We start from the raw sequence: 124274 nt of genomic DNA on the forward strand, positions 1-124274 counted from the left end.
TAGGAGAGGACAGACACATAACCCATTGTAGCAGTCAGTCTTACCACTATAATATTGAGCTTGCGGTCTTACACTGAGCTAGCTTACTGCAGCATCGCCTATATCCCTAACCAGCTGTCTCCCATTTCCCCAGGGATTCATTTAAACATTCACCATTATTCTCAATGCTCCAACCCCACAATCTACTAATTATCTTGAAAATTGAAAGCACCAAATGAGGAAACCCTCCATTCCCTGTGTTTCCCACTGACCAACATAATGTCCTTCCCTGTAGTTTTATGGAATAGTCCCTCCTCTTGTAAGGCTAATTCTTTCCCCTGTTCTGAATCCAATCACTTCCTGTATCTTACCCTCACAGTTACGCCTTCCCTAGCCTGTGTCCTCAACCTCTTCTGTCCATAGGCTCTTTCCTCAAACCTAGAGACATCTGCTACCTTTTTTTTTTTTAAAGATTTTATTTATTTATTTGACAGAGAGAAAGAGAGAGATCACAAGTAGGCAGAGAGGCAGGCAGAGAGAGAGGGGGAAGCAGGCTGAACAGAGAGCCCGATGTGGGGCTCGATCCCAGGACCCTGAGATCATGACCTGAGCTGAAAGCAGAGGCTCAACCCACAGAGCCACCCAGGCGCCATGACATCTGCCATCTTGAAAAGACTTCCTCTCATCCTAGCATCTCTTTCTAGGTATTGTCCTGTCTTGGTCTTCCCTTATAGTTCAAATTCTTCAAAAAGAGTAGTTTATATTCCACTCTCCACTTTTTTTTAATAAATATTTTTGATGATTCCATTTTATTCTTTTTTAAAAAAGATTATTTATTTGAGAGGACGAGAGAGAGCGCAGCAGCAGGGAATGGGGGAGAGGGAGAAGCAAGCTCCCCACTGAGCAGGGAGCCCAAAGCAGGGCTTGATCCCAGGATCCTGCCTAAGGATCATGACCTAAGCGGAAGGCAGAGACTGAAACCCACTGAGCTGCCCAGGTGCCCCCATTCTCCACTTCTTTACCTTCCTGCCCTGTTCAATCTAGTGCAACCTAGCTCTTTTCTTTGCCGGCTCCTGTTATCCTCCATATAAAAAACTTAATGGATGCTAGTCAGCTCTGACATAGACTGACCTCACTGTAGTATTTGCCTTTTGACCAATCCCTCTTTCTTGAGACTTCTCCTTAACACCACACCTTCCTACGTCTCCTCGGAGGAGGGCTCCAACCCTGTGTGTCCCCAGGCTCCCCCACCTCACACCAGCCTTCTTCTCTACACTGAACCAACTCTGTAAACTTCCTCATTGAGTTGGAAACTGAACTTCTATTTCTAATGCAACTTGTCATAGCGGTCAAGTTCCTCGGTTCTGCTGGTCCGAGGACACATTTTACTTCTCACGTACTGTAGTCACTTCTCACTAGCCAAAGAACCTGGAATGAGGACATATCAAGAATAACAAAGTTTTCCTAAACTTTAATAACCTGACTTTTAAATGCTGTTTCTAGCTGCCTTGATCATGCTGAAAGCCTAAGTTATAAGAGTTTAAAAGGCACAGGGAAAGTTGGGATGCGGGAAGTACAGGCTGTAATCATTTTGAAAGCAGAAGTTGCAGAAGCAGAGCTGGAAGCACCTTCACCCATCATTATGCAGAGTCTGGGTGTGCATTTGTAATAGCGCCTTGTTTATTTCTTGCGTTGGGTCTCAAGGGGGCTGCGGGGGACGTCAGAAGACATTGTTCCTTGAACACAATAGTCACTTAATAAATATTCATTGAATGAGAAAGCAGAGACAGACACTTCAGAACTTTACAGATACGAAGAGTTGTTCATGGAGCTATGCTGCAGGGTTTTGGTGTGGGTGGAAGTGGTAAGAAGATGGTGGTTTTATATGGAACATCTAGGGCATAGAGGCAAATGAATAGAAAATAGTGCCATGAAAAACTTCTAATGTGATTATGTTAAAAAGTTGCCCAGAGCTGAGGTCTCTTTAGTTGAGACCCAAGGAAATCTGATGTCCCCTAAACTTTCTTTTTTTTTTTAATATTCTTTTTGCTTTTATTTATTTATTTAAAATTTTATTTATTTATTTGACAGACAGAGATCACAAGTAGGCAGAGAGGCAAGCAGAGAGAGAGGAAGAGAAGCAGGCCTCCTGCTGAGCAAAGAGCCTGATGCGGGGCTCGATCCCAGGACCCTGGGATCATGACCTGAGCCAAAAGCAGAGGCTTTAACCCACTGAACCACCCAGGTGCCCCTTCTTTTATTTTTCAAACTGGCATCCATGTAATACACATGTACTTCTTTGAACCAGGCAGTGAGGTCACAAAGGCAAGGAGAATCAGTCTTTACCACACACTTTCACATCGCACAGGATTGAAGCTTGTTAAAGATGAATGAAAATGCAGGGCGCCTGGGAGGCTCAGTCAGTTAAATGTCTGTCCGTGACCCCGGGATGCTGGGATGGAGCTCTGTGTCTGGCTCCCTGCTTAGTGGGGAGCCTGCATTTCCTTTTCCTTTTGCCACTCTTCCTGCTTGTGCCTTCTCTCTCTCTCTCTGTCAAGTAAATAAGTAAAATCTTAAAAAAAAAAAAAAAGAAAAAGTATATAAAGCCTCTAGTGTTTAACATATAGGATACACTCAAGGAGTTGTTTTGGTTGATGAACCCTGGTGCGGTGGTCTCTTGTGCTCTAGCTCAGGTAGCCATGTCTGTTTTTGCTCCCATATCAACCCAAAAGCAGAACTCAATCTCTCCAATTTCCCCCAAAATATCCATTTACAAAAGAGTAGTGATGGGCAGCCTAGGTTTTATTGAAGATTTTGTGGAGAGAAACTAGAAGGTATTCATATGCCTCAAAGAAAGCACCTTAACATCCATAAGGATGTCAAATTGGACAACGTGAGTCAAAGTGTACCAGCAGTCTTAGGCAGGGGTGTGTGTGGGCAGGACTATCCTTAAAGAGAGTATTTGTGCTGGGGAACCCTGGTGGGAGTTCAGGTTGATGGAAAAGTTGGGACGTATCAGCAGCAGGAACTGCTTGAAGATTACATGAGATTGTGTGTGTGTGTGTGTGTGTGTGTGTGTGCATGAATGTAGAGAGATCCAAGTACATTGGCAAGTAGTAGGTAGTCAGTGAATGTTAGTTTCACTCTCTCATATTTATATTCTACTAGCTTTTTTAAAAGATTCATTGAGTTATAATTGACATAAAATTATAAGATATTTAAAGTGTATGTCCTGGCGATTTGATCTATCTCTCTAGCTTTTTATTTTTATTTTTTTAAAGATTTTATTTGTGTAGTTGGCCACTTAACTGACTGAGCCACCCAGGCATCCCTACCATATACTGTGGTTTTTTTTTTTTTTGAAAGATTTTATTTATTTTTTTGACAGAAAGAGATCACAAGTGGAGGGTGTGGGGAACAGGCTGTCTACTGAGCAGACAGCCTGATGTGGGACTCAATCCCAGGACCCTGAGATCATGACTTGAGCCAAAGGCAGAGTCTTAACCCACTGAGCTACCCAGAAACCCCTACCATAACTTTTTGATGAAAGGGTGTTTCTTTTTACCAATGTCATGATTCTCATTTTACACATATGAATTCTGGACTTTTGTAAATTATTTAATATATATATATATGAGAACCAATTTCTTTGCTTCTATTTCTTTAAAGAGAAAATAATTTGAGGTTAGTCTGAAATGTTAACTATCTGACGAAACTCAGTAAATCCTGCCAGGAAACTATCTAGCTCAACTTATGTAACACAGAACACTGACACATTTTTGCAAACATGACGTATTGACAGATGTATTGAAGTAGATGATTTTGGCGCCATTAGTCATGGGAGTCACATTGCTCTGGGCAGAGATATCACAAGGCATCATTTGAATTAAAGAGATTCCTTTAATGTCAGATATTTTTCTTGGGTGGATGGGTTAATGTTCAGAATTAATGTTTTCACAAAATGTTAGATTAACGTATTTAAGAAACAAAGAAGGAATGGATTTGAGAAAGAAATATTCCAAAGTTTCAATATGATTAAGCATAGGGTAACCACAGGTTATATATTAAATTTATTCACTAATTTTTCCAATTTGTCTCAGGATGAAGAGTTCGAGCTTGGGCTCTTTCTCTCTACCTCTCCCTTCTTGGTGATGCCAAACTCATCTTGGATGTTCAGTTGTTTCTGCCTGGGTTTCTCAAGTGCAAGTCCTTTCTATCTTTGATCCGTGTGGTTTTGAATTCAAGTGGTAATTGACTTATATTGTCCTGTTAAATCTTACATTCTGTTTGAAGCACTGGGGCCTAAACTAAAATGGTCAGAGGGAAGCAAATCTCCCTTGGGGAAGTGACTGTTTAGCCCAGAACCACCTATGCATACAATCTATTGACTCATCTGCTCCAAGGTACAGGCTGTTCAGGGATCGCCTTGGGCCTGCTTTTATCTGCCTTCCCATTGGAGCTTACATGTCTTTCAGGGCCAACCAGTTCTACCATCCATGACCTTCAAAGGAGCCTGGTCCCAGCTCCTATCAATATTCAGAAACAGAATAACATGACTTTTCATTAAATACAAATAAGAATGAGTCAAAGATGTTTGTGCTGATTAACCCTTGAGATGATTGGGTAATTGAGAAGTTCATGATAGAAAAATGACTACTTGGGATGGGCTTTTAAGAGGATTGTGATTATGATTCTTTGATAGAATTAAAACTTGATGGTGTTAAAAAGAAAACCATAGTCCCCAAATGGTGTCACGTTAAGGCCCCATGTCACAAAATGAAGACTTAATCCCAAATCTAACTGAAGTTTCAACCACCCCCACCCCCACCTGAATGTAACCTTTTAGCAGCCAAACTGAATTTTCCAGTAGATACTAGGAGGTAATTTCCTAGCCCACCCCTTTGATTTCCCTTAGGAGGATGACATGCCTAGAGCAGTGCTTCCTTGGTAATATATTCCTTTTTTACATCTCTTCTCTGCTTTTAAAAATCCTCCATTTGGTACAGTTCCATGGAGCTCCCCTGTATTTGCTAGATGAGATGCTGTCTGATTCATGACACATTTAGTAAAACCAATTAGATCTTCAAATTTACTCAGATGAATTTTGTTTTTTAACAATAGAAGATCGGAAAACAATTTGCCTCACCTGGATAATCATAGAGAAAGTCATAACCTTTTTTTATCTGGTTGTTTAAATGAGATGGGGGAGGCTAGGAGGATAAGCATGAACTGGGAGAATATGGAGATCTGTATTTGGAACATGGGAAAATGTACTCGGACATTAAAAGCAATAATATTAATCATCACTATTTTAACTACATCTAAGTAGTTAAGTACTTAACTTAGTAGTTAACTACATCTAAGTAAGTTGACCACTTTGTAGGGAAATTGAATTTTGTCTAGACTATTGGATAATGTCTGGAAAAATAATTTCTCCACATGAAGACCTTGGATCATCAACTTCCATTTTGCTTTGATCAAATGCTATTTGGCTAATACATTGCAGGAGTACTTTAAGATATTTGCCTTTAATTATACTATTAGTCATAAAGTTGGTTTATTATTAAGTAAACAAATAAAGAAGCTTTCCTGAAAATCTGAGAGAAATTTTGAGGAAGGAGTTCATGCCATCTGTAGATAACTGGTTGTACAATTTCATCTTTTTAAAAAGATTTTATTTATTTATTTGACAGACAGAGATCACAAGTAGGCAGAGAGGCAGGCAGAGAGAGAGGAGGAAGCAGGCTCCCTGCTGAGCAGAGAGCCTGATGCAGGGTTCGTTCCCTGACCCTGGGATCATGACCTGAGCTGAAGGCAGAGGCTTAACCCACTGAGCCACCCAGGCGCCCCTACAATTTCATCTTCTTATGCAGAGGGAAGCATGTGTTTGTGATGGACATAAGCAGCTACCAACATGACCCCACTATCAGTGACTAAGCCCTCAAACCCATTATTTCCATAGCAAAATGTATTATCAAAGAGTTAGGAGTGCAAAAAAGTTTTTAATTATGATATATCTGTTCTTTTCTTTTGTTGTCTGTGCTTTTGGTGTCATATCCAAGAAATCATTGCCAAATCCAATGTCAGGAAGCTTTCCCCCTGTCTTTTCTTCTAAGAGTTTTATGATTATGTCTCTAAGCCTTTGATTCATTTTGAGTTAACTTTTGTGTATGGTATAAGGTAAAGGTCGACCTTCATTCTTTTGCATGTGGATATTCAGTTTTCTAAGCCCCATTTGTTGAAAAGATTGTCCTTTCTCCTTTGAATGGTTTTGGTAACCTTCATCAGAAATCACTTTACCATGGGATGCCAGGATGGCTCATTCAGTTCAGCATTAACTCTTGATTTCAGCTTAGGTTATCATCTCAGGGTTGTGGGACAGAGCCCTACATTAGTCTCTATGCTCACTGGGGAGTCTGCTCCTCTCCCTCTCTCTCTTCCTCTGCCTCTATCCTTCCCCCAGCTTATGTGCACATGCACACACACACTCTCTCTCTCAATAAATAAATAAAATGTTTTAAAAAAATCATTTGACCATATATGCAGAGTTTTACTTCTGGACCTTCTATTCCATTCCATTGGTCTATATGTCTATCTATATGCCGATACCACACTATTTTAACTACCTTAGCTTTGTAACAAGGTTTGAAATCAGGAAGTGTGAGAACTCCAATTTGTTCTTTGTTAAGATCGTTTTGGCTATTCAGGGTCCATTGAAATTCCAACTGAATTTGGGATAGATTTTTTAAAAAATTTCTGTGAAAAAACATCACTGGGATTTTAATAGGGATTGCATTGATACTGTAGATCTCTTTGGGTAGAATTAACACCTTCTAATCCATGAACACTGGATATCCTTCCTTTTATTTATGTTGCCATTAGTTTCTTTCAGTACCATTTTGTAGTTTCTAGTGTACAAGTGTTTTGCTTCTCTGCTTAAGTTTGTTTCTAAGTATTTTAGTCTTTTTTATTAAAAAATGTTTTATTTATTTATTTAAAAATTTATTATCTATTTATTTGGGTGGGGGGAGAGGGACAAAGGAAGAGGGAGAGAGAAACCCAACCAGACTCTGTGCTCCTTGTGGAACTTGATGCCAGGCTCCATCTCCCGACCCTGAGATCATGACTTGAACTAGAACCAAGAGTCGGATGAGTAACCAACGGCACCACCCAGGTTTATTTATTTATCTAATAAATTAAAACCTGTTTATTTATTAGAGAGAGAGAGAGCACAAGAAGGGGGAAGGACAGGTAGAGAGACAAGCAGACCCCCAGCTGAGTGTGGCGCTAGATGCAGGGCTCAATCCCAGCACCCTGAGAACATGACCTGAGCCAAAATCAAGAGTCAGCCACTTAACTGACTAAACCATCCAGGTACCTTAATAAAGTATCTTTTCTCTTCTTTCTTTCTCTTCCTTCCTTTTGTTCTTTCTTTCTCTCTCTTTCTTTCTGACAGAGAGAGAGGGAACACAAGCAGGGGGAGTGGGAGGGGGAGAAGCAGGCTTCCAGCTGAGCAGGGAGCCGGATGTGGGGCTCCATCCCTGGACTCTGGGATCATGACCTGAGCTGAAGGCAGACGCTTAATCACTGAGCCACCCAGGCACCCTTATTTTATTCTTTCTGATACTATTGTAAATGGAACTGCTACCTTAATTTCCTTCTTGGGTTGTTTATTGTTAGTGTATAGAAGCACAACACTTCGGTGTTGGGCTTGTATACTGAAACTTTTCTGAATTTGTTCATTAGTGCTAATGGTGTGTGTGTGTGTGTGTGTATAGTCTTTAGGATTTTCTCCATATAAAATCATGTCATCTGTGAACAGAGATAATCTTACTTCTTCTTTTCTAATTTGGATGCCTTTTATTTCTTTTTGACTGATTGCTCTGGCTAGAGCTTCCAACACCATGTTGAATAGAAATGGTGAGAGTGCACATCCTTGTCTTGTTCCTGATCTTAGCGGAAAAGCTTCCAGCATTTCACCGTCAAGTATGACGTTTGCTGTGGGCTTGTCACATATGATCTCTATCACGTGGAAGTGATTTCCTTCTGTTCCTAGTTTGTCGAGTGGAGAATAGTTTTTTTAAAGAACTAACTTTTTTTTGAGTACTTATTGTGTCAGGCATTATACGAAGCTCTTCACATGGATCGGTTAGATTGATGCTTCCAAGAGTCTTTGGGGTAAGAGTATTATTGTCTCTCTTTCAGCAATAAAGAGACTAAAGCTTAGAGTTTGTCCAATGTCATGGAGTTGCTGAGAGATGAAGTTGGCTGGAGTTTGAATCTGGAGTTTGTGTTCCTGACTGCTCTGTTTATGCTACTACTTCAAGTTTCACTCTTCTACCTGTTTCAAATACAAGTCCAGGGGCTTGTGACTTCTGAGGTGTGAGCTTGCAGGCGGGGTCGTGCTCTGAGGAGGAAGACGAACGTCCTGCACGGTTACCCCAGGGAGAAGTTACACATCAGTTGGTTCGAACCAACTCTTTCCAGCTCAGCTCTGAGGAATAAATCTTCCACAGAGATTAGATTTTAGAAATGAACTTGCTCACACTGTGTAAGCTGTTATATAAAGAAAGTGTTAGAAGAGATGTGTTAACACGTGCATATGAAAGCACATACGAAAAAATGCTAAGAAACAAAACAAAAATGTATTCCCTGTAGTAGAGAGAATGGAAATTTATCTCTGTTGCAGGTGTGATGGCTGCATGGTGGCTGCCCAGAAGGGGTGTGAGGAGAGGCAGCAGTGTGGAGCGTTATAAGCACAGGTTCTACATGGATTGTTTGGATCCTATTCCTGACTCCGCAACTGACTTGCTAGGTGATCTTGACATTTCTTACCTCAGTTTTCTCATCTACAAAAGGGGAATAATTACACCGCCTACCTTAGTGGGTTGTTGTGAAAATGTACTGAGTGATTCTTATAAAGTGGTTAGAATGGGCCTGACACATAGCCCAAGTGCATTGGGTGTTGAGATACAGGGAAAAGAGATCCATCAAAGCATGAAGGAGAGGCAGCAAGTGAGCCTGGAAATAATACTCAATAAATATTGTCTGAACAAACACGTTTGCCACCCCATCTTGGGGAATTGAGGAGGGAATCCATAGTCTTCGGAGAATTTTTCTCTGAGCTTTCCTTTGCCTCTGGAGACGACTGGATCCAGCAGCCCTAGAATATCCTATAGATAGTCCGGGTTTGAGAGACCTGATCTGGAGTTGTCTAGTTCTAGGATAGCTGCACGAATCTGAAAAGGACTGCCCTCTCTTCTAAATTTGTGAGGTAAGAGAGTGTGAACCAAGGGAAACCTAGGAATATCCATGAAAAATGCTGCCTTGTCCTCCCACAGATGCTCAAGGCAAAGTGCTTTGGGAAGAATAGGAAAAGAGAAACCCCAGGCAGCTGGGGAAGAAGTCAACTCGAAGGCCTGAGGTGGAAATGAGTTTCCTTGTCAGATCTGAAGGTACTTGAGGCAGAGAGAGGATTAGTGCTGCCTCTTACTAGCCCAGTCTCACACCTCTCTCATGGACCACCCCCCCCAGACAGCCAAGATGAACACCACATGGTTTCCTAGATTCATGAGCTCGCTCCTTCTTTCCTTCCTTCCTTCCTTCCTTTTTTATTAAAGATTTTATTTATTTGTTTGCCAGAGAGAGAAAGAGAGAGGGAGAGAACCTAAGCAGAGCAGCAGGCAGGGCAGGCAGAGAGAGAAACAGGCTTCCTTCCCACTGAGCAAGGAGCCCGATGTGGGACTCAATCCCATGCCCAGAGCGGAAGGCAGACGCTTAAACAACAGCCACGCAGGCATCGCGAGCTCTCTCTTTTCTTTTCTTTTTAAAAAGATTTTATTTATTTATTTGAGAAAGGGCAAGAGAATGTAAAAGTGGGGGGGCTTGGTGAGGAGGGGAATGAGCAGAGGGAGGACAGACAGACTCCAGGCTGAGTGTGGAGCCCAATGCAGGGCTCGATCTTATGACCAGAGATCACAACCTGAGCTAAAATCAAGAGTCGGACTGAGCCACCAGGCACCCTGTCATGAGCTCTTTTAAATCTTCTTTCTATGTCTTTGCACAAGCAGTTCCCTCTGCCCAGAATACCTTTCACCCCCTTGCCTGCTTCTCAGTTTAGAGCTCAACTTCCCTGTGAGTCCTTTGCCCTATTGCCCCAAGGGATATTAAGTGTCTTTCTCATTGTTTCTCCAAGGAGCTGATATGTGTACGTATGTTTCTTCAACAAATAATTGTACACCTCTATTCTGGGCCTTGGGCCAGTGTCTAGAAAATTTATGAACACACTCTTGAGATGATTTCATGACTCATAAGCCAGAGGTCACATGGTTTGTTTACTTTCTGAGCCGCTGATTCTCTGAGCTCAGGGCCCAGTTGGATTCAGAGAGCGTGGGCTTGTTGCACAATTATTAATCATTGACCTGCTTGTCTCTTAACTTGAACTCCTCAAGTGCATAGGACTCACTCTCCAAATGACCCTGGAATACCTGGTGTATGGACCAGCATGGAGCCCAGTGCAACAACAGTGGAAAGGTGTCTGATGTCTGAACTTAGAAACTTTCTTCTAAGATGGTCATGAGATGTGTGTGTATGTTAGAAACTAAGGTTCAGACTGATGGGGGAATGACAGAGCCCAAGTCACTGCACAGTGTGGAAGGGAGTGTGAAGAGTGAGTGTGTAAACAACGCGTGTGGAAATACTGTCCCCACCTCCATTGTAGTGATATCCACATAACATGGGTATTCGAGAATTTTGGCAGGAGACTTTTGCCTCGGTAATTATGCTTCTAGAAAATCCTGACTGACAGAACTTCAGACTGGACAGTTTCTTTTATAGGAAAAAACACGAACCCTTTTTATAGGCAGAACTTAAGGTGAGAGAAACAACTGTGTTTGTGTGCTGACTTGGCTGGCATGGGTTGGAGAGGATGAAGTGGGTGTCATGGCAAGAGGACCTGGAAAGGACTGGCTGACAGGCACATGGAGAGATGGTCTCTGGTGATGGGTGAGACTGCATATATGCTGGAAGACACTGAGAGTCTGAGGTCCTGGGAGTGCTGGAAGTTCTCTTAAAGTGCTTCAACTCACTCAGTAAAGTAGGAAGCAAGATCACTTCCTCAAAACAAGCTGAGGAAGACATGGAGTTTGAAGAGGACAAGGTGTGAAGTACTTGCCTAGGAGTATGGGAGAGAGTGGGCTATGGAAGGATAATATGCTAGTGGGGCAGCGGTCAGGGCCCAGTGGAAGTTTGTCAGCTTAAATATGCATCAGCTTAACTGTTCCTCAGCCATGTTCAGTGTGTGGAGCAGGTAGAGTTGGATTCAACCAGAGCTGTGGTTTGGCTGAGTGAAGACACTTTTCCTGAAGATAGGCAGTGAGTTGAGGATAAACAAAGGAGTCATTAAAATGATTTTCCAAGGGGAGGTGCCATTATTTCCTTTCTGCTGTAAGCTCACGCGGCTTGTGTTGAGATGGGCAAGTTCATGACAGCTGGGAAGGTGGTGCTGGTCCTGGCCGGATGCCACTCCTGGTACAAACTGGTCACTGTGAAGATCACTGACCATGGCACCTCAGACCGTCCCTACAGCCATGCTCTGGTGGCTGGGATTGACTGCTCCCCCCACCACCATACAAAGTGACAGCGGCCATGGGCAAGAAGAAAATCACCAAGAAGTCAAAGATCAAGTCTTTCATGAAAGTTTACAACTACAGTCATCTCATGCCCACAAGGTATTCTGTGGATATCCTCTTGGACAAAACTGTCCTCAAAAACGATGTCTTCAGAGATTCTGCTCTTAAACACAAGGCTTGAAGAGAGGCGGAGGTCAAGTTCAAGGAGAGGTACAGGACCGGCAAGAACAAATGGTTCTTCCCAAAGCTGCGGTTTTAGATTTGTTTTGTTTCAGTCATTAAATTAAAAAAAAAAAAAAAAGATCGTCCATGGAACTTAAGCTGGATGAAGATCAAAGTGAATACATTGTGGTACGGAGCCAGTGAGGAGGTGGTAGACCCAATCTGAGTGTTATTCTGGTGGGATCTAAGGATATTTACTTACTGGATGGAGTGAGCTGGAAAGATAGGAGTAGGATTCATGGACGGGAGATTGCAGGGACTTCTCTAGGCCAGGAAGAAATGGTTCCACGGCACCTGTGTTCACTGCCTAGCATGTGGCAGATCCTGTGGGAATCTTGCTGAGCTCAGTAAATTGTGGGCCATCACCCCTATCAGAGGCACACGGCTGGCGTGCCCCAGCCCTCATCCTCCCCAAAGCCATCCCAATTCCGAGTATATTGGTTCTGAACCCAGACAGAGAAAAACCATGAGTTGAAACTTTAATTAATGCTGGTAGATGATTTGCTTTTAAAGTCATGTTGGGGGCAACATTCCTGGGGCAGTATGCGCCTTGGATCTTCACTTCTCTCTCTAAGAGGTGACGGTCATGTGTGTTACCTATATTCATGGACTTCCTAGCTGTGTAATCTGTACCCCTCTCCTATTTTTTAAATCCCAAACAAACAAGCTGGATTATAAGCAAATGAGGGTTATGTTGTTGGTGAGATAAGTCAGCCTCTTCCTGTAGCTTTGTAATTAAACCTTTTGTAAATTGTGATACCACAACTGCTTTTTATTAACCAATGTCTTGAGAATCCAGCTATGAGGTGCGGCACAGGTCAAGATTTGAGAAGTGCCTCTTGGAGCGTATCTGCATGGACAGATGTCACTGGTTCCTGGTCCCCACCCTGACACCCGGACACAGGGTGGGGGTGGTATGAGGTGACACTGCAGCTGGGCAGTGGGTCTGGGAAACGCTTTGCCATTTCCACAAAGATGCAAGAGAAAAATAGAAGAGAGAGAAAGAAGAGGAAGGAGTGGATGAAGCAGAAAGGAACAAGCAGAAGAGGGGGAAGAGAAGGCAAAGAAGGAGGAAGAGGAAATGAAGAAGGACACAAAAGGGGATCCATCAGATCCTAGTCCTCCCATCCATGCCACCAGCCAACGGTATCTGATCTCCTCAGGACCAACAAGTAGGGGATGTTCCGGGAGGAAGAACTTCCTCTGCCCCATGGTCTTTCCAGCTGGACTTGGGACCAGATTGACATGAGACAGATTAACAGGAGCAAATCAAATTTAAGGTGCGGACCTATGGGGAATCCACACAGACATGACACTCTGAAGGCAGTGGGGCAACAGGAAGCTCGTGTGAGCTCAGGACAAAGCTGAGGACCTGAGGACTCAAAGACGAGAAAAGTCCTTAGCGAGAAGGTAGAAGGAGATGTTTGGAAAAAACGAGATTGTTCTCTCATGCTGCTGAGTTCCTTTGGTAAACGGGGGTTTCTGTTAGTACTTCCTTTCCTGATGCAGACTCTCCTTTCCACTTTCCTGCCTCTGCTGGGTTTTTGTTACTTTTAACTTGAAATAATCTTTATGCCAGAGTGACCTCCCTGGGGTGTCTCGCCTTGTACCCCTCTATGGTCATCTGGTCACTCGTGCTCAGGCTGAGGAGGTTCTCAGCCTGCTTTGATTTTAAAATTAACTACCATACTTGCTTTGCTTTTAAAATTCATGACCCTTCCCTATTTTCATTTTTTTTAATTTTTAAATTTTTTTCCTATTTTCATTTTTTTTTAAAGATTTTATTTATTTATTTGACAGAGAGAGAGAGAGATCACAAGTAGGCAGAGAGGCAGGCAGAGAGGAAGGGAAGCAGGCTCCCTGCTGAGCAGAGAGCACCATGTGGGGCTCGATCCCAGGACCCTGAGATCATGACCTGAGCCGAAGGCAGAGGCTTGAACCCACTGAGCCACCCAGGCGCCCCTCCTATTTTCATTTTTTAAGAGTTAAAAATTCATAGGGCAAGAGGATAACCTCTTGGGTCTACACTCTCCCTATCCTCCTACCTGTTCCTGAATTTTCTTTCCAAATGGGAAAGGACAAGGGGTCTTGTCTTGGTGCCAGCACCAAGCTGGATAGGAGGGTATTTGATGATTCTTCTGTGCCCAGCACTGCCAAGGGCTCCTGAGAAAGACCAAAAGATTGCTTATGTGTATTAAGTGCACACACATATTTATGGCAACATTCCTTCTCTCACTTGCTCGAAATAACAGGCATATTAAACAAGTACAAACATGTTAATTGCTAGACAGTGACTATGAAAGGGTCTTGAACAGGGTTGTAGGCTCAAGCCACCCGAGAGGCAGCAGAGGAGAAGGCGGCGTTTATAGGACAGGCTGTCAACAGCTTTGAAAAGACTTTGCTGCCAAGTTTCAAAGGAAGATCTTTTACTTGCCTCAAACAGATACAACCCCCAAGTTGACATGTTCACTTCCTCCGTCAGGCTTGGGGTACGGGGCTTCTGGGCATGAAAGGATTGTAGGGTCAGGCAGAGAATATTAATACCCTGTTTTCTTTTCAAGATCCGGAGTGGAAGGGATATGCATGGAAGGAAAATGCAAGACAGCTACAGAGTGAATTGCAAAGAAGGCAAAAGTTTAACCAAGTCCTTGTGTCACATATCACCTGCTTGCCCACATCTGCCATGTCCTGTTCTGGTCCTTGAGAAAGCAAACACTAACTTGAGCTGAGAAAGTAAATTTTTGCCAAAATTCTGGCCCACTCTTCCTCGGATCTGCTACAACCGTGAAGTGTTTTAACAACCCCTTTGTTTGCGTGACTATTGTGTTTTCACTTACTGAGAAATCTCGTTCTCAGAAAGTATCACTCATCCAAAACTGTGCTGTTTAAAATTGTGTCAGTAAGAATGGATATCCCATTCTTGCCTCTGAGTCACTCTGACACAGAAGCAGATTCAATACACAACTCAGATACAGAGCTTTAGATAACGGGTGCTAGACACAACATTTCACAGCTGTCTTAACTGTATGCTTGACCCTTGAAATACATGGGTTTGAACTTCATGGTCTATTTACATACAGATTTTTTTTTAATTTGATAAATATAATATGGTACTGTAAATGTATTTTCTCTTATGATTTTCTTTTCTTTTTTTTTTTTTGCAATATATAGAATCTATTCAAATATGCGCTATTCTTGGAAATTAGGGCAGAGCACATCTGGAAAACATACCTGCCATTGAAATCAGATCCTTGAATTTGCATAACAGAACCCAGGATTTGAGGTGGATGCCTGATTTGAACTGACCAGATGTCTGGAGGTGGGAAGTTCTGCTTGTTCCACGACGCTACCTGTAATGTGATTATTTTCCAGGGGAACTCAAACCAGACCTTCAGCTTGGCTGCTGGAACTTGGTGTACCAAATGGCCTTGTGAGTGGATGTAGCAGGGACCTTTCTGTACCTAAGGCTAAATATTCTGTTTGAAATTATAATATCTTCATTTATAGGAGAAGGTTCTTCCCTAAAGCTGGGATGAGGCATTATTGTGAACCTCAGAGAAAAGAAGGTGGTCCCCTTAGCTAATGCAATATTATGTATGGTCCAGGTGTCCAGTTATGGAGTGAATAAGTCATGGGAATAAAAAACAGAGCAGAGGGAATATAGTCAATGATATTGTACTTGGGTTGAGTAGTGACAGATGGTAGCTGATGGTGGCTATATTTGTGGTGCACATAACAAAGTAGGGAGGTGATAAATCACTGTATTGTACACCTGAAACTAATATAACATTGTGTGTCAACTATACCCCCAAAATTTAAAAAATATATATTATGTCTGCCGGTCAGGATAAGGATATGACATAAGGATATTACATTTATAAATATTTATGAACCCATCGTAGGATCACTGCAGCCTCTAGGTATGAATCTGTTTCCAAGCCTTTTTACTCTGTTGGCCGAATTCACTTTCTTGTGGTTATAGGATTAAGATCTTCAGTTTCTGGCTGGCTATCTTTCAGGAACCAGTCTTTGCTCCTAGAGCCTGTCTGTGTGCATCCTTATGATTTGGAGAAAGTTCTGGAAGCCTTTCCAGTAATTAATGGTACGTGCCTCATGTCTCAGAACCATCGACAGCACTTCAAATGTCTTCACGATGGAAGTCTCCCTGACTTCTCTTCTACCATTTCCTGCACTTTCCTTATGATTTTCTTTTCTTTCTTTCTTTTTAAAAATGATTTAATTTATTTATTTGATACAAAGAGACAACAAGAGAGGGAACACCAGCAGAGGGGAGCGGAGATCATGAACTGAGCTGAAGGCAGATGCCTGATGACTGAGTCACCCAGGCGGCCCTCCTTATGATTCTTTCTTTCTTTCTTTCTTTCTTTTTAAAGATTTTATTTATTTATCTGTCAGAGACAGAGGGAGAGAGAGCGAGTGAGCACAGGCAGACAGAGAGGCAGGCAGAGGCAGAGGGAGAAGCAGGCTCCCTGCCGAGCAAGGAGCCTGATGCGGGACTCGATCCCAGAACCCTGGGATCATGACCTGAGCCGAAGGCAGCTGCTTAACCAACTGAGCCACCCAGGTGTCCCTCTTTCTTTCTTTCTTTTTAAAAAAGATTTTATTTATTTATTTGACAGAGAGATCATGAGTAGGCAGAGAGGCAGGCAGAGAGGGGGACGCAGGCTCCCTGCTGAGCAGAGAGCCCAACGGAGGGCTCAATCCCAGGACCCTGAGATCATGACCTGAGTCGAAGGCAGAGGCTTACCCACTGAGCCACTCGGGTGCCCCTTCTTATGATTTTCTTAATAACATTTTCTTTTCTCTAGCTTATTTTATTGTAAGAATACAGCATATAATACATATAACATACAAAATATGTGTCAATCAACTGCTTATGTTATCAGTAATGTATCTAGGTGACAGTAGACTATTTATAGTTATGTTTTTAGGGTATCAAAACTTACATGCAAATTTTTGACTATGCAGGGGGTCAGCACCCCTAAGCCCTTATGTTGTTCAAAGGTCAACTATGCTTTCTTTCTTTTTTTTTTTTTAAAGATTTTATTTACTTACTTGATAGAGAGAGAGACAGTGAGAGAAGGAACACAAGGAGTGGGAGAGGGAGAAGCAGGCTTTCCGTGGAACAGGGAGCTTAATGCAGAGCTCGATCCCAGGACCCTGGGAGTATGACCTGAGCCGAAGGCAGACGCTCAGCAACTGAGCCACCCAGGTGCCCCTCAACTATACTTTCTGAAGTAAGAGACCCTGGGTCCACTTTGCGGTTCAGGCCTGAGGTAGACCACTTTTCACATAGCCCTGCTTTGCTTGGAGCCTATCAACACATTGCTTCACTCCTAAATCCTGTACGAACTCTTCCTTTGTTTGGTGAAATGACCCATGGGTCTTCTGGTATGCAGTCTCCTTTGTGGCATTAGGTCAAAAGACCTGACTGTGTTGGACTACAAGTTGGTTTGGATCTCAGGCTGCTTGCACTAGGACACATTTTAATTAAAAAAATTTTTTTAAAGAGTTTATTTTTAAGTAATCTCTACACCCAAGGCTGGGCTCTAAGTCACCACCTTAAGATCAAGAGCCACACGCTCTACCCTGTGAGCCAGCCAGACACCCCTAGGACATCTTTTAGCTTCAAGGCTCTCTCCGTGGTTTTCTATCCTTCTCACCTCAGAGCATTTGTCTAAGGTGCCAGCAGGTTCTCAGGTCTATGCTAGGTTGGTGCAAGGAGGAAGGAGTCATGGGAATGTGTAAAATTGCATGTAGAGCTCCTGACTGCAACTGGTCCTGCTGGTGTATTCTCTTCCCCTCAGAGGGCATCACATGATCAGCCTTGGCATTTCTTCCAGGAAACAGCAACACCTGTCTCTCTCCTAAGCTGATCCTTGATTAGGTTCACAAGGCATCTACTAGTTCTGTAGGCTGCCTCAAAAATTCTCCTCATAACTCATGAGTAGGACACAATAGGCAGAAAACACGAAACATGCCTTCATGATCAAAATATAGGTGTGACTTGATGCACTAAGACTTCTCTAAAGATACTGTTTGAAAATTAAACTTCTTAAGAATTACCTTGGACTCTCAGGGTACCTGGGTGCTCAGTAGGTTGGGTTAAGTGTCTGTGTTCGGCTCAGGTCATAATCCCAGGGTTCTGGGGTCCAGCCCCACATCAGGCTCCCTGCTCAGTGGAGAGCCTGCTTTTACCTCTCCTACTACCCCTGCTTGTGTTCTCTCCCTCCCTCCCTCCCTCCCTCCCTCCCTCTCTCTCTCTGTCTGTCAAATAAATAAATAAAATATTTTAAAAATTTACCTTGGATTCAGTGGGAACGAGTTACACAAGATCAGCCTTCGGGAGAACATGAAATAAAACAATTTGCTGACCTAGCTTAAATTTGAGATGTCTCCCCGACATTCCACCTAGTGAAACGTGGAGGAGGCCATTGGAAAATCGAGTCTGGGCCAAGCAGACAGGTACGGGCTGACATAGAAGGACAGCTACACAGGAGCTGGAGAACTGAGCCTCTAGGATACCTGGCATCAAGGATCTGGGACAAGTGCTGGAAACTAGCAAAGAAACTGAGAGGAAGCATTGAGACAAGAGGAATGAAGTTGCAAGAGAGTGGTGGTGTCCAGGAAGCCAGGGGAAGGTGTATCCAGAAGGAGACAGAGATAGCACTCAAATGCTTCTGTGTAAAGTCACATGAGGATAGGAAGTGAACCCTAGCCAGGAGGTCACTGGACATGTCCATGGAAGCAGTTTGGGAAGAGTGGTGGGTGCGGGTGCCTGGTGGACATTCTCTCATCCAACATGGGAAGAGGGACTGGAGACAGTGAGTACGGACAGATCCCTAGAGGAATTTGGGGGCCACTAGAAAAAGATGTGGTGGTGGTGGTGAAGGGACAGCAGGAGGGGGAAATAAGTGGCGGACAGTGAGAGAGCCGTGGCTTAGGAGGGGAGGAGGAGGGGGAGTTGCTGGAGGGTGTGCTGAGAGGGCTCGAGGGGCTGTGGTCTATTGCAGGCTGCAGGGTTAGGTCTCAGGGGGAGGAGGGCAGGCTTGGCGGCTGCAGGCCCTGTTGGCTGTGAGGGTGTGGGAGGACTCTGTGGAAATGCTTCTCCAGTGCTTCAGTGTTTCTCAGTCAATTTGCTCATCAGCTCAGAGCCAGGACAGGAGAGGACAAGTTGGAGGATGGAGGAGAGAGGAGGGGTTTGGAAAGGTTGTCTGGGAATGGGGAGAATGAATGGAGAATGGCCATGGCCAAGAGCATGAAGCCCACTGGAGATCCATGGTCATGGATTTCTCCTGATACCAGTCAGCCTCTGAGCTCCATTCTCTCCATCCACCCTCAAGGGCAGGCCCGGGGCGGAGAGAGTGGCTATGACCCTGGCTTGTGGTTTGCCCAATTGAGTACCACTAAGGGAGAGATGGGGGAAGGGGGGGTGGGGGAGGGTGGGGGGGTGGCAGGGGTGGGGCAGTGGGAATGAGTCCCAGGCATGGCCAATGGGGGGCATCATAGTAATAGATTGGGGAGTGTAGGTGGGGATTGAAGAGGGACTAGCAAGGGCTGGGGCTTAGTGAAAAGGGGCTTTGGGTCAGTGGCACTGGAGTCCTGGTGGGCTCAAGGATACTGGGGATGCCGGGGAGGGATGGAATGAGCTGGAAGGAGCAGGGGTAGGGCTGCAGGGATGGAATGCTTGCACCTGATGGGCCTCAGGCTTCTGGGAAGCTAGTGCCCCAGCCCTGTTGCCTGGGCTTTGCTTTGGAAACTCTGCAGAGCTCCTTTACCGACAGGAACGAGGAATGGTTTATCTGGAAAACCGTTCAGCCTTGGGGGCAATATCCAAAAGAATGTCATCCTGCTTCTAATATTAATTTTCACCCTCTCCCACCTGGTAGGTGATAGTACCATCAACGTGCAGCCCTGGCGGTCTTAATGGGGACTCTCCCCTCCCTTTCTACTTGAAAACTCCACTGCAGGAGTGCCTGGCTGGCTCTGTGGGTTAAGGATCAGACTCTTGGTTTCTGCTCAGTGGGTTAAGGATCGGACTCTTGGTTTCTGCTCAAGTTATGAGCTCATGGGTCGTGAGATCGAGCCCCACATGGAGCTCAGTCTGCTTGAGATTTTCTCTCTCCCTCTCTTTCTGCTCCTCTGCCCATTCACATACCCTCTCTCTATACATATCTAAAATAAATAAATAAAAAACACTTAAAACTACTGGAATGTGAGGGACCTACAGAGAGTGACATCCTAGGAAACCTCAACTCCCTTCTGAACTATTTTTTTTCCAATGTATTAAGTTTTTTTTTTTTCAATGTATTTTTGGAGGGACAGCCTGGATAGCCTTTCCACTCAAATATTACTTGTTAAGTAATAAATTGCTGCATCTCCCCGTGACTTTTTTTTTTAAAGATTTTATTTATTTATTTGACAGAGAGAGATCACCGTTAGGCAGAAAGGCAGGCCGAGAGGGAGAGAGGAGGAAGCAGGCTCCCTGCTGAGCAGAGAGCCTGATGCGGGGCTTGATCCCAGGACCCTGAGATCATGACCTGAGCTGAAGGCAGAGGCTCTAACCCACTGAGCTACCCAGGCGTCCCTCCCCGTGACTTTTGACACATCTTGGTGCCTTCACAAACCCCCGACTGAGGATTGCTGGTGTAGGGCAATGTGCAGAGTGAACTGGCCCTGAAGACAGGGTCCTGTCCCTAGACAGTGATGCAGGGAAAAAGTCTCCAGGAAAACAGATCATCATTTACACACTGGAACAAAGGGGAAGGGTTTTAATTTCCACACACATTGCTCACCTCACAGTGCTGGGTCCTCTGGTCCCCAGCGTCGTGACCCAAAACTACTGAATTGTCATCGCTGCTCTGTGAGAGGGGAAGTCAGGACACTACTCCTCAGCACTGGTGTTACCTTTCCTTTTGTAACAATGGTGCCCTTTATCCTCACTCCTTAGAGCTATGTGTGTGTGTGAGAGTGTGTGTTTGTGCCCTTGCCTGGCTGGCTGCCACACAGAGGTGCTCCCCAATAAGAGAACCTTATCTCCAGAGGAAGAGGGTGAGGGACGGTGCCGGGGTTGTGTTGGTGGACAGGACCCAGGGAATGCAGGCTGCATCTCCGTGCGATGTCACTGGCCCCTCAGGAGAGCGTGTGTGGAAATAATCGTGTGTAAGTGTCTCGGAGACATCGATCCTTCTCTCAAGAGATTTAAAACTGCTTGTGCTAGAAGCTGTAATAGGACAGGGAATGATGCCCTGGTGATTATTCCAACCAAGTTAAGTACCCCAAGAGTGAGAGAAGTCTGTGTCACTAGCTTTCTGGCAAATATTCCACCTCCTTCTGACAACCACCCTAGGGTAAACAAACCAGATGTTATCTCTGAGGAGGAATCTGAGCCATTAAGGAAGTTAACTCAATTATCTAAAATCAGGACCCTGAACTCCCGCCTTTCTGTAAAACCAACCAATAGGGGGCGCCTGTGTGGCTCAGTCAGTTGAGGGTCTGCTTCAAGTCTTGATCCCTTGACCTTTGCTCTCTGCTCAATGGGGAGTCTGCTTCCCTGCCCCCCACCCCATGCTCTCTTTCCCCATGGCTCTGGCTCTCTCTCTCTCTCTTAAATAAATGAATAAATAAATAAAATCTTAAACACACACACATAACCAACAGTTGTCTTGCTTCATTCCACACTTCCTCCTAGTGGGCAAAACCCATTCACTGCCCCGTTCCTTCTCCCTGTCCAGTGGATGGCCAAAGCCAGCAATCCGAGAAGAGCCACTGGGCTCCGGGTGCCTTCCTATGACCTTTTCCTTGAGGACTTTGCATTACCAAAGGAGATATGCTCTATCAACTGATAAGCCCAGATACCATGGACCTGGGACCATAGGAAAAGGTGAGAGTAAGTTTGCCCTCGGAGAGCTCACATTGAATAGACAGAAATTAACTGCTAAAAGCAAGCAAAGAATAAGAGGCTGGGACCCAATTCTAGCTTTCCTTTCTCTAGATGATTCCAATATTTATTTCTCACAGATAATAGGACTTCATAAATGGAATTAATGGAGCTTTCTAGTCCTTCTGTTTCTTTTCTCTTTTTTAATGATTTAAATTACCATTTAGTATAATTTTTTGTCGGTATACAGCTCCATGGATTTTAACACATGAGCAGATTCTCGTATCCTACAGATCAGGATACAAAACAAATCACTACAGTCAGGAAATAGAGCAGTTCCATTACACTCAAAACTCCCTTTAGAGTCACACCTTCACCCACCCACACCAGGGGCAAGCACTGATTTGTTTTCCATCACTGTGGTTTTGTGTCCATCCCGCAGGCTAGACTCATGCAACCCCATCCCAAGGTCTCCAAAGTAGCATCCCGTCACAGTCTCCGTTGAAAAGCACAAAATCAGGTGCCTGGGTGGCTCATTTGGTTAAGCGACTGCCTTCAGGTTCTTGTCATGATCCCAGGATTGAGTGATTTCATGATCCCAGGGTCGAGTCCTGCATTGGGCTCCAGCTCCACGGGGAGTCTGCTTCTCCCTTTGACTTTCTCTCCTTTCATGCTCTCTCTCACTCTCTCAAATAAATAAAGAAAATCTTAAAAAAAAAAAAAAGGCACAAGATCGCATCTAAATTTTGGCAGCTCCAAAATCCCAAATCTCGTGACATTTTTATCTCATGGAATCAGGTATGGGTGAGATGACTGGTCACAATTCTTCTCTGTCTGTGGACTTGGGTAGTTAAAGAAGTTATCTGTTCCCAATGCCTAGTGAATGATGGTACAGGCATAAGGTAAAGTTACAGAAATTTTGACTCCCAAGAGAGAGAAAGTGGAAGGTTAAAAGGGGGCCACCAGGGAGGGCCAGGGTGGCTCAGTGGGTTGAGCCTCTGCCTTCAGCTCAGGTCATGATCCCAGGGTCCTAGAATCGAGCCCCTTATTGGGCTCCTGCATCGGGCTCTCTCCTTGGCGGGAAGCCTGCTTCCTCCTCTCTCTCTCTCTCTGCCTGCTTCTCTGCCTACTTGTGATCTCTATCTGTCAAATAAATAAATAAATAAATAATCTTTTAAAAAAGGCCGGGGGTGGTCACCAGGACAAAGTCGTTTTGAAATGCAGACAGGCAAACTCCCTTAGGTTTCAAGGCCCGTGAATAATCCTCTGAGCTCTTCACACTCTGTGGTCTTGGTACCACGCTCTGGACCCTGCAGCCCACCCTGTGAGTCATCTCTTGTTTTTTCATAAAAGTTAGCATGCATTTGCACCTGAGTGGTTTCTTTTTTTAAGGATTTTACTTATTTATTTGAGAGAGAGCAAGAGAGCACACAAGCAGGGTAAAGGGCAGAGAGCGAAGCAGACTCCTGGCTGGGCAGGGAGCTGGATGCAGGACTCTATCCCATGATCCCTGGGATCGTGATCTGAGCCAAAGGCAGATGCTCCATTGACTGGGCCACTGACGTGCCCCCGTAGTCTTACAGTTTTGATTTAATAAGGCAATCCTCTCCCTTTCCTTCTTGCCAAATCTGTGCTTTAATTTCATGTATTTTTATTTTTTAAAAAACTTTTTTCTTTTCTTTTTTTTTTTTATGAGGTGGGAGGGGAGAAGCAGAGGGAGAGGGACAAGCAGACTCCAGGCTGAGCATGGAGCTGGACATAGAGCTCGATCCCATGACCATGACCTGAGCTGGAATCAAGAGTTGGATATTTAACAGACTGAGCTATCAGGGCCCTCAAATTTGTTCCTTTAAATCAGTAGTTCTTCACTGGGTTTTATATACAACTGATATCTACCTCTGAAACTAATAACACACAATATGTTAATTAATTAAAGTTAAATAAAATAAATAAATAGTCTCACCCATCAATCACTCAAGATATCAATCAACCAGTAGTTCTTAAGGAGGTAATTTTGTCCACCAAAGGATTTTTGGCACCGTCCGGGGCATTTTGGGTTGTCACAAAGGAGAGGGGATGGCTCCTGATATTTGGTCGGTAGAGGCCACCGGTGCTGTAAAAATCCTATAACGTACAGGACAGCCTCCTACAACAAAGAATTATCTGGCCCCAAATGTCAATTGTGGCAAGGCTGAGAAAGCCTTATAGATTAACTTTCTTACCAATTTATCAAGATCCGAAATAAATTTGAATTGTGAGTGGGATTGCATTATCTTTGTGTGTTCACTTTGGCAGGATGATAACTGCGTGTCTTCCCATCCAGGTATGTTCAGTTCTGCAGTAACTCAATACATGCTCCTTAAAAATTGCTGTACTATGCAGAAGTCCATGGTGTAATCCACAGGGCTATTCGGAAATGGGTTTAGGGACAACACTGAAAATCTTTTTTAGAACACACTTCTTAAAAAGAGGAATCTAATGAAAACACTAACACAGTTTAACACATGTGGAATCAATAGGGCACCTCACCTTGAGAAAGATCTGAAGTTTGCTGTAGAAGAATCGGGGCTTGTGAGGTATGGTAAGTGATAGAAGGAGGATTATCTGAAATATGATGGAAAGTTCTAACACCAGATATGGAGCAGTGTGGCTCATGTCCCTTGGTTGGGCACGGAGGTTAAACGATATGGTTAAGCCATCTTTCCTAGACTTAAATCCTGAGACATGATTTTCTGACCTTGGCATGTAGGTTCTTTGAGGCGTGCATTTCTAATAAATAGCTGTTTCATAGGAATTGAACTTCTGATCCAATGTATAAACTTGGTCTTCCGTTAGCTTCTGCATCACTGCCGAAAATCCTTTTGTGGCTTTCTCCTCTGCATTTTTTTTTTTTAATGGCTGCATTAAGCTTCAGTGAAGCTTGATTTTATTTTATTTATTTTATTTTTAAAGTCAGAAAAGAGATCACAAGTAGGCAGAGCCCCAGGCGGGGGTGGAGGGGAGGCCAATTCGGGGCTCAATCCCAGGACCCTGAGATCATGACCTGAACTGAAGGCAGAGGCCCAAGCCACTGAGCCACCCAGGCGCCCCTCTCCTCTGCATTTTTGGTTTTGTCTGGCAGTTGGATAGAAGTCGTCTGGTGTCTGTACCCACTAAACAAGCCACACAGAGGAGCCGTTTCGGCAGTTCTTTTTTTTTTTTTTTTTTAAAGATTTTATTTATTTATTTGACAGAGAGAGATCACAAGTAGGCAGAGAGGCAGGCAGGGAGAGAGGAGGAAGCAGGCACCCTGCTGAGCAGAGAGCTCGATGTGGGACTCGATCCCAGGACTCTGAGATCATGACCCGAGCCGAAGGCAGCGGCTTAACCCACTGAGCCACCCAGGCGCCCCCGTTTCGGCAGTTCTTAATAGATAATGCTTTCTCTTTGATTTTTGGAAAGGTGTTCACGACTGCTGTTTTTGTGCCTGTGGGCATTGGTATTCCTACATGGCTGTGCTCAGCTGTACGCAGCTTCAGTGCTCACTTGCTGTTTCTGGCACAGGACGTTGTGTATTAGCAAATGAGAAATTTGGATTTGTTCTAATTATCCCACAACATATTAATCTCATTGGAATAAATTAACATTTTCAGAACATGTGTTAATAGCAGAACTAGTTGTATTTTTTTTTAAGTGAAAAGTTGAAATTGCCTGGGTTGTTCAGCTGGTTAAACATCTTCCTTTGGCTCAGGTCATGTTCCCAGGGTCCTGGGATCGAGTCCCACATCAGGCTCTTTGGGGAGTCTGCTTCTCCCTCTGTCTGCTACTCCCCCTGCTTGTTCTCTCTCTCTCTCTCTCACTCTCTGTCTGACAAATAAATAAAATAAAATCTTAAAATTAAAATGAAAGTATATCTTATATTATAAAGTATGTATGAGATTTTCTATGTGCATTACCAAAAATACAAAATATGACGAAAATAATCTGCAATCCTATTAGCAAAAGGTAATTATGTTTTTTTATTTTTAAAAAATGTTGGGATGTATTTTATTTATTTACTGTTTTATTATTTTTTAAATTTTAAGTAATCTACACTCACCAAGGGGCTTGACTCACAACCCTGAGATTGAGCATTGCATGCTCTACTGACTGAGCCAGCCAGGTGCCCTGAGATAATTATAATTTAAATTTTGGTATATTCTTTCCAGATTTCCTTATAATGCTTATGTTTATGAGTTGAACTCATACTGAATACACAGTTCTATAACCTGCTGTTTTTCTGTTAACAAAAGCAATTTCCTATTTTAATAGCTATTTTTCATGCCATGAATTTAATAGCTGTGTAATAATCTATTAATAATCTTTTGTTTTTTGTTTTTATTTAGAGAGAGAGAGCACATGCTTATACACTTGGTGGGAAGCTGGGCAGAGGGAGAGGAAGAGAGAGAATCTTAAGCAGGCTCCATGCCCCACAAGATCCCAGTGCAGGTACAGATTTTACAACCCTGAGATCACGACCTGAGCCGAAATCAAGAGTCCAGTGCGCAATGGACTGAGCCACTCAGGTGCCCCTACATAAATATATTTTTTAAAGTACTGTAGACCATTTAGGAAATACATAATGGTTTAATGAACACTTTCTGCAATTGTATATTTTGTCTATTTGTATACTTTCAAAGTTTGAATAACAGAAGGTAAAAATGCTAATACAAATGGTAAAACGTGAAAGATCTTGATGGGTGTTCTCAAAATATTTTCTTAAAAGGATTGTACTAATTTACACTGCCCATTGAGTTTAATTATACCAGTCTATCTCTGATTCACTGGCAATTAATTAAAGACCTTAACCTGAATGGGCCCTTAGTTTTCTCCTGGCCCTTCCCTGACCAGTTGAATGGCCCTTTCCCATACCAAAAGGCTGTATTATTCTGAAAATCCTCCAGCAAAAATCTTTCACATCCTGGAGTCACTTGCCAAGGAAAACCTCAATTCCAATTTAACCCAGTAGCCCTCATCTCTCCTATAATCCTGACTGCCGAGCTCTGACAGAGAACTATTGTATGTGGGGGTCAATGTCACTAGAAGTTCATGGTTCGGACCTCAGCTGTACAATACTACTCCATGTCCCTAGTTAGGCTCCTATCACATTCCCAAACACATGTCTCAAATGTTCACTCTCCTGCCTTCTTCTCAACTCCCACCATTTCTCTTCTTTTTCAGGAGACAATTTTGTCTTCTAATTCACTGAGGAATCAGAGCCATTTGTCCGGATCTCTCAGTTTCCCTCTCTGTATCCCACCGACTTGTTAGCAGCTCCTCACACTTACTGGCTTTCCACGGAAAAAGGGAACAGGCTCTCTCATCTATCCCTGGACACAGAGCCCAACTTTTAGGCTCCTCAATGACCCTGACTGATCAGTTTTCTCCTCTCTCATTGATACTTCTTCCATCTTCCAATCTGCTATTTCAAATCACCTCCTACATCCCCTCTCATTCCTTATTCCCACTCTCCACCCCAAGGTCTTTCTTATACAGATGGTTTTGTACTTTTTCCACTAATTTCTTCCCTTCCTCCTACCAGGCAGGCCTCTGTCCTTCTTTGCCCAGTTTTCAGGATTACACTGTTGTGATAATAGGTTGACTTGCTATTTCTGTAAAACAATTTGGCAGTAAGTAACAAGGCTAAAGCAAGGCCCCTTGGCCACTCTTTTGTCAGACAAACACCATTACTGTCAAAACTTTGCTCTTTATTTATATACACATTCACAAATACATACATTCTGAATATGTTGATTTTTTTAACATCAATTGTATCATGTGGTTCATATTCTGCAGCATGACACTTTTATTCAACAATATAGCTTTATCATATATTATATGATAATATACCTATATTAATACATGTAGATCCACTGTGTCTTATTTATTTATCTATCTATCTATCTATCTATCTATTTATTTATTTATTTAAATATTTTTTATTTATTTGACAGAGAGAGATCACAAGTAGGCAGAGAGGCAGGAGATAGGAAGGGAAGCAGGCTCCCTGCCGAGCAGAGAGCCCGATGCGGGACTCGATCCCAGGACTCTGAGATCATGACCTGAGCCGAAGGCAGCGGCTTAACCCACTGAGCCACCCAGGCGACCCCCACTGTGTCTTTTTTAACTTCTGCATAGTTTGTCATTAAATTAACTTGCAAAATTTTTAGGTCAATGGAACTTGTTTCCTATTTTCCATTATTATAAACAATACTAGAGTGAACATCCTTCTATAAGCCTCATTGTGTATATGCGCAAATGATTCTCTAGTACATACCTAGAAATGAAAAATAATTTAATTTTTAAAAAGGGCTGTCTGATTGGCTCAGTTGGTAGAACATGAAACTCTTGATCTCCAGGTTATGAGTTCAAGCCCCATGTTGGGCATAGCGATTACTTAAAAAAGTACACACCTAGAAATGGAATTTCTGGTTACACTCCCCCCCCACCCCACCCCGTGTTTTTATTATTGATTAATTTTTAAATTTTAATTTTAAAAACTTCACAGAAAATACATGCACATTGTTTAAAAAAAAAAAAAGAAGAATTCAATAAAAGAAATGTACAATGATAAGTAAGTTTTCCCCTCAGAACCGTCTGCTAGTTCTCTTCCCTAGAAACAGTGTTACTAATTTCTTTGATAATATAAATATTGTTTTGTGGTACATTCTGTTATGTACCTTGTTTTTTTTTTTTTTTTAATATCTCAAACATACAGAAAACCTCCAAACACTGTATAAAAAACTATTTTTTTCCTGAGTTATTTGTGAGTAAATTGCTAACATGATGCCTCATCATCCTGGAATACTTTAGTTGTATTTTGTACCAAGAACATCATTCTACATAAGCCATCAGGATCAGGAAATTAACATCGTTGCATTACCACCATGTAATCTTAGACTCCCATCTGAAACAGTTCCTCGGTCTTTCCTTGATTTCCATGACCTGAACACTTTTGAAGATTCCAAACCATTTCTGCTGTAGAACGCACCTCAGTTTGGATATGTTATGTGTAAGGTTTTACAGGCGAGATAAACACCAGGCAAGGTAGGCACAAGGCAAGATTTATTAAAGGCGCTCTCCAGCCGAGTTTCAGGGCTCAGGAGAAGGGGAGCCAGGAAAGTAGCGCTGGGAGGAGGTGGGCACCCTTGGGCGAGGTTCTATGATTCCGGAGAGGAGAGTCGGGGAAGTCGCACCAGGAGGAGGTCTAGTGGGTCTTTTATCTGGGTTAAGACAGGGAATAGGTTCACAGCCATATAAGGTATGGTATTTGGGGATTGGAGGGTTGGGGGAGTCCTGATGTTCTGGTTTCTTGCATAGGTATCGGGTTACTTGTGGAGATGTGACCTGAGCATACATCCTTATGGCGGGAGAGTCAAAGGTTAGGAAGGGGGGGGCCTGGAAGATTGCAGCCCGGTGGTCATTTCTATTGTTTCTCCTGCGTTCCCGGAGCTGCTGACCCAACATTCCGACCTTTCTGGTGTAATAGGGGCAGCGATTCAGATGTGGTTACTTCCTGCTGGTGAAGGGGCATCGTTATAGGGTCCTTCGGATGTGGGTAGGCAGGTATAGGGATGCAGGAGTTGGTTGACAGTGGCCCTGGAAACCTCATGGATGCGATCCTGAATGAAGTGAAGAACGCAAGGGGCGATTAGTAATGACAGGCAAAGGAGAATGAGAGGACTTGTTAAGGGGGAGGAGCCGGGTTGTTAAGGGGGAGAGCCACCATTGAGAGGGGGTTGTTTCAGGGCGGTGCTGGCCATGGAGGGAGTCATGGATTTTTGCCAGGGCATCGATATTGGTTTCGACTATACTGGATTTGTTGATATAATAGCAGCATTCTTCATTGAGGAATACATAGGTTTCTCCCTTGCCTGCAGTGAGCAAGTCCAGGGCTCGTTGGTTCTGTAGGGCTACCTGGACCACTGAGGTAATCTGTCATTGTAGGGATGTCAAGGACTTAGCTGAGGCCTCCACGGCTATTCGGAGCTGTTTGGATAAATCTCAGGTAGCGTCTATGGAGGGAGCTAGGGCCCCGGTGCCCAGCCAGGTGGCCACTAGGGAAGATGCCAATGAAACCCCGATAACCAGAGGAAGAAACACAGCCCTTTTCTGTCACGGGGGTGGAGAGGATGGCCATTTCCGCTAGGGCTGGCACCATCCGGGCTGGTAATCTGTGGTGACCAGCTGACTAGACCGTGTGGTGTCCCCATGGGTCCAAATTTCCACTAGGAAGAAGTGCCACCTGAACCCGGGTGTGATGGACGAGTGGCTAGGGAGGGTTAGGAGGAAGGGGAGAGTGAGGAGAAGAAGTGAGAAAAATCCACAACCGTGTAGTCCCCAGGGTTTGGGAAGTCCAGCCATCCTGTGGTGGGGCTGGTTTTAGATTGGAGATGTGTACCCACAGGTGGTGTCCTAGGAGTTTTGCCGCTGTGGGAGTTGTGAGAATAACAGTTTGGGGGCTGGTCCACCTGGGCTGTAAGGACTTTGGGTGAAGTTCTCGTAGGAGAACTTGGTCCCTGGGATTTATGGCCTGGGGGAGGTCTCCATCTGGGCTGTCGGGAGTGGGGATGGTTGCATATGCACAAGCCCTTAGGAGGGCTCCTAAGAGGTTCAGATAGGGCAGATAAGATAGGAGGGGTGGAGGAGAGGTAGGCAGGTTGTGATTGAGTAGGAAGGGCCTGCCGTACAGGAGGAGTTCAAAGGGGCTGAGTCCTGACGGGCCGAGAGGAGAGGCGCTAAGGTGGGTGAGTGTTAGTCGGAGAAGGGTTGGCCAAGAGAGGCGGGTTTCAAGAGCGAGTTTGGTGAGTTGTTCCTTGAGGAGGCCATTGGCCCTCTTGACCTTACCCGAGGATGGGGGTGATAGGGGATATGGAGTTTCCAGGTGATGTTGAGGCTCTCGGAGGTCTGTTGTGTGATGCTGGAGATGAAGGCTGGTCTGTTGTCCGATTGTAGAGTTTGAGGGCGTCCAAATCTCAGGATGATGTGCCCAGTGGGAACCATGGCGACCATGTCTGCTGCTTCCCTAGCGGTGGGAAATGCTTTGATCCACCTTTGATCCATGAAGGTGTCCACGAGAGTTAGCAGGTATCTGAAGGTTTTGTGTGGAGGCATGTGAGTGAAGTCAAGTTGCCAGTCCTTGCCTGGCTGATGCTCGAGGAGCTGGTGGGTGGGTCCCCATCTGCAGAGGTTGCCCTGGGCCTTGACCGCAGAACAGATTTTGCAGGCTTGGTGTACCTCCTTAATGGTTTTTTTTTGGAGACGAGGGTGGTGAAAGAGAGGTTGGAGAAATTGGTATAGGGCCTTTAGACCAATGTGGAGGGACTGGTGAATGTCAGTAATGAGGGTTTGGGTTAGGCTGTTCGGGAGGGCATTAGAGTTGCCTTGTTGTTCCCCAAAGAGATGAGGTCCTTGGAGGCCCGATGGCCATGGCAGTGGACAATAGCCACCTCGTTAAGGTAATTGAGAGCCTTGAGGAGTTTGGCAGTGAGAGGCCCATTGACTATAGGGGTTCCCTTGGTCATGAGAAATCCCCTTTCTCACCAGGGGACAGAGTGAGTGTGGGTAATAAGAAAAGCATATTTGGAGTCAGTATAAATAGTGACCCGTTGGCTCTCAGATAAGTGAAGGTCCCTGGTGAAAGCCACGAGTTTTGCCTTTTGAGAAGTAGTCCCAGTGGGAAGGAGGACCGCTTTTATGACAGCATCCAGGGTGATCACTGCCTAGGCCACGTGTCGCCGTTCATCTGGCGCTATGAGGGAGCTCCCATCCATGAACAGAATGTGTTCGGGGTCAGGCAGCAGCCGGTCTGAAAGTCCTGGATGGGAGGGAGAGAGTTCTTCCAGGAGTTGAAAGTTAGGAGTGGGAAGGAGTGGGGGTAGACGAAGGAGTCAGCAAGAGAGTGGCGGGATTTAGGCGAGGGAAGACAGAGAGTGTGACCTGAGGGTTTTCTGTGAACAGGAGGTGGTAGAGTTGGAGACGGAAGGAGTGAGTTGTGCCAAGGATTTGTGGCTGACTAAGTCCTTCAGTTGGTTGGGGGAGAAGACCATGAGGGGCTGTCCTAAGGTAAGTTTGAGGGCCTGCTTTGTAAGAGAAGTGGCTGCTGCTAGGGCCCCGAGGCAGGGCTGCCATCCCTGGGTGGTGACATCTAGTTGCTTAGAGAGTTAATGGGGATAAGGAGACCCTGCTGCCGGAGGCGGTCGATGATGGGCTTAAGTCCTCGCCAGTGAGTTGCTACTATAGGTCTGGAAATGTCCCATACCTGTGGGTCCACGGAGGGGTGAGAGTTCGGGATAGAGGACGAGTCACAGGGGAGTAGAGGGAGGACGAGGTGAGCAGAAGTTGAAGGAGAGGGAGAGAGACAAATGGTGGCCTGAAGTTTGTGGAGGATGTCCCTGCCTTGTAGGGGAACAGGGCAGGAAGGGATGATGAGGAAGGAATGTGAGAAGGGGAACCCATCCAGGCTGCATGCACATAAGGGGTGGGGTGGCCTTTGGAGTGGAGGAAGTACCATCAATTCCCATAACTGCAACTGGTGAGGGACGAGTAGGATCCGAGTAGGAAGGCAGGATGGAATAGGTAGGCCCCGTGTCCAACAGAAAGGAAATGGATTTACCAGCTCCCTGGAGTATGACCCTGGGCTCGGCATGGGTGAGAGGGGTGTCTGAGTCTGGGCTCCGTCAGTCATCCTCCAATCCGAGAAGTTGGAAGGCAGGACTTACATCTCAGGGTCTCCCCCACGTGGAGGCGCCAGGAATGCCCTGAGGCTGGGGCAGTCCGATTTCCAGTGGCCCATCATGCGGCATTGAGGGCACAGCCTAGTAGGCGCTTTTGGATTGGGGCATTGACGGACCGAGTGTCCCTTGGCTCCGCACTTGAAACAGGCCCCTGGAGGGATGCAGTTAGGTGCTCCCTTTTGTTGACCCCCAGAACCTGCTGGCCTCAGGGCTGCTACCAGGGCTTGGGTCTGCATTTGGTCCTTCTGTTGGAGTCTGGCTTGGTGCTTAAGTTCTGCTGCCTCCTCTAGGGAGTTAGACTTTCAATGCCATTTTCACCAGATCAGAAATGGGAGTTTGAGGGTCCTCCTCTGCTTTTTAAAATTTTTTCCGAATTGGCGGCTGATTGAGAAATGAAGTGCGTAACTAAAACAGTCACCCCTGCCGGAGAGGCCGTGTCTAGGTGAGTGTATTGAGTCAGTGCCTCAGTAAGTCGGTTAAGCAACATGGCCCAGTTTTCATTGGGTTCCTGACTGATTTCCCTTCACAAACCTTCTACAACTTCAAAGCATATGGACAGGAGGACCTGTGGGTAGGAGGAGATGCTGCCCTGATATCCTGAGGAGCGGCTGGTTATATACATAGGAGTGGGGTGGGTGAGGACTAAAGGGATGATGTTAAGAAGGGCTGTCACAGTGAAGAAGACTGTCAGGATATTGGAGGCCTGGTTATTATGAAGCCAAGGCTATCTTTCCCTCTTATGAGGTACTAACATGAAGACAATTGGGAGTTTCCTGGTGGAATGTCACATTCCTCCTATCAAACATCCTTGTCAGTGAGTTTTAGGTTTAGAAGAAATTTAACTTCATTTCCATTTCCTTTCCCTCAGCCTCCTTCAGTTTTATGGAGCAGAGGATGATGTTAGGGCTTGAGGGAACTTAGTTACTTTGCTCTGGAAGTTGGGCCATTAATAAGATAGTTTTTTGTTACAAATCAGTAGGACCTTTGTAAACTGAGGGAGACTCCTGTGTTGCAGGATTGTGATTTCTGCAAGTTAACCATTTGTTTTTCTTTTAGGGCAGCCAGGGGCCCTGGGTTTCCTATTTTATTCCATTGGTTCTTTTCTATTAACTTTAATATTTATTTATTTTATTTTTTATTATTTTTTAAAAAAATATTTTATTTATTTATTTGACAGACAGAGACCACAAGTAGGCAGAGAGGCAGACAGAGAGAGGAGGAAGCAGGCTCCCCGCTGAGCAGAAAGCCCGATGCGGGGCTCGATCCCAGGACCCTGGGATCATGACCCGAGCCGTAGGCAGAGGCTTTAACCCACTGAGCCATCCAGGCCCCCCAATATTTATTTTGATGCTCAATTTTATCACCTGTTTAACCAGTGAGCCCCACTCCCTTCAGACCACTTTCAGTGCCCAATTGTCATGTCTTCGTCATTCTTTGAGCACTTCCTTACTTTCTGGCACAAAAATGTATTCCAGGCTTATCTTGTACTTTCCAGCATCAGCCCTGAAATCAGTAACTTGTTTCTTTTTGGTGAACGGTATTTAGAGCCAGGATCTGGGTGCCAGGTGTTTCATGGTTATTGGGATGTTGCTGCTCCCAGGATCTCTCGGGGAGATAGTTAGGGAACAGAGGCATATGTACACACACACACACACACACACACACACAATACTCATTTGAAAATCCCTATCATCCATCTACTATCTATCATCATCATCTATCACCTATCACTATAGGAAAACTTGACTTCACTCAGATACCTTCAGTTATAGTCCAATGTCTCAGAGTTCCTTCTAGTTTCCTCCTTTTCCATATTTCCTACTCCCTTCTCAGGGAGAACTCTTGTTTTCGTTTCCCTTAGTAGACTTACTTATTTGAGCAAACTCCTTCTATATAACATGTTTCTCTGTGTCCCCTCTTACGTGTGTATTCCCTTCACATTCCTCTTTGGGCTCCAGTACCTCACACCAGGCAGCCTACCTTCATGGATTCCCTCTCTAACCAGTTTAGATCCTGACACTCCTTTCTGGCCGCTGTGGATCCTGCTCTATGCCACCATCTCCACCCAATGTGCAGGCTTAACCTTCTTTTAGGATGGAATGATTCAGGAATGGGCTGGTACAGAAGAGGGAAAATGAACCTTGCTTTTGAAAATGGTTATTTTATTACTAATTGAAAAGTCACAACTACATTTACATTCTTATTTCTTTAAATGGATCATTGCAGGAAAAAACCAAAGGCTTTTTCTGCTAACTCTGTCTCCAGAAGTAACCCACTATTATTAGTTTGATGTGTATCCTTCTAAATAATAATAATAATAATAAATAGGGGCACCTGGGTGGCTTACTCGTTAAGCATCTGCCTTCGGCTCAGGTCATGATCCCTGGATCCTGGGATAGAGCACCGCCCTGGGCTCCCTGCTCAGCAGGAAGCCTGCTTCTCCCATTCCCACTCCTCCAACTTCTGTTCCCTCTCTAGCTGTTTCTTTCTGTGTCAAATAAATAGGTAAAATCTTTTTTAAAAAAACTAAAAAGAAAGGAATTTCACATTCATACATATGTTCCCCAAGGGAAAAAAATATATGTTAATTTTTAAGATTTTATTCTCTCCATTTTAAGAAAAGCCAGAGACCTTGAACAAGGCTTACCAGGAACATTAGTCAGGACTCTTTATTTGCCAGTGACAGAAATCCAACTCAAAAAGCATAGGCAAAAAGAAAATGTATTGGCAGATTTCATTGGGAAATTCAGGGTATAAGGACACTGGGCAGACAGCAAAGACACAGACCAATAATCATGTGTATCTAGGCCAGCAGTCAGTACAACTCCACCCAGAGCTGTGGGAGTGGAAGAGCTGTGGCAGCAAGACATCCACACACTGACAACATACAGTCACATGGAGGGAGGATGTGATAAACATTTATTAAGAAGAGATTTTGCAAATTCTCGTTAGTATCCCACAGAACGAGTTTTTGGTTTGCTGAGTAAGGCTACCTCATTGTGCAATTCTAAGTGACACATTGAAAGGTTGGATTCCCAGCTCTGTCCAGGAACATTCCAGTGTAGATAATGGAGAAATCACAGATGAAACCCTAAAGATCTTGGCATGTAGTATTCTGTTCAAAGACAGAACATTTATGAAGTAACACCCGCTTTTCCTAAATTATACCAACATGATAGATCTTAGACCTTCTAATTGTCATTAGTGTCTTTCTAAGTTGTGAATCTTGTTGCCAGCAAATAATTGGATCACTTAAAAATACCCTAGCTCTTCCTTTTAAAAAAAATTATTTTTAACTTTTCCTTTTTGTACATGAGAGTTAATCCATTTGCATTAATGCTGTGTTTGAGAGACATTTTTCCTGCCCTTCATTTTTTCGGTGGTTTGCTCTCTCCATTATGTAATTTCTATAGTGGACTTTAAACTCATTTTTCCTTTAATACAATTATAAAACAGGCCCTGTCAAACATTTAAAAATAATCATCATAATTTTTTTCTGTAACTGATTTTTGCCTAAGCAACCTTTGAACTTACTTCTGGAGATGAAAAAGCACAGAGGTATCTTTGCAAGCTAGTCTCCTCACCAACCAGGAGCTTCTCCTGCCCATTACAGCCTTATAGTATGTCTGGGCTGCTCACAGAGGCTCAGCTCTGGGTGTAACCTCTCCGCCAAGTTCTTTGGCAGTGAATACTTATCCCTCTCCTGCTGGTATTGCAGTGTCTTATATTTGCTTTTTATTTTTTTATTTTAAAGATTTTATTTATTTATTTGACAGAGAGAGATCACAAATAGGCAGAGAGAGAGAGGGAAGCAGGCTTCCTGCTGAACAGAGAGCCCGACGCAGGGCTCAATCCCAGGACCCTCAGACCATGACCGGAGCCGAAGGCAGAGGCCTAACCCACTGAGCCACCCAGGCGCCCCCTGTTTTTGCTTTTGTTTCTTTTGGTGTCATAGCCAAGAAATTGTGGCCAAGACGAATGTCGAGAAGCTTTTAAGTTTTCAGGTCTTATATTTAAGTCTTTAATGCATTTCAAGTTAATTTCTTTGACTGGCATAAGACAGGAGTCCAATTTCATTCTTTTGCATGTGAATATCTAGTTTTCCCAAGGCCACTTACGGAAGAGATTATCCTCTCCCCATTGAGTGTTCTTGACTCCCCTGTCAAATATTTGACTGTTCACACATGAAATTATTCCTGGACTCTCAGTTCTGTTCCATTGGTCTAGGAGTCCGTTTTTATGTCAGTAGCATACTGTTTTGATGACTATACCTTTATAGCAGTGGTTCTTATTTTCTTGCCCCACAATATACTTGAGGGATAGCCAACATTCCTGTGAATAACAGTGGCTCCCACGATCCAAGGGAACTTTGTATTTAGGACGCTATTACTAATTATGCTAAGACAACACGCACGAACCAGTATTGTTTCAGGGACACTGGGACATGTGAGCACCCTAATTATAGCAGTGATTTTTCAGCTGGGGGGAGGGCTTAATCTCCTAAAAGAGTGTGTGAGGATGTCCGAAAAGCCAGTGGTGTAAGTAACAGTTAGGACCTGAGTAGAAAAAATAGAAACAACCATAGTTATTCTAAGAGAGAGAATTTAGCATATGGAATCGTTAACCAATGATTGAGAGATGGAAAAGATGAAAGGGAACACTGCAATTTTCCTGGATGGAAACTGCTGCAAGCCACTGCCTCTCCCAGGGCTGGGAGGGAAAAGTCGTTGGGATAATGTGGAGTTTTTGCTCCAAGGAGAGACGCGCGGGGAGCTGGAAGCCAGACCCTGGTGGACGGGGCACTGGCTGGCTGGTGCTGGTGTGGTCGCAGCTCTGAGGAGGTCTACAGCGGCACAGAGCCCCGGACCTCTCAGGAGGTGTCAGCTGGCTGGCGGTGGTTTTCTCTAAGGACATCATCGGGCCCATCTAGGGGGAGTGTAGGAAAGAGCTACAAACTGCAGTCACCATTGCTGCTGAAGTCAAGCATTGATGTCACAGGAAGAATGGTTGCTAGGCTGGCGCTGACATCATCAGCTGATGAGGATTTCTCCTGGACAAGTTCCAGAGGAGGGAATACTTTCTGAGGACAGGGTCTCTAACTGGGAAAACGGATGTTTTTTTAACGGGTGCTGTAATCACCGTGAGCTAGCACAGTTTACCGAAGCTCTTTTTTAGCTAATAACTGTTCCAGAAAGCAAACAGGAAGGAAGAAATCCCTCATCCCTCCAGCCTTCTGGATGCCCTATAGAGCCTCTGTGAGAAGATCCTAACAGGGCGAGCTGGCAGAAGAGAAATCTGGTTTGCAGAGTTCCAGGCACAGCGATATAAACCGACACAGAAGGGTGGAAGCTTAGGGAACGTAGCTCATAACCAGCGCATTCCGCCCCTGCTCAGCCCCTCTCAATTCTTCTGTGTATATTGAGCTTCTATAAAATAACAAAATAACTTTATGCTTTGGAGGACAAGCAGAAACTTCCTTTGTACAAATGAAGACATTCTCGCTTTCTCGCCTTAACACATGGTCCTAGTGCTGACTGCCTCCATCGCTGGGTGATTGGTACCAGATCCTTCCCTGGAAGAAAACGCCCCTTCACCCCTATGCTCTGCTTTGTTAAAGCGAGGACTCAACTTATTTTCCATTTTCCAAGGGAGAAAGGGATTCCATTTGGAACAGGTTTGACTCTGCAGAAGACCTTTGGTATGCTTCGGGTGCTAGCTCATGGTGATTATGTGTAATGCTCTGTTGACCAAATGTCCATTTTCCCAGTTAGAGACCCTGTCTGCAAAAGGCATTCCCTCCTTCTCTGGAACTTGTCCGGTGGAAATGCCCATCAGCTGATGATCTGACCCCAGGCAGCTCTTTAAAGTAGCTACCACCGAGTTCACAGGAACCAAGGGAAACCCCTTCTGGTCTTTGTTCTGTGCCCCTCTCCCCCATCTCCACATACCTGGTCCAGCATGTCTCCAACGTCCCTTGCCCATGGGCTGCCACTGCTGTCCTTTGCCTCATCTACCCGGCTGCACCCTGGCGTCGGGTTTCTGACCAACACTCCCCAGAAGCACCAACCTCAGCATGCTTCTGCCATCACATGGCTCTCTTTCTGTTCATGGACTCTCTGCTGGCTCAAGGAAAAGCCCCTCTTGCAGAACTCAGCCCAGAACTCTTCTAGCACTGACCATGTCCGTACGTAACTGCACAGTGAGACTTCTAGCCACATACTCTCCCTGCTTGCCTTTTCCAAACCAATTCTACGCAAGTTCTTTACTCTCGACTGCACTTGCGGTGGCCAGTGATCCAGCTCAGCCAGCTGACTCATGAGTTCTAACCCACATAGCATTAACTTGTCTTGCAAACCTGACAGTCTCCCTTATCCCAGAGAGCCGGCTAATCTTACTAGTCTTTAGCTCACTGGGGCCAGCTTTGCTCATCTAAGGTCAATGCATTCATTTTGTAGCTATTATCCTTTATTCCTAAGTGGTATGGAGCTAACAGCTGCATTCTTCCAGCTCAGGGAGATTTCCTGGAGCGTACTTCCTTCCCCTCCTTGCCTTGAATGACCAGATTTCAGTCTATGAGCCCCTCTTCTGAGGTTTGACCTCCTGGATCTGGATGGAACCTGGATTTGAGAGAATACACAAATTTATTTTCATGGCAGTAGGTGCTTCCTGCTAATTCTTAGAAGTCAAAGTGTTGGCAAAGACAAGGGTGGATTGACTATTCTAATCTTTGTCAATTTCACTTATTTATCCATCTCTTATAATAAGAACCAATCCTTTTTTTAAAAAAAAATTGATTCTCAATAAGATGGATAAGACATATATGCCTTTACACTTTTTCCACTAGTGTAAACTCTGTCCATGTTTGGCATTCTTTTTGATTAACCTAGACAGTCTTTACCCTGATAATTGGCATAATTATGGTCAGAGCTCGAAGTCTCTGGACCTATTTTAGATCATCATTCAGTTTTTGTGACTAACCATTATTTCCGTTAGGTCATATCCCTAAAGATCTGTGAATTTAAGTCAAAAGATCCTGGGCAGGGGCGCCTGGGTGGCTCAGTGGGTTAAGCCTCTGCCTTCCACTCAGGTCATGATCTTGGGGTTCTGGGATCGAGTTCTGCATCAGGCTCTCTGCTCAGCAGGGAGCCTGCTTCCTTCTCTCTTTCTGCTTGCCTCACTGCCTACTTGTGATCACTCTCTGTCAAATAAATAAAATCTTAAAAAAAAAAAAAAGATCCTGGGCAATTGATTTTCAAACACAATCTAAAACTGTTGAATGGGGGTGCCTGGGTGGCTCAGTCATTAAGCCTCTGCCTTTGGCTCAGAGCATGATCCCAGGGTCCTGGGATTGAGCCCCCCATCGGGCTCCCTGCTCAGCGGGAAGCCTGCTTCTCCCTCTCCCACTCCCCTTGCTTGTGTTCTCTCACTGTGGGTCTCTCTGTCAAATAAATAAATAAAATCTTTAAAAAAAATTTAAAAAAAAAACCTGTTGAATGGAATGATAAGGGCTATTGTAATGGTCCACTACGTCTCAACTTTTCATTTGGCTATGAATTAACTGGTCATCTTGTTAAAATGTGGATTTTGATTTAGGAAGTCTGTTGCAGAATCCGGGATTTTGCATTTTAAAATAAATTCCCAGGTAATGACAATGATGCTGGTCTATATAACATGTTTTGAATAGCAAGGTTCTAGACTGTGATAAGCAGCCTCTCCCTGCTTTTCAGCATATTGAGGGTAGATGTCATGAACACCTTCAAAAGCAGTTTGCCAGAAGTTGTTTGTGTACATGTTGTGACTTTTATAATCGGGTAATAAGAAAAACAATACATATTGGCAGCTCTAGCACACAGATTTGTATCCTCCACTGAAAATCCCCTAAAATAACAGTAAGATGCCTTTTATTTTTTATTTTTTTAAAAGATTTTATTTATTTATTTGACAGAGATCACAAGTTGGCAAAGAGGCAGGCAGACAGAGAGGAAGGGAAGCAGGGTCCCTGCTGAGCAGAGAGCCCCATGTAGGGCTCGATCCCAGGACCCTGGGATCATGACCCCAGCCGAAGGCAGAAACTTTAACCCACTGAGCTACCCAGGTACCCCAGTAAGATACCTTTTAAAATAAAGACTATAAACCCATAAGGAAGAAGAGAAGACTCATAGCAATGAAATTTTTAGGAGAAAGCAAGTGGCAAGTGGCAAATGACTTAGCAGAATTGAAAATACTGAACACGTCCGTCACCAATGGGCATCTCAATTTAATTGAGGAACTCCCATAGGGCTGAAGAATTAGGCCCTAGACATCTCTGGAAGTGGATATTGGCCAAGGCCTGAGAAAATAAGGATTGCTTGAAAACTTATTTAAGAAACTGACCACTAGACCTCCTCCCAGATGAGTACAGCAACTGTCCCTCTCATACCAGGGAAGAGGGGGTAAAAACAATGAGTATTTAGATAAGAGTGGGGGGCACGGATATTGTTCTGAAAATGGGATGAAGTGAAAATGTACATAGTCAGTCTGAAACCCTGAGCTCAGTCTTCTTTCTGTATTTGGCAACCAGAATGGAGGCAGCCGGACATATGCTGTGATTGGGGGGAAATATCAAAGAAGAAAATATCAAAGAAGAAAACAAAGAGCACTCGAATCTCACCTCCCAAAAATAACTGCTGTTAAGAGCTCAGCTGTGGGATGGGATGCATGCGTGGCTCAGTCGGTTAAGTGGCTGCCTTCGGCTCAGGTCACGATCCCAGGATCGTGGGATCGAGTCCCGCATCGGGCTCCTTTCACAGCGGAGAGCCTGCTTCTCTCTCTGCCTCTGACTGCCACTCTGCCTGTGTGCTCTCTCTCCCTCTCTCTGACAAATAAATAAATAAAATCTTAAAAAAAAAAAAAAGAAGAAGAAGAAGAAGAAGAGTTCAGCTGTGGCGCACCTGGGTGGCTCAGTGGGTTAAAGCCTCTGCCTTCAGCTCAGTTCATGATTTCAGAGTCCTGGGATTGAGCCCCGCATTGGGCTCTCTGCTCAGTGGAAAGCCTGCTTCCCCCACCCCCTGCCTCTTATGATTTCTGTCAAATAAATAAAATCTTAAAAAAAAAATTCAGCTTTAAGATTCAGTGTGTTTCTTCCCAGTTGAGTGTTTGACCTAGCACATTTCTTTTTACCCTGTAGGTTTAATTGAATGGAGCAAGCATGAGCTGAGCACCTACTATGTGTAAGATGCTAAGAACATACAGACAAAGACACAGACTTTGTTTCAATTCCGTTATGGGTTAGAGTTACTCCAAAAGAGCCAAAAGCAACATGGAGTTTTAATTGCCTAGGGAAGTCCCTCCCCTTCCTTTCTTATTAACAAATCAATACCACACTTGTTTTTTTAAAGATTTTAGTTGTTTATTTGATAGAGAGAGACTCAGTGAGAGAGGGAACTCAAGCAGGGGGAGTGGGAGGGAGAAGCAGGCTTCACACTGAGCAGGAAGCCTGATGTGGGACTCAGTTCCAGGATCCTGGGATCATGACCTGAGCCAAAGGCAGACACTTAATGACAGAGCCACCCAGGCATCCCCCAACACCACCCTTATTAAACTTAATCTTTGTAGCTCCAGAAGTTCCAGAAAGAGGAGAAACTTTGCCAAGGCTGGTAATATACATTAAAAATGAAATACACTATGGGCTACGCAGGAGTTTACCAAATTTAATTCTTATTCTACGTTTGCTACCAGAAAAAAAAAATGTCAGGTGCAGTCAGTGTTTATAATTTGGCCAATGTAACTAAGAGTGACCTACACCACGGTGTGATTTCAGCTGAGAAGTGGGGCAGAGCAGTGGCCTGATGGTCCCCATGTTTTCTTTCTCCCATCTTTCTTTTTAAAAAAATTATTTTTTTAAAATATTTTTTAAAAGATTTTATTTATTTATTTAACACAGAGAGAGAACACAAGTAGGCAGAGAGGCAGGCAGAGAGAGAGGGGGAAGCACACTCCTTGCTGAGCAGAAAGCCAGATGCGGGGCTCGATCCCAGGACCCAGAGATGATGACCTGAGCAGAAGGCAGAGGCTTTACCCACTGAGTCACCCAGGTGCCCCTCTCCCAGCTTTCTAATCCGAAGAAGAAAATCAGTTTCTGTGCACTTTAAACCCAATTTGGGCAAGGAATCCATCTCTTCTCTAATGCCCATCTGATGAGGGGAAAAATTAAACCAGCCAAGCAGGTGAGCGAATGTTTGGCCCGCACCGTTGGTTGTTGCTGGGTTCCAGCCTATGTAGGTCACTTGCTTGGCAGTCACAGTCCTGTCTGAAGGGGGACATGGGCAGCATCCCACAACATCCTACAGCATTCCACGACAGTGTAGCACAGGTCTCCAGAGCCTGACTGCTGGGGTTCCTCATCTGTAGAATGGGCATGTTAATAACAGCGAGGGTTGTCAGAGAAGATTAAATGAGTTCATATTTGTAACCCACATAGACCAGTATTCTGCACCTGATAGGAGCTATGTAAGCATTTCCTGATCATTTGAAATAAACTCTGTCTGAATGGACTAAAAAAAAGGTGACACCCTTTACTACTCAAAAAAGATTATAGACATGAGAATCAGGTGACCCTTTTTCCATTCTTTAGTCTGGCTTCTTCCCAAGTGGCTGGTAGGTTTTCTTTCCCATCTACGTCATGAGAAGTAAGGCATTCCACAATTAGCTTTAGATGGTAGTAGTGTATCTTAGCCAATGTCAGACACAGCTTTAAGCATTTTGTGTACATTATCTCATTTGACCTTCCCAGTCAATAAAACCAATCACAGAAAAGCTAAGTTCTGTGCCTAAGCTCACATAGGTGGTTAATGGTAGAGCCAGCATTCAGTCCTAGAAAAGCTGGCTCCCGGGATCGTGAGCTTCACCGTGACAATGGACTGCCCCTCAGAGAGCATGTTCTGCTGGGAAGAACATGCAATTTTAAACGCTCCTGATCTTCCCTTTTGCCTCTGCTATTGGTAGAAACCAGTCATTCCCCAAGCCTCAACAAGGCTCCCCAGTTCCTGATGTGATGGTGCTCCAATGGGCCGCACAACCACCCAGCTTCTAACCTCTCTGAATTTTTCTTTCCACTTCTATCAAAACTAATTTATATTTGCTACATTCATAGTCAAAGTAGAGGAAAAGATAAGTCAGCAGGTCAACCGGGCTCTTGCCTCAGAGGGAACCCCATTACAGTAGCCCCTCTTATCCATGGTTTCACTTACTGTGGTTTCCTTCTTTTTTTCTTTTTTTAAAGATTTTATTTATTTATTCGAGAGAAAGAGAATGAATGAGAGAAAGAGAGAGAGAGCTCACGCAAGGGAAGAGGCAGAGGAAGAAAGAGAAGCAGACTCCTCTGCTGAGCAGAAAACCCGATGCAGGGCTGGATCCCAGGACAGCAGGACCATGACCTGAGCCAAAGGCAGACACTTAACCGACTGAGCCACCCAGGTGCCCATCACTTTCTGTGGATTCAGTTACCCTGGTCAACCTCTGTCTGAAAGCAGGTGGTCTTCCTTCTGAGCATCATCAGGTCAGGGTAGCCTAGCACTACATCACAGTGCCTACGTCATTCCCCTCACTTCACATCACGTAGGCACTTTATCATCTCATGTCATCACAGGAAGGGTGAGTACAGCACAGTAAGTTACTTTGAAGAGAGGGACCACATTGATACAGCTTTTACTACAGCATATTGATATAATTGTTCTATTTTATTATGGTATTATTGCTAATCTCTTACTGTGCCTAATTCATAAGTTAAACTTTATCACAGGTACGTATGTATAGGAAAAAACAGTAGACGTAAAGTTTGACACCATCCAGTTTCAGGCATCCACTAGGGGACTTGCGAGACGGGGACTGTCATGGGCCATTATGGTAAAGTAATGCTCAGCCAATTCTGTATTTCAGCATTGCAAGTCCTTATATCCAGTTTTAACCATTATCCCAGAAGATCAACTCTGGGAAGAGGCTGATGTACAAACCAAGAGCCCAGTTTACAGGGAAGCTACTGAGTGTAAAACCTATCTAGAGCATTTTCATAGGATGCTAACTATGAGGTCTTGTGAGACAAAAGGCAAGACTAACTGGGTGAGATGGAGAACATCTGGATCACAGATCAAGGTATTGTGTGGTGAGGACACATTGCCAGCCAAGAAATGAGATGCTTTTAAAGAGTATTTCCAATCAGTTGGTGCCATGAGTGAACTGCCTTCTATCCACTCTAGAAGTATGGTGTCCTGGGGCTTGGCAGGGGTCCTCAGGTCCAGAATAGCCGCTCTCCTGCACAGGGCCGCAGACCATCTGGCCGGGCTTTCCTCTCTGGCTTCTCTGAGGCTGCACCCATCACCCCTCTGTCAGAGTCCTACCATATTCACACTTGTGGCAGTGTGCCAAGTGGAATGCATGTCACGTGCACACAGCACAGTCCAGGCTTTTCTGGTGACCTATCTTGCCCCACAGAAACTCAGGAGGTTCTCATGACTACTCAGCATGACATTAGCAAACCATATCTTGGGAAGGGTTGCATCTGAAATGACTCATCTCACATCCAGAGTGACACTATTTCTAACTTTCTGAGAAATCGCCCCACTTAGAGCTAATAGCTTCCTGATGCAGCAACTGGGGATTCAACCTTTGTAAATCAAGTGATAAAATGTGATTGTGATGATTTGCCCAAGGGAGAGGAAAAGAAGGAGAAAGGACACTGGTTGAGTTAAACCTGTGTTGAGTTAAACCTGCTCATGATTATTTAGTCCACTAACTTTAAAGCTTTTTACTTGCCTTGTTTTATCTGCCTTGCAACACTAATTTGTTGTTCTCTTGTTACAAGAATGACTTTGGAATTGTTACCCTTGAGTAAGGCAGAGGTCAAGTTAACAGAATCCAAACAGATGTCATTTGAATATCTGTAAGAACTGTAGCACTACGTATAGGGAAAATATGAAAATAATACAGCTTAGAATATAACTGGCAATAATCTATTGGGTCCACTCAGTTGGTGAATCAATGTGGGTGGGGTGGCAGAATTAAGTCAGATGTGAAAATTAGGGATCACACCCTCAAATGCAGGGTTAGTGGATTGTACACGATCCCCTTAACTGGCATAGAGATATGGAAAGAGACTTCTAGTAGTACTTGTCTCCCATCATTGTGAGAAAACACATCTTACATGTTGAAATAAACTTGGAGGCCCAAGATGGAGCCGCTCCAACCCCTGATGCCCCGTCAGCAAAACCTGCTTGCGTGCTCTTAAATGCTCTGCTTTACCAGAAATGCAGTGTATCCAGTCAGCCAATCTCTAAATGCCAGGCCAACTCTGGACTCTATACTTATTTCTTTGTTCCTTGATCTTTCTAAATCAGGTCAGATATGCAACCTTAACCAACCATGCCCCATTTTGGAGCTTGAAATTTTAATCGTTTTAAAGCTCTCACTCTTTCCCAAGATGTCATATGAAGAACTTTCACTTCTTGTGAGGCACTGTATTCCCTCAATCCATGGATTGTGTTCCCTTGAAGAAAGAACATCGGACTTGTTAGTTTTGTCATTTGACAATGTCTACCAGCATAAACATTTTTACCCAAACTGAAGTCTCAGGTCTATAAGCAACCTCAGCTACCCAAAAGGACAATGTCAAATTACTTGGGAGGAAATGATTTACTCCTTTATGGGTAAATGTCTGAAGAGACTTAGAATTAAGTCTAAAGATGGTCAAATAAACCAAACCCTGAGTTATTACTATTCTGAACTAAAATGCTCTGGGAATACTCCATAGCTATATAGTATTTTAAGTACCTAAAACATGTGAGAAAATTAAGATAATTTGACTTCGCTATATTTATTTGTTTCTATTTGATTTATAAGGCTTATTTAAGGTTTGTTTGTCAGTCACAAAATTGATGTACTTTAAAGAGAAAATTAAATATGTTATTATTATTATTATTTTTAAGTAGGCCCCATGTCCAGTGTGGAGCCCAATACAGGGTTTGAACTCAAGACCCTGAGATTAAGACCTGAGCTGTGATCAAGTGTTGGACATTCACCTGGCCAAACCACCCATGTGACCCTAAATACATTAAGTTTATTAGTAAAGTCTAAGTTTCTCAAGGGAGTTTAAATAGCATAACCGAATATTAATTGAACTCCCCCTTAAAAACTGATAAAATCTGCTAAATTGTATGGATAAAATAAGGTTTATAAGTTGAACAGATTATTAAAGAATAATGTCTTTTATTACAACTTTAATAAATCAGACATTAATTTTAATAATCAAAGTGAAGTGGGGAAGCTGAAGGGACTCTGTTTTAGAAAGACTCCATCTCTGCCAGTTTTCTGCTAGGCCCCATTTACTCTTGTTCTATACTTAGCCTCCAAAGAAGCCAAAGAATCTGTGTACCCACTTCAAAGCAGAAGCAAGAAAGTTCGTCATTCTCTGAGTTTTGTCCTATGCCCCAAACACCCGATAACAACATTTATCAATCAATCAACCAACCAAGAAGAACTTGATCCCAGGCATGTTCCAGGACATTAGCTTTGAAAAAATCTTGGCTGATGCTGGCATCAACCCCTCCCCCAGCCTTCAGTGATTCATGAGATAACACCTGTCTGACACTTGACACTTGCCTTTGATTGGACCCTACCCTGGATTCCTAAAGGAACTTGTGCTCTAGACCCCTTTCCAATATAAACCCCTAACCTCAAGCGATGACAAGACTCAATCTCCTTTCCTTTCTGAGTCTCTCAGACACTCTATCTGCTGTTCTCGGTCACTCACGCTCTTCAATAAACTCTGCTTTCACTTCTTCGGCTCACATTGGATTTCTAACCTGGGAGAAGCCAAGGACCCTCTTAGGCTGGTCCAGTGGAAATCCCTTCTGGGTGCTTGGACCCAACCTGCCTGCATCAAAAATAATCCCAGCAAAGTCTTTTCTGCAAAACCTTACGTAACACCTATCTTTACAAAATGGGCTTTGAGTCTATGGGTTCCTGGGTAGTAATCTAACTCCTTTGTGAAACAAGGCGTTCAGATTACTCAATAGAAAAATGGAAGATGAAAACACTCACTTTACAAATCAGGAAAACATCAATAAACATATGAAAAGAAATGTAACCTCCCCAGTGGTTAAAGAAATGCCAAGTAAAACAAGAATGACTTTCCGATGACCAAGTATCTTGTTTGTTTTGGTTTATTTTTAATGTGGGTGTCCAAGGTTAACAAGAACTCAGGTTACCTGGGTACTTAGGCACTGAGGCCTAAGGGGAATTTGGTAGCTCATTAAAAAATTTAAAAACCCACATAAATTATGTATGCCCATAGGAATGGTATTATGTATGGACCAGTATTTTTATTCTCAAAAATTTATCTTAAGGTAATAATAAAATAACAACTTACATATTTAACCTCCTTGCAGTGTTGTGGATAATTGCTAAGAACTGGAGAGAATACAGCCAGCCAAGAATAAATAAAATGTGACATGTTAACAGAATAAAAGTGATATGATCTAAATATGACATAAAACATATGTAGCACTTCAATGTATATTAAAAGAAAAAAGTATCATATAAATACTATGACCCATTTAAAAAGGATATAAATACATAAAGAAAAGTCTGCATGTGTGGTCCAAAAAAAATGAAGACTGGTTATCTCTCAGTGGTAGAATTATGTTCATTATCATTTCCTCCTTTTGTGTTTTTCATGTGTTATAATGTCTTATGACCAGCCTATATTGCTTATATAATAAGGAAAAACAATAAAACTGTGTGTATGTTTGGCTTGTTTTTTCATTCGTGTCAAGGTATGAGCAAAACTTAAGTTAAAAAGGGAGAAACAGATGAGAGGTCAGGACCTACAGCACAGGAAGGTTTACTATATGTATAATCGAGCACTCACTTTGTAATTTGTCCAAAAACAACACAAACATTGCTGAAAGGGGGAAATACACCTGAAAAATGCACCTTTTCCTCAGAAAGCAACCTAAATGTGAAGTTTATCCTACAAACATGACTGAAAACTTCCTCTGAGCAGGACATGGTGCTATGGGTGGAGTGCAGAAATGAAAACAATGCCCTTGACCTCAAAGAGCTCAGAGTCTATGGAGGAAGAGCTTCAGGCATATCAATAATGCATGGCAAGCATTCAGCTGTGGGGATGGACAGAAGAGTCACCTCATAGGGGAGGGATCTGGGGAAGGCTTCCCAGAGGAGATGATGCTTGAAGAAACCCTCGAATGACTAGTGGGAATGGCTTGGGTGTAGAAGACATTCTGGGACATGCTTTTCCCTTCTAGAAATGTTGCCTAGAATAGTTTTCAATCTCCAGTATAGACTGAAAGGTGAGGTTGATTCTAATCTGATCTGCAGATCTGTCTTATGGAAATAGGACTCTTTGCCTCCCCAGGTTCCCATCAACAACTTTTCTAAAAGCAAATGAATGAAACAGAGGCAATGGAGATCCTGTCACATTTGTGCCTTTGCAAGCCATTTTGGTTAAATGGGAATGAGAGGAGTGCAGTGAGCTGTTAGACAATTGGACTTTTTAAAAAAGATTTTTAAAAATTTATTTTCAAGAGAGTGAAACAGCAAGAGCAGGAACACAGGCAAGGGGAGTGGGAGAAGGAAAGCAGGCTTCCTGCAGAGCAGGGAACCCGATGCAGGGCTTGATCCCAGGACCCTAGGATCATGACTTGAGCTGAAGGCAGATGCTTAATGACTGAGCCAACCAGGCCCCCCAGCAATTGGATTTTTTAAAGTAATCTCTATACTCAGCATGGGGTTTGAACTTACGACCCAGAGTTAAAGAGCCACATGCTCCATCAATGGAGCCAGCCAGGCACTCCCAGACAACTGGACTTTTTTTTTTTTTTAAGATTTTATTTATTTATCAGAGAGAGAGAGAGGGAGAGCGAGCGAGCACAGGCAGACAGAATGGCAGGCAGAGGCAGAAGCAGGCTCCCCGCTGAGCAAGGAGCCCGACGTGGGACTCGATCCCAGGACGTTGGGATCATGACCTGAACTGAAGGCAGCTGCTTAACCAACTGAGCCACCCAGGCGTCCCGACAACTGGACTTTTAAAAGCCTGCTCCAAAGGCCAATTAAAATAAATGATGGGGAGGGAGGGTGGGCATCTGGGTGGCTCAGTAGTTTAAGTGCCCCACTCTTGATTTTGGCTGAGGCCATGATCTCAGGTTTGTGAAATTGAGCTCTGAGGTGGGTATAGAGCCTGCTTAAGATTCTCTCTCTCCCTCGGCCCCTCTACCACTTTCCCTTACTTAAAAAAAACCTGATATCTTAACTTTCATGGGGAATTGGCTTAGAGAAAAGAAGAGACAGAGGGTCACCTGGGTGGTTCAGTCTTTAAGGATCTGCCTTTGGGTCTGGACAACATCTTGGGGTCCCGGGATGGAGCCTCACATCAGGCTCCCTGCTCAGCAGGGAACCTGCTTCTGCTTCTCCCACACCCCCTGCTTGTGTTCCCTCTCTCGCTGTGTCTCTCTCGTCAAATAAATAAATAAAATCTTTAAAAAAAAAAAAAAGAAGTAGAGACAGAAATAAACACAGGTAGCAGAGGCCTCAAGGAATCAGGAATATGACTGGTTGTGTTTAAAACTACCGTTTAGCCCAAGCTTATGATGCTCTGCTCTGAAGACAACTCTGCTAACATGATCTCTCTTCACCCTTTAAATGACTCTGAGAAGCAAGATATAATTATCCTCACTGTAGTCACGGTGACGTGTGGGACACGGTCTGCAAAGAGGAGGTGTCATGAGCCCTCATGAAAGATGGAAGTGGCCGCTTGAGCAATGGGGTGTTCCAGCCCTGAGAGGACAGTGACCCCTGTTTTTGCTCACCATCAAAGGGCAGAGTGCCATTCCGACAAACTTGACTCTGACCAGGACTGCTGTCTGCACGACTCTGAACAAGTTATGTAACCTCTCTGAGTCTGTTTCCTCTCCTCCAAAACAGGAGAAATAAATCTTTCTAAGTCTAAAGGGGATAATGTATGTAAACATATGTATATAAATGCTTACCCCAGCAGCTGGCACATAGAAAGGGCTCAACAAATGTTTGTTCCTGGTATTATTTTCTTTTTCTCCTATCTTATTGAAGACTTTCAAACCTAGGACAGTAAGAGTCTCCTACTTTGAAAGAGCTGGTGACCCGACACTAACTTTAAGGTATCCTTCTTTCCTACTGGAGGGTCAAAAAGACACCCCCACTGGCAGGTTAGAATGGGTCTGTGGTAAACATTTCCCTCGTACCTTTGTCACTTATGAACAGCTCAGTCATTCACATTTAATCTTCCCCAAATGAAAGGAAAACTGACCTGACATTGCCTGTCTGTTCCTTCCACCCCCAAACACGTATTATTGGCTATGGATGTCTCACATCCTCGGGCTACCCCACCCCGGCTCCCTGGATCATATTGGACCTCTGAGCTTACACTGAATGAAAAGGTTGTCTACCATTTTTCACTCCCAGCAGGAGTGTTAAAAGGGAAGCCATTGAATTCTAAAACTAGAAATTGGAAACTGGAAATGTTGGGTCGAGTCTTCAAGCTTACCTACGACCTTCATACTCAATCCTGTCTGTTGTGGGATTTGTCAGGACTTGACATTGTATTGGAATTAGTGTTACCAGTGCATTTAGCATAAACTGCCATATATGGCCCCCAGAGGGACCATAGAGTGGGTCTACTCATTTACTATAGGTTTTTCCTAGTTCCAGTTGGACACAGGGGTTCTTCCGAGAACGCTAGTACAAGAGAGTGATATAGCATAACTTGGCAGAGTAGTGAAGGTGGGGATATGAAAAGTCAGTATAGGCCCCTTGCTGTCTGTTCCTACAGACAGATTTGCTTCAATCAATAACATTTGAAAACAGGTACAAGGGATGCAATGGACGCCTTCTTCAACAACGTGCAGGAAAGAGACCTCTGGGGAAAGTGTGGGGTAAGCCTGAGAGCTGCTGGGGTGACTACAGGCCCTGGAGTTTCATTCCTAAACCTCAGCCTGGCACTGTAGGTAGACACTTCCTCCTTTGAGTAGGGACTTCAGCTTGCTTTTTATGATACCACGCATTCTAGATCATTTCTAGTTAGCTTTGTAAAATACCCTGATTCATTTCATCTGAGAGGAGGAAGGCAACTGGGGACTGACTTACCCCTCTCTTTGTACTAATTAAAAAAAACAAAAAACAAAAACAAAAACCTAAACCCAAGGGAGCCTAGAGATGTTAAGAAACTTGCCCAATATCACCCAATCAGTGGTAGATCAGAACTAGAACTTCAGGGTTCTCTTGCCCAACGCCCATCGGGGGCACAAATCTCTTCTTTAGATGCTCAGTTGGTTTTACATCACATGCTCAGGGCTGCCAGGAAATTTGGGCTTTTGTTTCTCAACTATCAGGTCAAAGATGGTTGTAACTGCTGCATATGGATCTTTCCAAATCTACCTGGCTTGAATAAATATTAAAATAAGTTGGCAATCCTGGAAGAACCCGAAGCAAATTACAGAGGCAGGGTGGAGCAAGGAGGCTGAGGGTGAACTAGAAGTAAGAAGATTGGGTGGGAGGCTGAGTTAAACCTGCCTCGATAGGAATGTTGGTGATTAATCCACAGTGTCAACTTGGCTGCCTGCCTAACCGACGCATTCTTCAGACTTGGTTCAGCGCAGAAGGCAAAATGGAGTCTCTGATGTCAAGCAGGGGCCTGGGTCAAGGAATGTCAAGCAGTTCGGACACTGCAGCTAGGGGATATCGCCAGGACCCACGTCAGCTGACACCCCAGAGTGATAACAAGCAGAACAAGGTGAGGTTGACAAAGACACCAAAACTGATGAAATCACTTTAAAAAGGGGAGAATTTGGGGAGCAAACTGTCAGACTCTTCGGACCTGATCCACCTATGTCTGAACTTGAAAAAGGCAGCTGCCACCCCAGGCTCTGCCCACGAGATCTTCAAACAGAATTAAGATCCTTTGCTGCTTCAGTGTCAGACGCAGTAAATGCTGAGAGCTGACCCAGACCAGACCTTGGCCTTATCTCAGCTGCACGCACAGACTGACCTTGCGCTTGGTATGTTAACGTCCTGCACCCCTCTGTGGTCCCGTGGGAAAGATAGGCTAATGCGGGAAACTAGCACGTTAAGGAGAGCAACTACCACAGTGTCAGACCTTAGGAAGCTGGTTCTCTGGAGACTAAACCAGCCCGTTGAGAGTCTTAGGCTACCTGTGGTGTAGGAAACAAAGGCAGAAGGAAATATAGAGAGAATGAAAAGTCCTTATAACCTGCCTCCCACTGACAAATACTTGAATCAGTCAGAGTACAGTTCTTCAGGATGCTCACATCCATCATCTTCATGTTAATGCCTTGCTAGAGGGAGAAACCACCTTAGTTTTGACAATAGCAAGGCCTCCAATATCCTGTGAGTCTTGTTTAGCCTATGAAAATCTTTTTGGAACTTCCCTTATCTTTACTTTCCCAACCCCCAAATATATAATCAGCTACTCCTCACAATCTGGGGATACAGTTGCAGCTCTTCCTACCCAGGGGGCCTGTTCCCATGCTTGAATAAAACCACCTTTCTGCACCAAAGACATCTCAAGTTGGCTCCAGACCCCAATAACACTGCTCCTCAAAAAAACACACCACATGGATCAGAGCCCTGGCTGGGGCTCAGAATCAGTTCTTTTGAACCAAAGGTCAAAAATACTTGAGTAGGGCACCTGGGTGGCTCAGTCACTTAAGTGTCCCAGCTGGATTTCAGCTCAGGTCCTGATCTCAGAGTTGTGAGATGGAGCCCCTGCTTAAGGTTATCTATCTCCCTCTCCCTTTGCCCCTCCCCTCCTCTAAAAAAAAAAAAAAAAACTTGATTGCTGGTAGGAGACGGCCTACAGTTTTCAAAGAACTTCTATGTTTAGTTTTCTCTGCCTTCTGGAGAAACATGGACCCAGACTTCCTTCCCCCTCAAGAGTGCTGTTTACCCTTTGGGAGTGAAAGGGCTACCCAAGGGTTGCCAGGTTTGATTTTATTTATTTATTTGTTTATCTAATTTTTTTTTTAAGATTTTCTTTTCTTTTCTTTTTTTTTTTTAAGATTTTATTTATTTATTTGACAGAGAGATCACAAGTAGGCAGAGAGGGAGAGAGAGAGAGAGGAGGAAGCAGGCTCCCCGCTGAGCAGAGAGCCCGACGTGGGACTCGATCCCAGGACCCTGAGATCATGACCTGAGCCGAAGGCAGCGGCCTAACCCACTGAGCCACCCAGGTGCCCCTAAGATTTTCTTTTTTAAATTTTATTATTTATTTGACAGACAGAGATCATAAGTAGGCAAAGAGGCAGGCAAAGAGAGAGAGGGGGAAGCAGGCTCCCTGCTGAACAGAGAGCCCAGTGTGGGGCTCGATCCCAGAACCCTGGGATCATGACCTGAGCCAAAGAGAGAGGCTTGACCCACAGCCACCCAGGTGTTCTGGTTGCCAGGTTTTATGATGCAAACTTTAACTCCAAGGTAGTGAGGGAACTTCCAACTATGGGATGAAGAGATCAGCAAATCCTTTTGTCCAAAAGCAAGTATAAAATTGGACAGAACTGTCAGAAGCAATGGTTTAAGTTCTCTGAAAATTAACCAAAGGTAAATAATGAATTGAGAATCATTTAGTCATGAAAAACTGCAAGCTCTTCAAATGAGATCAGCAGGAAACTGTGATCTCCTTGACTGGGGTCATTCCCCTATCCCCACTGGAGTTTAACAGGCAAGAAGAGCAGAGCTGCTTGGAAAAATTAGCATCTTTGTGCCCGAGGGGGCAGGCTTAATTTCAGGCAGAAGATGGGAACATACCACAGCCTTATCAGTAAGAGCAGCAAACTTTGTGATGTAGTTTTGGAACGTAGGTGAGTCTTGGTGGGTGAGGTCAGGAGCCAACCATCAAGAAAGATTCTTGAGATGTCCTTGGTGCACAATGGTGATTTTATTAAACCACAGGGACAGGACCCATGAGCAGAAAGAGCTGCTGCACTGGGGCTGTGAGAGACAAATGATGATATACTTGGGAGCTGAGGGAGGTAAGGAAAAGGGAGGTTTCCAAAGGATTTTCTTGTTAAAACACTCACAGGATACCAGGGGCCTTGCCATTTTTAAGGTAGTTTTCCCCTCTAGTCAGGCATTAACTTTTTTTTTTTTTTAAGATTTTATTTATTTATTTGACAGATATCACAAGCAAGCAGAGAGGCAGGCAGAGAGAGAGAGGGAAGCAGGCTCCACACAGAGCAGAGAACCTGGGATCATGACCTGAGCCGAAGGCAGAGGCTTAACCCACTGAGCCACCCAGGCACCCCTAGTCAGGCATTAACATTAAGAGGGTTGTGAGTTGCCTGCAGGAATATCACATGTGTCCCACCCAGTGGCGAAGGGGGGTTATAGAGTGTCATCTCGTGCTTTGCCCTCAGCTTGTGTTCTGCTCCCTCATCAGTAGGATGGAGAGAGGGGAAAACTCAAAGCTCTTCTAGCCTCAGTTTATGGACCCAGTTGGGGCAAGCAGAAGACCCACCAGAAATTTAGATGTGACGTCCTGGAAACAAAAGAGCCACTGAAAGGCTGGAAAAAGCTTTTCATACGTAGGTCTCTGCCTAGAGTGCGCTTCACATGCACGGGAAGAACGGTGAACGGTGGGAGCCCAGCCGAAAGCTAAAGTCCGGCTCATTCGAGAACTGACTGAACTCTGAATGCCTTCCCAGGCTGTGACAGTGACAAATGACTCCAGACATTTCCAGATATCCTTTAGCAGGAATGGGGGAGGAATATTGCTCACAGTTGAGAACCACTGCTCCAATTATTAAGGAAATAACATTTTTTAAAAAGCCTTAAAAATGAAGAGTGGAATTAAAATGGTCTACTAGAAACTTTTTAACGTAAGAGATGGCAGTAAAGGAGGAACAGAGGAAAAATGATATAAGACCTCAAGAAAATAAATTAATAAGAAAATATTATAAATTAAATGATAATAGAAATAGCAAAATAGAAAAGAAAATCAATAGCAAAGTGACAAATACAAATCCAATAACATTAAGGTGCCTGGTTGATTCAGTCGGTTAAGCATCTGACTCATGATCTCAGGACCATGGGGTTGAACCCTGTACTGGACTCAGGGCAGAGTCTGCTTAAGGTCTGCTCCCTCTCCCTCTGCCCCTTCCCCCACTCATGTGCATTCTTGCTCGCTCAAAAAAAAACCACAACAAACAACATTAATAACTACATTATTGTAAGTGAACTAAACTTTCCAATCAAAGGTAGAAATTGTGAGACTGTATAAAAAACAAGACCTAACTATACAGTCTATAAAAGACATGGTTTTTTTTTTTTAAAGATTTTATTTATTTATTTGACAGAGAGATCACAAGCAGGCAGAGAGACAGGAAGAGAGAGAGAGGGGGAAGCAGGCTCCCTGCTGAGCAGAGAGCCTGATGTGGGCCTCACTCCTAGGACCCTGGGATCATGACTTGAGCCGAAGGCAGCGGCTTAACCCACTGAGCCACCCAGGTGCCCAGTAAGAGACAGGTTTTATTTGTTTGTTTGTTTGTTTGTTTGTTTTTAAGTAAGCTCTACACCCAATTGTGGGGCTTAAGCTCACTACTCCGGCATCAAGAGTTGCACACTCTACCAACTGAGCCAGCCAGGTGGCCCTAGAAGAGACATATTTTAGATTCCCAAACACAAACAGATTGAAAAGATGAAGATCAAAAAAGTTTTGACATACAAATAGTAATTGTAAGAGAAGTTAAATAGCTGTATTAACCAACTTTAAGAATACAAATATTACTAGAGATAGAGACATTGTATAATGTCATTATACCTTTAGAAGGATAAAATTTATAATGTACATGTACCTAACAACTGACCCCCAAAATAACAGGAAGAAAAATGAACAGAACTGGAAGAAAAAACAGACCACTCAAGAATTATAGCTGTAGATTTAAGTGTTTCTCTCTTGAGTATTGATAAAACAGAAAATTAGCAAGATAAGGAGACTTGAACATTATCAACCAACTTGACCTAACCAATAGCTATAGAACACTCCACTCAACTAACAGAATAACTTTCTTTCTTTTTTTTTTTTTAAGATTTTATTTATTTATTTGACAGAGAGAGATCACAGTAGACAGAGAGGCAGGCAGAGAAAGAGAGAGAGAGGGAAGCAGGCTCCCTACTGAGCAGAGAGCCCGATGCGGGACTCGATCCCAGGACCCCGAGATCATGACCTGAGTCGAAGGCAGTGGCTTAACCCACTGAGCCACCCAGGTGCCCCCAGAATAACTTTCTTAAAACAAACAAACAAACAAACAAACAAACAAAAAGAGTTTATTTATTTGTTGGTCAGAGGGGGAGAACACAAGCAGGGGTAGCATCAGGCAGATAGAGAAGCAGGCTCCCCAGTGAGCAAGGAGGCTTAGGTGGGGTTCAACTGCAGGACCCTCAGATAATGACCTGAGCTGAAAACAGATGCTTACCTGACTGAGCCATCCAGGCGTCCCTAGAATAACTTTCTTTTCAAGCACCCATGAAACATTCTCTAGAGTAAATAATACATGAGGCCATAAACAAATCTCAGTAAAATTTAAAAGACTGAAGTCATACAAAAGAGAGGAATTAAATTGGAATTCAACAAGAAAAAATTTGAAAGCACCCCAAATATTTGGAAATTAAGACACATCTAAATAATCCTTAGGGCAAAGGAAAAAAATCACATGGGAAATCAGAAAGGATCTTGAGTTGAGTGAAATGAAAACAAAATTTATAGGGTGCCACTAAAGCTGTGCTTATAGGAAGTTTTATAACATTTCATGTGCTCAGTATTATTAATAACAGGGAAGGACAAATTTTTTTTTAGGAAAATGCAAATTAAAACCATAAAGGGATACTACTGCATGCATAGCGGTGTGGCTATAACCCAAAAAACTGACAATGCTAAGGGCTGTTGAGGGTATGGAGAAAACAGAACTCTCACATATTGCACATTGCTGATGGGAATGTATAATGATAAAGTGTCTTTGGAAAACAGTTTGGCAGTCTCTTAAAAGGTTAAACATATCATATGATACAGCAGCTCCCCTCCAAGGTATCTACTCAAGAGAAATGAAAGCATGTGTTCACATGAAGGCTGTTTGAATTTCACAGTAGCATTCTTTATATTAGTTCCAAACAGCCATCACTGGTGAATGGAGAAAATGTGGTATATCCATATCCATACAATTCAGCAATAAAAAAGAATGAACTCTTGAGTTATGCAGCAACATGGATAAACCCAAAAACATTATTCTAAGTAGAAAAAAAAGCCAGATACAAAAGACTACATGTTGTAGGATTCTACTTATATAGAATTTCTAGAAAAGGTAAATCTATAGAGACAGAAAACAAATCCATGAAAGTGGGAACTGATTTCATGTACAAGAGAATATTTTGGATGAAGAAACTTTTTTCAGTACTGGATTGTGTGATGGTTGCACAAATTGTATAAATTTAGTAAAAAAAAATTATTGAGTTATACAGTTACATAAAATTCAGTAAGTAAACTCTAAATTATATCTCAACAAAACTATTTTAAAACAAAGGTAAGTATCTCTATCCTGCAAAGGAAACAACCCGAAGACCAAAGCTGATTGATTCTTAGAAATGTCTCCAAACTCTTCTCAATTCTCTGCTGTTAAGAAAAGGAGAATTCCTGGAGTCTTCATAGACATGTCCCTATTATCTGACCTAAAGATTCAGAAGTATAATTATTAAACCTGTCAAATACCAAAGACTAGAAAGGAAGAAGCTATTGCTAAAGATCCCCCAAAAGAATTGACTTACTCTGTGTGGCAGAGACTGCCAGCTTTCCCACAATATACATTCTCTCCTTTATCCACCATAATTGGATTTTTAGCTGAATCCATGGCTACTCAGAATGAGAACCACCTCCCTTGCAGTTAGGTCTGACAATGTGACTAAATTCTGGCCAATGTACTTGAGCACAAGCAAGATGTGCAAAATATCTGTGCTGTACCCTTACAGGATAGAGCCCTGTCCTTCTTTTCCCCATTCCAGCTGGCTAGAGCCATCCTGGACTGCTGGATAGCAGAGGGGAAGACTGAAAAACTTGGAGCCCCTGACAAATCAATAGAGAGAAGATGCCATACCATGCCAGGTTTTTCCATGAGGGAAGAAAGAAATACCTGTCTTGTGTAATCCGCTCTTAATTTGGGTGTCTGCAATAAGAATATGATCTTTGTACACAATCCAGAGGCTATCGAGTGTGTCAGTTATTTTCAAATGTATCCATTAACCATTCAGAAGTAAAGAAGAATGGGAGAGGAGGGAGGAGCGAAAAGGAGAGAGTGGAGGCGGGGCAGAGATTTCTATCCAACATTGCCATCTGAAGCATTTTCTTGCTGAGCAACAAGGAGCCCACTATATACTTAGGGAAGACGGTTATGATTGGTAAACTTCTCTTTCTTCATGTAAAGGACAACAGAAGCCAATGTGAGAAATCCCAGCAACTACTGAAGCCACTCTACCATGGGAGGGGAGGTTCCTTCAGGCTCCCAGTTCCAGATCTTAGCACAGAGCTCATGAGAAGCCCCTATAAAGAGGCACCCTAGGTCCTCTTCTTCTGTCTTTTGGGAACTTAACCTCTCTCCTGGTTTTCCCAGGACCCCAATTCCTGCAGCTACTTGCCAACAGTTTCCTTCTTTTTTGAGTTCACAGTAAGACTGCTAGACACTGCAGTAGACAGAGGTCCAAAGTCCAAGAAATTAGGTGGATTCAGAATGGACAAATGAAATTTGGGAAAGATCAGGAGAACCGCCTTTTTCCAGAAACTGCTATGGCTCCCCATTGCACAGAAGACAGAATACTCATTCTCTAGCTTGACCTGTGACTCACTCACCAGGTCCATTATCTGACTCTATCTCTCCATTTCAAAGTTTTTCACGTACATTATCTCAGGGATGCTTTATCACAGTCCTACTTCACTGGGAAAAAACACTGGATCACTGAGAAGTTAGATGACTTACCTGAGGTCACACAGAGTGGAGCTGGAATGTTTTGCAGGTATCCAGACTCCAACTCCCATATGCTCCATTGTACCAGCATGTGCAGGAGCTCTGGGCAAAGACCTTGAATGTGGACAAGCAAGACCCATTAAAAAATGTTCCCATGATCTGAGGTGAAAGAAAACTTTTTAAAACAGGACGTAGGGTATATAAAACATTTTTATAAAATTATGAAGTACTATACAAAGATTACTTGTTATTAAATAGTTTTTCTAATAGGAAGCATGTTTATATACCTATGGCTACATACCATAGACTATGACTAAGTAGAATTAGCTGCTGTCTTAGATCCAAATCATTGTTCTTTTCGGCCAAAGTAGGTAATTAAGAGCAAATTTTACAATTTAATAGTGTCTCTCTCTTATTTAGCAGGCTGGTGTCATCTTCTCATGGGACCAGTATTTGGAATAAGAGGACATCTAGATTAAGAGAAATATATCTATGTCCTACCTCTGCCCTCACATACTCCTTCCCCCACTGGGTGGCTGCAGAGATGCTCTCTGTCTTAGGGAGGCCCAGGACCACCGACTCCAGCCTCTCTGACGTCTGGCCTCCCAGCTGCTGGACCTTCTTCTCCTTCTGACACACATAATAATTAAGCCATTGTTGTCTTGGATGTGGCCAACCCATCACCTGCCTCTTCTGGTACTGGTATGGAAGGTGGTAGAACCCTATGAGGGCATGGGGGGTGGAGTGTGTGGGGAGGGTGCTCCTCATTCTTCAGTAGAAGGAGAAATTCAGACCTCTCCTTCTCTGGCAAACTTAGAAGAGGTGGCATTTCTGTCCTTATTTTGAAAGGCTCTTGAAATTGCACAAGACAGGAGATTTCACAAGATTTCTAAGGAGAGTCTCAATTCTGCCTTTGAAACTGTTTACTTCCAGTTCATTTTCATATCCTGGTTGAAACTTGCCCCTGACTATTAAAAAAACACACACACAAACAATTTTAAAGATCCTTATACCTCCTGCTCCTCTGTTGGACATTGCCAAAGGAACATTTTGTTTGTTGTTCCAAGTTTGACATTAAAATTCTCTGTATCCATTTGTTCTGGTCCAGTTGCCGTATTTACACTTTTGTTGTTCAAGAATGTCTCAGACGGTCTGGCCAGGTGATAGTTCAGTGACCAGGCCAGCCCCATGATACTCTGTATGGTGCTCTCTCCTCCCACCTCCCCCAGCTTCTGGGTTGAGGTTCCCTGGACATCAGAGAGCTTGCCAAGCCTCAGGGGAAAGTCCTGCAGAAGAGGAGACCTATGGTGACAGAGGTTCCTCTGCCTTCACAGGGAAAATCCTGGAAGAGAGGCTCAAGCAAGGCTGGTTAGAAGATGTTAGGAGAGGTTTCCAAAGGTTCATGGGAACAGAAGCAAGCCACATCACAACTCCTGGCTAGAAAACCCTGCTCCAAATGTGTGGGCACAGAAATGTTCCCTGGGATGAATAAACAATGACACATTCAAAGATAGGATTTAGAACTAGAAGGACCTGTTCTGCCAGTTGCTTATAGGGTATGTAATTATTCTCTCTGAGCCTCTAGTTTCCTCATTAAAACTGGAATAATATCTATGAAGCTTCTTGTGAAGATTAAAGTGCCTAGAACAGTGCTTGGCAGGTAGGAAGCACTATATAAGTGTATGCTCTTGTGTGGGGGCTGGAATCCTGACTACCACTTGTTAGCTATATGACTTGGGCAAATGACTTAATCTCTCCAAACTTTAGTTTCCTCCTCCATAAAATAGGGGTAACATCAAAGGGCTTGTTAGGAAGATTAAATTAAAATTAAAACACTAAGCACTTAAAGCACTGAGTGCTTGGGATTGAGTAATGTCTGATAAATGTTAATTATTTCTATTTCTATTATTTTATTGGTCTTTTTCTCTCATCATATCTACTCTTGCTCCTCCTGTATCCCTCCAACCAGATTCATTCCAACTAATTCCCCAATGGCAGCAAAAATGATCTTCTTTAAAAATAAGTAGCCTCAAGGGGAACCCTCTTACACGGTTGGTGGGAATGCAAACTGATGCAGTCACTGTGGAAAACAGTATGTTGGTTCCTCATAACGTTAAAAATAGAACTACCCCATGACCCAGCAATTGCACTGCTAGGTGTTTATCCGAAGGATACAAATATAGTGATTCAAAGGGACCCATGCATCCCAATGTTTATAGCAGCAATGTCCAAAATAGCTAAAATATGGAAAGAGCATATATGTCCATCAACAGATGAATGGATAGAGAAGATGTGTATACATACACAATGGAATATTACTCAGCCAACAGAAAGAATGAAATCTTGCCATTTGCAGTGGTTCAGTCAGTTAAGCCTCCTCCCTTCTGCTCAGGTCATGATCCTGGGGTCCTGGGATCAAGCCCGTAATAGGGTTCTCTGCTCAACAGGAAGTCTGCTTCTCCCTCTGCCCCTCCTCCTGCTTGTACTCTCTCTCACAAGCGCCCCCCCCAAAAATAAATAAAATCCTCTTTTTTAAAGATAGTTTTTTTTTAAGATTTTATTTATTCATTTGTCAAAGAGAGAGAGCACAAGTAGGGGGAACAGCAGGCAGAGTGAGAAGGAGAAGCAGGCTCCCCACTGAGCAGGGAGCCCAATGCTGGATTGAGCCCAATGGGATCATGACCTGAGCTGAAGGCAGACGCTTAACTGGCTGGGCCACCTAGGCATCCCAAGTAAGTAAAATCTTAAAAAAAAGCAAAAGCAAAAGAAAAAAAAATCTTGCCATTTGCAATGATGTGGATGGAACTAGAGGGTATTATGCAGAGTGAAATAAGTCAGAGAAGGGGTGCCTGGGTGACTCAGTTGTTGTCTGCCTTAGGCTCAGGTCATGATCCCAGAGTCCTGGGACGGAGCCCACACTGGGCTCTCTGCTCAGAAGAGAGTCTGCTTCTCTCTCTGACTCTCCTCCCTCTCATGCTCTCCCTCTCTCACTCTATCTCAAATAAGTCAAAGAAAGACAATTATCATATGATTTCATTCATATGTAGAACTGAAGAAACAAAACAAATGAACATAGGGGAGGGGGAAGAAAAAATAAGATAAAAACAGAGGTAGGCAAACCATAAAAGACTTTTAAGTATAGGAAACAAATTGAGGGGAGGGGATGGTGGGTGGAGGGTGTGGTAACTGGGCGATGGGCATTAATTTTTTAAAGATTTTATTTTATTTTTTATTTATATTTATTTTAAGATTTTATTTATTTGAGAGGGCATTTGATGTAATGAGCATGGGTGTTACATGCAACTGATGAATCACTAAATTCTACCCTGGAAACTAATAATACACTATATGTTAACTAAACTGAATGTAAATTGAAAAAAATTTTTTAAGGAAATGAATAAAAATAAAAATAAAAAATAAAAAGAAATCTATAGAGACAGCAGGCTCATCAATGGTTGTCTAGAGACTTGGCAGAAACCAGTGTTATTGAAAGGAGGGAAGATTTACCTCAAAGAGGCACCAGTGAGCTTTTTGGGATGAGATAAATGTCCTATATCTTGGCATGGTGGTTGCACAGATGTATTTCTAAGTCAAAACTCATCAAACTTTATAGTCAAAAGGATGCATTTTGTTTAATATAAATTTTATCTCAATAACATTGGTTAAAAAAAGGTAAACAACTTCCTTGGTCATCTATTACATTACTAAATTTTCTCTGCTTAATGGCATTTATCAGTATATAAGATTATTTCATTTTTTTTTTACTTGTGTATTGCCCAGCACTTCCACTCCATCAGGATACAAACTGCTTGGAGGCAAGGACTCAGTCTTGTCTACCACTCTAACTCCAGCATCTAGAACTACACCTGGCACATAGTAGGAGCATAATAAATTCTTTTTTGACAGAGTAACTGATTAAAATCCTTCAGTGGTTCTGCCTCCAAATTATATACTGATTTCATTCATTCTCATTATCCCCATGACCACCACTTTAACCTATAGTACCATTATTTCTTTCTTGGACTATGCAATGGTCCCTTTGTTTCCACCATTGCTCCCTCATTTCAGTCTCCACAGAGCACTTTCCAAAATGTAAATCAGATCATATTACTTCTATGCTTGAAATCCAAACAAAACAAAACAAAAACATGTGGAGATAATTTGATTAAGAAGTTGAGTAAGCGCATAAAAAAAGTTAACTTAAAACTTCAGGAAAATACAAAAAGCTATACAAAAGTTATAATCCTAATATGAAAGAAACTAGACTGTAATACTGGAGAAGATTTTATTTTATTTTTTATAAAGATTTTATTTATTTATTTGACAGACAGAGATCACAAGCAGGCAGAGAGAGAGGGAGAAGCAGACTCCCCACTGAGCAGAGAGCCCGATGTGGGGCTCGATCCCAGGATCCTGAGATCATGACCTGAGCCAAAGGCAGAGGCTTTAACCCATTGAGCCACCCAGGTGCCCCTGGAGCAGATTTTAATCTCAGCCCACAAATTTTTAAAAAGCCAACGAACACCTTAACCATTAATGATAGGGTAGGAGGCGGGGATAGCCCTTAGAGCAAAAAATCAAGTCTTCTGTATGCATAGGTTACCACTTAAGTGTCTGCCATCCCAGTCTTTATATGCTCTTTATATCTGGTGAATCTCTACTGCCTTCCTGTTATGGTGGGACACAGGTGTCTCACATGAAGTCACCCAGGGTCTCATCTACCTAAACATACAATGAAGCCATCACTCTTTCGAGTCTTGCCACCTCCCCGAGGTTCTTCCACAAAGTGAATGGCCTTTCCTCCTCTGGAAGAGCCAAACCTCATTCGCTTATCAGCCAGAATGAATCTCCTTGTCTTGAGGAAAAGGGCCTGCTTCTTTGAGACACTGTGTACATCCACAAGTCACATTCCCTTTTGTTTATTTCCCCAATTCCAGTGTTTTCTCTAAAAATATTAAGGTTGGAGGAAGAAACTAACATGGGGAGAAGATGCAGGAAATGTATTTGTTCAAATATCTTACCCTAGGTAAAGCAGTACTAAATTATCTTCCTACCTGAGTAGGGAAAGGAGAAATGGGAAAACAGGGAACAATGAACATGTAGAAATTAATATCTCAAAATATTACCTAGTCATGGTCTATCCCAAGTATTGTGCCTTCAGGAAAGAAAATTTGTTTTTGACCTAGATTCAACTCTTTTTTTTTTTTTCAAAGATTTTATTTATTTATTTGACAGAGAGAGATCACAAGTAGGCAGAGAGGCAGGCAAAGAGAGAGAGGAGGAAGCAGGCTCCCTGCTGAGCAGAGAGCCCGATGTGGGACTCGATCCCAGGACCCTGAGATCATGACCTGAGCCGAAGGCAGCGGCTTAACCCACTGAGCCACCCAGGCACCCTAGATTCAACTCTTTTATAACAGAGTCTAAGTTTTGAATTTTCCTGGGCAGTAGGCATTATGACTCACTCCCCACCATGTCCCAATTAATCTAAACTATTCATGGCAACTTACCCCCTTGCCCATGATTTGTTCAGGGATGGACAAATCTAAGCCAACTGGGGACAAATTTGTGTCTCAAGGAGAGTCTTGGTGAGGGCTCTGGGAAATAGACTTCTTAATCTTTAATGCCATGGAAAGACAGGCCCTTTCTTCTCCAATAAATTGTGAGTGGAAAAGCACAGAGTTCCCAGTGCCATTGGCAGTCACACCACAACTAAAGATAAGTGGGATAAAGCCAAAACTGGGTGGCAGAGCAAAGTAGAAAGAATCTGCATCCTCGATGCTATTATTCAAACACTGAATCCTGTCCTTTCTTTATTACTAAAGCCATAATTCCTGGAACCCGTGAATGTGACCTTATTTGGAAAAAAGGTCTCTGCAGAGGTAATTAAACATTCATTTTGTCATTTTCCAGTTCAGTTGGATGTTGAAGAGACACCAATAAAGACATTTTAATTTTAAAAATTCACATTTGACTTGTATTACATGACCACTCTCAAGAGCAAAAACGTCTTTTCAATAGAACTTCACATGACTTAGAAGTTTGGTGTTTTTTTTTTTTTAATTTAGTTTCATGACTTACTTGACAATGTTACTAATGTCAAAAATGTATTCTCTGTAACTGTAACTCTGGGAATCTGAACACTGAGTTTTGTCTTGGCCATCACCTTGAGAGGCCTTGGATAGGTCACTTCCTCCTCTGAGCATTCGGTACTACTGTGGAGCTATATTGGTGGTTCCCATGCACCCAAGGACAACAGAATCATCACCTTGTTACAAACACAGATTCCTGGGCCCCGTCCCAAGCTACTGAATCAGATAATCTAACACTGGGGCCAGGAATCTGTATTTTTAACTAACCAGGCGATTATGATCGCCTGGATTAGATGGCCTCTGGGTTCCTCGTAGCTAAAAATGTGATTTTCTGATTTCTGTTTCTTCTGTCACTGTTTGTCCTATCTCTGCTACTAGATATTGTGTTAAAAAACAGAACCACAAAATAAAAAACAAAAAAACCCAAGACCATGATTTAATCCTCTTTACATCCTTCCAGCACTTACACAGTGCCTGGTATGTTGCAGGCACTCAATAAATACTTGAAAAATTAATCAATGGTGATTAAATAAATGAATGTTATTTTATGTGGATCCCAATCATCTATGAACAGAGAGATCTGTATAGAAAGAAAACATCATAAACTTTTACTTGATATAATCTTGCACTCCCTGTCTGCTCTACTACATATTTTAAATAATGGGTTGTGGGAATGAGGTTAATGCATATTTAGAGACTCAGTAGGAAAGTCGTTGAGATGCTTCTGTGGGCTCGACTATCCTGCAGTATTTCCCAGTGCTGGTGATAACTGACAGAGGCTCATGATTCAGCAGGAGCTCGGTTTCCTCCCCTTGACATTTTCATGTCCAGAAAAACCCATATCCCTAATGAGTCACAGATGTTCTTGAGGCCATGCTGTAGGTCTTTGCATCTGCAAAGGCCAGCTGGGGTTTCTGCAGAGTCCCAGTAAGTGGGAAGAGGCACTTGTCTTCTGCTAGAAGTTATCCATAAATTCTCCGGCAGTGGGTGTCAGCCAAGCAAAGCGTCCCTCAGAATGTCTGATACCACCTCTTGGGACCCTACAGTCTCTTCTCCCACCCCCCTCCCTCCTCCACACTCTACTGACCATCCCTGGACTTCCCCAGCTCAGACACTGTCTGCTGGCTTTGGAAGGTACCGGCTCAGGATGAAATCTGTCACAGGGGTGGGCAACTTAGCTAATGGGATGTAGAGGAGTTTGGCGTCCAGGCCCGGGTTATAGCGGATGCGGGGGCTCCGGGAAATGATGGCGTGCTCCATGCTGTTGGTGACCTCGCTGATCCTTGGCTCTGCCAGCTGCATCATGTTTTTTAACTTGTCAGTATCTGTTTGAAGGCGCAAGAGGGAAGGAAGGTCAACGGCTCTGTTACTCTTCATAAGACATGGTTTCTTCTGCATTCTATCCAAACTCCCTTTCCATCAGATCCCTGATCCCATGTGTCAGGCCGATCTACCACACCCTGCAGGTTGTCCCTTAGGCAAATGCCCTGTAAATAATCTTACTTCTCTTCCTGAACTCAAGAACTGTGTGTTGAATTAGCAATGAGAAGAACTGTGCCCAGTTCTGCCACTTATTAGTTGTGTGACTTGGAGCTTAAACTCCCATCATCTGTAAAACGAGGATAATAATATCTGCTCTAGAGAATAATAAAGATGAAGGGTAGACGATGTGGGAGGACAGAATAGAAAACAAGTGTATACAAGTGCATGGGAAAAATTGGAAGAAAATAAGTAAAAATACTGTCTGGCTGGTGGGATTCCTAGTCACCGGAGGCTCTTTTTTTCTCCTATAGAGGTCCTAGAGATCCCAGATTTTCTACAAAAGCATGCAAGAAAAAAAAATGTTATTAAAAAATAGTAACAGGGGTGCCTCGGTGGCTCAGTCAGTTAAGCATCTGTCTTTAGCTCAGGTCATGATCTCGGAGCCCTGGGGTGGGGCTCCCTGCTCAGAGGGGTGTCTGCTTCTCCCTCTGCCCCTCCCCCTATGCTTGTGCACATGCAGGCACTCTCTCTCTCTCCCTGAAATAAATAACTTAATTAATTTTTTAAAATGTTAAAAATTTTAATTTAAAAAAATTTAAAGTTTTTTTTTACATCTTTTTTTTTTAAGGCCCTGGCCTTTGTCATGAGACCATTGTGTGGCTCAAATGATCTAAGGCACAGACTGGTCTGTTGTAAGGCTCTAACAAACATGAGGGGCTATTCTGTTTGCATCTTGTGCACAGCCCTGAGGCGATAAGGATGGGAGCAAGGCATCTGAGTGGTCCAAGTCTGCCAAAGCTCACAACACAAATAGGAAACAAGCCACATGGCACACTTATGGGTCCCTGATGTACACCTTTGCCTGGGACACCGGCAAGCCACTGGGACTGCTTCAATGAGAGCCCCAAGAACTCCGGAGGAAATGGTGCCTGAGAGTCAGACTTGCCAATAAGGGATTAAAACTTGAAAACCACAGAAACAACAGCTGGCCCAACTTGGGAGATGGTCTGGGAAGATAGAGAATTCACCTCTTCTGGGCAAGACCCGGGTGAGTGGTTGATGAGGGCAGGACAGTGTAGTTTAAGTACGCTTCACCCCCCAATGCCAATGAACCCCCTCTTAGTTTCCTAAAGAGAAAACTATTGCAGTGAACCAACTGTGCTCTGAATAATGTCTCTGCACTCATGGCAGTGCATTTTCACCTGTTTGCTTACAGAATGATGAATACCAGGGGTCAGGAGTGGGCAGCATCTCCCCTAACACTCCTCTCCCCATGAAGGCTATGGTTCTGCCACTCTGAGCAGTTCTCCCCTGGTCTCAATTCTCAAATCCCAGCCCTGCCACTAGTTTTGTGACCTTGGGTCCTTAACCCTTCTGAGCCTCCATGCCCTTAACTCTGCAATGAAAATGAGTCAATGATCCCCAAGGTCTTGCTGTTCCTCTCAGAGACCCCTTCTCCCCCCCCCCCCCAGAGAACTCACAGTTGCGGAAGTACTCCTCCCCATAGCTATCCCGGGTCTCCTGAGGCAGCCGCTCCCATAGCCTTTGCATGCGGGACACCAGGCCCTCCTTGCCCAGGATGGATGTTCGATAGTTCCCGGGCTCAATGATGCTGACTTTCACCCCAAAGTAGTAGAGCTCACGCCTGGGAAAGAAGAGTTGGATTCAGTCTGGGGCCCCAAAATGACAAAGGATCGTCTGGGAGAGTCACTTCTGACGCCTCTATAGGGGCTTACCTCCCCAGGACCCTAGAGCCGCTCCCCCACTCCTGTACCAGCTTGGCACTGCCTTCATGCAAATAAGGGCCTCAGCCCTTTCCCAAGCAATCTGCATTAGGCAAACGCAGCAGGAAAGAAGTCAATGGTGAATCTAGACCAAAACTCTGCCTCCTACCAGGTTCCTCCCACTTGGCCCCAGACCTGACAACCACACGGCAAAGGGAATGAGGCGTCTGGGCAAGGCCTGAATCCTCCTCTGAGGGTCTCCCTTGGGCCTCTCTGCCCCCAGACTTCTCTGTCTGCATGAGAGACTCCCCCTTCTACTCCCATAAGCCCAAACATAGTTTCAGTCGCTTTGGGACAGCTCAAGGGAAGGGCAAGAAGACAGCCCCCATCACCAGCCTCCTCTTCGCCTCATTCCTTCTCCCGGTCTTTGGGGAAGGCCCCTGAGGATGAGGCTTCTTCCTGCTACTGTTAGCTCCCCACCTCCAGAACTCCCCTGCCCACATGCTATCCTCCCTAGCCCTCTCTTCCTGAGGTGAAACCTGCAGGACTCCCACCCAGAGTGGTTTTGTCCTGGGGCCCAGTCACCTGATGCTGTCAGAGAAGGCCTCGACACCAAACTTGGAGACACAGTAGCCGCCACCAATGACAGCCACACGACCTCCAGAGCTGGACATGTTGACGATCCTGCCCCGAGCTTTTTTGACCAGGGGTAGCATATGGAGGGTCACTTCGATCAGTCCTACCAGGTTCACATTGATCACCTTCACGAAGTCCTCCTTCATCAGCCATTCATTGGGTCCACTGGGCAGGCCTACACCAGCATTGTTCACCAGGGCCCAGAGGCCTGGGGGTGTGACGGAGGGAGAGAGAACCACACAGAAATCATTCGTGTCTCCGGAAAGGCATCAGAGTCCCCCACCCACCAGCCCAGGGCTGCCAGGGCACAAGATGGCCCGGCTGGTGGCTTGTGGTGGGGCGTTGTGATGGGCCAGAGGAAGATATACCTTTTACTAATTAGTTTTCCTGAAGTCCTTCAGCCTTCATGCTTCCTCCTCTCTATTCACCTAAGTGTAAGAAACCCACTCCATTTTGCACATTACCAACTCCGTTCATCCACTCCCACATTCATCCATTCATCCCTCCATTATCTAGTCTTGGTCAGTTACAGGGGAAGGTGATAGAGACATGAAGTGAACAAGACAGGGTCTTATCCCTCAAGGAGCTCACAAACCAGAGAGGACATTAATAATATTCATAAGTAAATATGTAACACATTTAAATAAAACATGAAACATTAATTAAAACATGAAAAAAAATGTAATAAGAGCTCTCTTTCAGATATTTAATTTGAGTTGGTGTAAATGGAGAGAAATAATGCTGAGTATTGTCATTCAACTCTGCAAGGACCTTAAGTTCTAGTCCTGGTTCTACCTCCAGCTCCTGACAAGTCACTTCTTCTCTCGATGAAGGGCCTCAGGTCCTTCATCACCTGGGCAGAACATCTGCTTCCAGCCTGTAGCCTGCAATCTGGAGACCCTTCCAGGCTAAACCCCAGAACCTGCAGGGGAGGCCTCACTTTCATTTGTTTTACACACTGAACTTCCAAGTGAAATTCCACTTGGAGGACGGTGTTTGATGCTAAAAACATGTTGGAAAGTCTCTAAATGATACCTAAGGACACTTTCCAGCTCTTTCATTCAAAGATTCCATAAACCCCACTGTCCTGACTTCTTCCCTTCCCTTCCCCTCCCTTCATTCCACCAGCCCCCTTGATAGCTGCAGCCTCAAGATTCCCCTCCCAGCAAAACTCCACTCTTCCAATGGCAGGTCTAGATGTAAACACCACTCGTGGTCCACTGCTCATTTTAGGCCTGGGGTCCACACACAAGCCATGCTCCCACCATACCTTCCTGCCTTCCTCTAACTAAAGAGATGCCAGGAGACCGGCTGCCTGGTAGGACTCGGACCTTCCCAGCCACAGGAGACTCTTTCATCTTACAGATGAGGCAATGAGGCTCCTGGGACCCAAAGACTATAAAACCCAAGTGGCCTCTGTCTGTGGAAAAGGGATACACACTTGCGACGACCTGTGATCACCCTGGCCAATGGCTCTGCCCGCTGGCCAACCAGGACTACCTTCATTTTTTTCCTGCAAAGAATAACTAGAGCAGTGTGAATAGCTCTAAGGCTGTGCCGACCTGTGATGCCCAGACATCTCAGGGGCAACAAGAAAGCATGCTAGAAACCCTGCCCCTCGCTTTCCCAGCACTTTTTAGACCAAGGATGTTGCCCATTGGGGTAGGCAGAATAACAGCCCCTCCAACATGTCCCCATACTAGTCCCTAGAACCTATGAACAGGGTGGGTTACATGGGAAAAAGGAATTAAGAAAGCACATGGAAGTCAAATTGTTAATCACCGGACCTTAAAATGGGAAGATTATCCTGGACTAGCCTGATGAACCCAATATAATCAGAGGGTTTTTTAGGTGGAAGAAGGAGGCAGGAGACAGAGAGAGAAGGACTTGGCCCTACCTTGTTGGTCTTGAAAATGGGGGAACAGGGTCATGAGCTAAGAAATGCAGGAAACCTCTAGAAACTGGGAGAGGCAATGAGATGGACTCATCTCTAGGGCCTCCAGAAGCAATGCACCTCTGTTGACACCTTGATTCCAGCTCAGTGAGACCCATTTTGGACTTCTGACCTCTAGAAGTATAAGTTAATAAATTTGTGTTGTTTTATATATTTTTAAAGATTTTATTCATTTATTTGAGAGAGAGAGAGAGAAAGAGCAACCAATGGGGGGGGAGGGTAGGGAAGATGAAGAGGCAGAAGCAGGCTCCCCGCTGAGCAAGAAGCCTGAGGGTGGGGGAGCTCGGTCTTAGGACTCTGGGATCATGACCTGAGCCAAAGGCAGATGCTTAACTAACTGAGCCACCCAGGCACCCCGAAATTTGTGTTATTTTAAGCCACTAAGTTACTGCTTTAATTTATTACAGCAGGAATAAGAACCTAATATACCCAATGACTCATGAGCACAAGTGGCTCAAGGCTGAAAATGTAGGGCACTGGGCAAGGCAGCCTATTGAAGAAAGAGACTGACTCTCACTCAATTATTCATCAATTAGTTCATTCAACAAAAATTTATTTACTGAGCACCTTACTAGATGCTAGACACTGTCTGGGTACTAAGGATAGATAAGGAAAAGAGACAAAAAGCCCCTCCCCCTCTCACCCCTGGCCCTGCCCGGGAAGCTTTATTCTAACAGGGGAAAACAGACAATAAATAAGAAAAATAAGTAAGTTGTAATAAGTAAGTTGTATATTGGATAGTGGTAAATGCTAAGGAGAAAAGTAAAGAAAGGAGTTACTGTTTGGCCCCTCCTGGGCCCCAGGGCTCTCTGGCCCCCACCCGTTGTGGGGGCCCCCAGACTAGTCCCCTTAGGAGTTAGAACTTCCCTTGGGCTGCTGTTCCACACCAGAGCCATCCCGTTCCTCCTGTTCCTGTGCCCATGTCCTTCGTGCAGGAAGCTTCCTGGGCAGCCCAGCCCAGCCAGCCCACAGTCTCTCTTCCCAGAAGGAGTGGTCACTCTGATGTCAGCATTTAACCTGAAGTTAACCCAACATCCACCATGATGTGGGGAAGAGGACAGATCTCTCTCTCTCTCTCCTGCCTTCTAGCCTGACAAAGTCAAGGACAGCAAACACCCCCACTCAGGGAGTCCAACCTCGTGTTCCCTTTCCCCTTCCCCCAGTCCAATCCCAAGAAGAAACGTGCTCACATTGCCATAGGAGCTGATGGCTGGGACTTCCCAGGTCCTGGAAAGGCAACTCCATCTTTAGCGCCTTGGACATACAGAACACATCTTCCTTCTCCCGCCTCCTGTGGCAGCCTCCCCCCACCCCTCTGAGTCTCTGGCAGAGAAAACTTCCTTGGGAAATCACCCCCTTCATATGAGCTGACCAAACCACACAACGGTTTCCAATCCCCCTGAGCCGGAGCCCCAGCCCCCTTCTCTCCATCCCCTCTCCCACCGCATCTGAACAACAGTGTCCCTGATCACTGTCAGATGTCTGGGGGAGAAAGAGAGAAGAAAACACCGAGAGAGCTGAAGAATGCGATTTGCCCCACCTTGCTCGCCCACTTGGTCTCTCACCCACTGGGTCGCTGCCTGTATGCTCTCGGTCTTGGTGACATCCAAGAGGATGGTCTGCAGCCGGTAAGAGGTATCCTGCCGAAGCTTCTGGGCACCCTCCTCTGTGAAGCAAGCAGCCAGCACCCGCATGCCCCGATCGACCAGCTGCCGGGCCAGCAGGTTCCCGAAGCCCGAGTCACAGCCCGTGATGAAGACGTACTTGTCTGAAAGGTTGCGCACCAGATTGCAGTTCTTAAACCAGCGGTACATAAAGGAGAGATCCGTGATAGCCGCCATGAAGCAGGGGGAAAGTGACGGCCAAGAAGCCTGGGCTCAGGAGACAGTGGGAGAGGCTGGTCCTCTGAGCCCCAGCTGGCAGTCTGCTGGAACCCACTGAGAAGAGCTCTCCTCCCTCTACCACTGGCAACAGACCCAGGGCTCCCGGGTGAGCCACTTTATAATTTCTAGAGGTGGATGCATCAACACACCAATTAGCCTAGATGCAAGAAATTCAAGTCCAACCTGAAGTTGTGTGACCTCAGACAGTCCTGGTGGCTGCCTCTCGCTCTCCCCCAGCCCTGATGGGGGAAGCTGCCAAGGATGGGAAAGACCTTGCTGGTGAGGTCGATGCTGAGACGGGGCTTGTCCTGGGTGGTCTGAGCAGTGCGGGTGAGAAAGGAGGACTCCGCCCAGAGAGCCTTCCTGGAAATCCCCACCTCCTGCCCAGGGACCGAAATCGTTTGTCATGAGGGCAGACACGTCGATAAGCTTAATTTTTATTTTCAGGGGAAAAAGTTAAGACAAATTCATTAATGTAAAACAAGCAGAATTGGTTTTGCCCACGCCCCTCCCCGCCAAACCCACAAAGAAATGAGTTTGAGGTTACTAGCTCTTTGGAATTCTCTGCCCTTAGGTGAATCTCCATGATAAGAAGAAAAAGAAAGCGTCACCCCCAGAGTAGAAGTGCCTCCAAGGTCCTGAGACCAGAGGTAGCAGGGCCCACCTACAGGGAGGCTATTTCTGAAAACTGGAAAGAGGAGAAGCTCCAGGACTGGGTCCTTAGGAGTTGATACCAACGAGGAACCTCACAGCACTCCAGGCAGGCCCAGCTCTCCTGAACCAGTGACCAGGCAAATACACAAAGTTACAGACAGAAGACACAATATCTACTACCCCAGGGCAGGCCCCCCAGTGGGCATTTCCTTCCACCTCTAGGACTAGGCACACACTAGGTGATCTGGTGAGCTGAGAAGCCTGGTGGGGGTTGTGTGACAGTGGAAGGAAGGGATGATGAAGTCAGCTGACACAGTGGCTAATCGGATGTACAGAGGCAGGGGAGACCAGGAATCAAGGGGAGCAAAGAACTCACCAAAATTAGGAGGGAAGCTGATAAAGAAAAAGAAGTAAGAGATGAGAGAGAGGAGCCACACCTAGGACCCTGAGATGCAGGGACAGAAGGATGTTGGAGTCTATGGCAGTTCTTAGAATAAACCTCTAGTGACACGATTCCCCAAGATGACCCTGGCCACCAGCTCATCCTGAGGGACTGGGGGCCACTCACCCACATCTTCCGGGTCCAAAAGCTCTGACAGAAGCGGAGCCACAAATTTCCTAAGGTGAAGAGCCAAAGAAGCATCTCTATGCGCCACTACCCATGAAGGTTAGTGAGCTTCAGAATCAAATAACGTACATGTTGCCTCAGGAAAAACCAGAGAGCTCAGCCATTCTATAGCAAGGATGGTGGGAGCGAGAGGTCAGATCATGGGCACACCCCTGGGGGGGCAGATCCACACCCCTGGTGGGACAGAGTTGGGAAGTGGTGGAGGCAAACCTTACCCATGGCACACCCAGCCCAAGGCACAACTCCCACGCTCAGCTGGGGAGGTATGTCCCAACCCTGACTCCCGGGTAGGTGAATAGAGCAATCTTGGCTAAGGGAAGTCCGACAATGTCGCTCAAGGGCTGAGTAGTCCCAGGAGTATCCTAGTTCTTGAGAAGACAGGTGACATCCAGGGGCTGTCTCTGGATTTAGAAAAGGATGACTTGGAACGACTCCAACACAGGACCTGGCCCGACTCACCATTTCATGGGCCTCTATGCTGACGGATGATTACGGCAGTGCTCCCCTTGGTTCAGACTCCCAACAGCTATGAAAAGCAGGTCATGCAGTGGGGAATGGGAACCACGGAGAAGGGCTCTTTTCCTAGGGCTTGAAATGCCCCACTCTCTGATGACAAGTCCCCCTGCTGAGTAGGCACCTGAGGCTGACAGGTCAGGCTGGTGGTTGGGCTCCATCCACACCTCTGCTCACTAGTGTGGTCAGCAGAGAGGGGCCTAGAGCTCCTCCAGACCATTTCTAGCATCTACTGCATGGGTCAGAATGAATGACACACCAACATCTGACCTTGTTTTGTTTTCACCAAGAACACTAATGTCATTCTGTAGTATCAGATCCCCCTAAAGGCTCCATGGCCTTGGTCTGAAACTGAGGGAAGAAAACTTAGACACCTGATGAGACAGCTCCCAGCTCATTTGTCCTCAGCTCAGGAACCACCACCACTCTCTGCAAATGCTTTCTCTGTTCAGTCCTTACTCAGAACATCTTCAGAGAAGTGGGGACATAGAGAGTCCGCGGTTGCAGGAAGCGCTGGGTAACCGAGAAAATTCCTGCCCGGCACACAGTAGGTGCTCAGCAAAGGTTAGCAGGAAACGAAAGACTGGGGTCCACAAGTGGACCCTGGAGGATGGGGGAAGGGATACCTGGGCTGCGGAAGCTGGGGAGGGCCGCAGTTGGGGGCATAAATCTAAAGGAGGGGACAGAGGGCTGCAGAGAGGATGCTGCTGAGGGAAGGGGGAAGAGGCTTGATGTCCCTGGGAAAGGGACTGGGGCCTGCCAGTGCTTTAGCGACTTCTCCTTGTCTGTCCACCCATGGGTCTCCTGTGACCCCACGTTACTTGATAAATCCTGGAAAGGAAACACTGGCCCCCCACTTCTGTGGAAGGAAGGGGGTGATCTAACTCCCCTCTTGAAATCCCCCTCAGGTTATCCCCCTGATCCCTTGATCTCCATAAAGGCACCGGGCTCCTCCTTTCGTGGACTCATACCCCACTGCTCCCCAAGGCCACAGTTCCCATCACTGGACCTAGGCAAAGTTTCAACTTTTGAGTCAAAAATAATCAATGGACATCAAGGTTTCAAAACAACTCAACAGCTGGTTTGTTCATTTGTTCGTTCCTTCCTTCCTTCCATTCTTTCTTTCTTTTTATTTATTTGCTTGAGAGACAGAGAGTACACAAGCAGGGGGAGTGGCAACCAGAGGGAGAGGGAGAAGCAGACTCCCCGCTGAGCAGAGCGCCCAACCAGGAGGCTTGATCCCAGGACTCTGGGATCATGACCTGAGTCAAAGGCAGACACTTAACCGATTGAGCCAACCAACTGAAAGCCGGTAACTGGTTTCTGTGTCCTGTGTCATGATCCCAATTATAGACATGTCCTTTCAGCCAAGGTCTGGGAGTTGGCACCTCAGGCTAATGGCGCAGGCTGGGGTCATCATACACATCTCCATTCTATCACAGGTATCTTCAGTGGAGAGGGACATTAACTCCCCCAGGCTGTGTCCATCCTGTGGGAGAAGGACACCCTGAGTAGGGGGACAGAGGCAGAGCAGGTGGGGGCTGAGACCCCCCTGCTGCTGACACTGCCAAGAGTATGGATTCCTCAAGGTGGCAGGAGGGCCAAAAATGCTCAGAGCCTTGAGAAGCCATTCAAGGAACCAGACATGGGTGTGTGCTTTGGAATCCCTATTCCTCAGCCACAAAACTTGATTCTTTCCTCCTTATAGCTCCAGAGTCCTGAGTAATGTCCCAGGGAAGCCTGGGGAGGAGGTGGGGAGGAAGGTGAGGCAGGCGTCCTTGGTGACATGAGATTCCCCCCTCTCTCCATCTCTCTCTCGCCCCCTGAGGCATCCCCGCCCTCACATTGGACCCAACTCCCTCTTACCATGCACTGCAGCTTGGGTTACAGAGCCTTAAGGGGCTTCAGGGAGCTCCAGGAAATGATGGCATCCACCAGCACGGTGGGCATGTAGCTCATGGGGAGGTAGAAGAGCTTGGCGTCCCAGCCTGGGGAGTACCGGGTACGGGGGTGGCGGGCCGTCAGTGCATGCTCCATGCAGTCTGTCACCAAGTACAGGTTGTTGCAACACAATGACTCCAGCTTTTCGATTGATTTCTTGACTGTCCAAAAAGAACGACATAGTCTCACATTCCAGTCTTCTTGCTTCAGGATCAACTGAAGGAAAGAGTTACGAAAAGCACCCCACCACCCCACCTCTCCCAGGTCACCTCCATGGAGGTTGACTCCATGGAGTTCAGCGGAGCCTGTCCCACCTCCTACCACAGGAACACTTTCCTCACTAAGCTCCCTCTGGCTCCATCGTGGGAACGTCTGTTCTGCAGAAACTGAGGTCTCTGAAAACGCTAGCCATCTGAGCACCCGAAAACCAGCAGTTCTCATGCTGGCTTGCCAGGAATCCATGTCTGTCTTCTTCCCTCTCTGGCTTCGGTTTCCTCCCCAAACAACAAGGGCATCAGATGAAACAGTGGTCCCAGGTCTAACAAGCCTGGGTCTTCCCTGAGGTCACCATGGAGATGGAAGGAAATGTCCCCTCTGTGTGGGGGACTCGGAGCCTGGAGGAGGGGCCCAGGTCTGTAGGAGGCACTAGGGATGGGCTTTACTTCCCTCTCCCCAGCCCACAGCTCACTCACAAGATGCCAGGAACTTCTCCCCATAGATCTCCTTCACCTCTGGGCTGGCCTGATCCCATGCCTCCTGGGTGGCCCTAGAAATCTTCTCAGGGCTGCTGATGTTAGTGCTGAAGTAACCAGGCTCGATCACAGCTACCTTCACTCCAAAGTAGGAGAGCTCCCTCCTGCAAGGCAGACAGGCAGAGGGACAAGCAAGGACTTGGGAGGCCCCGGGGACAAACACAACAAACAAACAAACTTGGTATACACTGAACTCAGCATTGGGGTGGGAGCAACCCAAAAGCTTGGGAAGGTTCCAAGAGCAGCGGCCAAGGGGAGAAAATAATGATCGGCGTAGTCCGTATATAACGTGTGTGTGTTTCCCAGCACTGTCTGCACTCCTGAGCTCACATCCCACCTCAGCTGCCGCAGGACACTGTTCACGGGCCATCTCCTCCTGTTTCCCCACACATCCAATCCATCTCCAGACTTGGCCCATTTTACTCCAGCTCACCCCTCCTCAGACCCCCGCCCTGCCTCTTCTGTCTTCGGTTCTCTGAGGAACACCTTAGCCTGCATCTCAGCTCCCTCAGACCCAGAGCCAACTTCTGCTTGGTTCACCAGAGGCTGATTTGACAAACCTGAGTAAACACCTTTCACGGAGTCCTGCTGCCAGCAGCATGAAGGTTGGCAACCTGTCTGGACCCCCACTCCCACCCTGTCCCCATACCCATGTGCCCAGCAGGCCCCCTGTCCAGCCGGGCTTTGTCCAGTAGCCTGGAGGACCCGGCAGCGTAGGGAGGCAGCCATGACTCACCCTGGGCTTGGGCTTGGGCTCAAGTCGTTCCCTCACACAGCAGGCCTTCCCACTCAACTTTGCCCGGGTGCCAAATCCATTTCTTCAGTCCTCAGCTCTGGCCCTTCTCCAGGACCCTCCCCTCATTCCGCTAGCCACCACCACCACCATGGCTAACTGGCTTGGTCACAACCATCATGAGAGATGGTCACAGTATCTGTGTCTCTCTTGTCCCTTTTCTCAGCCGTCAGATTTTTTTTTTCTTCAATATTTTATCTATTTATTTGAGAAAGAGAGAGAAAGAGAGAAGGAGAGCACGAAGAGTGGGCAGAAGGAGAGGGAGAAGCAGACTCTGCACTGAGCCGGGAGCCCAAAGTGGGACTCGATCCCAAGACCCTTGAGATCATGACCTGAGCTGAAGGCAGATGCTTAACCAACTGAGCCACCCAGTTGCCCCTCTGCTGTCAGACTTTTTAGATCAGACACATATCTTGTATACTCACAGAAGTGCCAAGAAGTAATTACTGAACGAAGTCAAATGCTGAACCCCTCACGTGAAAGGCCCCCCAAAGCTGAACATTATAGGAATTATGGACATGAGCTCTGTAGCCAAACGATCTCAGGTCCAATGCTGCCTCAGACACTTCCCTACCGTGGGTCCTCCCCCCCCCCCCCGCCGGGGGCAGTGGTGGGTGAAACCAGTTCTATACACCTGGGTCCCATTCCAACACCCAGAACACAGGACAGTGCTTCCCAGGGAATGTCTGGCACAAAGCAAGAAAGAAGCATCCGGAAGGAAGAGCCTCTGAGGCTGTGAGGAAAAGAAGCCCTAGAAAATCCTCCCCCTGAAGCACAGAAGCAGGAGGACTGAGGGAGGGCCTCTGTCCTAGTCCAATACCTGAGGGAGTCTGAGAAGGCCTCAACGCCATACTTGGAGATGCAGTAGCCCCCACCCAAAACGGAGAGCCGGCCCATGATGCTGGAGACATTGACCACGCGGCCCCTCGCCTTCCTCACTAGCGACAGCAGGCTCAGGGTCACCTCCAACAAGCCCAACAGGTTCACGTCGAGTATCTTCATGAAGTCATGCTTGGTCAGCCACTCATTGGGTGCCGTGGGCACAGAGACGCCAGCGTTATTCACCAGGCCCCAGAGTCCTGGGCACAGGACAGGGAGAGAGCAACATTGTCTGTGTGCCTGAGTGAGATGCAGCTATAGTCCCAAGTCACCTCCCGATTCACTTTTTTACAGAACCAACAACAATGCCTACATGGTACAAAGGACAAGCGTTCAGGAGAGGAACTGGGGACGAGAGGGCCAGGGTCTACACGTACACTGATCTTCTGGATGCCCACTGAGCTAGAATGAACTGAACGCTCCTTCCCGTCTTCCTGCTCCTATGGACCTGGCATACAGGAGGTAATAAACCCCTTTTTGTGAAGAGCGTGCCCAGAGTTCCAGATAATAGCATGGGGTTCACAACTCTCATAGGAAAGAGACAGCAAGAGGTAGACAGGAATGGCTAAGTGACAAAAATGAAGAGGAAACCAGCGAAGAAGGGAAAAGAAAATTTAAAAATAAGTGAAAGGAAGAAAAAACACATGAAAACTGACTGCCCAATCTCTGTTGCGAAAGACAGACCTGAAATTCCAGCATCAGGGTAATCTAGAGAACAGGCCTGCCCTGGACACCTGGGGACAGGCTTTGCAACAGCCTGCACCATATCCAAGGCTGTCTGCGTCAGGAAGCCAAGGCCGGCCTTTGTGCTAGAGAATTCCAAAGTCCCCCCCACCGTGAGCCTGGGCCAGGCTTCTGGAGGAGGTGAGACTGAAGGTCTTACTGTAGCCCCAGGAAGGGTCGCCCTCTCCTTCACCCTCCCAAAAGGTCACTCTCACCCCCTCCTCCTAAGTCCCCAGCTGCCTCAGCTTTCAGGAAAGCTCCCGGGAGAGAGATGGGGAGAAGAGACACACAAGGGATTTGAAATAGTCCTCAGTGACAAAGGGCTGGTGGTCGGGAGAGGTGGGGGGTGGGGGGGAGGGACAGGGTTTGACCCTGGGGATACTGGATAGGGAAGAAGGCCCCTGTGATACTCATCCCTCCCTTGCTCAGAAACCTTCTCCGGCCTTAAAGAAATGCATGCTCTCTGATCCAGTTCTTGTATTTTACTTAACATTACTGAGAATGGAAACAAAGCTTTCGTACAGAAATCTCCACTGAGACATTATTTCTGCCAGCAAAAGTGGAAAACAAATGTCAGCAGACAACGCTATAGGATGGCTCCAATGAATGGTGGTCTCGTAGCATGCCTGGATGTACAGACATTGAATATTACGTTTTGGAAAAGATTTGATGATGAAAATGCTGATCAGAGGATACATAATAATATAGAGAGTGACTATGGAAACCGGGCTTTGGGAAATGTTCTTTTATCTTAATACTCGTCTCTGTTTTCTACGAATGTGTTTTACACTTTTAATCACAAAAAAAGACATCAGTGATGTCCTCTTTCCCGAGAAGAGCAGGCAGCATAATAGAGGAGAAAGAGCAGGACCCCTCACCCATGTTTGACTAGAAGTCCCTTCAGTTCTCCGAGCCTCAGTGTCCTCCTAAGTCAAGCACGGCTGATCTTAACACCCTAGAGGCCCGGGTGTGAAGGGCCCATCCAGAAACAGTGCACCTGCTGAGACCAGGAGCCTGGGTCCAGCCTGGCCCGGCCCTGTGCTGCCCCATCACAAGCCTCGAGGGCCCAACACCTCCTCCAGACTTTTGGCCCGAAACTTAGGTTGGGCTCATCTAACCGTGAGCTCAGACCCAGGCACTGCAGGCCTTCTGCTCTGGAAACTCCAGAGCTTGAGCCTTTGAAAGTCAGAACATCTCAGGAACCTCCCCAGTTTCAGAAAAGAGAGGTCTCCCTGGTGCAGAGAGAAGAAGCAAAGAGACACAAATAGGAATCGGGCCTTACCTCTGTCCCCCACTCGCTCCTTCACCCACTGGGCGGCTGCCGAGATGCTCTCTGTCTTGGTGACATCCAGGATCACCGTCTCCAGCCTGTCTGACGTCTGGCCTCTCAGCTGCTGGGCCCCCTCCTCCGTCAGACACGCGGCCAGCACCCTCAAGCCTCGCAGGTCCAGTTGCCGGGCCAGCAGGTTCCCAAAGCCCGAGTCACAGCCTGTGATGAAGACGAACTTGTCTTGGAGGTGGCTCACCACCTGCCTCTCCCGGTACCAGCGCAGGAAGAAGTAGAGGCCCACAAGCGCCACCAGGCATAGCCACATGGCTTTGCAGGTAACGCACAGGCTGAAATGAAACAAGAGTGTGGCCAGTGATCAGGCAGGACGACTTAAGAACACATGCAATTGGCCACCCTCCAGGCTGTCTGACAGAGCGTCCCCGAGCTTTTCCCGGTCACCATCTTCAGTGGGTATTATTGATTCCGGTGCCATCTTCCATGCTCTTTGGTACACTTACGCCCTTTCTACCAGATGCCATTGGATTTCACCAAGAATCGTTTGACACAGAGATGATTTTCCCAGATGCTTTACCTTCTTCCAGTTCTTGTGCTCCTCCCATTTCCCTCTGCTCACCTTCTCTCTCTCTCTCTCTCTCTCTCTCTCTCACAGACACACACACACACACACACACACACACACTGGGGTCCCCTATGTCCTAGATCTCATGCTTCAGAACTGTCTTCTTCATTCTTATTCAAGGCTAGAACCCTGGTCTCCCTGACTTACTGGAGATTCTTATAAAGATGACAGATACACCATGAATCAAGACGCATGTGGTTTGGGGGTTAGAAGGAGAAGGCACTGAGTAGAAGGTCCCCTCCCGCTGCAGTAGTTCTCTGAGGCAGACAGATGTTCAGGAGCCGGAAGGGGAATCTGACCTCAGAAGCAAGGAAAGGGGAGAAGTGAATGGGAGAGACACGCAGGAGAGACACGGCTCCCAGTTGCTGGGAAGGTGGAAAGGAAGCACTTGGCCCAAGGGGGTCTCACTCCATGGAGATGCCCCGTCCCTGGGCCCGGGGTGCCTGCTTGCCTTGCACTCTGCCCTCCCACAGCCAGAATCCAGCCCAGACACAGACTCCAAAGGCAGAAAAGACTGGAATCCAGCCCAGACAAGACTCCAAAGGCCGAAAAGACCGATTTGCTCAGGGGCCAAGTTAGGGGGTGTCCTAAACCCCATCCGAGCAGGCAGGGTTGTAATCCCATGTAACTGCAAAGATGTTGGTTCCGTGTGTGTTTGGGTGATGGTGGGAGGAGGCAGGAGCTGCCCCCTTAGCAGAATAAGAAAGGACTGGAGAATGGCTATCCATGGAGGGGGTTCAGGGTGAGGCAGAGGACGCCACTTCTACAAAAGGAGAGTGGACGGAGCTGGGGCTGGGACAAGAACAGAAGTCATTTGGACTGCTCTGGGTATCTCCTGCACTATCCGCATTTATACAGCTCCACCTGGTAAATGAGAAATAGGAGAGGCACGGGGTGGGGAGAGCGGCAGAGAGACTGCCCCACAGGAACCAGAGGCTCACGTGCCCCCAAGTTTCCCCCAGCAGGTGAAAAAGACATGAAGGGGCACCGATTAAGCCTTTAGTTGTTTTGTGTGGGGAGCTGACTAGTCTTAAAGTGTTTGTCTCTCAAGGTGGGAGGCGGTGGCAGCATGGACAGGGCTGCAGAAATGAAACCGTCCCTGCTTCCTGGGGTCACCACCAGGACCCTCCTAACGTGCTGCCCAAAGGCTAGAGGAAGAAGAAAGGAAGGAGCCCTGGAAACGCTCAGGGGTGCAAGGCAACATGCGCATCCTAACTGGACACCAAACCCCACTAAGGGAGCAGACCATATTCCTTTACTTGCAAGGAACCAGAGGGTTTCTTCCTCAGTGACCACAAGTGCCTTCCCCACCAGTTTTCAAGGGGACCAGAGAGCAGAGACATCTCCCAGCCCTCAAGGCGCGCTGCTGCACTCTTGGAAATCCTCAAAGCAACGTGAACTCTTGCCGCAGCTCTCTGGGGCTGCGAGGAGCTTCAGAGTCCATCTTAGGTGGGAAGAACCGCAGGAAGGTCAGAGAGGGCAGTAAGAGAAAAGAGGCTGGGGTGCCCCTCACTTACCTGGGAGCTGTGGGGGCTCGAACTAGAAAGCCTGCAGAGGCCCCAGGGGGATGGAGACTGGTTGCTGCGAATCTCTGCACTGAGATCTCCAGTGGCGCCCTGCGGAGGGGGAGTCCGGCTCTAGCCAAGTGCGCGCTGGGACGGAGGCGCGCGCCCCCTGGTGGTGCCCTGCTGGAGGCTCAGCGGGACCACCTTCCGCGCGGCGCGACCCCCAACCCCGTTCCCTTTTCTCCATCCAGTGTGGCTCTTCTGAAAAGGGGAGCCACAGGTGATGGGAAAGGGAGCTGGAAAGGGCAAGGCATGAGTACTAGCTGTGCAAGCGTGTTTCCAGCTCTATAGGAATGCCCCCTCCGCCCCCCGGAGCGGGAGCCCCAAACTGTAGAGACACAACTCTGCCTTCAGTGTGAGGATTGAGCGCATGGATTTCAGTGGAGCCTGTCCCACCTCCTACCACAGGAACACTCTCCACTCTAAGCCCTCTCTGGCTCCATCATGGGAACGTGCGCTCTGCAGAAACCAAGGTCCCTATAAACACTAGCCATCTGAGCACCTGAAAACCAGCGGTTCTCATGCCGGCTTGCCAGGAATCCATGTCTGTCTTCTTCCCTCACTTGGCTTCAGGTTCCTCCCCAAACAACTAGGGCATTAGAGGAAACAGCGGTCACAGGCCTAACAAGTCTGTGTCTTCCTGAGGTCACCAGGTATCCACATGGGACCATGTACTTTCTGTGTGGGGGACTCTGAGCTTGGAGGAGGGCCCTGGGTCTGCTAAGATGGGCCCAGGACACCCCACAAAGGTTTGCTTCCCTCTCCCCAGACCACAGTTCACTCACCAGACGCCAGGAACTTCTCCCCATAGATCTCCTTCACCTCCAGGCTGGTCTGATCCCATGCCTCCTGGGTGGCCCTAGAAATCTTTTCAGGGCTGCTGATATTAGTTTTGAAGTAACCAGGCTCAATCACATCTTCACTCCGAAGTAGGAGAGCTCCCTCCTGCAAAGCAGACAGGCAGAGGAGCAAGGACTTGGGAAGCCTTGGGGACAAGCACAACAAAGAAGTTTACCAAGACATTACATATATTGAATGAGATGAATACAATGTCGGAAACAATTTCACAGCATACCACGAGGTACTGTTGAAGTGCTGAGAGCAGGACCCAGCCCCGGCAATGTCCCCAGCCACCGATGCCAACCTTTAGGCCAGGTCCCCTGTCTCAGCAACTCCTCCAGGAAGTGAGCCTCCCGAGACACTCAGCATCAAGAAATCCAGAACTTCTGCTGAGAGAGGGCACCGTAAAGGGGAATTCTGGGAAGGCAAATCCTCATCAGGTCACACTCTCCCCAAAAGTCCAGAGCTCCAAGGTCTCAACGTTGGCAGGCAGCGGGGAGAGAAGAGGTTCTTCTGATAAGCTGGGTGAGGTGAAGAAAGCTAGTATGACTTCAAGTTCTGGAAAACATCCTGGGAATCATCCCAGTTAGCAGAAGAGAGGTCTTTCTTGCACAGAGAGAAGCAATGAAGGGACACAAATGAATCTGGGTGTTACCTCTGTTCCCCACACGCTCCTTCACCCACTGGGCAGTCGCAGAGATGCTCTCTGTCTTGGTGATGTCCAGGATCACCGTCCCCAGCCTGTCTGACGTCTGGCCTCTCAGAGGCTGGGCTGCCTCCTCTGTCAGACACAAGGCGAGCACCCTCAAGCCTCACAGGTCCAGCTGCTGGGCCAGCAGGTTCCCTAAGCCCAAGTCACAGCCCATGATGACGATGTACTTGTCTTGGAGATACAAGCCCAGGAGGTAGTTGAGGCCCACCCGGGCTGCCAGATACAAACACACAGCTTTGCAGGGAACAGATGGACAAGCTCTGCTCAGAAGTCTGGCCTCCTCAATCCAGATAGCTGTGAAGACAGTCAGGCCTCCTGGCTCTCTGGCATCTTGAAGTCTTTCATTTCCCTCCTGATCACTGTCTTTCTGGAACATTTTTTCCTACCCCCAACTTGTCTGCTCTTTGGACTACTTTTATAAATGCTGGCATATGCCCTTGAAAAGCCCCAGTCCTGCCCAGAAAGGAAACATGGCTAGTGCAGTGCCCCCTCACCCCTTCACTGCACTCTGCGCTCGGGTCCCTGTGGCCACACTGAGTGACACGGACCACTTTGCTCTGGCTTCCAGCTTTAGAACAGTTCCACTTGTCTGCTGACATGTAGGACCTAGAAATTCCCCAGCTCAGGAAGGTTCTTACTAGGAAGATACACCTTTTGCGGGGGGGGGGGGTTAAATTAACATATAATGTAAGGAAGCTACACTTTGATTCAAGACATATTTGCCGGGGCACCTGGGTGGCTCAGTAGGTTAAGCCTCTGCCTTTGGCTCTGCTCATGATCCCAGGGTCCTGGGATGGAGCCCTACATCAGGCTCTCTGCTCAGTGGGGAGCCTGCTTCCTCCTCTCTCTCTCTCTGCCTGCCTCTCTGCCTACTTGTGAGCTCTGTCTGTCAAATAAATGAATAAAATCTTAAAAAAAAAAAAATTGCCTTCAACATGTTCCCTGAGCCCGGGTTTCCTCCTTGGGCTCGGGATACAGAACTCAGTCCTCAGAAATCTAAGTCAATCTCAGCCTCTCCAGAGTTAGAAGGAGAAGGCACTGCACTAGTGCCTTCTTGCTGCACTAGTTCTCTGAGGCAGACAGATGTTCAGGAGCCTGAAGGGGAATCTGACTTCAGAGGCAAGGAAAGGGGAGAAGGGAATGGGAGTGGGCACACTCAGGAGAGACATGGCTCCCAGTTGCTGGGAGGGTGGAAAGGAAGCACTTGGGCCAAGTAGGTCTCACTTCATGGAGATGCCCCATCCCCGGCCCGGGGCGCCAGCTTGCCTTGTGCTCTGCCCTCCCACAGCCAGAATCCAGCCCAGACACAGACTCCAAAGGCAGAAAAGACCTGTTTGCACAGGGGCCGAGGGAGGGGGGTGTTCTAAACTCCACTGAAGCAGGCAGGGCTTTAATCCCATGTAACTGCAAAGATGTTCGTTTGGTGTGTGTCTGGGTGATGGTGGGAAGAGGTGATGGCTGCCCCCTCAGCAGACTAAAGAAGGGACTGGAGACCAGACAGAACAGCTGTCCATAGAGGGGATTCAGGGTGAGGCAGAGGACCCCACATCCACAAAAGGAGAGTGGACAAAGCTGGGGCTGGAGCAGCTTCCTCAGGGCACCCCAGTAGCCTCTGACAGGATTGGGCTCAGGTCCATGCCTACATCCACTGGACTACACCAGCCACCTTCTCCCAGAAAAGAGGCCTGGGAGGGAGGTGAGTCATGCGGAAGCTCAGAAGGATACTGAGCCTGGCTCATTTTGGCCGTCTTTGTCCTCACAGCTGTCCTGTCATCATGGCGGGCCCTTGAGCTGTAACCCTGTGCAGGGCCCTTTAGCAAGCTTCAGTGTTCGTGTCCTTCAGGAAGCACTAGCAGAAATAAGACCCCTAGCCAGTGTACAGCTCCCTGACATTCTGGAAAGGACATCTAGATGTGGTCCCAAACCTCTTGAACGTCCTTTCCCAAGGGGCCACAAAATGGCTGGATGATCATTGTTTGAGGGGGAGAGAGATAGTAGAAATCCGGAAGCTCCAGGTGCAGTCTGACACAATGATTTCATGTGAATGAGGCAAGGTGGGGTGCACCCCATTGTGCTAAACCCCTAGAGCATTGAGGACTGCAGCCTCTCGGGGGCAGGGACGGGTCTAGCCCCCGGCAGTGCCCCACATCCTGCAAGAGGAGTGTGTGCAGAGCTAGGTGACTGCCGCACCCTGCTTCGTGCTCCATTTTCACAGTGCGTTTCTCACAGTTTCCAACCACTTGAGAGTCTTCAGGGCCTCCATCCCCTCTTCTTTATAATGAGGGAGGAGGATCAGGAGGGTCTCACGAGTCCTCTCAATTCCAGCTCCTGGGGAGTTTAAGAACCCCTATGTTGTCATCAAGACGGAGCCCTAGGAAGTCGAGGCCTCTGGAAACTCTGGAGAATTCAAGGGGCATTTCTGCCCAGCACCCATCAAGCGCTCAACCAAAGTGGGCACAACAGAAGAAATCTGGAGTCAGCAAGGGACTGTTAGGACATCTACAGAGCCTCCCAGGGGAGGTGCTGGAGATCAGGAAGTGGGGGGACTCTACGGGAGGAACAGAAGCCAGGAGATGGATAGGAAACTGCAGAGCAGGGAAGAGCTGAGGCATACCTGGAGCTGCTGGGGGATGCCAGTTCCCTGGGGGGCCTCCCAGCCTTCAGTCTCTCCTCTTTCTTGCACTAACCTTACTCACCTCCACATACACTCTCTTGGGAAACCACAGTGAGGAAATGGTTGTTCTTCTTCATCCTGTGAAAGCAAAGACAATTCTCCTCCCCTTTCTCAACCCCTCCCAGGTCATCCCATGAAGGGGAGTTCACCCTCACTCAAGAAATTTCCCAGAATTCCACAGGCTGAGTCACCTCCACAGAAGCCTATAGCATTCTCCACTTATTTTTTTCCCCCAGCCCCACCCATGAGAGGTGCTTCAGGGCAGTCATTTTTGGCATGATGGATCTTTTTGAGAATCCAAGAAGACTCTAAGCCCCATAAAAATGACTTAACAAAATATATGTGATTTTGAATATACTTTTCAGGGGGTTCACAGATCACCTAAAGCCATTAGGTGCCAGGAATCTAGGTCAAGAATCCTTGCAATACGGGTTTACTGAAATACTACAGCAGTGGGACTCAGGCAAGTTGTCTGACCTCCCTGTGCCTCTCGCTATGGTAGAATCTTTGTCTCTCATAGTAGCCACCTTCTTAAGTTGTTATGGAGATTAAATGAGGCACCTGGCAACGTCAAGCACCTCGCAATCATGCCTGGTAAATGGTAAGTATTCAATAAATGTTAACTGTTACTATTACTACATCTCTTTTGTGGTAGTTCATAGCACCATTGGGGATGTTCTTGACCTTCTGTGTAAGAAACACAACACCAGGCAACTAAATAAAAGAGGAAGCTGGTGTTGACCCAGTGCAAAGAAAAATGGTGGTGGGACCAAGGAGAGGTATCTCAAGGTAATTCCACAAGAAGGGATCTCCTCTTCCTCACCCCTAGAAAGTGGGTAAGGGACATGATTATGCCACAAATTGTACATATCTCATCTCTGGCATCCCATACAATAACATTTATCCTCACTTCATATAAAGGAACTGAGACTCAGAAAGGTAAAGTGGGAGTGCCTGGGTGGCCCAGTTGCTTAAGTATCTGCCTTCGGCTTGGGTCATGATCTCAGGGTCCTGGGATCAAGCCCCACATCAGGCTCCTTGCTCAGCGGGGAGTCTGCTTCTCCCTCTCCCTCTGCCATTCCCCCTGCTTGTGTGCTCTCTCTGTGTGTCAAATAAATAAAAACAAAATCTTTTTTTAAAATTTAATTTATTTATTTGACAGACAGAGAGCACAAGTAGGCAGAGAGGCAGGCAGAAAGAAAGGGGGAAGCAAGCTCCCTGCTGAGCCACCCAGGCGCCCCAAAAACAAAATCTTTAATAAAAGAGAGAGAGAGAAAAAAAAGAAAGGTAAAGTGGTTGTGCAAAGTCACATGGCTTTGTGAGAGTGACTTTGTGACTTTGTGAGAAACCGTTGTCAAAGCCAGGTCTGGCCCCAAGAAAGTGTTATGTCCACCGTGTCTCAGTGAAGAGTGAGTAAGCAGAAAGGACCTGAGCAGAACCAAGGACAGGGCCACCGGACCACATCCTTCTTTGGGGAACCTTGGGGAGCTAGCTCCTTATCTGATGCTGTTGGGCAGACAAGGCTGCCTCTCTGGCATGGGGAAGCTGTGGGAGGAGGGCAGAAGGGCTTCTGCGGCTGGGCTGGGCTTCTGCACGCGGAGACTTCCAGGAAGCTGGCCAAACTCCTCAGCCTGGACCAATCCACAATCCATCTGCCCTCCACACATGAAGTGGGGTTCTCAGCTACACAAGCCAGCCAAATGGGGTGATGGCTGGGCTTCCCTGCCCAGCCCCTTCCTCTAGGGTCCAGGCACAAGCCCTTGGCCCCCACCTGACCCTGGGAAGCTGCCTGCTTTTATCTCTGTCTCCAATAACTCCTCCCTGGTACCTTCCTTCCTTTCTGATTGTTGATTACAATGTCTTGTCTACATTTTTTGAAGAAAAAAAAAAAAACTGGGGGGTGGGGGGTGGGTAGGAAGGAGAAAGAGCAAATTTCCAGGAATTGTTTTGCTGCTGCTGTTCCTGTTACTTGGAGCAAAGCTGTTTGCCACCCCCCCTCCTACTCAGGTTGGCAAAAAGCCTGGGTCCTCCCCCTCTGTCTTTCCCTTCCTTCCAATCTCTCTCTCTCCAGCTGCACACCTCCTCCCTCCAAAGAAAAACAGCCCCGTGAAAACTGCAGAGCTGTCACTTATCTCTTCCTGAGGGAGCAGCTTTCCCTCTGAGCCTCTGCCAGAAGGCACCACCAGCATTTCCTCCTGCTGCAAATACACAGTCAGTGATGTGAGGGCAGGGGCCTGGGAGCAGGTGGAGGTGAGGCTGCAGGGGAGTGATGTCTCTCTATGGGAGGGAAAAGGTCAGGGGTTGGAAGATTCTGAGACCCCGGAGACATGAGCCACTAAAATGTAGTCTTGAGAGGACTGGAAATGACAATGAGTCAGAATGTGTAGAGAGAGCAGAGACAAGAACTAGGGTATCCCCGGAGGGTTGGTCTACAGAGCCTCCCTCTGCATGGGTCAAAGGTATGGGGGAGGACAGGCTCCCTATTGAAAAATGATATCCATAGGATAGAAATTGAGATCTTAGAGAGAGAGAGGGAGAAAGAGAGAGAAAGAAAAAGTAGAACTGTCAGGGAAAAAATCAAAATAAACCACATTTTACATCATCAGAGCTCATCATGACAGAATTCTTGGTCTAGGGGCCATCTGATGTGGGAGAAGTGTGACATAATAAGAAATGTATCTGCCCCCAATTCCTGAGCTCCTAAATCCCTTAGGAAATTTCCTAGATAGCTTCAGGATGGGGACTGGTTCCCAGAAAGACCAAAACTTGATTAGAAGCTTAGAACTTCCAACCTCACCTCTCATCCTCTGGGAAGAGGTCAGAGACTAGATATTAAATTAATAACAGATCACACCTATGTGGTGAAGTAGCCACAAAAATGCCTGAACTATGAGGTTCAGAGAGCTTCTGTGTTGATGAACATATCTACATGCCAGGAGGGCAGCATACCCCAACTCCACGGGGACAAAGCTCAGGACCCTTCCCAACCTCATACTATATATCTCTTTATTTGGCTGTTCATTTGTATCCTTTATAATAAACCAGTAAACACAGTGAACGCTTCTCTGAGTTTTGTGAAAAACTCCAGCCAATTATTGACACTGAGGTGGGGAGGGATTGCGGGAACTTTGTAACCATGTTGGACAGACTTGTGAGTACCTTAGGGACCAATGATTTGTCACTGGCTTCTGAAGTGAGAACAGTTGTGTGGGACTGAGCCCTTGAACTTGTGGAGTCTGACACTAACTTCAGGCTGGTGTCAGAAATGATAAATTTCAGGATACCCACTTGGTGTCCGGGGGAGGGGGTTGGAAAAGTGATTACCCCTACATGTTTGGTGTCAGAAGTGTTGTGCGTAGAGAACCAGTTTTTCTATAGGAGGCTTTAGGAAAACTGCAAAATTAAAAATATCCCCTCTCATGGCGATGATTGGTGGTGATGGTTGTACAACAGTGTGAACATACGTATTTTTTTTTAAGATTTTTTTTTTTTTTAATTTGACAGCAAGAGAGATACAGCAAGAGCAGGAACACGAGCACAGGGAATGGGAAAGGGAAAGCAGGCTCCCTGCTGAGCAGGGAGCTTGATGCAGGGCTTGATCCCACAACCCTGATCATGAATTGAGCCGAAGACAGACGCTTAATGACTGAGTCACCCAGGCGCCCTGAACATAGATATTTTATTATTTATTTAAGTAATCTCTATGCCCAGTGGTGGGGCTTGAACTCATCACACCCCAAGATCAAAATTTGCATGTTTTACCAACTGAGCCAGTCAGGCACCCCTTACTTAAAGCTACTAAACTGTATAATTAAAAATAGCTAACAATGGGGGCCTGCTTCTCCCTCTCCCTCTGCTTCTGCTCTCTCTCAAATAAATAAATAAACAAATAAATAAAATCATTTTAAAAATAGCTAAAATGGTAAATTTGATGTTATGTTTATTTCACCACCATATAAAATTAATTATTAAACTGAAAAGGAAATCCCCTCCTTGAATGGATAAACAAAATGTGGTGTAGCCTCGCCATGGAGTATTACTCAGCCACACCAGAGAGTAAGGAGGTGCGGATACCTGCCACAGCGTGGATGAAGTTCCCCAGCACTGCCAAGTGAGAAACGAAACAGATACCAAGGTCGCACGTTGTATGATTCTATTTCTATCAAATATCCATAACAGGTAAATTTGCAGAGACAGAAAGCAGAATGGTTGCTGTCAGGGGCTGGGGGAAGAGGGAAACAGGGAGTATGTTTTGGAAAAACATGAGGACCTACGGAGAGGTGGTGGTTACCCAACAGGGTGAATGTACTGAGTGCTGCTGAACTGTACTCTTGGTTGACATTGGTATGGGAACTTCGCTCTGATTAAATACGCACACCTAGACCCCTCAGGCCAGCACACCCTTGGCCCTACAGGCCACAGAGCCTGGGCCTGGCTCCAGGGGGCTCTGCCCTCTGCACTGGGTGGGTGGGTGGGGGGCTAGGTGTGACAGGTGACCTCTCTGTGCTTAACAAACAGAGGATAAGGAAGCCCACCCTTCATCCCCAGAGGGGGTACCACAGGGTATCTCAGAGATCAAATGCTTAACAGCAGTGAAAATGCTCAGAGAAGCCGGAAGCTCTGCTGGCACCAGACAACACAAACCCACGGGCTCTGAGCCTTCGCCCATGGCTCAGAAGGAGAGAAGCGTGGTGTCTACCTGCCTCTTCTGACCCATCCTTGGCCACACTTCGTGAGACTTGTGAAGCAGCAGGGGAAGGATGCTGCTCTCCCCGCCCCCCTACCCAGGAAACTCCCTGAAGTTCAATGCAGCCCCCTTTCCACCCCCCATCCCCTGTTCAGTCTTCCCTCTCTCTCCAGATTCTCCCCCTCAGAGCCCAAATGCAGGGTGGGTGCAAGGCAGTGGGGAAAGGCAGCATGACTGAAAGTCTGGCTGATTTTCGGATTTATTTTCACCTGCCCACCCCCATCCAGTTTTGCTTTAGTAGGAATCAACAGACAGGGGAGAGCGGGATTCCAAACCCACTCAGAGTGGAAAACACAAACGTAGGTAAAGCATTTACCACAGGCCTGGCCCTGTGCTAAACACTTCACCTTGTGGGCTCACTGAATTCCCACAACACCCCTATTAGTAGACAGTATTGTCCCATTTTGCAGAGGAGACAACTGAGGCTTAAAGAGGTAAATTCACACAGCTGGTGAGTTAGGAGTCGGGATCTTCGTGCTTGCAGCCTGACTCCTCCCTGCCACTGGCACACGGGTCATCTGCTGTGACTTCCCCTCTATCTGCATTGGGGGAAGGCAGGAAAAACCCTGACCCTCTCCCATGGAGCCTCAGCCAGTGATACTGCTTCCCGGATGAGAAGGACGGCCCTGAAGCCCACAGCGAAGCCAGCCCCACGGCCACCGGCCCTCCAGTCTCCTCACGGCTCTGCAACAGCCCAGACCAGAAGCGCTCCCGACAGAAACGCAGGTGGGTATCTCCCTCTTAGGAAAGAAGGGAATCAGGGCTTGAAGACAAACTGACTTTTGTGCATGACCCACAGATGTCCCCGGGGATAAATGAGAGGGGTGCGTGTGTGTGTGTGTGTCCCACATCCATAGCCCGAAGGTGAGACAGAGTAGACTTCCTAAGGAAGGCCCAGATGAAAGGGCTAAAAGGTGAGATTCCAGGAGAGAAGTAGAGGTCGGAGCCAGCCTGTGGCCCGAGCTACGGTGGGGCCCCCCAGGCTGGGAAGGAATCTGGCTGGGCACAAATAGCTTTTGTCTCTCGAGCCATGAGTCCTAACAAAACATCTTGGCTCGCAGGTCAAGTCCGGCAAGTGAGCTGCGTACTAGTTCTCCACAGTCTGAATGTTAAAACTCTCTCTTGCCTCTTCAGACCCAGAATCCTTTCCCAAAGCCTCCTGGTCCCTGTGGCCCGCTAACTTGAGACCTAAGGCTGCTTTTGAGGTCTCTGTTCTCTTCCAACCCTCTCTTCTCCCCACCAGGCGTGCACCAGTCCTAATGTCGGTCAAGGACAACATGGCACCTGCCCCCACAGAAGGCTTCACCACGGCACCTGCTAGTGACTTCGGAGAGATCCACAACTGGAATGAGCTGCTCTCCTTCTTCAACCACACCTTGCCGGAGTGCCACATGGAGCTCCGAGAGGACACCAAGCAGGTGATCCTCTTTGTCCTCTACCTGGCCATCTTTGTGGTGGGCCTGGTGGAGAACCTCCTGGTGATATGGGTCAGCTGGCGCTGCTTGGGCCGGGCGGGGCTGCTGAACCTCTACGTCCTCAACATGGCCATCGCAGACCTGGGCATCGTCCTGTCTCTGCCCGTGTGGATGCTGGAGGTCATGCTGGACTACACCTGGCTCTGGGGCAGCTTCTCCTGCCGCTTCACGCACTACTTCTACTTTGCCAACATGTACAGCAGCATCTTCTTCCTGGTGTGCCTCAGCATCGACCGCTACGTCACCCTCACCAGCACGTCACACTACTGGCAGCGGCACCAGCACCGAATGCGGCGGGCCGTGTGTGCAGGAGTTTGGGTCCTCTCGGCCATCATCCCACTGCCCGAGGTGGTCCACATCCAGCTGGTAGAGAGCTCTGAGCCCATGTGCCTCTTCATGGCGCCCTTTGAAACCTACAGCACGTGGGCCCTGGCAGTGGCCATGTGTACCACCATCCTGGGCTTCCTACTGCCCTTCCCGCTCATGGTGGTCTTCAACGTGCTGACGGCCTGCCGGCTTCGGCGGGCGGGATGGCCTGAGGGCCGGCGCCACTGCCTCCTGGTGTGTGCCTACGTGGTCATCTTCGCCATCTGCTGGCTGCCCTACCACGTGACCCTGCTCCTGCTCACACTTCACGGGACCCACATTGTCCTCCACTGCTACCTGGTCCACCTGCTGTACTTCTTCTACGACGTCATTGACTGCTTCGCCATGCTCCACTGTGTGGTCAACCCTATCCTTTACAACTTCCTCAGCCCGAGATTCCGGGACCAGCTGCTGAGTGCCGTGGTCCATTACCTTCCCAAGGCCCGGGCCAGGGCAGACAGACAGGCTTCCTTGTCCTCCTCCTCCTCCACTCAGCATTCCATCATCATCACCAAGGAGGGCGCCCAGCCTGCTGCGGCAGTCCCCCAGGACCACCAAGCCTGAACCGGTAGGCGCCAAGGACCTCACCCCTCTCCGTCCCTCAGTGTAGATCCTACTCTCCATCAGTGAAGAAGAAAGCTGCGGGTGTAGGTGAGAGATTTGGGGGGAGGGGAGGAAGAGCCAAAATGCTCACGGTCGATCTTGAGTATGTCTTATAAAAGTGAGATGGGGAGGAGGTGGGGCAGGGAGGGGCAGAGAATAGGTCTTTGGTGGTGTCCTGTTCGTTTCAATCCTCGGGACTCAAGAAGAGACTTGGGAAAAATGGTGAAATAAGTAACACAGAAAGCGGTGACTCTGGCTCTTTCCAAAATCTGTACTTCCAGCTGGGATAGGCTAAAGAGAGGCTCAGCAGAAACTCGACACACTCATTTCAACAATCACCCTGGCCGGAAAGAGTGTGCTCCGTGGGGACCTCACACAACTTTCCTTCTGTGCTTTTGTGCTTGCTGATTCCCCCCCCCCCACCACCACACTGTGCAGGCTGTGAGGACAAGCGGTCAGAGGCCAAGGAACCAGGAGGCCTCAGCAGTTTCCTAGCATCCTCGGTGATATGATGGATGGAGGGGGTGAAGCAGAGGTCTGGTGCCCCACCCCCACCTCCAGGAAGTGGCTCCATTTCCTTGCTGATACTCTCCCCTTCATCCATCCTGCTTCCCTCCCCACGAAGCAGAGGAACCATCCCAGAATCAATGTTCCTCGGAGCCCACCTGCTCCCACCTTCAGATGTAGGACATTTCCAGACTTCTAGGAAGAGATTCTATCAGAAATCCACCCCCATCCCTCCCTTTCTCTCTAGATCATGGGAAAATATCAAGGGACATCCATTCTGACAGCAGACCTCGGGAGAGTCAGCGGCAGATGCTTCCGGAGGCTCTGTCCCTCAGCCCTTGTCCCCTGAGCAGGGGATGGGAAAGTAGAAATTTTCCGATTCTGTCACAAGGCACAGCTCTGGTATTCTAAGTCAGTCCTCACCCTTAAACTTCATTCTCCCTGGCCAGGTCTTCCATTAATTTTCCTGCCCAACAACTTACTTCTATTCATGCTTGTCCTATAAATAGGAAAAGAAGCCTTCATGTTGGCAAGTAGGTCTTCTGGAAAAGACTCATTTATCAGTTTGGGAATCTAGGACCATGTCCATGAAGGAAAAGTCTAAGAATCAGTCCCAAGCCCTCTAGTTCCAAGTGCTTGGTGTCCTAACTCCACCGGAGCAGAATAAAGGGCTTGTGAATATAATCACTGACGGCCTCTGCTCTGCTCAAGAGCTCAGTATTGCTGGGATGTTTCACTTGGAATAACCATTCACTGACCTGGAGCACCGTCCCGCTTTTAGAAATCTGAAAACTGCATTTATCTGATGCACTAAACATGTGCTCCGATAGTGTATGTACCCGTCTGTCAGGGGCACAGAGGGAAATGCAGCTGCAGTCCCGCTCACCGGACCCAAATCCAAAAGGGTCTTAAGCGACAGAGAGCTGCTCCCTGGCACAGAGCTGAAGGCTTTTTCAGCCAGGACAGTCCGGATTGTGACTTGGGGTTGCAGGAAGGCATTAACCTAACAATACACAAAATGAATTAAAAAAGACTTACCTCCTTTGTGCCCATATAAAAACGAAGCCCAGGGGCACTGGGTGACTCAGTGGGTTAAGCCTTTGCCTTTAGCTCAGGTCATGATCTCAGGGTCCTGGGATGGAGCCCCACATTGGGCTCTCAGCTTGGTGGGGAGCCTGCTTCCTCCTCTCTCTCTGCCTGCCTCTCTGCCTACTTGTGATCTCTCTCTATCAAATAAATAAATAAAAATCTTTAAAAAAATAAAATAAAATAAAAAATAAAATAATAAGTAAATAAAAATAAAAACCAAGCCCAAATCTGATGCCCTTATCAGTGCCTCTGCTGACTTGAAGTTCCAGAAGTTTCCTAAAGGGAACCCAATGTCACATCTGTCACCTCCTGGGTTACCTGGGACACCAGCCCCCCAGGGGCTCAATCTTCTCAAGGATTTCTTTGGCAACGCGTTGTCACCTGGGGTGGCAGGAATACTTCCTTAGGGGCTTCCTCCAGAGCCCAGGGTGTGCTGACAGCAACAAGGCTGCTCTGAGCCCTGACCGGCGCCACAACTGACCCAGTTGTGGAGACCAGATGGACCATGTCACGCCCCAACTTCTGATGTCTAGTTCCTTCCTTGTGGAGGTACGTTTGTTAACGACCCCATGAGACCGGGCCAAACTTCCACCTCCACTGAGTCTGCTTCTGTCCGCCTGGACATGCCACATCAGTGAATCAGATGGCACTGGCAGGACAATCCGAGGCTGAACCTCTAGCCCAACATGAGCAGAGTTCACTACTCTCTAGGCCAACAGATCCCCTGGGGGAGGTTTCCCCTGGAAAGGCTAGGCTACTGACTTAGTTTGCCACTAAAAACAGGTCAACAGGTTAACCCCGGGGAATTCCAGCTACAGGAAAGGAAACCTGTGGGGGTGCCTGGGTGGCTCAGTTGGTTAAGCATCTGTCTTCAGCTCAGTTCATAATCTCAGGGTCCTGGGATTGAGCCCTGTGTTGGGCTCCCTGCTCAGCAGGGAGCTTGCTTCTCTCTCTCCCTCTGCCTCCCTCTCAGCTTGTGCTTTTTCTCTCAAATAAATGAAATCTTAAAAAAAAAAAAAAAAGGAAAAGAAACTGTGCTACCCGAAAGAATCCAGGCATCAGGCGTGTCTGGGTGACTCAGTTGGTTAAGCTTCTGCCTTTGGCTCAGGTCATGATCTCAGGGTCCTGGGACTGAGCCCCAAGTTGGGCTCTCGGCTCAGTGGGGAGTCTGCTTCTCCCTCTCCCTCTGCCCTTCCCCTCTGCTCATGCCCTAATAAAGAAAATCCTTTAAAAAGAATCCTGGCATCTGCTGAGCACAATGCTACCACTACCAGGTGTTGGGCCCCAAACTTCTGAACTCAAGGGACAGAGTAACCCCAGTCAAGAGGAAAAGAATTCCTGTTTCAAGTTTCCTTTTTTTATTCTAAATAAAAACCACACTTTGTGCCGAACAATGGAATATAAAAGAATCAGATGTACGATTTTAGACATCTACTATTTGGGAAAAGAAGTTTACAAAATATACAAAACTTTACAGCAATAGATAGTAAACACTTAAATATTAGGAGGTCAGTACTTATTAATTTAATGGAAGGAAGTTAGGCGTCAACAACTCTTCTCGGTTTCATAAGAGACTTTCACTAGCAGAGGTGGGAGGGAAGGGTGGACTGGACAGGGGACGGGTGTTAAAGAAACAGCAAAATCAAAACAGTTTCATTTTCATTCTGATGTTAAGTTTGCTCATGAGTGATGACAGTGAAATGAATGCTGTGTGCCCCCGGCTTCCTGACCCACTCAGGGCAGGACTGAAGAAAAAGGATGTGAGGGGACATTCGGACGGGCAGACTTCTCCACAGCCCACTCCCACACCAACAAAATCAGTGTCCACCTAGAAAAGGATTTAAATTCACTTCCAAAGTTGAGTAGTCTCAGGAACAGGGCACAGTAAGAGGCCAGAAGACAAAGAAAATTCATCAGTAGCAAAACCTGACTGGGGAGAAGGTATTTAGGCCCAAAGGTTTGTCCTGGAGACAAAGGGGTGCTGATGGATCAGAAGGGAATAAAGTAAAAAAAAAAAAAAAAACTTTTACCCATTTCCTGGTTCTTAGGGCTCACCCGGGCCCTTAAAATGTAGGACCAAATACTAAAATGTAGCAGAGCTTCCCAGCAGGCACTACGGCATCAGCAAGCCAGCATTGGCTCACAGGAGAGGTGGGAGACGGACCCCTTCCTGCGGCCAAAAGCAGCCTCTGCTGTTTATTCTGATGTGCTATCCAAGTATTATGTTCTTCCCTTAAGAAACAGGTCAGGAATAGCCTCGTGCCTGATTTAATGCTTTACAGTCGCCATCTTGAAAATCTTCATTTTTAAACAAAGGACTCTGCAAATTATGTAGCTGGTCCTGAGTACGGAACAACAGAGAAGGGGGAGGAGAAAAGACATTCAGGGGTCAGAGAGAACCTCAGAACATTACAGCAGACTGCTAAACTGGGCTCCAAGGCAGAGGGGCAACAAAACAGAAGGCTGGAAAAAAAGTTTTAAAAACTCAAAATAAAATGAATACCTTCGACCAGGGATCCCAGAGTTCCCTCTGCCACAACATAGAGTTTCAAGTAAAACAGTTCGGAAAAGGGAGAGCTGGAGGTGGAGGCAGCAAACATGACTCTAAACAGGGGGAGGGGTCAGGTGTGAATATGGGACAAGCAGAGGAATGGGGTTTGGTCAGTGAGCCTCACGAGCTACTGACCCCTGCTACAAGTCTGACCACAACCAACCAGCCCCACCAACCACCCCACCCCCCAATCAAGTGCTTGGCCTCAGGATGATCAGGGGATGCAGCTTTTTGTTTAGTGTTTCAGGGGCAAGGTTCAAGGATTTGCTTTTTGGTTTACTGGAGAAAAGGGAAAACTTCACAGTTTCAGGTTAAGTATACAGACTACCCAGCATCCACGATGCCCTCCGTTAAGGAAAAGGGTTTCTCCAGCACACTGATCCATGCTTGGCCAGCTGGCTGGGTTCCAGTAAGTACCACCTCTCTCAAATCTGACCATTCAAAAATTGGTCCTCATTGACAGTCTAGGAGGGATCACTCAGCCTTCAAAAAAGCTTAGCAGATACTTGATGGCGGTCTTCCGCACATTTGCCTTCTTAAATTTCCAACAGTCAGTGCGGGGGGCGGGGGGGGGGGGGAGAAAGGGAAAAGCCAGTCAGGGACAGAAAGTCGCAGCACTGCATACTTGACAAGAATGACCTGAGGGGATGAATAACAAGTTCGATGGTGAAAAGCGGCCACTGGTACAAATCCCTTCATGTAAAAGTCACCCCACCAGAGAGCCAGGCACCCCAACTGGGAGGCTTTACCAATTTAGGGCTAGAGAGAGAGGCAGCAAGTCCGACAGGGACGGAACTTTGGCTTGCTTGTGTGTCTTAATATAGCTTTCCAAGTTTAGGAAGGATGAGAAAATGTGCAAAAAGTTCCTTCATTTAACTTGTTCCCCTCAATCCGGTTCCCTATCTACTCAAGCGCATTCAGGAAAGGCCGAGGAATTTAATAAGCCCCAACTTTCTATAACTCACATCCATTACCTAAAGGGTTCCCTGGGCTTATTCTGAAGAGACTATCTGGACAGAAGGAAAAGGAGTCGCTTGTTTAAAGGCTAGACACCTCCTCCCTGAGTCCAAGCCCCCGTTTCCAAACCTCTGGCCAGGACTATCCCCTGGACTATGGCTACTCGCTGGGGAGAAACTCATTTTCCTTAAGTCACTTATCCAAAAGAGATGCTGGGTACTATGTATATAAAAGCAAAAATAAATAAATATCAATGTTCGAAAAGGCTCTGTGAGTTAATTAAAACCACTTGCTTGTGAAACAGCCCGGGTGCTGCTGAGTCCCCACAAGGGCAATGTCAGGGCCTAGGCCAGGGACTCCCAGAGCTCGCCTGAGCAGGCTGAGGTAGTATGAGTTACTGAGGTGCTACCTTGTGAATATGCGGGATCCGAAGGCCCTCTCCCTCAAGCCTTCTTTGGGCAAGAACCCCTCAAAAGCCACAAAGAATGGAGCAACCAGCCCCAAAGACTGGGCAGACTCCATCCCAGCCAGCTGGGGCAGGCCTACACCAGCTGCCGTCCAATAACGCCCCCTGGTGGCGATGCAATGATAGATCAGGATAAATTCCAGCAGGTCAAAGGTGAGCTGCCAAAGCTCCTGGGCAGTTAGCACAAAGTAAACAACAGGTTACCCGACTGGGACAGACAGACCGCACATCCTGCTACACACTCGGGTCCCTTCGATCCTGAAGGGCTCACAGTCCATCACTCCGCCACCCCGTGGGGTCTTCTCATCTACACCACAGGTCAAACACACTTCTAGGTGGGAGACTGGATATAAATTAAGGCAAGGTTGCTGCTGTCAGAGACATCCCCACCTCTCCACCAGAAAACTCAAGGTCGACGGAGGTAGCCTGATGACAGATGACTGTATCAAAGGGCTCCCTGTTCTCTTTGCCCCACAGGGAAGGCCTAACCAACCACCTGGGCTACAACTCCATAAAATCGTATTTCTTTGGAATCGAGGAGAAAAGAGAAGCCTCCCTTCCTGTCCATCCAGGCTGCCACTTCCAGCGGCCCTGGAGGACACCTCTTCTGACCAGCAAGGATTCATCCCAAAGCTTTCTGACCTAAACAGAAAGCTCTGCCTCCAGTTTGGATCTAGCTGCCAAAAGATTTTCCTGTCCCCCCAGCAGATCAGAGCGTGGAAACGAGCAGGCACCGCCGTCCCATCCGCCTTTTCCCTGCTGAGGGCCGGGCCTGGCACCTGAAGTGAGCTGCCCTGCAGACTAGTCTTTTCTGAAAGACCACATTCCCCAAATCTCTCTCACAGCTGGGCATTCCAGTTGGAAATCTGGCAATAATACCCACAGTGAAAACCTCTCTCCACCTCCTCTATTCAGTGAGGCTGTTGGTTGGATTCTTAGCAGCATAAATACCTATCAGTAAACTAAAACTTGAGAGGCGCGAAGAGAGGATCTAGTCAGGGGATCTAGTTGACATCAACTGCCTGACCAGATCCCAAGCCCGGCCTCCGAAGACTCAAAAACAAAGCCCACCATGGGCAAGAACAGGTAAGGAGGTAAACATGATAGGGCCATTGCTTCTCAAAAATAGTAACAGCTCGTGTGCTCTTTCTTCTTCTTTCAACACAAGACAGAACAGAATTTCCTAGCAAGGCCAAACTGAAACTGCAGAGGGCCCAACAGCAATTAGAAAATCAACGTCCTGGCTGCTGCCTAGAAGCTGCCCTTAGCTCCGCGGGGACCCAGTCAGCTGTCCGGGTTCTTCTCTGCCTCTTTGGAATGGATAATGTACATGAAGGTCTGCTCAATGGTGAAGTCGGGTGGGAGGCTGCCTTTGTGCACACCCACGTGCTTGCTCATGAGGTTGAGCGTGGAGCTGTAGTGGCCACAGACCGTGCAACGGTACATGAGGGCCCCCGAGTGCGTCTTCAGGTGGCACTTGATGGTTGAGCGGCCTCGGAAGAACTTGTGGCACACCTTACACTGGTACGGCTTCTCGCCTGTGTGGATGCGCCGGTGGTAGTTGAACTCACTCGTGTGGGCAAACCTTTTGCCGCAGACCTTGCAGCTGTACTTGCTGTTCCCGGGCTGGCCCTGCAGAGCCAGTTCCTCGCTCAGGAACTCCTCTGCTGGCAGCTTCCGCTTCTGGAGAGCGGGGTGCTGCAGCCCCGCGGTGGGCCGGGTATCAAGGCCACTGGCGCATTTGTGCTGGCTCACGTGGTAGCGGTAGGCGGCCTCCGACTTGAAGCTCTGGCCACACAGGTGGCAGCGGAAGAGGGCATCCTCCAGGCTTTGGTGCACGGCCATGTGCTTCTCTAGAAGGTGCCAGTCCACAAAACTGTTTGCACAGACGGAGCAGGAGAAGACGGAAATGCCCAGGTGGGACAGCGTGTGCCACATGAGGCTGCAGAGGTTGAGGTGGCGCTGGTCACAGACACTGCAGGCCTGGCCCTTCAGGTGCAGATGGTCAAGGATGTGTCCTCGGACTGCATGGAAATCTCTGGCCAGTGCCTTCCCACAGGCAGCACACTTCAACTCTGCAGTGGCTGCCCCAGAAAAGAGAGCCAGCTTCCCAGAGAGGGGGTCGTTGGGGTGGACAATGATGTTGTTCTCAAATATCCCATCCCGTCGGTGGAGGGTAAGCTGCCACTGGGTAAAGAACTTAGTTTCACACATGTCGCAGGAGAAGAGGAAAATGCCGATATGGGACAGAACGTGGGTCACCCTGGAGTTTCGGTCCTGGAAGTGGGTTTCGCAGACCTTGCAGTTGCCTGTCAGCAGGTCCACATGGTCCCGAGCATGCTGTCGGATGAGCTGAATGTTGGGCTCTAAAACTTTTTTGCACACCTGGCAGGGCATGGCCTTATTCTCCCGGTTGTCACTCTCGCCAAAAGTCAGCTCATCCTCGCTGTCGTCACTCAACTCAATCACCTCCTCGGCTGTGCCTATCTCCTCGGTGGGGTCTTCAAACTGCAAGTCATCATCCCCCAGCTCGTCCAGCTGGAGCTCATCCATCTGCCCGAAGCCCGGATCTTTGGAGTGGTCGCTATTGCTCAGACACGAGTTGGTCCCAGGGGTAATGTCAATTGCACGGTCAGTGGGGAAGAAGCTGTTTTTGCTGAAGTCTCCATTGCTCTGAACCTTATACGGCTGGCAGGAAGTCGCGCTGGTCTGGATGCCCATGCTGACGGCGCCTAGGACTGGCTGAGTCACCAGATTAGGGACGGGGGTGAAAGGAGCAGGGCCGTCGTGGTCTTCTGTCTTTGGCGGCATGGGCTGCTGCGACAGAGGCAAGCTATGGTTAGTGTCACTGGTGACATTTCTCTCTTCCTCTTTACAGCTTCCTCCAGCATCACTAGGTAACACATAGTTCCTATCAGGACCAAAGTGCTCCCCGCCCCCCCGGAAGTCTCCAAGCGGATAGGCAGGTTCTGCCGAGCTACAACTCTGGGTACCGGAGTGGCTCTCCCCGCTGCTGGTCAGGGGCTTGGCCACGGCAGTGCTCTCCAAGTCAGGAAAGGTGGAGTGACAGGCCCGGAGGAGATCCTCCATGCCCAGGCGCTCGGCCACCTCATAGATGACCCCAACATTGATCAGGTCTGTGAAGAGCTCCGACGTGTAGACAAAGCTCAGAATCTTCTCGAAGTTGGCAGGGGTGATGAAGTCCACCACGTAGGTCCTGGCAGCATCCAGCCCTGTATTCAGGAAGAGGTTCTGGAAGTAGCCTGCCGCACAGGCCAGCACGGCCTTGTGGGCCGGGAAGGAGCGGCTCCCCACCACAATGGTGACATCGCACATGGTCTCCGAGAGCCGGCACTTGTTGAGTTCCTTCAGCAGGTTGTTGGGGTGGTTGGTGCTTTGCAGTTTGATCCTCATGCCCATCTTAGCAGCTCCTAGGACGTTGCCTCTGTATCAGCACGGTTCACCTGTGGACAGTAAAAGGAAGAGATGGATGGCCAAACACATCCCTGCACGCAAGGAGCTCTGCCGAAGAAAATACCACCAGTCTGAGTGTTTGTGAGCCCTGGGCGGGGAGGAGCCAAGGGTCACAGTGCTGCTCCATGCTGCCGGGGGCAAGGACAAGTGATGGGACAATGACCTTTCTCCCTGCATGTTCCCAAACACAGAACGGTCACAACAAAACCCGAAAGTATTGAAAAAAATCTGATAGCGCCATCTGTGAGAGTCAGTAAGAGAGGGGGTAGGCCTGGTGGGACAGAAGCTAATACCTTAGGGTCAAGTCAGAGGCAACCTCTTGGACACAATCCCTCACTTCATTATTAGATGGAGGGCTCAAATGGATCTCCTAACTTCTTCCCCAATACACGCTTTCCTATCTCGTTCAGTGCTTTCACTTCTCTTACAACACCAAACACCAAACGCCGTAAAAGTACTTGAACATAATTACCAAAGTTCCATTAGCTGCTGAGGGCAAGAGAAGATTGCTCTTTTATTTTCTTATCAATGCTCTGTCCTTCCAGTCCCTAAATAGACCTCTTACTCATTCATGAGTTCTGATCTCTCCCTCCCTAGACCACCTACCTGCCTAGTCTCTTGTCTTACCATAACCAGAGCCATCCAGATATTGTTGTCTCCTCCTCTGCATGCTTAAGATTAAGCTAAAACACTCAAGACCCAAAGAAATAAAGCAAAATAGAATACACTGTAGCATTTACTATTACTTATATATGCCTTTTTTTTTTCAACCACCCTTTTTGGGATCTATGCATATGCTGATCAGAACGAAAAGACTTGATGCCCTAAGAGGGCATCTAATTATACTGGCAAGACTCCTAAAAGCTTGCTGGATCCCACTCCCCCCACCCCCTTCAAGTCCTGCATGCGTGAGGAAGCCAAGCTAGCTGCATTCTCCTTCAATTTCAGCACTCGCCCCGCGCAACACAGCCCCTTTCTCCACCTCACCACCTCTACAAACTCCCAACTTTTTCTGGGATCCAAGAAGCTTCTGCGCTTTGTTGGGATACAGGGAAGCATCTCCCGGGCCCTGGCGGCCACACATCAGGTCGGGGCACTGGCAAGCCTGAGTGGAGGGTGGGAAGGGGGGCACACTGGGAACTTCCGAGAAGGCACCCCAACAATCCCGTGGTGCCGCAGTCTCCCCTCTGGAGGGTCAAACCCAGCAAGAACGGGGTTGGATCGGGCCAGGGTGCTCCATCCGGGGGCTACGGAGCACCTCGGTCGCGCCCCAAGCGGCAGGGGATCCCCCCGGGGCGGCTCCGGGGGCGCCGGGCCGGACGGGAACGAAAGGATGGGCGGCGGGACCGGCCGGGGTCGGCGCGCGGCCGGGTATGATGGGTCCGGCGACGGGAGCGGGCAGGAGGGAGCCCCGCGAGAGCGAGAGAAAGGCCGGGACGGGGGTCTGGCCTCCACCCGGGTCAGCCCTCGGCCCGGCCGCGCTTACCCGGCTCCGCGGGGCCCGAGCACCATCGCCACCGCCGCCTCACACAAAGGCCCCGGCCCGCCGTGCCCGGCCCGACAAGGAGGCGGCGCCGCCGGCCGCGGCCAGACTCTCCATCCGCCGCGCCACTCGCCGCGCCGGCCCGGGCCGCCCCCGCCGCCCGGCCCGCAGCGCCCCCCGCCGTCCCGGAGGAGGCAGCGCCCCCCGCCGCTTGGCCGCAGCGCCCCCAGCCGCCCGGGAGGAGGCAGCGCCCCCCAACGGCGGGGCCGGGAGCCGGATGGGCTGGGCCAGAGCCCAGGGGAGACTCCGCTCTCCTCCAGCGCCCCTGGGGACCCCTGCCCAGGCCCCACCTCCCACTGTTATACCCCAGTTTTCGCGTCGGAGAGACCACCAAGGAGCCACCACTGAGCTTAGTTAAGGCAGGGGTATTTATGAGTTCCTGTTACTAAAGCAGGGTGGGGGTCTCTGGAACCAAAGCAGGGTGGGGGTTCTTGTTACTAAAGCAGGGTGGGGGGTCCTTAGAACGAAAGTAAAGTAGGGGAAAGTTCAGCCCTTGGGCACAGGGGTCTGAGATGGCTGCCGGAACTAGGATGGCTGTACTTATGCTAAGGCATGCTAAGACTAAACCTGAGGTCGGATGGCCTTAATTTTTCTCGGCCTCCATACCACTCCCACGCGGCCCGGGGACTGCCCGCCCCCAGCCACAGCGGCCACAGCGCAGCAGCTGCAGGGACGTTCCCAACCCCCACAGACCCGGTTTTTCTGAATTGCCCTCATCAACCGGGTGGAGGGCCATCCCCTCCTCACCCTGGAGCATGGCATCCCTACTCTAAACTGTCATCCTCTACCCTGTCCTGCATCTCATCGTCCCAGAAGCTTCTCCAAACGTTGCAGAAAAAGGTAAAAATGAAGTCAGGTTGTTTGTGAACTTCTGAGCACGCTGGGCTGAGAGCTTCCTGAAGACAGGGCTCTGTGGTTCTTGATTCTACTCCTGGCATGGTTCACCACACACTACCTGGTCCTGTGACAGGTGCTTAAAAAAATAAAAAAAGCCTGCTTGACTGAATGAACAAATGAATAAACAAGTACTTGAGGTCTGCGCCTCCCCTACACTCCGTGTCTGAAAAATCGCTGCTGACCCTCCACCCACCTGGGTGGCCAGAGGGAGGAATTCACAGGCTCCCACTGCACCTTGAGAGCCCATCCTGTTTCCTACAGCCTGTCATCCCTGAAGGGGAGCAGAATTTACCACCCCCAAATGCCTCTTTGGCATAAGGATTATTTTAGGTTGACTTTTTTTTTTTTTTAAAGATTTTATTTATTTATTTGAGAGAAAGAGTATAAGAGTGGGGTGAGGGGCAGAGGGAGAAGCAGACACTCCACTGAACAAGGAGCCCCATGACTCCAGCTGCATCCTGGGACTCTATGATCGTGATCGGAGCCAGAGACAGATGTTTAACCCACTGAACCACCTAGGCACCCCCTCGGCTACTTATTTTTTTAAAACGGCAGACACGGGAGAAGCTCTGGAAACACAGAAGTTACATTTATAAGGGAAACCTTTATCTGCATGGGTGTCTCTTTCTGTATTAGGAAGGCAAGAATGACTTAAGTCTCCAGAAGCTCTCATCAGTGGAGAAGGCAGGGACCTCAATATGCTTAACAATCACCCCCTTAATTATAGGGCTTGGCCTGAAAACCCCCCATAACTGGCTCCCCACCCCCAATATCTTCTTTTGTCTTTAGCTGGGGATGGTATTTAAGGCGGTGGCTCAGGCTGTTTTAGGGAGTTACTCCTGAGCTTCTCCCATGTTTACAGGAAGTATACTTGTTACTGAAATTATGTTTATTTTTCTCCAGTTAATCTGTCTTTTATGATGGCTTGGTCACAGCCAAGAACTTAGAAGGGTGGAGGGGGGTCACCAGGGTGTCTCGGTCAGTTAAGCGTGTGACTCTTGGTTTCAGTTTTTTTTTTTTTTTTAAAGATTTTATTTATTTGACAGAGATCACAAGTAGACAGAGAGGCAGGCAGAGAGAGAGAGAGAGGGAAGCAGGCTCCCCGTTGAGCAGAGAGCCCGATGCGGGCCTCGATCCCAGGACCCTGAGATCATGACCTGAGCCGAAGGCAGCGGCTTAACCCACTGAGCCACCCAGGCGCCCTTGGTTTCAGTTTTGATTCCGTCACGATCTCAGGTCCTGGGGCCCAGCCCCACATAGGGTTCCACACTCATGATGGTCAGGGAGTCTGCTTGAGGTCCTCTCTCTTCCTTTCCCTCTGCTCCTCCCCCCACTCATACTCTCTCTTAAATAGATAAATAAATCTTAAGAAAGAAAGAAAGAAAGAAAGAAAGAAGGAAGGAAGGAAGGGGAAAAAAAGTGTAGGGGCACCTGGGTGACTATATTGGTTCAGGCTCAGTGGGAAGCCTGGTTCTCCCTTTCCCTCTGTTTGCTGCTCCCCCTGCTTGTGCACTTGCTCTCTCTCTCTCTCTCTGTCAAATTAATTAATTAATTAATTAATTCAAAAAAGAAGGATAGAGGGAAAATTATTTTTCCTTCCTTACATCACCAAGTGTTTCTAGAGCTCGGTTGTGCTGCTTCTCCCCACCCTTCTCCTGTAGCATTGCAGTGACCCTCCAGATCCTATCCTCAGGTGCTCCTGCCCAAGGATTGTCATCAAACCACAATTACGGGCCCTACCTGCAACCCACCACCACCACCACGGCCACCAAAGACGTCAGAAGTCACGGTCACCCCACTCTCCCTCCTCAATCGTAGGAATCCCCCAGGCTCTGGGACCCTTCTGCTTCAGCCTCTCTCCCATCACATTCTGTCCCCTGCTGGGTGATAGAAGATGGCCAGGCACAAACCCTCAAGGCAGGCACACGGTAGTGTTCAGTAATTCCTTGACTGGAGAATGGGAAGGGGACACACAGGATGTTGCCAGCTGATCTAAGACAGTTTGCCAATTTGGCAATCATCGGTTATCTTGATGCATTTGGGAGACTGTGTGTCCCCGGTTTTACAACCTCACTAACAGATGGTAGGTTAGAGTGAAAGCAAGCGTTACACCAAAGGGTGCCGATCATGTAATATTTATTAACAAGGAAATACAAAGCCAGACTTTCTTGTAGTTTGGGGGACAGGTGATCTCCCTTAGCTCTCTCATGAAAGGGTCATTTAGAAGCTGATACGTGTTCCAATGGCAGGCCCAATCCCCACAGCTGGAAGAGGTGACCGTGTGTGCCCCAAAGTGGACCCTCACACCACCAGTAGACTCAAAACCTCCAACATGACTCCACGACGTGAGGCTACAGGAGTAGGCCTCCCCACCTTCCTAGCCAACTGTCTTAATCATCTCTGGAGTGATGACCCCACCACGTGTACTTCAGGTGCTAAGAAACCCCTCTAATGGTGTAAAATTCATACATTTCTGCGTGTGACGTGATTTACAATAAGAAATATATATTTGGTCTTCATCTCCATTTCTGACAAAGAGTTCCTAAAATCAGTGGCATGTCCTAAGTGAGGACTCTCACAAAGGTGTCCTTTGTCATGTTGTTGGGTAGCCGTGGGGTAGCAGCAAAGGATTGGGGTTGGAGGTTGAATCAATTGCCAATGGCCAATGGTTTAATCAATCCCAACTATGTCATGAAGCCTCCATAAAAACCCAAAAGGATGGAATTCTCAGAGTTTTCTGGGTTGATGAACATGTGCTGAGTTGGGGAAAGGAGAGTGGTGCCCTCAAAGAGAAGGTACAAACTCCACACCCCTCTGCCTGTGGCTTACCCTATGCATCTCTTCCATCTGGCTGTTCTGGGGTTGTGTTCTTTTATAATAAACTGGTCATTTAGGAAGTAAGCAGGTTTCCTGAGTTCTGTGAGCCACTCTCACAAATTAATCAAACCTAAAGGGGGAGGCCTGGGAACCTCCAGTCTGTAAGCAGTAGATCGGAAGCACAGGAAATAATCTGGACTTGAGACGGCGTCTGAAGTGTGAGGCGCGGCCTCACAGGACTGAGTCCTTCACCTGTGGAGTCTGATAGCATCTCTGGGTAGATAGTATCACGGAATTGCGTGTTTGAGTGGTGAAACCATCCCTCTGCACACATTAGAATTAGTCCAGAACTTCTAAGATGGAAATCTTTTTAAAGTAAATCACTGTGCAGGCCTCCTGGGGGACTCAGTTGTCTAACTTTGGCTCAGGTCCTGGTCTCAGGGCCCTGGGATCAAGGCCCTGCCTTCACATCCTGCTCCTCGCTCAGTGGGAGGTCTGCTTGTCCCTTTCCCTCTGCCTCTGCTCTCTCTCTGTCTCTCTGTCAAATAAATAAAATATTTTAAAATAAATAAAGTAAATCGCCATGCAATCCCAGTAATACACACACACACACACACACACACACACACACAGCTAAATGCACAAGGGCCAGAAATTCGGTCAAGGTCTTTTTGGCTAGGTCTCCTTAGGCCCCTCTTTACAGCAGGAAGAGGAGAGCAGGGATTCCTTTACACATTCTTCAAGCACAAAAACAGGACTGCGGCTTAAAATTGGGCTTCATTTTTCTTGTGAGCCCCAGGCCTGCAATTTTTGTCTGTCCCACCAGAGAGCAACCTTTCTGCATTTATACTCCTACTTGGCAAAGCCCCTGAGTCATCTCCGCAGGCTCGCCCAACCCCCAAGTCTGAGCAGAACCAACTCTTGACGCTTTCATGACCCAAATACATGCCTCAGACTCTGCAAGTGTTACCCTACTTTAAAACCCTCTAGATAGATAGTTTTGAAAAGCCAACACGATGACTCCCTGAAGGAAGGCTTGAGGCTCGGGTAAGAACATTCTTTGACCTCTAGCGATAAAACCTGACTCAAGGGACACTGAGTTGAGCTTTCTCTCCTCCCTCATCCCCTCGATGCAGCTGTGGGTCCAAAGTTGCCCCATGCGGGTTCTGGGAAGAGAGAGCTTTTGCAGGGGTGAAGGACCTGTAGGAGGCCACCTCTGGCTCCATGATGCTGTCTCTATATTGCCTTGGGACAGTGGAGTATCAGTTTAAGGGGACGGCCAGGTTCCGCACTAGCTCTGCACTAAGCTGAACTAAGGAATCTGAGGATTTCTCAGGCTGTTCCTTTAGGATACAGAACACCCCTTGGGATCCCTGGTCTATGATAGTTGGCACATCAGATAAATAAAAGACACTCACACACCTCATCTCAGAGCCTTCCAGATTCTGTGGACTGCTAGACCAACCTTGCAAGGTCTAGTATGGGTTGCATGGCAGAGGAATCGGAAACAAATGTTTTCCCTTTAAAATAACTAAGATAGCCCGTTAACACTGAAGCTCGCAGCTCCCTTCCTGGTTTTTGCGGGAACTTTCCCAATCACACCCCATCCTGGCAAGACCAAGTTTTGTTGGCTTGTCCGCAGCCCTGCTACACAATAAACACTGTATATGGGTCACCCTCTCCTCCTGTGGCCTGTTACAGGACCCCTGCTCGACATTTGCAGACAGAGAAATGGTGCGTCTCTATGGATTCGTCCTCCTCTGGGACTGGGTCCTTGCACAGCCCTGCCTACCACCACACCCCCGCCCCTCTCTAAGTAGTCAGATTCAGGGATTGACATCTCCTAGGTTCATCCTCGAAATATGGACAAGCCGTTCAGGGTACGTTTTTCCTTTACCTGAAGTTAGTCTGTGAAAGACTGTGAGTGCTAGAAGCCATCTTCCAAATTCATTCATTTATTTTTATTTAAGATTTTATTTATTTATTTGAGAGAGAGAGAGATCACAAGTAGGCAGAGAGGCAGGCAGAGAGAGAGGGAAGCAGGCTCACTCCTGAGCAGAGAGCCTGATGCAGGGCTCGATCCCAGGACCTGATATCATAACCTGAGCTGAAGGCAGAGGCTTGAGCCACCCAGGTGCCCCTCGTTCATTTATTTCTAAATTACTAAATAAATCTTCCAATACTAATTATTTGAAGCACTGACTAAGGCACTTTTGGGAAAATCAATGTATGTACAAAATAAAGATGCTTCCATTGATTTATGATACATGTATGTACGCATATCATGTAGGTGTATATGATGTAGCTGGAAGAGTCAAGGAAGAGAACCACTCCCCTCCCCTGCCAAGCAGTGAAACAAATACAACACTCTGGGTCATATTTGAAAATCCTTTATTGTTGGGGAGTAGAGAGAGACATCATATTTTTGATGGAGGACACTTCAGAAACCTCAGGGAATCTATAGTCAATGCCCACGGAGACTGAGGGTGCTCAGTCTGTGGTTTCTACATCACTGTGGAGTAGAGGGATGGGGAAGGAGTCCAAGTGCAGGGATGCTACAAGGCTGGAGGAAAGAAAGGGAAATCGTGCAGCTGGGGGTTGGGAGGGGGTGACAGGTGTCTTCATGTTGCAGCCCCGGGGTCCAGAAGTGGAGTGCTGGGGACCAGAAAATATGAAATCACATCTTCTGTCTCATAAAACTCACAACGGCCACCAGCTGGGGAAGTAGGGATGTGTGGGTTGGGGGGGTGGGGAGTGTGTAAGGGAGGAAGAAAGAGAATAGAAGTCTTAGCCCTCAGCTCTCTGTGTAGCCTTTAAACTAGAGGACCAAATCCTAGCCACAGGAGCATGCTCCTTTCTGGTCGCATGTTTACCATGCTACTTGCAAACACCTGCAGGACGGTGTAGTGACAGGGTCCCTATCTATCGTCCTCGAATCCCCATGATTCAGGCCCACACAAAGCCCCATTCATTGTGTCCCGATGCTTATGCTCCCCCAGGTTCACCCATGCCCTCCTCCTCTTCCCAGAAACCTCCCAGAGGAAGCTCAGGCCCAGGGATAACGTCCTTTGTCAACAGATTCACATGAATGAAATAAGATGACCCAATGAACTGTGTTGATCCATCTCATCTAATCTCCTTTAAATTCCAGCCCCCAGGGACTTTATGTGCTGTTCTTCCTGGCTCCTAACAGGTTGAATGCTCCATCAGTGGTGAGATTACGAAGGCTGCAATTATGCGACTGGCCCTTCTGAAAGAGCCTGGATTCACCGGGCGAACATTAAAAGTAGATTTCCACAATGCACTTGTTTCCACCATTTGTATAAAATACTATGGCAAAATTGCACTGTAATTATCTTTATGGCCGATGCATAGCACTGGGGGAAAGTATGTCATCCAGATAGAGCTGCCGGTATAATTATCTGGCGGTCGGCAGGACTGAAATAACCATCTAATGAGAGCAAAATGATACGGTAAGGACCATGTAATCAGCGAGTTACGGTCATTACGGCTCTTTGTGCCCTCTCACCCAGCACTGAATGGGGGGCTAGACCTAGTCTCCGGGCCCAAGGAGCCCTGCATGGGAAGCTTCATCTTCCATCGAGAGCTCTTGCTCCTTTGGTCTCCCTTGAGAGCAATGACCGTGGGTAACAGAGACACAGGGAGAGGGGCAGGAGTCTCTCTGTGGGAACATGGGCTTTCCAATCCCTCTCTATTTCTCCCCCCCACACCTTCTTTCTTCAGAAGGTAGTGCAAAGAAAGCCATCCCTCGGGCTGCTATTGCTATGTGGGGGAAGATGGGGTTGAGACGGAAATTTCCATGTTTTGACTAGACACTCTCCTGGGGACTCTCATGCTCGCATAGCAAGTGAGAGATCTGTCAGCCCACTCAAGCCCAGGGTCCAGCCCAGACAGCTCTAGAGCAGACAGACCAGAGTCAGCCAGGAGGGACACTGGGACATGACCCATACCTTCCAGACCACAATCATCATAACACACAACACTGTGTACGCTGTGCCAGGCACTGTTCCAAACACTTTACCTGTGCCCAATCCTCAAAACCACAACCCTGTAAAATAATATTATCACCCCCATTTTTCAGATGAGGAAACTGAGGCACAGAACAGTTATGTAACTTCGCCAAGGGGACACAGCCAGTGAGCTACAGATCAGGAGTCAAACGCAGGCTATGCTCTTAGCCATTACACCACACAGAGCAACTCAGATATAGTTTCTATTACTCCCCCTAAAATTTCAGAGTTTGTTGCATTTCTTCCTAAATCACCCTTGTGAAGAATTACACAGCAGACCCCGTCAAGATCTGAATGGCTTGTGCCTACCTAGGAGGCAGAACACTTCACCCGGGAGATGGCTGTGGTGCCTGCAATTATCAGATGACGGTCTCTCCGTCATGTATACAGATAATGAGAGAACGGAACCCGAACAACCGAAGTTGACCATTGGAGAAGCCACAAGGAAAACCTCTCGCTCCCCATGTCCCACGACTCATGCCTGCTCGAGCGCCAGCCAGGGTCCATGATAATGGGGCAAGAGAGGGCAAGTGGGGCAGGTGTGTATGTACATGTGTGCGTGTGTGTGCACATGTTCTTCAGACAAGCATGCCCCCTGAGTGACGGTATGTTTGACAGACAGTGTGCTGGGCACTGACAGTGCATTTTAGGGCAAAATTATGAGTATTAATGCCTGTGGTGTCAGAGTAAATGCCTCTCTGGCAGCCACCCCCCAACCTCACACAGAGTTCCAACATACACACAGAGTTCCCTCTCCTCTCCTGACCAACAATCCTTACCTCATTCCACACTGGGGGGATACTTGAGGGTGCCAAAGCTGGGAACGTTCTCTTGGTTTACATCAATAGAAGTGTCTGGGTTAAAGTAAATAGTGTAATTAGGAGGGATTTTTCTGAATGTGACCTTCATCCTGACCCAAAAGCAAAGCGCTAGCCACTAAGGGTAGTGTTGGAAGATAGAGTTGGAAAGAAGAGGCACACTGTGTTTGGGAGATGGGGAGGAAGGACAGACCCCCCTCCAACTCCTTCCCGGCTACAGCAGGACTAGCTTATAAAGGTCTCCCCACTGTGTTCCCAGGGAGATCTGGACTGTGTATCCAACCTGATTGGGAACCCTCACTATAGCTAAGAGAAATCCTGTCTTTCCCTCAGGTGAGAAATATGAGGCCCTTGACTTTTGCCATATCTTTACTAGTACCTTAAGCCCTCCCACTGTACCTCCACCCACACCTACCTGGCTGGATGTTCCTCTTGCCCATAAGTCCCACGAAGAAGTCATGCATGTCACCTATAGAGAAAGGGCCAACATTGCCAACAGTGATCATGGGGTAGGTGGGGAATGAGGATGCGTTCCCCCAGACGTGTATCAAGACTTTTGCAATTGGGTTTCTGGTCTTTGGTTCTTTATCATGCCACAGCATGACTCCCTCATTATCAGGGTATCCCCTAAGCTCACCCTCTCTGCCCACCTCTCCCTCCTCCACATTTCAAGAATTCTCTGCCCCCACAGATGCCTGGTGTAGAGTCTTCATAGCCACCATGAGATTCTCTTGGTGCCCAATGACCAGCTGATGGAGGGAGTGTCCATCACTCTCCTCACACCTGTTCCCTCTGGTTCCCAGTGACCTCTCACGTCCAGGAAAGGCTGGTCGAGCTGTTCCAGCCACCATATTGTTTGGGCCAGCTGAGATGGGGCCAGCCAGAGTAGTCACTGGGACCCGTGCCCATGGAGCTGTAGCAAGCGGTCAGCAGAGACAGGGAGGGAGAAGGCACTACTCACGTTTCTGGGGAAGTGACGATTCCTTAGGATCTGTGAAAGCAAGAACAGTGAGTTGGTGGGGAATGGAATCTGGAAAGTGACAGAGGGGGTTCAGAGCACAACCCTCAATTACTCACCAAGCTATCTTCAGTCTCCGTCCCACCCGAAGTTTCCTCCCAAGCCTCTTTAATCATCAGACTCCTGCCCCCCAGCCCCCTCTCCCCAGGGCTGCTTCCTACCCACGCTAGCCTTGCTAAGCATTTTGAGCAATCCATCCAGAGAGACAGAGCGGCTGTCATAGAGTTTCCGGAGCAAGGATGAAGGCAAGTGGTAGAGGTCCGAGTCCTTCTAAGAGACAGAAACAAAGAGGGCTGAGGCAGGAGGCTTGCACTTAATCCATTTGCCCCTCCCCACAAAGGACAGCCTCTTCCTGAGACCATCACAGCTGAACCTGACATCCTGTAACTTTGAGAATTTCTTCTGGCTTACACTGGAAGAGAAGTGGGCTCTGAAAGTGTGGTCCACAGACCAGGATCATCACTACTGTAGGCTTATTAGAAATATAGTATCTCAGGGCGCCTGGGTGGCTCAGTCAGTGGAGTGTCTAATTTCAGCTCCGGCCGTGATCCCAGCATCCTGGGATCGAGTCCCGCATCAGGCTCCAGGGAGTCTGCTCCTTCCTTGCCCTCTACCCCTACCGCTGCTCATGCTCTATCTCACTCTCAAATAAATGGAATCTTTAAAATATATATATTTAAAAAAAAAAAAGAAATACATTATCTCAATCTTGGTCCTATCCCGGACCTACTTCGACAACCTGCATTGTAACCAGAGCCCCAGGTGACAGGTGTGCCCAGCAAGGTTTGTGAAGCCCTGGAGAAGGGAGCGCTTTGGGCATCCTCAGAGGCAGACCAGCTGTCCCAGTTTGCATGGGACTGAGAGCTTTCCTGGGATGCGGGGACTTTAGTGCTTAAGCTGGTGGTCTGGGAACACTGGGACAGTTGGTCACACTCTATCTCCCAAGCTCAAAAGGGACTGTCTCTTGGGGCTCTCTCCCAACTACCACCACATCTCAGTGAGAAGAGCCATTAGAACATAAAGATTTTATGTTCTGTTCTCCTTGGCACATGGGGAACCAGTTTGCTCCAGGATATCGTTGCCCCACTGTGTGAGCCATGAATCCATAGAAAGCCCTATCAGACAGAGCCAGCACCCAGCTGCGATCCCCAAATCCCCCCACCCTGCACTGTGTTCGTGGTGCATGCTTCTCTGGCTAAGCTTCTCACCACCTCTCACTCTCTTTTCTTTTCCATAGTTTTCAGCCTCTGACTGTCCCTCTGTCTCTTTCTTTCTTTCTTTTTTAAAGATTTTATTTATTTGACAGAGAGAGAGATCACAAGTAGGCAGAGAGGCAGGCAGAGAGAGGGGGAAGCAGGCTTCCTGCTGAGCAGAGAGCCCGATGTGGGGCTTGATCCCAGGACCCTGGGATCATGACCCGAGACAAAGGCAGAAGCTTTAACCCAGTGAGCCACTCAGGCGCCCCCGCTTCCATCGCTTTCTACACAGAATTTGGAATTTCTGGAAGTCTATGTGTTCGGAATGACTCTTCTTCTCCTCCACAAATGAACCCCATTCTGGATCTGCTGCCAGGCAGGGGCTCCTCATTGCCTTGGTGATTTTTTTTAGCAACCTGGGCACAGCTAGATGGTTGGTGGGCACACACCACACAGCCAGTTAATTACAGCTGCAGAGAAACGGTGACCGTGATCATATCTGGAGATTCTACCTTGAGTCTCAGCGGTGCCTCTCTCTCTCTCGAGCCCAGATGTCCTTGGGTTGCTGAGCACGCAAGCAGCACATTTATATGGAATGTACCCCTGCGCATACCAACCCACTTGCCTAGGCACACACAGATCCTACCCTACCTCACCCCAACTTCCCTCGTCCTCTCAGACCGTCGGAGGGAAGGTGAAATGGCAATCTCTCCCTTTCATTAACCAAGAGGAAAAGACCTTGAAGCAAGCTTGTCTTAGAAAAATATATCCAGATATTCTATCTCCAGCTGGAACTTTGGGCTCCAAACATAAGGGCCAGCCCATATTTGACACTCCTTATGTGTTTTTTAAAAGACTTTATTTTTGAGTAATCTCTATACCCAATGTGGGGCTTGAACTTACAATCCTGAGATCAAGAGTAATGTGTTCTACCGACTGAGCCAGCTGGGCACCCATATTTTTAAAAAGATTTTATTTACTTATTTGCCAGAGAGAGAGAGTACACTGGAAGAGGGAGAAGCAGGCTCCCCACTGTGTAAGGAGCCCGATGAGGGACTCGATCCAGGACCCTGGGATCATGACCTGAGACAAAGGCAGACACTTAATCAACTGAGCCACCCAGGCGTGCCTGTTTTTTGTATTTTTGAATTGGTTCTGATCTTTTGGATCTGGTGCAGCAGCCACCACCAGCCTATTGTGCCCTGGGACATGTACAGATGAAGACTGATTTCTCTCTCTGCCCAGCACACGGCTTCCTAGGCAGCCGCTTTCCCCAGATTGTTCAAATATTCTGCCCACCTCCTATAATGAGATGCTAAACAGATCTGAGCTGGAGAAGCAGTTAGACTTCACACACTGAATTTGTAATAAGTTCCATCTATAATCATCTTAAAAGCATGGGTATCAATGTAATTGCTTTCATTTCAAAACCTTGAAAAGACTTCCTCCCTGCTCTCTGCCTGTACCCCTTCACTGTCAACTCCTATTCTCTTTCTCAGAGAAACTTTGGAAATCAGGCCCAAGTCTGTGTTGTAGGGATTTTGCCCCCTATCCCAAGCAGAGGCTAGAGTGGGGGCAAGAGAAAGGAAAGAAGGCGTTGGGGGTCTTGGGAGCACCTGACATCACTGGGGGTGGATGAGCAGGGGACAATAGAATTTATTTGAATTTTGGAAATAAAATGATATACATAGCTGATAGGTAAAATGGCTTAAAAATGACCATTTGGGAGAGAATTTCTGACTGCGTGTACTCCCATCTAGGGAGTGGACAGTATCTGCCCCCTGCAAAGGACAGAAACTGAGCGAGACCACCCTAGCTGACCCCCGGCCCTGGGATCCAACTCCCAGGTTGCCAGTCAATCAACCAACCGCACAACATACTAGTAGGGCACTTTTTAGGTACAGGGTTATCAAAGACACACAGAGGGACTGAGACACCCCCCCCCCCCCCCCGCCGCCTAGACCACATAGCTAGAGACAGTGAGAACATGACACTCCCGGAGAGGCAGGGAAACCCACCCTCTGGTGCGTCACCCAGGGAGCTCACAATCTCACCCGTCCCACTTTCCTCTCAACAGCTGTGGAACAGGCAGAGTGTGGGCTCTCGTGATGTCGGTCCGAGCTCCGCCGGGGCGGGCACAGCTAGAAGGGGTGTCTTACCTTGTTGTGCCCCCCAGCAGGCACCACCTGCTCCTGTGAGTCCTCACAGACAGCCCCCAGACTGTAAGCCAGGCTGATGGCCAGAATGGCTGCAAACAGTAGGGCCCTCCGCATGGTGCCTAAGAGGACAGAGAGACAGGACAGGAATGGGGGAGCAGAGGGAGGATACAGCATGTGTGCAGGGGCAGGAGACATTCTGAGACAATCTGTCTTGCTTCCCCAGCCTCCATTCTCCCATCTAAGCCCTGGTCCAAGGAGAGTATCTCTGAGCAGGATGGCCAGCCCTTGGGCTCAGTGTCCCTGCTCCCCCATCACACATCTCCCCACTCGAGCACCTGGCAATGAGCTGTGTGGCAATAGTCCCCCAAGGAAGATGATAGATTCATAGCACATGCACAGGTCTGCCTTCTTAGTCAGCTTAAGGAGGGATCCTGGATTCTAGTTTCTAGCACCAGATAACCTAAGACTTCGGCAAAACTTTCTAGTATTAGAAGAATCAGTCTGAACCCACAGTCTCCAAACATTACTGGTTCCCAACCCATATCAGCGCTTTCTGCTTCCCTTCCCTAGACCCAGTGCCGAGATCATAAGCTGCCACCTCTATTGCCTCCTAACCCTGGTCTTTGTCCTTTGGTGCCAGCTCCAGTCCCTCCAACATTCTCCCACTCGTGCCTACCTGTGGAACAGCTTTGAGCCTGGGGCAGGTGGTCTAAGAGGATCAGGGAGCTGGCCAGGAGCACTGCCCACTCCCCTACCACACACACACACACACACACACAAACACACACAGGCTGGTGGTATTGCTGCCTCCGTGAAGAGAGAAGCTGGGAGTGGAGGGGATCTGAGGATGTGGCAGGAACTCCTCCTGCCCAGCTCACAGATAAAGGCTGGGAGGGTCTGGGGGAACCGGGGGAGGGGCTGCGAATCACCAATCCCAGGGTGGCTGGTGGGGAGGGGGGTGGCTGGTGGAGAAAAAGGAGGCTATAGGCTGCAGGCGCTCGCGCACACTCACACACACACACACACACAGACACACACGAGCACACAGGCCCTGCAGTGTGCTCACATTCCAACAGCTCCGGAGCTGGGTGCACTAAGGAATGATGTTGTGTATGTTTTGTACCAAAATGTCCATGCTGGGTATAGCTCAGTAGGTGTGGTCCCGGAGTCTCCTTCTCCTCATTGTTCACCCACCAGCTCCTTGCCCTTTAAACCTTCAGGCTCAACTGCCAGACCAGAAGCATTTCAGGCAGGTGCTTCTCTGGCCCTCCCACACTCCCGGGACAACCAGACACAGGCCCCTGAGCACTGGGAGGTGAGTCTGGCATCCCTTCCCATTCTCATTTCTCCCCCTGTCCTCCTTCCAGCTGCAGCTGACCAAGCCGAGGACCAAGTGATGGGTCAGCGCTTCTCCCCTGCTGTATAATGCAGAAACTTCCAGTGTCTGCCTCCCTCTTCACCAGGGCAAATGCCTCTCCCTACACCACTCCCTCTCCAGCCCATAATCAGCCTGATTTTGCTGCATTCTTCCAGAGTTCTAACTTCTATTCCTCTTGCTAGAACCTCAGGAAGGAGGAAAAGAACACGGTGGCGGAGCTGTCACCACCACCCCTCCCCCATTCCTCTCCCTGGCCCGGCCCGGCCCAGTCCGGCCCAGCGCAGCTCAGCATTGATCTCTTAACTGCTTCTATTTCCTCACAGTTACATGTTTCCCCCTCTCTGATCGGCCTCCATGCAGCCAGGCATCTTCTCCCTGGACATTTCAAGCCTCTCCTTCCTTTCCCACTCTGTGGAAGGAGCTCATGCTGTTCATTTCATACCTGAGGTGGAGCCCCAGGGGAGAGCCAGAGTCAGAGCTGGGCTGGGATGGAAGGAGGACTGGAAAGAGAAGATGCTGCTCAAGGGAACCAGGCGGGGATGGGGTGGGGAGACAGCAAAGTGAAAGCAGCTTCAGAGCCATTGTCACTCTTAGCGTTTCCTATTTGTCAGGGGAGGAAACTGAGGCTCAAAAAGTTCAGTCCTGGGGCACCTGGCTGGCTCAATAGGGAGAACAGATGACTCTTGATCTTGGGGTCTTGAGTTCAATCCCCACTTTGGGTATAGAGATTACTTAAAAATAAAAATAAAAAGATCTTTAAAAAAAAAAAAAAGTCAGTCCCGTGCTCCAGGACATACAGCTACCAGAGAAGAGCCATAAATTCAGGTTTTGTTTGTGTGTTTTTCACTCCAAACCTCCCCTTTGTTTTACTACACTGGTACGAACTTTGACCAGTAAGGGAGCCATTAATTCTCCCAGAGGAAGTGGTGCTCCCCCTCTCTGAAAGACCTGGAGATTTGGGACCTTGCTCTCTTCTCCTTCTGGGGCAGTGAGGAGAACTACAGCCGTTGTGTATTTACTCCAAAGATGTTCCACTCACCAACGTCTTCCCCAGTCACCCTACTTCAAACAACCGCCCTTTCACACTCCATATCCCCCTTCTGTTTCTTCTCTTCATCATTAATTACATCCCATATGCTAAATGCTTCACTTACAGCCTGTCTACCCCACCAGAATGTCCGCGTTCCATTGCCAAGAACTTTTGTCTGTTCTCTTTACTACTGGATCCTTAGCTCTGTAGTATTTGGGATATAATAAGTGCTCAATAAAAATTTACTCAGAAAACAGAAAAGGAAGCCTGAGCTTCCTTCTTGACTGCAGCCCACAGTGTGGATCCCCCACAGAGTTTCTCAGTGCTGCTAGTGCTGAGATGTTCGCCTCTCTACTCCACACCCCCAATAGCCACCCACCCTGGGACTCGGGCCACACTGACAGAAGTTACTTTGCCAGCACATGGCCCCACGCTCACCCCTGGTGAGGGCAGCAGCTGGGTCTTAAGGGCCCTTTATAATGTGAGAGGCTAGTGGGGCCTCATTTAAAGCTTCCCATTATCCAGGTAATTACAGCGCTGTATGGGCCAACCATGGACCGGGACCCAGGCTTAGGAGCCTTCAGTGGGATGAGGGGTAGAAGCTGGAGCCTGTTTACATGTAAATGTCATGGCGGGTTCATGCCTTGGAGAAGCTCAGGTGCTGATTCTAATTGCAACCATCCTCTACCTTTTCTCCTCCCCATACCAGTCTGGAGAAGGGAATCCAGGCTAGGCAGGCTGGAGGGAACTAGGGTGGTGGGAGATGGGGGTGGAGAGCAGTAGGAGGCGTGTTAGACTGAGGGCTGAGAACTGAAGGCTCCTGGGTCCCATCTCTGAGGCAGCCTCTCTCCATCTGCCCACCCCTCCATCCCTGCCTCTGCACCCCAGCAGCAGGGAAGCAGGGCTTCAGCAAAGGTCCACAATGAATAATGTCCTTTGATGATGCAGCCTCTCACAGAGGATGGCAGGAGCCGAGGACGGGGGAAGCGAGGGCATGGCAGGGAGAACTGGAGAACTGATCTCCTCTTGATCTCTGGGATGAGCAGAGACTTGAAAGAGCTGATGCTAAATGAAGCCAGAAAGGTGAGGAAGGCGGGAGGCTTTGAAGGGCTGGGGCAGGCAAGGCTTCATGTTGCCCCCACATGCCGTGTGCAAATGCCCTGTGGAGTGCGTGTTGCAGCTCCCGAGACCCTAGGTGGTTTTCCCTTACACACTTTTCACTGGAGCCACGTCTTGGACAGCCATCACCAGCCTAGAGGAGCAGGGTCCCTAGCAGATCCTCCCACTGGAGCTCCCCCTCTTTGTTGCTGGGGTGGTTTGGAGATGAGGCCAGGACAGTATGTGTTCTGTGGAGCCGAGATGGTGTTTGGTAGAAGAGGGGACCGACGAGCGTGCATTGTGATGCACGATGACCGACATGTGTCCGCCACGTGCAGGGCTCGGGTGCAACACGGCAACACTCCCAGCCTCCCAGAGCAGTGCTGCAGGGTGGCAAGGGAGGGCCCAGACCCTAGGCGGAGATACCCGAAAAGAACAGGAGGATGGCAGCTCTGTGTCCTGCCAAGTCCTGCAGCCGGACGACAGCTGGCGGATGGCCCTCGACAAGGAACTGGAGGGGATGGGCTGAGCCAGGAACAAGGCGCCAGAGCTGCTGTGAGCTGAGGCACTCGGATGGCTCCTCACGGGGCCTAAGGGCCTCTAGGCCCCCCCGCTCGAGCCCTCAGAGAAACCACCCAGACTTCAAGAATGCTGGACTGACCGAGCAGGAAGACAGCAGAACAGCAGCTTCTCCCGGCGCGGTGGAGCCAGTTCAAGCCCTAGCGCACAGGTGGGACAACAGAGCCCCCCTAGAGGCTTCGGGCGATGAAAACCCACACTCCTTGACCCCAGAAGAGAGGCAGAGATGGGACGCAGGGGAGGGAGGGATGGGAGAATAAAGGAGATGAGCCCGCACCCTTCCTCAGACTAGCATCAGTCCACATGAGAGCTGGAGGGAGGACAGGAGGGTGACAGGGACTGCAGCCCTTCCCCCCCTCCTCTCCCCAGTCCAGAGAGCAGACAGTGCCTTCAGCCCTGGGGAAGGAGAGCAGGATGGGGAGCAGCAGCTGCATATTCTCCTGAAATTGCTTCTGAAAATGACCAGACACTTCACTAGGAAAGTGACGACAATTTGGGCCCTGGGAGCAGGAGATGAGGCGGAGAGCGGGGGCGGCCAGGCTCTGGTAACCAGCCCCCTCTCGCCAGACACGACCTCCTCCTCGGCCTGATTCTGAGAAGTCAAGGATGGGGCGAGCTGGGGCGGGAGGGTGGGGGCAGCGGGAAGCAGACTGGGAGCCTGAGCTCACCTCTCTCAGAACACAGCCCCCCACGTGCCCAGGAAAAGCAGACTCCCTGTGCCCTCTACCAGCCCAGAGCCGGGTGTGCCAGAACAGGACTGATGCTCAGAGAGCGAGATTAATCTACAGGCAAGAAGAGAAGTTAATCAGGGCTCCCGCAGGCATGATTACCTGGGGCCGTGAGCCGCCTGCTGATGATGGAAGCTCTGGAAGCTCGAGGTGGAGGGAAACCCCAGCCTCAAGGCACAGGGAGCTCAGTGGTGGAGACAGGCAAGAGGCAAGGAAGGTAGGGATGGTGAAATGAGGGAGAGACATCCAGAGACAGGAACAAAGGCAGCCATTTGTCCACTCTCACAGAGCACACATCTACATTTTATGGCAAACACAGGAGCTGCTTGTTCCCTAAAGGTAGAGACGGGGGTGGGAGAGGCTGAGACAAGCAGAGTCTATAAGGAAACAGATATTAAGGGAAAGGGGAGATATTCAGAGCATTATACAAAATATTACGTATTGATATTAGTGAGAGAAAAGGGGACGAGATGGTGCGAGACAGTTGAAAATTAAGAAAAAAATAATGGCAGTGACCCAAGGGAAATAAATGAAGGGGGGGCAGTCCTAGGGGTGGGAGAGTCTGGGATCGGGAGCCTCCCCACCCCCGCAAGTGCCACCAGCTGCAGGCCCCAGCTGCTGGGCAGTGATTAGCAAGAAAACTGTTGGCAGAAGCCTAGCATCTCTGTTGTGCAGAAAGGAAGAGGATGCTGGGGGGCACATGTGCTGGGGGGCCCAGTGATGAGCTGGGGGGCTGGAGGGGGCAACTCCTGGGTGTAGGGGACCCTGCATTCCCAAGCTCACCTCAGCTCACATGAGCCCTCCAGCCTTGGGTCTCTTTTCAGGCTAAATCTCCAAAGGATCCTAGTTTCCGACAAGACAGGGATCC

General features: G+C 47.3%; 5 protein-coding genes, 1 long non-coding RNA gene and 1 pseudogene across 9 annotated transcripts; 2 read left to right on the forward strand and 5 right to left on the reverse strand.

Moving 5' to 3' along the window:
* The first annotated feature begins 10781 nt into the window (after positions 1-10781).
* LOC101673156 lies at positions 10782-11868 on the forward strand (annotated as a pseudogene).
* Positions 11869-36365: 24497 nt separating this feature from the next.
* On the reverse strand, positions 36366-60353 carry LOC106003805. 2 transcript variants are annotated; one of them, XR_001176511.2, is made up of 4 exons: positions 60029-60353; positions 59540-59641; positions 42715-42869; positions 36366-39103 (listed from the first exon to the last, which is right to left on the reverse strand). It is a non-coding gene; the product is annotated as an uncharacterized LOC106003805 (long non-coding RNA). The 2 variants fall into 2 exon arrangements; XR_006604272.1 differs by lacking the exon at positions 36366-39103 and having other exon boundaries at positions 42508-42869; positions 60029-60351.
* A 4497-nt stretch (positions 60354-64850) lies between these two features.
* SDR9C7 (short chain dehydrogenase/reductase family 9C member 7) lies at positions 64851-76244 on the reverse strand. The gene is made up of 4 exons (XM_004773163.2): positions 72953-76244; positions 69408-69666; positions 68580-68743; positions 64851-66941 (listed from the first exon to the last, which is right to left on the reverse strand). Exons 1-4 carry the CDS (start codon positions 73251-73253, stop codon positions 66724-66726), a joined length of 942 nt encoding a protein of 313 aa, XP_004773220.1. The 5' UTR covers positions 73254-76244; the 3' UTR covers positions 64851-66723.
* Positions 76245-76260: 16 nt separating this feature from the next.
* Positions 76261-84457, reverse strand: RDH16 (retinol dehydrogenase 16). Of its 2 annotated transcripts, XM_004773164.3 has the most exons (7): positions 84439-84457; positions 83606-83704; positions 81461-81795; positions 79397-79655; positions 77724-77887; positions 76957-77192; positions 76261-76579 (listed from the first exon to the last, which is right to left on the reverse strand). In XM_004773164.3, exons 3-6 carry the CDS (start codon positions 81771-81773, stop codon positions 76975-76977), a joined length of 954 nt encoding a protein of 317 aa, XP_004773221.2. In that variant the 5' UTR covers positions 81774-81795; positions 83606-83704; positions 84439-84457; the 3' UTR covers positions 76261-76579; positions 76957-76974. The 2 variants fall into 2 exon arrangements, with proteins under 2 accessions (XP_004773221.2, XP_044927615.1); XM_045071680.1 differs by lacking the exons at positions 83606-83704; positions 84439-84457 and adding an exon at positions 82236-82878.
* Positions 84458-93148: 8691 nt separating this feature from the next.
* On the forward strand, positions 93149-96748 carry GPR182 (G protein-coupled receptor 182). Its single transcript, XM_004773167.3, has 2 exons — positions 93149-93352; positions 93870-96748. Exon 2 carries the CDS (start codon positions 93886-93888, stop codon positions 95029-95031), a length of 1146 nt encoding a protein of 381 aa, XP_004773224.1. The 5' UTR covers positions 93149-93352; positions 93870-93885; the 3' UTR covers positions 95032-96748.
* Positions 96749-98001: 1253 nt separating this feature from the next.
* ZBTB39 (zinc finger and BTB domain containing 39) lies at positions 98002-105729 on the reverse strand. The gene is made up of 2 exons (XM_045071630.1): positions 105601-105729; positions 98002-104104 (listed from the first exon to the last, which is right to left on the reverse strand). The coding sequence occupies exon 2, from the start codon at positions 104058-104060 to the stop codon at positions 101925-101927; it is 2136 nt and encodes a 711-aa protein (XP_044927565.1). The 5' UTR covers positions 104061-104104; positions 105601-105729; the 3' UTR covers positions 98002-101924.
* Positions 105730-111747: 6018 nt separating this feature from the next.
* On the reverse strand, positions 111748-119507 carry TAC3 (tachykinin precursor 3). Of its 2 annotated transcripts, none has more exons than XM_004773172.2 (7): positions 119270-119507; positions 118594-118712; positions 115400-115505; positions 115182-115211; positions 114636-114689; positions 114182-114256; positions 111748-112026 (listed from the first exon to the last, which is right to left on the reverse strand). In XM_004773172.2, the coding sequence occupies exons 2-6, from the start codon at positions 118705-118707 to the stop codon at positions 114183-114185; spliced, it is 378 nt and encodes a 125-aa protein (XP_004773229.1). In that variant the 5' UTR covers positions 118708-118712; positions 119270-119507; the 3' UTR covers positions 111748-112026; position 114182. The 2 variants fall into 2 exon arrangements, with proteins under 2 accessions (XP_004773229.1, XP_004773227.1); XM_004773170.2 differs by having other exon boundaries at positions 115400-115508; positions 119270-119501.
* Positions 119508-124274: the final 4767 nt, after the last annotated feature.

Source organism: Mustela putorius, unplaced genomic scaffold, assembly GCF_011764305.1.
Source record: "Mustela putorius furo isolate JIRA1106 unplaced genomic scaffold, ASM1176430v1.1 tig00003988_pilon_pilon_pilon, whole genome shotgun sequence".
In the NCBI taxonomy this organism is placed as follows: domain Eukaryota; kingdom Metazoa; phylum Chordata; class Mammalia; order Carnivora; family Mustelidae; genus Mustela; species Mustela putorius.

Coding starts and splice junctions, on each gene's coding strand:
- SDR9C7 (XM_004773163.2), bottom strand. CDS start 73,253: ATGGCGGCTATCACGGATCTCTCCTTTATGTACCGCTGGTTTAAGAAC. Junction 68,744..69,407: donor GCCTTCTCTGACAGCATCAG/GTGACTGGGCCC, acceptor CTTCTTTCCCAG/GCGTGAGCTCTACTACTTTG. Junction 66,942..68,579: donor GGAGGAGTACTTCCGCAACT/GTGAGTTCTCTG, acceptor GCCTTCAAACAG/ATACTGACAAGTTAAAAAAC.
- RDH16 (XM_045071680.1), bottom strand. CDS start 82,282: ATGCGTCTTGATTCATGGTGTATCTGTCATCTTTATAAGAATCTCCA. Junction 81,796..82,235: donor CATCTTTATAAGAATCTCCA/GTAAGTCAGGGA, acceptor GTTTCATTTCAG/CCTGTGCGTTACCTGCAAAG. Junction 79,656..81,460: donor GGAGCGAGTGGGGGACAGAG/GTAAGGCCCGAT, acceptor TCCTGTGCCCAG/GACTCTGGGGCCTGGTGAAT.
- GPR182 (XM_004773167.3), top strand. CDS start 93,886: ATGTCGGTCAAGGACAACATGGCACCTGCCCCCACAGAAGGCTTCACC.
- ZBTB39 (XM_045071630.1), bottom strand. CDS start 104,060: ATGGGCATGAGGATCAAACTGCAAAGCACCAACCACCCCAACAACCTG.
- TAC3 (XM_004773170.2), bottom strand. CDS start 118,707: ATGCGGAGGGCCCTACTGTTTGCAGCCATTCTGGCCATCAGCCTGGCT. Junction 114,690..115,181: donor ATCGTCACTTCCCCAGAAAC/GTGAGTAGTGCC, acceptor CTTTCTCTATAG/GTGACATGCATGACTTCTTC. Junction 114,257..114,635: donor CAAGAGGAACATCCAGCCAG/GTAGGTGTGGGT, acceptor ACTTTAACCCAG/ACACTTCTATTGATGTAAAC.